Below are 119,248 nucleotides of genomic sequence, written 5' to 3' on the forward strand. Positions count from 1 at the left end.
AAACATGAACCTCTCACAAGAAAAAAGAAAAAGAGAGAGAGAGAGTAAGCTGAAAGAGAGGAATTTTCGTGAGCCAAGATAAGAAATGTCAGAGAAAGTTCTCAGAGACTGCACATGACTGAACTAGCTTGGAGAAGGAGAGGTCTCCCGATGGCCATCAGCAGGGAATACTAAGAGATAGTCTCCAGTTCTGGGAGGTTGGCAGACTGGATTGAACCAATCATTCTATTGAAAACAATCTGAAGTGTTGAATGAAATAGAAAAATCAATTTTTTTAAAAAGCCTGGTTAAGTAGTAGATCAATCAAAATTTATTTCTGACTTCCAGTGGTCCTGATGAGAGATGTGTTGATAGTCTAGTCGCTAATCTAGTGGAGGATACCTTGTATAGCATAAATCACTTCTCTTGTGCCAGAACAATTTAATGTTCTTGTTGTTTCTACATTTTCCTGTATTTGACTTTTGAAAACTTGATTGTCATATGTCCCATTGTGGGTCTTTTTGAGTTTATCTTACATGGAGTTCATTGATATTCCTGGATGTTTTCATTCATGTTTTGCATCAAAATGGGAGACTTATCAGATATTATAGTCATATATTGCTCAACATTGGGATAAATTCTGAGAAATGTATTAGTAGAAGATTTTGTCATTATGTGAACTCCATAAACTATAATTTCCATAAACAAAGATGACATGGTCTATACATACTTAAGCTACATGGTATAACTATATGACCATTGCCACATATGTAGTCTGTCATTCACCAAAACATCATTAAACAGCATATTACTGTACTTCTTAAAATACTTTTCTCATTATTGATCGTCTGTGATGTTTATGCTGGTTTACTTCATAGTATCCCACAAGAGCCTTAGTCTGTGTTTTTCAATCTTTTTCTTTCTTTCTTTTTTTTTTTTTTTATGATCCTTGGACACAATACATTCCAAGGTCCTGGATGTCTTTGAGCTCACTTATTCTTTGATTTGCTTAAACATGTCTTGGAATCTAGTAAAATTTTCACTACATTGGTTATACTTTTCAACTCTATAATTTTATTTTTTTTTCCTAACATTTTATTGGCATTTCCATCTTGTCCACATATCATTTTCTTCACATTTTCCTTTAGTTCTTTGATCACATTTAAAATGGTTATTCTGTTACACATGTATTTTACTGTCGACTGTAAACCATTAACCCCCCCCCCAATAGAGAAGAAAATACAATAAAATAAAATGGTTATTCTGAAGACTGTCTAGTATATCTGCCGCTGAGTTTTTCTTTTCCAGGAAAGCAATCTACTGATTTTAAAAAAATGAGTCAAATATTCATGTTGTATGTTTGTATGTATTACATTTTTTTTGTAAACTTAAGTTTTTCTCATATATTTTCTGAGCCTGTTCTAGGACCTTTGCCATCACTTTCTAATTGTCTCTGTGGGTTCTGGATATTCTAGTCTTTAAACTTTATACACCCTCTCCCAAAGGGTAAAACACAAAAAGTAAATCTAAATTTCTTGGAAAGAAGAGGAAACAACTTAAATGCCTAATGACCAGATACAGAAGTTATGTGATATATACTCAGTGGAATACTACTCTGTAATTTTAAAAGACGACTTGTGTCTTTCAGGAAAATGGAACTGGAGATGATCATGCTTAGTGAAATAAGTATGGAGGTGAAACAAAACTACCAGATGGTTACCAGGATATAGAGAACTGAGGCATATGAACTTGGGGGGGAGGAGGTAGAATAAAAAGGAAATGGAGGAGAAGGAGGAGGAGGAGGAGATACGAAGAGGAAGGAGTAGAAGAAGAGGAGGGGGAGGGGAAAGAAGGAGACGAAGAAAGGAGACTTGTCTCTGAGAATTTCTGTGAACTATGGTGGTCATTGTGGAGTTAAGGGTAGTGAGAACACAAACCTTTGGTGGGGCTGGGGAGTTGGAACTATATACCCTTCTCATTTTACAGTCTTGCAAACCACTATTAAATCACTAATAAGATTATTTAAAAAGAAATAAATCCCTTGAAAGTCACTTCGGCCAGAGGGAGAAGGGCTTGCACAACAGAAAGAAACAGAGCAATGCTGCCCACCTCTTGGTCTACACACCTGTGATCAGATGCAGCAGTCAGCCATCAGAGCACGGGTCTCTGATATGTGAGGACAGTGCTCTTCCCCACTCTTGCTCACACAAAATCTGTGCTAGTTCTTCCAGAAACGTGTGTACAATTGCCTGGCAATTGGCTGAGGGCTGTGATTGGTAGCTCTTTCTGTACTAAGAATCACATTGGCCAAAATTAAGTGCATTCAACATAGAAGCCTCCCCTCTGAAAGTTTCAAGCCTTTAAAAGATTCCAGAGGTCCAAAGTAGTAGCATCATATAGATTCAGCCTGTTTGTGGTCTTGGTAGAGAGAAATTTCTCACTGTTGGGGCTGGGTGGTAGTGTACCTGTTTGAGCACACATGTTATAATCACAACATGTTTGAACCCCTGGTCCCTGCCTGCAGGGAGAAAGCTTTGTGAGTGGTGAAACAGTGTTACAAGTGTCTCTCTGTCTCTCTGTATTTCTCCCTTCCCTCTTGATTTCTGGCTGTCCCTATCCAATAAATAAATATATAAAGATAACTTTTTAAAAAAGAAAGAAAGGGAGTCGAGCTGTAGCGCAGTGGGTTAAGCGCAGGTGGCACAAAGCACAAGGACCAGCATAAGGATCCCGGTTCGAGCCCCGGCTCCCCACCTGCAGGGGAGTCGCTTCACAGGCGGTGAAGCAGGTCTGCAGGTGTCTATCTTTCTCTCTTCCTCTCTGTCTTCCCCTCCTCTCTCCATTTCTCTTTATCCTATCCAATAACGACAACAACAATAATAACTACAACAATAAAAAAAAAACAGCAAGGGCAACAAAAGGGAATAAATAAAATAAAATAAATATAAAAAAAGAAAGAAAGAAAGAAAGAAAGAAAGAAAGAAAGAAAGAAAGAAAGAAAGAAATTCATGCTCCACCATCTCCATGGAATCATCTCCCAACCCCAGACCTCCTAAGGAGGGGTTAGAAAAAGCTGAAGAAATAATTGGAGATCTGGAAATTAAGTCAGCAGACATCTGGAATAAACCGCAGCATTGTATTTTTAAACATCAGAAGTGCAGAAGAGAGGGTGAGAAGTATGGAGGATGGATTTGTCAGGTCAATATGATTTGACGTAGAGTCCAAGGAAAGGAGAGGGAAATGGAACAAAGTCAAATGCTCAAGTAGAAGATGGCCCACATTTTTCAGAACTGATGAAAGCTTGGAAGATCCTCAATAACTCCATGACAGAATTTGCTCTGCTGTCATAGAGTTGTGTATTAGTAGGAACTGGGATTATTTAAACTTTTATTAAACTGGCCTCACAGCAACCCACCCCCTGAGTGAAAAACCAGTACCAGCGTGATAACGCACTGCAAAGTCAGCCCCCACTCTGGGTGGAAGTAATGACTACAGTCCAGCTGAAACAGAGCAGAGAAGCTTCTCTGGAGGGCTGATCTCAGTTTGAGAGTCTGCTAAGTTGTCCCCAAAGATTCACAAGCCTTCATTTTTCAAAACTCAATATTATTAGTAAACACACACACACACACACACACACACACACACACACACACACACACACACACACACCACCTCCCTCAAAGTAGGACAAAGAAAAATCCCACACACTTTAGCATCAACAACCTAGATCCAGGCGCCAGGAAAACTTCTCATGCTCTGTCTTGTCATGACTTACAATCATTGTTCTGGGAATTTTCTCTGGGGCTTGGCATTCATCCTTATAAACAAAGCTACATATCATTCTTGAAGCTGTCGAATAACTGGAACTCCAGCAATTGTAGCATCTTTCCTGGGCCAAAGAGTGATGCCCTGCAATCCCCGTGGACAACCAAGAAGTTGGGTTTCATTTTTCACTCTCCAGTGGAGCTGTCTGCATTTGGGACCAAGGCAGCAGTGCTCTCTCTAGACCTCTCTTCTCCCACCATGGGCATCTCATGCCTGGATCCCAATGGGCTTCCTTGTCTACCTCCCTGGGTTGGTGCTCTTCTCTGCCTGGAGATACAAGCTGAAGATTTGGAGACTTGTGAGCATGGGTTTGAGTTCTTAAGACCTTTGGATCCTTGCCCACAGCTGTTTCAGTGTGTTCTCTGTTAGCATATTCATTCTGGGATGAAGTTTACAAGAGGAAATTTGATGACCTCGCAGATAAAGGCATGCAGGCTCTGAGATAGTTTAAATAAATCTGGTTAAAGCAGGGAAGGGAGGAATGATCATTGGCAAGCTCCTTGGTCATCTTTCTTTCTGTTCGTCTCCCTTCTTTGCTCCTCTTATTTCTTAATATTAGCAAAGGGTTGTATCTCTTCAGTCTCCATCCGCATATCCAGTACAGTTGCTAGCACCTAGTTATCAGGCAGCTTCAGGGATGACATGGGGCTGGTGGGATAGCTTAGCCTGTTAGAGTACCAACTTGCATGCCTGAGGCCCCAGAGGTCACAGGTTCAATCCCCAGCACCACTTTATGCCAGCATTGAGAAGTTCTCTCTCTCTCTATTTTCTATTTTTTCATAACAAAAAAATGAATCTTAAAAAAAATATATTAAGGGAGGCTGGGAGGTGGTGTACCTGGTTAAGCACACATAGTACTCTGCATTAGGACATAGGAAAAAATTCAGGTTTGAGCCCTCACTCCCCCACCTCCAGCAGGGACACTTCACAAGTGAAGCAGGTCTGCCGATCTCTCCCTCTCTCTCTCTCTCTCTCTCTCTCTCTCCCCCATCCCTTCTCAATTTCTCTCTGTTTTATCAAGTAAAATGGAGGGGGGATTAAAACAGGAAAAACTGGCCACCAGGAGTAGTGAATTTGTTTATATATATATATATTACTATTTATTAGCAATATTAAGGTCAATAGCAGAAATTCTGGGCCAGGTGGTGGTGCACCTGGTTGAGTGCACATGGTACAATGCACAAGGACCCGGGTTTGAGCCCCTGGTCACCACCTGCAGGGGGAAAGCTTTGCAAGTGGTGAAGCCGTGCTGCAGGTGTGTCTGTCTCTCTTCTTTGTCTCCCCTTCCCTCTTGATTTCTATCAAATAAATAAAGGTAATTAAAAAATTAAAACAAAAATAAAGTGCAGAGCTTCTCACTGCACTTAAGAAGAAAAAAAGAGGAGAAGGAGAAGAAGGAGGCAGGGGGGCAGTTGGTGATTCACCTGGATCGATGCATAGGGACCTAGGTTCAAGCCTCCCCAGTTCCCATATGCAGGCTTGGGGCTGGGGGCAGGGGGAGGAATTTCCAAAAGCAGTGGAGCCATACTGCAGGGCTCTCTCTTTCTCTGCTTCTTTCTTCCTCTGTATTTCTCTCTGTCTCTTACCCTCTGTTAAAAAGAGAGGCCAACAGGAGCATAGAGTTGTACAGGCACTGAGCCCCAGAGGTAAACCTGGTGAGAAACACCAACAGCAAACCCTGGGGGCAAGGTGGAACTCACCCAGTGAAGTTTACACTCCACCATGCATGAAGCCCTGGGTTTGAGCCCCAGCACTGCATCTGCTGTGGACTTTTTTTTTAACTTTAAAAAAATTTTTTTTTAAATATTTATTTATTTTACCTTTTGTTGCCCTTGTTGTTTTATTGTTGTAGTTATTATTGTTGTTATTGATGTCGTTGTAGTTGGATAGGACAGAGAGAAATGGAGAGAGGAGGGGAAGACAGAGGGGGAGAGAAAGACAGACACCTACAGACCTGCTTCACTGCCTGTGAAGTGACTCCCCTGAAGGTGGGGAGCCTGGGGCTTGAACCAGGATCCTTACGCCGGTCCTTGTGCTTTGCAACATGTGCACTTAACCCGCTGCGCTACCACCTGACTCCCTGCTCTGGACTTTTGAGCCAGTTTCCCAGGCAGAGAGCAAACGCAGGCTTTCAGGTCAACAGCAAGAATGTCACTGGATCCCCCTTTCTCCAGCTCATCTTCATGTTTTCCCCAGGTGAAAAAACTGATTCTGGAAGATCCCAGGCTCTCCTTGAGCATGCTGCTGCTATGACACTTGTCAGATACACCACACTGTCGCACACACCCGGCGTCTTGGCAAAACCAGATACTTCACATCCTGCTGGGGAAATGAGTTTGAGAATCAGGAACACTAGGGAGAAAAGGGGCCACTGTGATGCCGTGCTCTCTTGTGCTCCCTGCAAGGCCTGGAAAGGTCAAGTGAGTTGCTAGAATCCTGGCATTGGACACATTCCAAAATGTGAGAGGCACCCCAAGGCATTTGGAAGAAAGTGCCATTTGGCTAGGAAAAGTGGTAGCAAGGGAGGCTCTGGGTCCAGAAATTCCAAGGAAAAATCACAATCATGCTAATTGAGTGACTAGACTTGGCTTTGCTGGGACTGGAGATGCAACCACTGGCAAGGACCAACGTTCTTTATTTGTGAGCCTGCCATAGGATGCATTAACTTCTTGATCTATTCACCCTAAGAGCTGGAGGGGAGTTAAATTCTTGGGAGAATCTGATGGCCCCAGAGTTCCTTTGGGTCCACAATAAATTGGGACAGGCCCTGTTGGGACCCAGTTACCCCAAGACTTGCTAAAGCAAGTTACCCCAAGAACTAAGGGTATATGTAGGCCTCATAATTGTGGTATCAGGAACCATTCTTCTCTGAGAGCTGGTGAGATGATGATGATGATGATGATGATGATTTTTAAAAGACCTATTTATTAATGAGTAAGCGAACCAGAATGTCACTCTGGCACATGCAATGCTGGGGACTGAACTCAGGACTTTTGTTTGATTTCAACACTATCCACGGAGCCACTTCCCAGGCTGTGGTGGGGGGGGGGGCTGTTTTGAACATAATAGAAGGTCCTTAGCAGCTCTCCACTTTGTCCTGGGAATTCACCACACCTGCTGGGTATAGTGGAGGCTCCTCTCCTAATCTGTCAGGGCCATTGCTCCTAAGCACTTAGAATGATTATCTGGTGTAGTCACGGAGGTGGTCCAGTGGTCAAAGTGTTAGACTAATGTGAACAAGGTCTCAAGTTCAATTCCTGGCACTGCTCTATTGGTACAGTGCTCTGTTTCATCGGTTCTCTAACTAAGAATTCTCTAAAAACAAACAAACAAAAAAATACAAAGCCAGCTAGTGGCACACCTGTTTGAGCGCATGTTACACTGCAGAAGGACCCATTCAAGCCTCCTGGTTCCACCTGCAAGGGGGACGTTACACAAGTGGTGAAACAGTGCTGCTAGTGTCTCTCTTCCTCTCTACCTCCCCTCCCCTCTCAATTTCTCTTTATCCAGGGGCTCAAACCCATGTCCTTGTGAATGGTGATGTATACACTTAACTGGGTGTACTACCGCCTGGCCCTTGCTTAGTTTTGTTTTTATTTTGCTTTATTTTTTCTAACTTAGATCTGAGCTTCCATTGCAACAACTCCACCATGAGGTGATCCCCTGGGTTGTGGAACTTGGGGTTTTGGGTGTTGCAGAGCTGAGCAGCCCAGTCTTCATGCTCTGGACCAGAAAGGAGAGCAAAGATGGTTCTTGAGGCAGCATCGTCCCAGGACCATGTCAGCCGGTGAAGCCTGCAGTAGTACATCTAAGAAGGGTCTGGAGTCAAGCCTGCAACCCCAGGCTCATGGGCCAGTGAGTCCCTCCCACATCTGGTTCAGAGCTTGGCTTGATTTATTCCAAACACACATTTAACGTCAGGGACCCAAGTCCCTCTCTTGCCCTCTCTTCATGGGCATCCCCTTATTTCTCTTGCTGTCTTTCTTTCTCTCTGACACTCATTCCCTCTCTCTACCCTTGGGCCTGGCGGGCAGAGCAGAGCCCATTGTGCAAAAGCTGAAGGAGTCTTCTGAAGGGTCTCCAGACTCCCTTCCTTGCTGGCATCAGCAATCCCGGGCTGCAGATTCCACTTTTCCTGTAATTTGCTCGCCCTACTCTTGTAATCCTGAGTTGAGTGATGTAATTGATGCTTCCTGCTGGGTTTCTCCGCAAGTCTTAAGGGGGGCAGGGAGCCTGGGGTCCACCAGCAGGTTTGCAGGTGGCCCCTTCCATCTCTCCCTTCCCGAGGACCCTTCTGTCTGTCCTGGGACCCCATGAATAAAGGCTGAGCAGTCAGCTCTTGTCCTGGTCCTTGGCCTCCACATCTCCAGTGTGAAAACTTGCCGGGGCTCCTTGCCCACCGAAAAGTTGCTTTTTTGCTTTTTTTTCTTTTTCTTTTTTTTTTTTTTTTTTTTTTTTGCGTGACTCTGAGAAACTCTTACTCAGTGGATTACAACACCGCTGAGCATGCTGGCAGAACATGTGTTTATCCATTTAATTATCATTATTAAGTTTCTCTCCCACTCAGATCTGTAGCTTTAGGTATTATATCATTTTTTTGGCTGAGTGTGCAGCAAGGAGGGGTGTGGGGGTGGGGGTGGGGGGTGCATGGAAGGGCAGAAAGATATGATTTTAGGCTCTGATTGCCACACTGTGGCAAAACTTGTACTTTGCTTCTGAGAACAGATATCTGGGAGCTTGCTGACATCCTGAAGCAAATGCCCCCCCTACCCACCACCACCACCCCTGACACACATACACACACACACACAATTTTAATCAATTTATGTTTGTTTCTGGGGGGGGGAGAGTCCCTTCCATGGTTTCTGCTCTTCTAACATCTTACTTGTGCTTCAACTGCTTCCAGCTCAGATGAAAGGTGGGTTTTGGCTAAGAAGCTAGCCAGTAGCTAGACAGATAGACAGACAGCAGAAAGACTGGTTCTCCACTCTGGAAAAGATCAATGATTAGTCATCGGCCTCACTCACTTCTGAGACATGGCCTGGCATTATAATCCAAGCACTCATCTAGATTTGCAAAGTTCTCATCATCCCTCCAAGCCTGCCACCAAGCCCAGAGCCACCACCAGCTCTTCTGTATGCCTGTTTACTCCCAGTGTGTTCTGTAGGTGACCAGCCAGGGACAATAATGGAGACCCTAGGAATGAGCCTTTTGTGAGGACCCAAGGACTGAAGGCCCTCCTACCTACATCCAAGATTCATCTGCTCACAGCCCAGTTGGGGTGTGACTCTCCCCTCTCCCTAAAATGCACTGACCCCTGAGGTGCTCTGGCCTGAAAGAACACCCCCCCAACACAGTTGTAATGATTCATTTCCCCAGCATCTCCCCCACTCTTTTGTTCACTAGTGCAAGGCAGGCTCCCTGATGGCCAAGCAAGCCTGTGGTGACTTGTTGACAGGAGAGGCAGGAAGGGCTGTGGTGCTAAACAATTGAGGTGAGGGATCAACAACTGCCATTTTGGTTCCTCCCCTCAGAAACTGCCTACACTTTTCCAATACATTAGTCTCCCATCTCAGCTGGGACTTTGGGACCCCAAAGATGGGGGTCACAGGAGTTTGAAAGCTCCAAGTTTTTGTAACAAGGGCTCCTCCTGTCCCTTTTGTCAGCCCTGGCCAGCCCAGAGGGTATCCCCAGGCTCCACTGAGGAGACCTTGATCTGCCCCCAGCAAGGTGAAGGAAGGCCATCTTGGGTAAGTCCCTAAGGTAGGAATCTGCCTTCTGGTTGCCACTACCGCCACTCTCCAGCCCAGCTCTGGGGCCTGAGACCCAGGAGAATACTGTCCACACCACAGGGTAATCCAGAAGCTTTTGAGGTTGAGTCTCAGAGCAGAGTGAAGGTTCAGGAAATGCCTCACCCTGAGGTGAAAATTCAGGTACAAGATCTTGGCAGGCTGACTGAAAATCACCTTAAGAAGGAAAGAGGGAAAACCCCTTAATGCCCCCAAGATAGGCAAGTCAGATGGGGTAAGAGCAGAAGCAGGGGCAGGAACAGGCCAGGCTGTGTCCTTCCTGGTTGGGGTGAGGACATCCAGCCTCACAGTCTTCTCAGGAGGTGCTTAGCCTGGGCTGGTGGCCCCTGAGGCCACCCCTTAGAGTCTCACTCATACAGGGAACCCCAGGAGGGACCCCAGGAGTTTTTCAAGTGACTGCTTCAGGCCACCCCCAGAGTTACCTAGTGACAGGAAGGTAGCTGTCCCCACAGCTCTCTCAGTGGGCCCCTCCAGGGTTGGGAGGATCTCCTTGAGTCTAGGAGGAAGCAGTCAAGGTTCTGGAAACTCCACAGCTCCTGACCCATCCAGCTGTGAAAGAGGAGGAACCATACTGGCTCTTCCCCTGGATGGGTTCCAGCTCCCCCTTTTAGGCCTTACCCTATTCAAGGCTGTGAGCACCTGGGCAATCCGACTGGAGAATCCTGGGAAAACACACACACACACACACACACACAGATTTAGCTGAGCATTCACCGGAAGCAGGCCAGGGGGACTGCTTGTCATTTGTTCCTTTATTCCACCCCCACCTGAGGTTCTGGCCTTTGTCAAAATGCTTCTGCCAGCATGTGTGATGGGGGGAGGAGGTAAGGAGGACTGGATGCCAGGCCACTTCCCTCCCTCTAGAGGTCAGCTCTTAGTCCAGTCCACCAGCTGTTCCTGGCCAGACCCAGGGGTGATTCAGAACTGCGCATGGGAAGTGGAGTCAGATACTGGAGGGTTCTGTTGGGCCTCTCCTCTCTCCTGAGCACTGGCTGCTCCCCAGTGTTGGCCCAGGGAAGCTAGTGGGATTAGGAGGGGGCTGGCTATTCACTCTTTCAAAGCCAGGGTGCTCCTGAACGGAATCCCCATTTCAGGGATGGGAATTAGTAGAGACACTGGGGGAGCTTGGGAGGGCTGAGTAGAGGAGCCACCTCCATCCTCGCCCAAAAGAGGTGCTTCACAGGCAGCTTTCCCTACAAAGATGTGCCATTTGTCAGGTGCACCGTCCACTTCAAGGCCTGCACACCTTTCTATGCATGTTGGTGATGAGAGGCTGCACGGAAGAGCCGGGCAGTGATGCCCCCGGGTGCACAAGGGCCTGGGTTTGAACCCCTGCTCCCCACCTGCAGGGGGAAAACTTCATGAATGGTGAAGCAGGTCTGTAGGTGTCTCACTGCCTCTCTCCCTCTCTATCTCCTCCTCTCCTCTCAATTTCTCTCTGTCTTATCCTGTAAAGAAAAAGGGTAAAGAAATGGCCACCAGGAGCCATGGTTTCATCCTGTAGGCACTGAGCTCCCTGTCTCTGTCTCTCTTATAAAAATATAAAATTGAGTTCAGGCAGTGGAACACCCAGTAAAGTGTGCACTTTTCCATGCTCAAGGATGCTGGTTCAAGGTCCCGGTCTCCTGAAGGTTGGGTGTGAAAGCTTCATGAATGGTGGGGCAGTGCTGCAGGTATTTATTCTCTCTTTCTCTTCCTATCCTTTTTCTATCTGCCTCTCACCTTCTATCAATATCTATATATGAAATGAAAGGAAATGCAGACTGGGAAGGTGGTGTATGTGTGGGTTCAGTCCCCAGCATCACATATCACGCTAAAAATGATCCAGGAAAAGGTTCCCTGAACTGGGTGTTGGAGACATGGAATTTGGTTTCTTATTTATTTATTTATTTTTTTTTTTTGAGAAAGGGGTGCTTGTACATATGAGTCCCACCCCCCAGCCCCTACCACATGTCATGAGTTTCAAAGTTTCCAAAGTCATAATTCCTCTTATAACCAAATACAATGGCATTTTTCATCAAGAAAAAAAAAAAAAAAAACCCTGTCAGGTTAATGGTGTATCTTACAATGACTTTCCCATTGGAGGCTTAGGCTCTTGAATATTAAGGAAACCATGAGACCCAGCAGATCATGCTGTCATGATGTTGGGACTTAGTAGAAATAAATAAATAAATAAATAAATAAATAAATAAATAAATAAAGGTGGCTGGGGTGGTGATTCAATATCACAGCACAGGAATCACACATAACAATAAGTTCTTGAATCTGACCTCTAGAGTTGCCTAGGTTGGAGTGGTCTTTATCTCTCTCCCTCCTTACATAAATAAATAAAAAATTTAATGGGCTCTTGTGCCTTTAAAATTGTTAAATATTATTCCCCCAATCTCTCTTGTAGATATGCACCAAGAACGTCTAATAAACAAATTCCAACCTCTATAGGTCATTTTTCTTATGAAGAAAGGGAAAAAAAAAGAGGAGTATCTGGATGATTACGGGAAAGAGTGCCCCAAGTGTTCTAGGGAGTGTCTCTGCGCCCAGTTACCAGCTTTTGTGGGGGGAGCCGCCCAAGCCTGGCTACCAGCCGGCTATAATCGCTGTCAGCCAGGGAGGATGGGGGATGCCCACTGGCACAGGGCATATCCGTCCTCTTTCCAATGATTCCTGACTTCTATGCAGATGTGGAGACCTAAGCTTAGGACCTAGGTTTCTGCCTGATGCCAAGCAGCATGAAAGTGTGTCACAGTACTTGAGGCAGGTGCCTCTACCTCTGCAGACAGACAAAAGATGGTCACAGATCCCAAAAGCCATGGCAGAGGCCTGGGAGAGAGTGGCCCTCCCAACCCTCAGAGGGAACCAACCCCTCTGACACCTTGACCTTGACTTTCCAGCCTCCATAACTGGGCAGCAACAAACCCTTGTGGCTAAGTATGTGGTCCTTTTACAGTGATCCAAGCAAGCTAGCAAAGAAGCCACACATTCTAGCTTCTCCAGGAATGTTACCATTCAGAATGCTCTATGGCTGAAAAAAGAGCTGGCCTGATAGGGTGTATGCCTTGCCATATGCCTGGCCCAGGTTCGAACCCTGGAACCACATGGAAGGTCCCATGGAACTGGGGAAAGCTCTGGTGCTGTCTCTCACTTTCTCCCTCTGTTTCTCTATTTAAATGAAAAGATATTATTATGTAAAGCAAGTATTCTGTTTCTGTCTTGTTCTGCTTTTTTTTTTTTTTTTGAGAGAGAGAGAGAGAGAGATTCTCTTTAGCACGTAAACTTCCTCCAGTGTAGTGGGGGCTGGGTTCAAACCTGGGTTGCACACACTGAAAAGCAGTGCCCTAAGTGAGTTAATTGGTCTTAATAAAATGTTTGGTCTTAATAAAATGTTTCTTTTATAATTTAATTTAATTTATTATTGGATAGAGACAGAGAGAAACTGAGAGGGGAGGAGGAATGAGAGGAGAGAGAGACCTACAGCACTGCTTCACCACTCATGAAGCTTCCCCAGCCCCCTGCAGGTGGAGACTGGAGGCTTGAACCTGGGTCTTTCTGCACTATAACATGTGTGCTCTACCAGGTATGCCACCATGGGGCTCCTTGAGTCAAATATTCTAAGCCTCATTATCACAAGCTGTTCAAATGATTCAGAAATTCAGACTTGGACTAGAAAATCTTACCTTCCCCCAGACCCCCACCCCCACCCCAGTGAGAGACCTTAAGTCTTGATTTAGAGTTCAGAAAATATGGGGACACATGTTTTACTCCCTCCATTGAAGCCTGTCACCTCAGGACTCAGTTGACCCAGCACGAAAGCATCCGGCCTTTCTTTGTCCTGCTGTCCCCACACAGGTGAGGTAGGGGGTGTTGGGTCCAGCCAGAGGAGGGCCCAGCAGGTCCCTGTAGTGCCCACAGACTCTCCACCTTCTCTCACACAAGTCTTGGTGCTCTACAGAGTGAGCCGGCCTGTGCAGGTGGTGCTCCTTGGTACCAGTTCCACACATAGTCCAGCTTCTGCAGACACACCACAGGGGGCCTTCTTGGGGGAGGTGGGCAGAAAGTCCTGTCTGAGGAACTATGACACTGTTTTCCTGCACCGGATGTCTCTAGAGTCAGGAGAACCTGTTTTTGGCCTGCTGCTGGGGTTGAGGGTGGAAGGTGAGATTTCATGCTTATTCCCATCCTGTCTCAGACAGAATGAAAAGGAATCTACTACTCTGTGTATGCTGTGAGCCCTGGGAGTCGACCAGAGGCCTCCGGGGACCTTTTCTGAGATGGAGGAAGGTGACACCAAGAGCTGCCCAGTGACACCAAGTGACACTCAGTGACACCAAGAGCTGACAAGATGGCAGCCACCAAAACCAAACCCACAGGGGCTGACTGGCTTAGAGGAGGGCTCAGCTAGGGCAGCTGTGGCTCTGCCTGAACCTCTGAGGCTCAGATATGGGTCACTTCCCCAACCTCCACCACATCTTCCACAGACAACTCTGGGCCAGTCACCTGGGCCCTTGGAGGTGCCTCAGTTTCCGCTTCCCTGTGGTGATTTTTTTTTAACTTATTTATTAATGAGAGAGGAGGGGAGCATCAGAGCACCACCATCATTCTGGCATATTCTGTCAGTGTTTGAACTCAGCATCTATTGCTTCCTAGGCTGTTGCTCAACCTGTTTGCTGTACCACCTCCCAGGCTGTGTCCTGTGGTAATTTAGAACCTGCCTCATAGAGCAGACTCTAAATAAAATAGAGTATACAGTAAGCACACGAATGCAGGTGCCCAGGCACCCACATTGCAAAGAATCTTCAGTGCTCACAGGCCATCAGAGGGAGCAGGGATCCCCACAAACCTTCTAGCTCAGAGGAGTCAGGGATGGCCTGAGGGGAGAGCCGTACAGCAGAGCTAGACAGCTCTCGACCTCCTTCCCCACCCAGGGAGCTCAGAGCCCTCACACAGCGCTGGGGACACCACACACCCTCATGCTTTCTCTTTCTTAGACACTCTCCCCCCACCCCCCTCTCCCAAATCTGATAATTCACGATGTCACGACAGACAGGAGCCTCTCATTACAGGAAGGAAGCGATTTTAAAATGGTGCAGAGACATGGCCCCTTAGGTGGGAAGGCAGGGGCATAATGATCTTCAGTCCTCTGCTTTCCCACCCACACTTGTGGGAGTTCTTACTTGCTTTCTTTCTTCCTTCCTTTTTTTTTTTTTCTCCTCAGGGATGGGTGGATGTGTGTATGCATTTAAACATAAACAAGCCAGAGTCACCGAATCAAAAAATAAAAATAAATAAATCCAAGGGCAGGAATTTTCAAGTAAGTCTCCTCAGTCCCAACTTTGTGGGTCCAACCAACTTGGACTATCTATTTACTTTATTACTCTGTTGTTGACCTGAGAGATAAAATATGGGATTAGAAAGGGGATGGGGAGACAGAAAGAAAACCACCATGGTATAAAGAAATGAGGAACCAAACCCTCCATCCAGACTTAAACAAATAGGCCCAGTCAGACCTTTGCGTTTCCCCGCTGGCCCATTGCCTCACTTCACTTCAGCTGAAGTAAACATATAGGGGAGGGAAAGGCAAATGGGATAAAGAATTGTGCATCATAAAAACACAAGTTAGTTCCTGGAAGGGGCACAAGCGTTTCCCAGCCTCTGCTAAGTGGCCAGATGTTTTCCTCATTAAGTCTTTCCTCGGGTAGAAATGCTTTGGCCTGTTTTGCGCTTGAGATGAGTGGTCATCCTGCAAGGCCTGGGAATGGCCGACTCCCAGTGGTTTGTGGAGATGAAACTCTTAGAATGTGTCCTGGGTTCACAGTCTCGTCTCTGCAACATGCCACAGGGATGTTGACCCCCCCCCCCAATTCCAGCCTCACTGCTAGAGTGACCTCCAGTTTCTAGAAGATTCCAAAGGGAGATGAGCAAACTAAGTGACATCAGGAATAAACACACACACACACACACACACACACACACACACACAAACACAAATTGTGAGACATTCTCTCAAGTTTCTTGGAGTCTCCAATCAAGCGCATGAAAGGAACAGAGTAATAAGGTGAAGGGGAGCATTCTAGACTGAAGGGACCACAACCAAATGCAATGCATCAACCTCAACTGGATCTTTGAAAAAAAAAATAACATCAAAACTGAACCAGGTGTTGCTATGGCAACTCTGAGAAAGCTCTAATGCTGTAGTGTCTCCCTTCTCATCTCTTTGTTTCACTGGGTGCTAGGTCATGGCTCATGTGGTAGAGAACACACATTGATATATATGAGGAACCAGGTTCAACCCCCTGCACCCCCCTGCAAGGAGGGAAACTTCAGGGGTGGTGGAGCAGCGTTACAGGCATCTCTCCTTTCCCCTCACTCCAACCCCGTCTCAGCCTCTACGACAAAAAAAAATGAGGGGTGTGAGCGGTAGTGCAGCAGGTTAAGCACACACAGTGCTAAGTCTAAGGACCAGCATAAGGATCCCAGTTTGAGCCCCAGGCTCCCCACCTGCAGAGGGGTCACTTCACGAGCAGTAAAGCAAGTCTGCAGGTGTCTGTCTTTCTCTCCCCCTCTCTGTCTTCCCCTCCTCTCTCCATTTCTCTCTGTCCTATCCAACAACAATGGCAGTAATAGCAACAATAATAGTTAACAACAACAACGATAAACAACAAGGGCAACAAAAGGGAAAAATGGCCGTCAGGAGCAATGAATTCGTAGAGCAGGCACCAAGCCCCAGCAATAACCCTGGAGGCAAATAAACTAAATTAAACTAAAATAAACTAAAATAAAATAATAAAAGCACAAAAAAAGGTGGCTGCTAGGAACTGCAAAGCCATGCAGGCTCTGAGCCCTAGTGATAACCCTGTAAGCAAAAAGGGAAAGGCAAAGCAACCCAGTCACAGGTCCCTCAAAAGTTAATTAATTAAAAACAGTTACAACAGACACACTTACGGCAGTTGAAAGCATCCGAGCACAGACCATATATTACATTAGATGTTGGAATTACCATATTTTCTTAGGAATGATATCAGTATGATGTTTTTATTGAAAAAAATTGTCTTTATATTTGGAGACTGGGACGACACGCCATGACTTCTATAACTTACATTTTGGGGAGGGGAGTTGGATATTGCCAGGGCTTCATTACTTTGGGTTAACTTTTTCAGATACAGAGAGACAGAGACACCCCTGCACTGAAGCTTCCCTCAGTGTCATGGGATGCTGGGATCAACCCTGGGTTGTATCCATGACAAAGAAGCACATTGTAAGCACAAGAAGGCACATATGCATGTATGTACGTGTATGTGTTGGCATAAGAAAGGTATCAGAAATAAGAGGCAGAAAGTGAAAGCACATAAAATATAGAAACAAAAGGCCAGACACACATCACTGTGTGCAAGGACCCAAGTTCAAGCTCTGCTCCCCACCTACCAGTGGGTAGGGTAGGTGGGAGAGGGGGCTTCATGAGTGGTGAAGCAGGTCTGTAGGAACTCTCTTTCTCTCCTCTTCCCAATTTCTCTCTGTCTTATCCAATAAAAAAAATAATAGAAGAAATATAGCCACTGGGAGAAGTGGATTCATCATGCAGACACTGAGTCCCACTGAAAACCTTGGTGGTGAAATAAATAAGTAAATAAGACAAGACAGAAACATATTGCACATTTCAAGTCAGAAATAACTGGAGGCACCGATAGTGCAGACTCTCTGAGGTCCTTCAACAATCCAGATCTCCACCTCGGGAGAAGATGAGATACACGGGCTGGGAGAATTTTCACTGCAGACAGAGTCTATTACTAATTTTAGGGAAGAAAAAAAAAAGAGCTGGGGAGAAAAAAAAAAGAGCTGGAGCTTTGTGTGTTCACCTGTTATTGTTGGAGAGTAGGAAAACCTGAGGCAGCCTGGAAGGCGGTACAGTGGGCAAAGCACTGGACTCTCAGAATGAGTCCTGAGTTTGATCACTGGCATTGCATCGTGTTAGAGTGATGCTTTGGAAGGAAGGAAGGAAGGAAGGAAGGAAGGAAGGAAGGAAGGAAGGAAGGAAGGAAGGGAGGGAGGAAGGAACGAAGGAAGAAAGGAAGGGAGAGGACGGAAGGAAGGAATGAAGGAAGGAAGGAAGGAAGGAAGGAAGGAAGGAAGGAAGGAAGGAAGGAAGGAGTAGAAAACACTTCCCACTTCCCTCCTGGACAGGTTTTTAGCGCCTTCCCTCCTGGGTGCTGCCTGGACCCCCACCATGAACAGCTGGGCTAAAAAGTGTGAGGATGAGGTGCTGCTGGGAGAGCACCCCAGGGCGAGGGCGCTGACCTAAGAGGGAGCAGGCTCATCACGTGGCCCGGACTCCTCAAAGCCCCTGTAATTTTCAGTGGGCTAATGGGGAGGAGGTGGAAACCTACGTGGGAGTCACCTTTCAAGTCTTTAATTTAATTAGACAAGGAGAATGAGGCGCCTTTCACATTCTTACTGGGTGTTAACTTCTGTCACACAGCAGCCCAACATAATTGGCACAAGTGGGGGAGGGGGGAGTGATTACGGAGGCTTAAGCCTGTTTATCAGGCCACTGCACTTTCACAAAGTGAGTCTGATGGTGCTAAACCCTTGGCCTAAAGGGGGCTGGGGGGTAAGGTAATGGGCTTTTCACAAACCATCTCTAACAAGCACACAGGGACCAGGGTGGGCCCCGGAAGGAGACATGCATAGGAACAGAGAGGCCTGGTCCCCTTTTGAGCTGTTGCCCTAAGTGCCTGTCCTTTCTCCCCTGTCTCTGTTGTCCCTGTTGCTTCAGCATCTTGAAGCCAAGCAGCCCTTAACTCACCTCTGCTGATCCCTGGCCAACTACTTGTCCACACTCACATGGCCAGGTGCCCGTGAAGACACTATATGGGCATGATGCCAACACCATGTTTGTTTTTTTTTTTAATAGAGAGGAAAGGGGGAGATAGAAAAAGATATCTGTTTCATCAGCCTGAATTGAATATATATATATATTTTAATATTTTGGTTGTATTTATTTAGGATAGAGACAGAGAGAATTTGAGAAGGGAGAGGAAGATATAATGAGACAGAGACATCAGAAGCATTGCTTCATGGCTTGCAAAGCTGCTCCCCAACCTCTTCCTCCCAACCCTCAGAGGTGAGCTTGAACCTACCTCTTGAACTGGGGGCTTGCTTGAACCCAATTTCTTTTTTTAGTTTTTTTTAAAAAATACTTATTTATTTATTCCCTCTTATTGCCCTTGTTATTTTATTGTTGTAGTTATTATTGATGTCATTGTTGTTGGGTAGGACAGAGAGGGGGAGAGAAAGATAGACACCTGCAGACCTGCTTCACCGACTGTGAAGTGACTCCCCTGCAGGTGGGGAGCCGGGGGCTCGAACCAGGATCCTTACTCTGGTCCTTGCACTTCATGCCACGTGAACCCAGTTTCTTATGGGGTGTAACATGTGAGCTCAACTGATGTCTTTCTGGTTTTTGTTTGTTTTGCTTTTTGTCCTATATCTTTTTTTTTTTTAATGAAGAGAGGGTTGGGGAGACAGCATAATGGCTATGCAAATGGCTCTGAGGTCCTAGAGTCAATCCCCATCATCACCTTAAGTCAGAGCTAAGCAGTGCTCTGATCTCTCTCTCTCTCTCTCTCTCCCTAACACACACACACACACACACACACACACACACACTCACTCTCTCTCTCATTAAAATAAATAAAATATTTTTTAAAGAGAGAGATAAACACACAAGAGAGGAAAGAAGGCAAAAGAGAAAGATCAGACAGGGACAAAGAGAGATACATCAACACTCCACTGCCCATGGGGATTCCTTGGTGCCATCATGGGCCTCCCTTGTGATGATGGGGTTGACCCTCCAAGTCCTCGAGTGGGCTGCTTTACCCACTGAGCCACCTAGCTGCCTGCAGCCCTGTTTCAGCAAGCTCATCAGAAAAAACAGGACACTGGGAGTGTTGCCATCCAAGTGTAGAGTGTTCACAGTGACCCTTGATCTCCTGTGCTTCCCAGGGCCTCGGGGCAGGTCCACCACATTGGGAATGCATTGCAATTCTCTTCTCTGCAAGAGACTGAACCCTGGGAAGCAAGGGCCCTCATTGCCTGGCTCTGCCACAGAGATACTCTGATTCTCTTTCTCTCTCCCTCTCTCTCTCTCTCCCTCTCTCTAGCAAATACATTCCTTTTAAATATTTTATTTACTTATTTTAATTATTGGATAGAGACAGAGAGAAATTGAAAGGGGAGGGGGAGACAGAGAAGGAAAGAGACAGATAGACACCTGCAGTTCTGCCTCACCACTGTGAAGCTTTCCCTGTAGGTAGGCTTGAACCGGGTCCTTGCACACTTTGATTTGTGCGTTTAACCAGGTGCACCACCACCTGGCCCTCATTTTTTCTTTTTTGCCTCCAGGGTTATTGCTGGGACTCAGTGCCTACACCATGAATCCATTGCTCCTGGAGGCTTTTTTGTTTCCCCTTTTGGTGCCAGGCTAGCTTTACCAGAGAGAGAGAGAGAGAGAGAGAGAGATGAGGAACTCGTGGTGGCGTGGTAATACAATTCTTTATTGATGCGGACACCCCAAGTCGGGTGTGAGCACAGTGGGTTTAGGCCATGTGGAGCTAACAAAATGGCCACCTCCCACTATGCATGCCAGCCCTTCTCCAGGTCTTTTCCAGGTCAGGATGCAGAAGAGAGAGCGAAACCAGGAACAGCAGCGGGCTTTATAGGGTAAAAAATGGAAGTGGCAAGTCGGCAACGGGATTGGCTAGGAAAGAGGGTGGAGAAAACAAGGCACTCTGGGAAGGTACAAAGCTGGCAAATTAATGTACCCTGCAGACATGGGTGGGGATATTTCAGGCAAAACAATGATTATGTAAATAGGCCATAGTATCAAGCAATGCAGGGGATCTGGTGTAATGCCCAACAGGTGCCCTTGTTGTTTTATCACTGTTGTGGTTATTATTATTCTTGTCATTGATGTCATTGCTATTGGATAGGACAGAGAGAAATAGAGAGAGGAGGGGAAGACAGAGAGGGGAAGAGAAAGATAGACACCTGCAGACCTGCTTTGCTGCCTGTGAAGCGACTTCCTTGCAGGTGGGGAACCAGAGGCTCAAACCGGGAACCTTATGCCAGTCCTTGTGCTTAGCACTGTGTGTGCTTAACCCGCTGCACTACCGCCTGACCCTGAAAATACATTTTTTAAAACTTTATTTCAGGGAGTTGGGTGGTGGCACAGCAGGTTAAGTGCACGTGGCGCAAAGTGCAAGGACCGGCGTAAGGATCCCAGTTCAGGCCCCCGGCTCCGCACCTGCAGGGGAGTCACTTCACAAGTGGTGAAGCAGGTCTGACGGTGTCTATCTTTCTTTCCCCCTCTTTGTCTTCCCCTCCTCTCTCCATTTCTCTCTGTCCTATCCAACAACAACAACATCAATAACCACAACAGTAGTAAGCAACAAGGGCAACAAAAGGGAAAAATAAATTAATTAAAAACAAAAACCAAAAACTTTATTTCTTTAACCTGATTGGTCAGAGAGAAGTAGAGAGAGACAGAGTGGCACCTGCATCCCTGATTCAGCACTTGTGAAGTTTTCCCTCTGCAGGTGGGGACCAGGGGTTTGAAATCAAGTCCTAACACATTGTTACATGTGCACTCAACTGAGGGTACCACCTTCTGCCCCCTTAATAAATACATAAATAAAGCCACCCAGGTGACAAGTGGCTTCAGAGCTGTTTGCATGCTGGTGGGTCTCAACATGGTCCTCAGACGGCAGCAGTGTATGACACAGGGCTCAGCTCCTGGTTGATTCCTGTGATTTTTAGAATATTTTATTAATTTATTTATTGACAGAGATAGAAATTAAGAAGGGGGGAGAGAGAAAGGGATAGAGAGAAAGAGAGACATCTGCAGCACTGCTTCACCACTCATGAAAGCTTCCCCCAACAGGTGGACACCAGGGACTTGAACCCAGGACCTTATGCATGGTAACATGTGTGCTCTACTGACTGTGTCACCGCCTGGCCCCATGATCTGTTTTCTTAAAGCAGATGACACCAACTTAGCCCAGGCTGCATCCAAGGGCTGGGCAAAGATTTGGGGATGATGGCTCCCTCTTGGAGGGGGAGATTCAGCTGCAGCCTGCCTGGCTGGGGAAGAAGGTGTGTGAAGCTTCTCCCTGGCTCTGGGCACGTGGTGGGGTTGGCAGCCCGCCCTGTGGATCCCGCGGGCAGTGCCTGGCGCATGCTGGCCTCAGTGACTGGAAGCTTCTCTTCTCTCCCCGCCCCGAGTGAGTGAAAGAGAGAGAGCAGGCCAGCCTGTCATTAGGAGTGTTTGCCAGACGTGTTATTTACGAGCTTCTAAACTAGGTCGGAGAACAATTGCAGCAGAATAACACAACTACAGGCTACTGGTTCTGTCTATGCCCAACTTGAATTAAGTAGTTGCAAGAGATAATTGGAGACACAAAGGCTGGAGTGGGGGGGTGGGGTTTCTCGTCATGTAGCAAGCTGCCGGGTGATTTGTACTTTCTGTGAACACCACCTGAAACCACCCAGCAAAGGGGGGTCCTCGTTCCCTGGGTCACTGAGCGGAGCCACTGAAACACATCCCTCCCAGCTTGAGAACAAGCAGGTAGGTGGCATCAGTAATACCGCAGGGCACTTGTTGGTGCTTCTTTTTCTGCCTCATTCTCACTCTTTTGTCTTCTTACTTTATTGGGGTGGGGTAGTAGTTTACAGTCCAGTTATTGACGCACAGGTATAATTTCTCATCTCCCTATGATAGATGTCTGAAAGACACTCTCTTTCCCAACCTAGGTCCCTTTTCACCATCGATGGTGCAGTAGGACCCCAATGTCCCTCCACCCCATCCTTTCCTACCCTTCCCCAGAATCCTTTGCTTTGGTGCAATACACCACATCCAGTCCAAGTATCACTCTGAGTACCCTTATTGTACTTTCACTTTCTCTCTCTTCCTTTCTTTCTCTCTCTTTCTTTCCTCCCTTTCTCCATCTTTCTCTCTCTTTCTTTTCTTAATTAAAATTTTTTTATTTTCCCTTTTGTTGCCCTTGTTTTTTTTATTGTTGTAGTTGTTATTATTATTATTGTTGTTGTTGTTTTAGTCCTTTTTCTTGCCCTTGTTGTTTTATTGTTGTAGTTATTGATGTTGGACAGGACAGAGAGAAATGGAGAGAGGAGGGGAAGACAGAGAGGGGGAGAGAAAGATAGACACCTGCAGACTTGCTTCACCACCTGTGAAGTGACTCCCCTGCAGGTGGGGAGCTGGGACTTTGAACTGCTATCCTTATGCAGGTCCTTGCACTTTGCGCCACCTGCACTTACCTGCTGCGCTACTGCCTGACTCTGTTGTTGTTATTAATGTTGTTGTTGGATAGGACAGAGAGAAATGGAGAGAGGAGGGGAAGACAGAGGGGGAGAGAAAGATAGACACCTGCAGACCTGCTTCACCGCCTGTGAAGCGACTCCCCTGCAGGTGGGGAGCTGGGGGCTCGAACTGGGATCCTTACCCTGGTCCTTGCATTTCACACCACCTGCGCTTAACCTACCGCACTACTGCCCAACTCCCCCTTCCTTCCTTCCTTCCTTCCTTCCTTCCTTCCTTCCTTCCTTCCTTCCTTCCTTCCTTCCTTTCTTTCTTTCTTTCGAGACAGGAAGGCAGAGAAGCAGAGAGAGAGAGAAAGATAAAGAGAGAGAGACCACAGCATCGAAGCTTCCTTCAGAGCAGTGAGGGCTGGGCTTGAACCTGGATCACACACAAGGCAAAGCAGTACATTATCCAAGTTTCACCAGCCTTCATTCCCTTTATTTTGCAACACACCAGTCCCAAGGGCTGAGTGCAGAAATTCTAAGTGTGATCACTGATCAAAAGCATCTGTTGTCGTCTGGCACTTGTTGGACATGCAGATTCTATTATTTGTTAATTGATTAATTTATTTTATTGTTGTTAGGGTTTCACTGGGACTTAATGCGAGTAAGATCCCACAGATTTTGGTGAACTCTCTTCTCTTCTCTTCTCTTCTCTTCTCTTCTCTTCTCTTCTCTCTCTCTCCTCTCTTTTTTCCATGTAGAGGGTGAGAGAGAGAGAGCGAGCCCACAGCATCACTTCAGCCCTCATGAAGCTGCCCCTCTCCAGCATGGCACAGCATGCACTGTCCTGAGTGAGCTATATCCTGCCTCCCCCAGACTGAGATTCTTGGCCTCTACTCCAGGGCTCCTGTGTCCCTAATTCTGAGGAAGGTGGTTGGGGGGTGGTGGTGGTAATGTCAGTTCTTCAGGGTATGGAGCACTGGCTGTAGTCTGAGAGCCCCTTGTATACTGTATGTGCTAGATATTAAGGTACATGCACAGCACACACCCTGCTGTGCTTACATTTGCGTGAGGAGTTAGCAGATATATTTTCACAGAACAGTGCAGACAGTGCAGCCCTTCACTGTCCAGCCCAGCACCTTCACCGCACACTAGCAAACTTGTGTGCATTTTGCATGTTAAATGTGGTGGTTTTGGGTGGGGGAGACTGGCATAATGGTTCTGGAAAAGACTTCCGTGCTGAGGCTCTGAGGTTCTGAGGCCCTGAGGCTCCAGGTTCAACCCACTGAACCACCATAAGCCAGAGCTGAGTAGTACTCTGGTCTCTCTTTCTTTCTCTCATAAATGAATAAAATATTGATAAAAATATGGAAGTCTCACCAAGATCAACCCAAGAAATCTCTCTCTGGCAGCCCTGCCTCTGTCATCTCCAGTCATCTCTTTCTCCCATCACCTGGGAGCCCCCCACTAGGTCCTGATGCTACCTCCCCCTACCCCAGGTTCCCCAGGTTAAACATTGGGGTTTAAACAGTCTGTGCTGAACGAGTGAGCAGTGCTCAAGGGAGGAGTCTCCCACCCTGGCTTGATCCTGTGAAGTGCTCATGCAGGAAGGTGGGTGTGTGAGAATCACCCTAGGGCCCTGGATGCTTTCTGAAGTGGGGGTTCACCATGGCATGGAAGCTGGGAGTGAGTTTCTCTGGGTTGACATAGGGTCTCTGACTGCCCCGAGGAGTCTCTCAACCCACATGTCAGTTGAGGTTGAGCTGCCTGTCCGCAGGTATTTCACTGATGGCCATTAACACTCAGCAGTGATGAAAGCCCTTTTCCATTAAAAAAAAACCAACCAACCAAACAAACAAACAAACAAAAAAAACGAGTTAAGCCCACATGGTGCAAAGCGCAAGGACTGGCGTTAAGGATCCTGGTCCGAGCCCCTGGCTCCCCACCTTCAGGTGGTTGCTGCACAGGCGGTGAAGCAGGTCTGCAGGTGTCTGTCTTTCTCTCCCTTTCTCTGTCTTCCCCTCCTCTCTCCATTTCTCTCTGTCCTATCCAACAATGATGACAACAATAAAAACTACAACATAAAAACAACAAGGGCGACAAAAGGGAATAAATAAATATTTTTTAAAAAAGACATTAAGCAGAGAAGAAAGTCATGGTATCATTGAGTCTCAGGTCAAGATCTCTCTCTCTCTCTCTCTTTTGAACCCCCTAATAGCTTCCTAGACATCAAGCATTGCCATGAAGCTCACTGGTTGCTTAATGAGAGGCTTTATGAGTAAGAGTTTCTGGAGAATTCTCAAAGGAACTGACGGTCAGGCCCCTCATATAATCTGGGGTTTAGATGTTCTGCAGCTGAGCCTGTGTCCCGGACCTTTTATCTACCCTGCACAAAGGGGTCCAGAGAGGACTTGGGGAGCCAGCCTGGCTCAAGGGTGAGATAACCACCTGAAGCCTGGGTACCTGGGTGCCAGCACCCTGCTATGGTTGGCCCCCACAGAGACCCCTGGGGTCCTCTCATCCAGAGTATCTTCCACTCTGCCCCCATGTGGTAGGCACACAGGGTTGCTGTTGTCCCCTCATCCCCAGTTCTGAGAGTCTCTCTGCTGGGGAGACAGTGCCCTGGGCAGGGCCCATGTCTGCCATCCCTGCAGCCCTGGTTTTGAGTCCTGGCGTTGCCATTAGAGGGAAGCTCTGGTACTGCGATGCCACTCAAAGAAATAGAGCTGGAGGGCTGGGTGGGGGAGCACCTGGTTGAGGGCACACATTACAATGCACAAGGACCTGGATTCAAACCTTGATCCCCACTTGCAGGGGGGGAGCTTCATGAGAGGTGTCTGTAAGTCTTTCTTTCTTTCTCTCTCCCTCTCTGTCTTTCCTTCCCTCTCAATTTGTCTCTGTCCTATCAAATAAAATAGAAAAAAAAAATAAAGAAAAGAAAAAAGAACTTGTGGGCTGGTGTTGGTGAAGTCACAAATGCTTGAGGCCTCAGCTTCTCCAAGAAAAAAGTGACTCAGTGTGTATGTGTGTGTCGGGTGGAGGGGGTGGGGGCTGAGTGGTGGCACAGCTGGTGGAGCACACACACATTACAATGTGCAAGGACCCAGGTTCAAGCCCCTAGTCTCTACCTGCAGGGGGGAAACTTCAGGAGCGGTGGGAGAGGAAGGTCTGCAGGTGTCTCTTTCTTTCTTTGTCCTCTTGTCTTTTCTTCTTCCTTCAATTTCTCTCTGTCCTATCATATAATAAACAAATGGATTTAAAAATGTTTTTTTAAGTGACTTGGGAGCCTACAGAAGTAGGCTGTGGGCACCTGCACCCAGCCCAGCCCAACCCCCTTCTTCAACCAGCCTCTTGCTTCCCCCATGTCTCTCCTCTCCCGGCTCTGAGACACAGGCCTCCCAGGAAACCCATTAAGTCAAAATGCTCTGTTCTCTGAGAGCTTCTCCTTGGAGACAGACTTTCAGGGCCTGGTGGAATGATATATCCCTGACACATTGCAGGACAGTAAAATCCATGGAGCAATTTTGTAGGAAATGGGACTAAAGACACATTCTCCCAACAGGCTTTTTTGAGGTCCTGAGAGACAAAGCCCCATGTGTTACCAGCCAGGGGTTGGAGGGGATGTGGGTGTGTTAGGTTTAATTGGAAGTGAAATGACACGCCTGCTGTGGTTTTTTAATCACAAGAACCCCACAATGTCCGATGGAGAGTATATGTGAGCCAGTGGAACTTTCTGGAATCAAGCATCATGATCTCAAAAGCTGATGAATCCAGGCAAATGAGCAGCAGAACATTCTCCAAAGTGGCAGGATGTTGAACCAACATCCAAACTGGCAAATCTTACTGATTCTACCTAAAGGAGGTGGTGTCCTAGAGCTCAAAAAAATGATGATTTGGGGCCGGGTGGTGGTGCATCTGGTTGAGTGCACATGTTACAATGCATAAGGACCCAGGTTCAAGCCCCCAGTCTCCACCTGCAGGGGGAAAGCTTTGAGAGTGGTAACGCAGTGATGTAGGTATCTCTCTCTGTTTCTCTATTTTCCCTTACCCTCTCAATTTCTCTGTCTCTATCCAATAAATAAAGATAAAAAATTTTAAAAAGGGAGTCAGGCGGTAGCGCAGCAGGATGAGCGCACGTGGTACGAAGTGCTAGGACCGGCATAGGGATCCTGGTTCGAGCTCCCAGCTCCCTACCTGCAGGAGAGTCACTTCACAGGCAGTAAAGCAGGTCTGCAGGTGTCTATCTTTCTTTCCCCCTGTCTCCCCTCCTCTCTCGATTTCTCTCTGTCCTATCCAACAACAACAATAATAACCACAACAATGATGAAAGCAACAAGGGCAACAAAAGGGGAAAAGATGGTCTCCAGGAGCAGTGGATTCGTGGTGCAGGCACCAAGCCCCAGCAATAACCCTGGAGGCAAAAAAAAAAAAAGTAAAAAAAAAAGATAAATTATCCATCGACTTTGAAAACTTCTAGATTTAAAATAATTATGCTGCTGCTAATGATAATGGCTATTTTGCTTGTTTCTTTGCTGAGTTAAGGTTGTGTGCACTTATGATTTCACTTCTCTTGGGCAGCTTTTTTATTCAGCTAGCGACACACATAGAGCTTCCTCTGGTGCCATAGCACCTCCCAAGTGGTGCTGGGTCTTGAACCTGACCCACAGGCATGGTGACACACATCCCTCATCCAGCAAGCACTCTTTCTGACCCTGGCCCCAAGACAAAGTAGATTGTGGGAGGCCTGGCAGGACATCCCAACCTTTGCTGCCTGTAACCTGCACCCCCCACCCCACAGCCTGAGCTAAAAGAAAAGCTCAATTCAGTCCTCATTCTGTTGGCTTTCCCGTATATGTGTGTGTGTTGGGGGGACTGGGAGGGTTGGAGTTTGGGCCAGATTCACTCTGATAGTACTGACTGGTCACTGCAGGAAGGAGACTGTGCCAGGTAGGTGCTATGAAAAGGAGAAACACTTAAGGGGAAGAACTGACTGTGCCGGTGTTGCCCTACTGTGTGGAAGCCGTGTGCTCCCACAGAAAGAGCATCGGGTGTGGTGGCTAGGGGTTTGGCCGCAGTCCCCGGCCATCGGCTGCCCTAAGAAGTGAGGAACACAGGGCTGGGTGGTGGTGCACCTGGTTGAGCACAAGTCACCATTCACAATGGCTGGAGTCAAGCCCCCAGTCCCCACCTGCAGGGTGGAAGCTTCATGAATGTTGAAGCAGTGCTATTGGTGCTTCTGTCTCTCCCTCTCCCTCCCATCTCAGTTTCAGTCTCTATAAAAGAAAGGAAGGAAGGAAGGAAGGAAGGAAGGAAGGAAGGAAGGAAGGAAGGAAGGGAGGGAGGGGAATGTTGGTTGTGAGTGGTGGATTTATGGTTCAGGCACCAAATCCCAGCAATAACCCTGGTGGCAGTTAAATAAATAAATAATTGGCCGGTTGGTGGCAAGTCTGGTAGATTGACACATTACTATGCACAAGGATCCTGGTTCAAATCCCTGCTCCCCACCTGCAGGGGTGAAACCTCACAAATACTGAAGCAGTGCTGCAGGTGTCCCCTCCACCGCTATTGCCCCTTCTCTCAATTTCTGTCCTATCACAGAAATTTATTCAATACATTAAAAAAGTCAAGTGAGGGTAGTAGTTCAAATACAGCCGTACCCCTTGGGGACACACATGATTTAGGGCTCCCTGGCTGGAAGCCCTGAGCTGGGCCCCCCAACCTGCCCCCTGCCCTGAGGTCACCCCATTCTCCAGCAGCTCCACATGCTGTGGGATATATTTTTTTTTTGGGGGGGAGGGGTTTTATGGGAGACAGTTCCCTCTGGAAGTCTGCCACCGGTGCCCACGCACAGCTGGTCACTTGGGATGGCTGCCCAGGACCAAGATGGAGGGGTGCCCTGAGGGAACAGGACAGAGGGCGGAGGAAGGAACAGAAGACTCGCCGAAGGGCTGAGCCGGCAGGAGTTGGGAGCACTGCCTGCCTGTGGTTTGGAGCTGGGGGAGGTGAGGTCATCCTCCACTGGGCACTGAATTTCCTCGGAGGCTGGGAGGAACGGAGGTATTGGCAGGGTATCAAGCGCCACATGGAGGGAAAGTTCCAGCAAGCCAACTCCCCCCCCTTCCCTATTCCCCCCATCCCCCCCCCCCCGAAAAAAACTTAATGAGAAAACCAGAACGTCACTCTGGCACGTGATGCCAGGGATTGAACTGAGGACCTCCTGCTTTATGTACTGAGCCAGCTCCCGGACTTGCTAGCAGATGAGTTCTTTTGGCAAACGTCTTGATATTCAAGCAAACGAGACCCAGGGTCTAGCCCCACAGAGCTGGCTGCCCCCTCGGACTCAAAGTAATGTCATAAGAAGGTAGGAGCCAAACCAAAGAGAAATGTAATTTGCTCCTCTCTGTTGCGACCCAAGGTGGGAAATGGACAGCACCCAGACAAAAATACTAGATGTTCTTTTTGAATGTTAAGGCGTATTTCTTTTTTCAATTTTGTTTTTATTTGATAGGGCAGAGAGACACTGAGAGGGGGAGGGAAAGACAGAGAGGGACACCTGTGGCCGTAGCCTTGCTTCACCACTCACTCATGAAGTCCCCTCATCTCCCATAGGTGAAGATCAGGGGCTTGAACCCAGGTCCTTGCATGAGAAAAGCTTCTGAAGTGGACTCTCTATGATGATGGACAAAATGAGATTTCATTGACAGTGTGTATATTATTTAGACCATCATATCATTTTTCAAACAAGAAATCTTTTGTGAGGAAGAAGGTGGAAGGCAAAAGAGAGAGAGACAGTGAGAACCAGAGTGCCATTCTGGTACCTGCAATGCCAGGGATCCAACTCGGGACCCCATATTTGAGAGTCCAATACCTTACTCACTGTGCCACTGTCTGGGCCACAGATGACATGATTTTAAAAGTTTCTTTCTGAGATTGATGCTTCGTGCCTGATGGTCTGTGGTTCTGGAGAATCGAAAAGGCATTCAGCTTGTGGATGGGTAACTGAAACCCAGCATGAGGGAGTGCTCTGCTCTGGCAATAGTGGAAAGGAAATGAGTACTCAGTCCCTTATACTTCTTCAGGCCAAGAGATAAAGCAAGGGATGGTTCTGGGTCTTATTTGTACAAGGGTGACCTCTTGCAAACCATCTTTCTTGTAAATGGGATTGAGAAATTTACCAGTCACTTAGAATTCATACATAGTGTCCTTCTGGAAGCTGAAGAAATCTCTAAAATAAATAAATAAATAAAGTAAAAATGCACCCTGGGCTTGGAGGAAATCTATTTCAATTTTAGGACCATGACTGAACTGCATGAGACCCAGGAGTGCCACTGGCTTTTTGGCCCTTTGCTTTGGTTATCTAAAACTTAAAAGGATGGGGACACAGCATAATGGTGACTCAACAAGACCTTCCTGATTGAGGCACCAAAAGTTTCAGCTCCAATCTCTAGCATCACCACACACTAGAGACTGAGCAGTGTTTTGGCAAAAACCTATGAACCTAAAAGACCTTATGGGTAAGGAGAGACTAATAACAAAGGCAAACTGTCTTTGCATCTGAGAAGTCCAGTTCAGCCTGGGCTGAGATAATGAGGTTCTGGCACTGGTATATTTAAAAATCATCCTTGGCATCTAAGCTAATCTAAGTTTTCACAACAAAGTGAATCAGCTGTGTTAAGAATGCACCGAGCTGGGTGACATAAATACAGGCAGATGATACAAATTCATTTCATCTTTGAAACCCAACTACATGGGATGTGGAAATCCTATTTTATCAAGCAGATAATCTGCTACTTCAATAGCTAGCAGGCCATTTCTGTCAAGTGTCTCTCAGCTGAAAAAACAATACATGACTTACATCATATTGGAAAGGAATGACCTCAAGAGTTCCAAGCAACACAGTGATTTTTCACATCTGAACTCCCTTGCTGACCATTAGGACTCATTTCCAATGTCCTGTTCTGGGCTTTCACCTGTGCCAAACCCCGGACAAGCCAGCAATAAAGGCTGCGACATGGAATTTCTGCTCGGGGTGCTAAATTGTCTGTCCTTCCTTTTTCTTAGCACACCATCAATTCATGGGACCTGGAGGTCTCTCCTAAATCAAGCTGAAGTTATTTAAGAGTGTGATATCAAGTTCTTTTGCTTCTATCGTCTGCAGGCTAGTAAGAGACCTCCAATTTTGTGTTTTAACTGCACCCACTGTTCTGTGCTTTTAGCAGTGCCGGGGTCCAAACCCTGCCCTTAGCCAAGGTGTGGCCGGCACGAGGCAGAAAAGTTCAGTGCTGGCTCAGCACACTCAGAAATGGGCTGGGTGGTTTTTGTCCGCGGGTGTTTGCAGAACACATTTAAAAAGAATTGCCTTTTTTGATGTAAAATGGGGCTGTTTCCTGTGTCTCAGTCCTATTATATTTCCAGTGAGCGAAGATGCTGATGATGGCAGGAGCCATTTCTGCTTCGTTTCACCAAGTGGATGGAAGTCTTAAAAATAAATAAATAAAAATCCCAACCAACCAAAAAAAAGAAAAACAAGCGAAACTACTAACTATAAAGAATGCACGACTCCAGGATGTTTCCAACCAGGTTTAAGTTTTTTTTTTTTTTTTTTTTTAATTCAAATTGACCCAAAAGCAAAACTTACATGACAAAGGAAGAACAAAATACATTATGGTAGAACACACTAAGAGTTACATAAAGCTTAATTTGTGGGCAAAGGGGCCTCACCCCAGTCTCACCCTGGCCTAATGAGTAATTCTGCAGGGAAGGTAGAATCTCATTGTCTGGTCCTCTCTGTAGTGAAGCTACAGATTTTTGTCTCAGAGGGTGTGCATCTGACAAAGCATGCTTGACTCTCTCCAGTCCCAGATGTGTGCTCTGGCTACTGCCAGAACCCTGAATTCTCCAGCAGAAATGCTGTTCCAAGCATGACTGGTAATGAATTGAAAAAAAAAAAAAAAGCAAACAAACAAACAAAAAAACCACCCAAATATTCTAGTCCTCCCAACTACCAAGCGCAGATTATTCTGTAGTAAATAGTTTAGAAATATGGGAATTAAATAATCTAAGAAGCACTCTTACTCTGCTGTACATTAATAAACACAAATATTTACAAAAAAAAAAAAAACCTAAAGATGAGGTCCGCAGTTCATGGATGATCGTTCTCTTTTTATGAGCTGGTTTCTTTGGTGTACTTGCCCAATATATCCTCCTAAAGGTTTCTGAAGTATAGGCTTTAAGTAATACATTTCAAAAGACACATCAACCCATCAGTGACAAAATTTGATACAATTCTGAACATCTTGGTCAAGATTCTGGAAAAAAGTACTAGTTGATTTCCTGAAAATACTTGTTCTTTCTACTCATTGTGTGACTGTCGAACGTTTTGCTGCTAATCAAGTTCAAGTGGGGGCCTACATGTGCATCCCTGCCCCCCCCCCCCCAGCTACTAACCTGAACACCTTTTCATTACCCTGAAGTAAGATATGTGATTGGGATTTTGTGAACAACAACATTCCCCCCCCCTTTGTTGTTGTTTAAGCTTCCAGACAACTCAAAACTCAAACAATAAATAGTAGAATTATATACTTCTTCATTAACTAGGAATTTCAATTCCAGGAAGATCTCTCATAATTTTTTTTTTTTTTAAATCTGAAGTCACAGCAGCAACACAGAGCAAAGAATTTACCTTAATCTGATCACTTTCACTTAGAGTTCCCTGACTGAAACTCAAAATGACATGCTTTCGTTTGGAAACCTTGGAACATGTGGGGAAAGAAAATCATTGGACAGTAGCTGAGTGAATTAATACAGGCATCTGAGGAGAGGAGCTGTGTGGACTTAAGTTGAGCTGGACGGCTCAGAGCATGGGACCTCAGGGTGGCCCCCCTTCTTGTCTTCATCCTGGGCTGGAGGCCCTGGTGAGACGTGCTACGCAATTCATTTCTGAGTTGTCCCTGACGCTGCTAACATGGGGTGACCCTGACCTGGGTTGGTTTGTTTAAAGAAAGAACACGTACTAGTGCCTTTCTTCCAAGGGGACTCTCTCCCTAGATCTCCTTTGAGATAACCTCATGGGCTCCCTGCAGAAGCATTCATTTGCACTGAGAACCATCCCCTTCCCAAGCTGCCTACGTCAGACTGAGACTGCTCTGCCGCTTGGACGCCTTGGCTACTCTGCAGCCAAGAGGACAGACTCTGTGCTTGAGAAGACACAGCTGCTGGCTCAGGATAAACGAAAGGCAGAGCCAGAGCAGACTCCTAACGCTCGGCCTCGCGGTGCTTCCCAGCTCAGAGACTTTTACATGGTAACGACTTCAAACTAGAAATTCAGACAAGTTTGAGAGAAACCCTTCACCTTGTAAACTTCTAGTAGGTAACATGCTTACTGCTAGCAAAGATGCTGTCTGAAATGTCCCAGGACACTGGGAACAAGGCAGGTGCTGGGAAAGATTCATCTGGAGCAACACTGAGGACAGATCAAGCACAGAACACATTTCTAAGGGCACTGCCAAAGCTCGTGTGCATGTTTACACTGAAACCAGATGCTGTCATCAACACCAAAAAATAAACTAACTGTCCCCTAGAGCTTCACTGTGTGTGTCACCTTAATACAGATAAGAAATGCTGGATTAGCAGAGCAGGAATCAACCAGACTTACGCATGCGTACCCATCACCCTTTAGAGATTTTTATAACGGGGGGGGGGGGGGGGAGAACAAAAACAAAAACAAAAACAAAAAAAAACACCATGAAACCACCCAACTTCTGTAGCCATTAGAGCCAAATGGTTTAACAATATATGGGGCTATTTTCTTAGGGACCACTCTACCACCAGGACTTGAAATTTCCTCCTTAGAGTGGATTAAAAGACAAAGCTTAACATGGAAATTGCAACGGACATACTAGAGTTCTGCAATGAAAAGCAAAGTGGTGGTTCCTGTCCACACGGGCATGTCAAAGCCGGTGGGGAAGTGATGGGTATCCAGGGGGACAATGGATAAAATATACCACAGACAGTCTTGCACAGGAGGAAGCACTGTTTGGAAAAAAAACAAAGAAAAACAAAAACAAAACCAAAAACAATACACTGGCTTCATAAAGTGATTTTTTTTTTCTTTCCGTTAATTTTTTGTTTGTTTTTTTAAAAGCACAATTCAACTAGAGACAAAAGTTGAGACCCACTGTCTCTGGGTAGTGTACTACAGTCAGTGAGAAAAATAAGTTAAAAACAAGAGCAGGAACAATGGGAAAGCAAAGGTATTAGAGGATGGGGGCTATCTCAGAGCTGTATTAATTAGGAAAGGAACAGTTTGAAACAGCCGCTTTGTACTCATTAAAAATGAATGAGGTGTCAGCATCGTTTTAAAAAAAATTCTGAGGGCATTACCCTATTCCCCCTCACCTCCCCCCCCTCCCGTCCCCTCCTCCCGCCCCAATCCCCAGCACCCTCAGCCCTGGGTGGAACTGTGCCTCCTAACTTTATAAAAGTGCTCTGGTGGTTTATAATATAGTGCACGCCAATGAAGAAAAGAAACACTGAAAAGGGTAAAAACTTCACTCCAAACCTGCTAGTGTCTTTTTCTGGGGGGGGGGGGGGGGGGCAAAATAATTTTGTTTGTAAATTCTGTCATATGTAGAAAGCTTGGACCTCTGAAACTTGGACCAAGGAACCAAATTAAGACCTTCAAGTGTGTAAGAGAGAGTGTGTGTGTATGTGTGTATGTGTTACAAAATCCCTTCCCCTACAATGAAAACCAAACAAACAATAACAATAACAAGAAAAGGAAAAAAAAAAAATAAAAACAACCTAAAGTTGTATACCTGCTTTCTGACTGCATGGCAAGTCAGAAATTGCATAGGATACACTTTGTGCAAGGCAAAAGGCCTTTTAAGTATCTGGAATTGAGCTCTGAATCTTGCTCACAGTCCTGCATTGGTCAGATATCATCAAACTTGTGTTTTAAGTAGTCTTTCATGACCTTGGCAATGGGTAGTTCGTCAAGTAGCTTTAGGTTTTGAAGGCCTATACATTGTCGAATTTTAATTCGGCACAGGTCTTGCAAATTCCGGGGCTGTCCTGGAAGACAGAAGAAAAAGACTGTTAGGTGGCTGCCTGGCACAATATCTAAGGCGGGTATTCAGGTTGGGCTTGCTTGTCTCACTGGGGAGTTTTCCTGGTGCATAATGAACATGAAGGACTGGAGGGGGGTGGGCTACGGCCAAGCATGTCACATACCTGTGGTTTGTCATATTTGATCCTTTGCACAACTCTGAGGTGGTGGCTATTTTCTCTAATCTCTCTCTCTCTCTCTCTCTCTCACACACACACACACACACACACACACACACACACACACACACGCCCCTGAAGTGTAGGTACTTGAAGCCAGAGGATCAATGTAGGTTTTCTAGAGAGAGCCCAAGCCCCGTTCTGGACCTGGCACCTTCCCCATGACAAATTAGAAAGCGGCTTCTCCTCCTGGACAGGCCTCTAGAATGTCTGGCACAAGAGGTCTTGGGGAGCCTCCCTTTTGCCACCTGAAATGGGTGACTGAGGTGATGACCAGTGTGGCTCCAAAGTGCAGAGCACAGTCTTGGGTGGGTGGGGGGGGGAGTACCCACCTGCTGGTCTACTCTGCACCTAACAGAAATCTAGCTGAGGAGGAGATGACATACCAAGCCAGTGGGTGCCTCCAGCTTACCTGGCCTCATCTCCCCAACTGCCAATAAAAGCCTCTCATAAAACCCAGCTCAAGAGGAAAAAAATGGCAGAATGTGAGCTCAGATCTACAGGGATACAGAGGTCACATAGGCTCCTAAGCTGAATATGGGCCCCAGATTACATCGAATCAATGGGGTTTATAGTCAACAATATTTATACACCTTTCCTGTATTTGGGAGCTACTCTCTTCTCTGATCCAGCTTTCTGGTCCAGCCATGACATCATCTCCCCAGACAGTAACTTGGGGCCACCTGCATATCAGATGTCAGACTCAGAAAAAAAAACCCAACTCAAAAAAACGGGGAGTCGGGTGGTAGCATAGTGGGTTAAGCGCACGTGGCACAAAGCACAAGGACCGGCGTAAGGATCCTGGTTCCAGCCCCCAGCTCCCCACCTGCAGGGGAGTCGCTTCACAAGCGGTGAAGCAGGTCTGCAGGAGTCTATCTTTCTCTCCCCATCTTCCCCTTCTCTCTCCATCTTTCTGTCCTATCCTCTATGACGACATCAATAACAACAACAACTACAACAACAATGAAAAACAACATGGGCAACGAAAGGGAAAATAAGTATAAAACAAAACAAACAAACAAAAAAACACTAGTATAGTTATGGGCCTTTTGGAATATAACTAAAATAGGCCTACTAACCATCTACAAAATGGAGACTCCCAAATCTTCATCTGTACTATTCTAGCCTTTAGGTTCATGATTAGTCAACAATTTGTTTGGCTTTATATGTTAAACTCTTCTTCTTTCAGCCACCAGGTTCTAGATGCTACCATGATGCCAACCAGACTTCCCTGAACAGACAACCCCACCAATGTGTCCTGGAGCCCCGCTTCCCCAGAGCCCTGACCCACTAGGGAATGAGAAAGGCAGGCTGGGAGTATGGATCGACCTGCCAACGTGTATGTTTGGTGGGGAAGCAATTACAGAAGCCAGACCTTCCACCTTCTGCACCCCATAATGACCCTGAGTCCATACTCCCAGAGGGATAAAGGAGAGCTATTGGGAGGGGATGGGATACGGAGTTCTGGTGGTAGGAATTGTGTGGAGTTGTACCTCTCTTATCTTATGGTTTTTGTCAGTGTTTCCTTTTTATAAATAAAAATTATATTAAAAAAGTGACAAAATCCAATTGCTCTTTGGCTTCTGGATACATGGTTTCACTGCAAGAAGGCAGATGGCTGCAGACACGAGCGAATACATGCAGCCCCAATGGCTCAGTGTCTTTGGGGGCGGGTATGTCACGTAAATCTGGCTCTCAAATTAAATGGGAGTCCTAAGAAAACCAGTGCGGGCTGCATGCCTGCTTTGTCCCGGGCTCTCTTATAAGCTCCTGACATATACTGACTCGTCGAGTCCTTTTATGAGGGAGGTGCTTTGATCATCACCCCCATTTTACAGACTCCTGTGTCTCAGAGAGATTAAGTAACATTCTCAAAGTCCAGGAAGGGGGGAGGGGCAGGCTTCACTGATTCTCAAAGTTCATGGTTTCAAAACCTCTTTTCTATTTTTCATAGGTGTTGAAGGACCCAGAAGGATGTTTCTTCCATATATATATATTATTGGATAGAGAGAAATTGAGAAGGGAGGGGGAGATAAGAGTGGGAGAGAGATAGATACCTGCAGCCTTGCTTCACCACTCGTGAAGCTTTCCTCCTGCAGGTGGGGAACAGGGACTTGAACCTGCGTCCTCATACACTGTAGTGTTTGCGCTTGATCAGGTGTGTCACCACCTGGCCTCCCCAGAAGAACATTTTTTATGTAGGCTATATCACTACCTTGTTAGAAGCCAAGCCTGAGAAAATTCAGAAATATAGATTCATTTAAAAAATGTTTTTTAAATTCCACTGCATGTTAAAATAATCTAAAGAAAAAATTTTTTTTTTACCTGACATCACCAGGGTTTCACTGCTCTAGGTCAAGTTTTTTCAGATAAAGAGAAATAGAGACGGAAAGACTCTTTCTGTGTGTCCTTTAATGGCCACACTAAGCATACAGATGTTGTATTCACATGTGCTCCTGCATGTGACCTGTTGCAATGAACACGCGTCATCCAGACTCTAGAAACGTCCATCTACCCTCATGAAAGAGGGGCCTGGAAAGGCTCCTATGGTCTTGGTAGTCTTTTTTTTTTTTTTTAATATTTATTTACTTATTTCCTTTTTGTAGCCCTTTTTTTTTTTTTTTTTCCCCTCCAGGGTTATTGCTGGGCTCGGTGCCTGCACCATGAATCCACCGCTCCTGGAGGCCTTTTTTCTCCCTTTTGTTGCCCTTGTTGCTGTAGCCTCCTTGTGGTTATTATTATTACCATTGTTGATGTTGTTCGTTGTTGGATAGGACAGAGAGAAATGGAGAGAGGAGGGGAAGACAGAGAGGGGGAGAGAAAGATAGACACCTGCAGACCTGCTTCACCACCTGTGAAGCAACTCCCCTGCAGGTGGGGAGCCGCAGGCTCGAACCAGGATCCTTACGCCGGTCCTTGTGCTTTGCACCATGTGCGCATAACCCACTGCGCCACCGCCCGACCCCCTTGTTTTTTCTTTTATATTGTTGTAGTTATTATTGCTGTTGTTATTGATGCCGTCGTTGTTGGATAGGACAGAGAGAAATAGAGAGAAGAGGGGAAGACAGAGAAGGAGAGAGAAAGATAGACACCAGCACACCTGCTTCACCCACCGCCTGTGAAGCGACTCCCCTGCAGGTGGGGAGCCAGGGGCTCGAACCGGGATCCTCACTCCGGTCCTTGCGCTTTGTGCCATGTGTGCTAAACCCGCTGCGCTACCACCTGGTCTTGGTAGTCTTAAGCAGGCTTACAGAAATCAATTTTGATCTCCACTATCCTGACAGGATCTTGGGGGAGGGTCCCCTGGGCATACATGGAGGAAAAAACCCTGTTATACTTAGTCCTCTGTCCTTTACTTGAATCACATTTGTTTGCAGTGATCTCCATTTTTTCCCCAGAATTCACAGTGTTTTGTTAATTTATAAAAAGCAGTCCTCCACTCCTTCATGAGGCCTGTATGAACTTGTGCTTCTCTGTTAATGTGGAACTAACTCATCACTGGGGGTGGTGGGGCCAGGGTCCCCACCAGCTAAGCTCAGGGTTCCCTTCTCCCACAGCAACTCAACAAGTCTGTGATCCCTTAGCATGCTGGTGGCTACAGATGGACACCCACCCTCCTCACCATCGGACGTGCTCCGTGAGGGCAGGACCACTTCTGGCTCCCCGTGCCAGTCAGTGTACACGTCTGACACCGCACGCAACAAAAAACTTGATGAAGGACATGGGATACTTAACAGTCTTGCCCTCAAAGTATAAAGCTACCCAGCTCCTTTCTGAACAGATAATCATTTTCCAACTGGCACAGAGTATTTTTCATCCCCATTTGTGAGCCGCCATTAGGGAAAGGCTCAGTTATCACTGTCATTTTCCAGTAAATCTTTGCAGCATATGCTTTGCTGATACAAGCCAGAATACGAATTTGAAGAACCACCAGCACCATCATCTCCTCCACCTCCTTTTTTTTTTTTTTTAATTTGATTTTCTAAAGAGATGGCAGGTTCTTCTCAAGAACAGCACTGATAAAAAAAAATTGGGGGGAGGGGCCCTGAGTGGTAGCACAAGAGGTTAAGTGCACATGGTGCAAAGCACAAGGGCTGGTGTAAGGATCCAGGTTCAAGTCCCCAGTCTGTGTGTGTGGGGAGGGTCACTTCACAAGCAGTGAAGCAGGTGTGCAGGTGTCTGTCTTTCTCTCCTCTTCTTTGTTTTCCCTCTCTCGATTTCTGTCTGTCCTATCCAACAACAGCTATTAACAACAGTAACAATAACAACTACCACAAGGGCAACAGAATGGGAAAAATGGCCTCCAGGAGCAGAGGATTCGAAGTGCAGGCACTGAGCTCCAGCGATAACCCTGGAGGCAAAAAAAAAAAAAAAAAAAAAAAATTAAACCCACATATACTGGCAAAAAGCCAATAAAGACAGAGTTGACACATGTGAGTATATAAGCATATTTAAATGAAAACAGATCCAAAGGAAAATCTAAATGATTAGGATTTGCTTAGTGAAGGTGAAAAAAAAAAAAAAAAAAGGAAGGTAGAAACAAAAAGCTGCATAGTGGGGGAATTTTTTTGAGAGTCTTGTTCTGTGGCAGACTGAATTCCAACACTGACCACAATACCCTCTATGCCTTGGGCTCTCTTTCACAGTGTGGCTGGACACTCCCATTGTTAGCAGATGGAGTCTATCCTTCTCCTCCTGGAAACTGGGTGGGCCTGCGGTTGTGGTGGAAGTGAGGCTAAGTGGTCTCCCTGACTAAGTCATAAAAAGATGCCACCTGACTCTGGGGACATGCACTCTTGGAACATGGTGACCGCCATGCCACTGAGAGGCCCAAGCAGTCTATTAAGAGGAACAGAGGCTACCACCCCGCAGCCCTGCTGACTGTCAGCACTCATTTCTAGGCACATGGGAGCTGCCATTTTCAAAACGGAGTCTAGTTGCTCAGCAAACACCACGTGGAGCAGAAATGTAAAAATCATGGGCTTTTCTTGTTTTAACAATAAAGTTTACAGCACTGGATAACCAAAGTGAGATTCCGAGACCTGCAAGCAGGGTGTTAGCAATGAAAAGTAAATAAATAAATAAATAAGAAAATAAAGGCAGAGGGCTTTGACTCTGGGGCCAGGCAGTGTGAAGGACTCCGGAAAGGTCCCAATGATCTGGTTAAGGATATTCACCAGGAAGCATACTGGAAGACGTACTGGCAGGCACTGTCAAGGATAAAATCCAAAGGGACAAAGAAGAGCGAGTACACTGAATACCAGGAACACGTCTACAGAAATGCTACCAGCCACTGACGTGAACTCTGAAGGCTGGAAAGTTTTGCTCACTTTGCTCCCGTTTTTTTTCCCTCCTTAAACAGTGGAGAACCTGACCTGTTAAAGAGTGCTTGGACCTGTGGAACCCTGACTGCAGGAAACCCACTAACTGTAGAGGCATTACACAACAGCCAAAGCATCAATTCCTGAGTCTGGCTCTGACTCCTGGCCCACCGATTACAATCCGTGGGGTCTTCGGGTAAGTGATTTCACCTTCTGCCTCAGTCTCCTTGCCCAAGAATTGAGAGTGACAACATCTGCGTCATAGGCTTTACCAGGACAGGAAGAGTTCATTCTGGCAAAGTGCTGAGATTAACAGCAGGCGCACAGGAAGAGCCACATCACTGTCGCAGCTGGAGGGAGTCATGTCTACTGGCATAGGCCAGAAAGAGAATGAGCACTGGACCCGGGAGATGAAGCAAAGGACAACACAATCCAGGGTGAAACTGATGACTATGGGCTATGGGAGTAGATCCAGGAACTCAGAGAGGGCTGTGTGCTATGGGGACTTGGGGGTCTAGTCAGTGGTCTGCGGCCAGCAGGGGAGGAGTCTGGTGCAGGGTGAGGTGTACTGACCCCTATCTTGGGGAGAGGTGGTGCTGTGGCCCTGTGAACAGTTCCTCAATGAGGTGATACTGAAGTCAGAAGAAAACGAGATCCTCTCAAAATACTTGGAAGGATCGAGCTTGCTTCTCTTTCCCAGAGAAGTTAGAGGGCTGCCTCTTGGAAGGTGAAGTCTCTCTTCTTAGTGTTGAGATGGTAAGAAAACCTGCTGACAGCTTAACAGGATAGGGGCAATTGATATTCCATTACTAGGGAAGCAGCTCTGGGCTAATTGATGGAAATCATAACCTGGGACGCACTGTGTGCGCCTCGAATGGGCAGAGACAGGGGAACTTTGATGGCATGAAAAGGAGCCATGATGCTCCAGCATGTGGTGTCATTACACCGCCACTCTTCAGATCCACAGATTTCAGCTGCCCTCACCCGCCGGCACTAGCTAACCCGGCTGAATACTAACGAGCGAGGGGCCTGCTCCTTGTAATTACTGTGATTTCTAAAGACAACCTCAGGAGCTATTTTTCTCGGGAAGATTATTTGAGGGAGAGAAGACTGACTGAGAAAAGGAGTGCTTATTTTCTTGACACCACATCACTCAAAGGTATTTACTGAGCACCTATTATGTCCAAAAAAAAAAGCCCCCCAAAATGCCCTATCCCCAAATTAGAAAGGGCAAAGGGTGGGGGAGAGGCAGTGGCAGAGGAAAAGAAGGTGGGGGTGGGGGTGTGGGTGGGAGGGGATATAAAATCACGAAGGAAATAAAAGTAAGATAAACCAATATACACGTGCACAATGTCTTCTAGGTGCCTGGAAAAATGAATTTCCTGCCTCACGAAATGACGACTGGGACGCGTAACACAGGAGACTGGGGGAGGGGGGAGTGAGCTCACAAAAGATTCTAATTTAAGGAATTACAGATACTTGAGTGGATGGAGAAAAGTGGCAAGGTATTCACACCGAGGAGACACAATGAAATTACAAAACAGTTCAAAGGATGATGAGTCTGTCCATTTGGTAAAGAAGCCCCGTCATTAGAAGTAATTGGGCTGGTAGAACATAGGAAATCAGCTTTTAAAAGGTCTGATCCTGTGTAAATTACAAAACCAGGGCAAGCAGCACAATTTAGACCATTTACTATCCACACCACCACCTCCTCTGCACTACTGCACTTGCAATAGACTAAAATACTTTACATCAGGTGTTCAGAAAGGTAGACAGAGAGCAAAACATTTTTAAGTTTATCAAGCAAGGTGAACCAAACGGATGCTGAACACACAGTTCTACTTTTCCCTTGGGGAACTTCTGGCAAAGTGGTAGAGACACGCATGGAGAAAGATTTCCCTTCTTCTGGACCTGACTTGTTCCTTTCAAGCACCACTCTCTCTCTTCGCCAACATCTGGAATGGTCTTTTAATACCTCCTTGTCCAATACTCTGCCATACATATACTTTATTCCTCCGCTCTAGCCTCTAAACTGCCTTGAAGGAAGTGAGTATGAAGCGTGTGTTAAAACAAGTCTTGTGTTAGGAGACAGGCTTTTTTTTTTAGCTCACTCTAAAGTCAACATCACGGCATTATAAAAGAAAGGCTACTCTGATTGATCGCTGAGAACCCAAGCACACAGTATCAGTCTTGATGACATTTGCCTACTGGTTCCAATTCTTCCCAGAGGCCAATGAGCCCTGGCCTATATTTTCCATTTGCACTAAGCCAAACAAAACCATATACTATTTCCTAACAATGGACAAATTTCCCTTGCCTACATTAAAACCAGAAAGTACTACAAATACGATTTCTAAAAGGACAGATTAAGACAGCACGTCATCAAAGAACCTTGCAATAAAATGTAATTTGAGTTAAGACCTATCAGTGTCTGCTTTTTCTAAAAGTGATTTTCAGTATTTGGGACTGATAAACCTAACAACAACAAAAACCTACAATGTAGACGCTTGGTAAACTCCCCAGTTTATTGGGAAAAGAAAAATCAACAACTGAAAATAACCTTAGTTGAAATGTGTGGCCCTAATTATTCCTCAGAGTCACACTAGATGACACTGTTTGGATAAGTCATCCTGGTCAAGAAAGGAAGAGGGAAAAGCCAGAGAAACTGATTTCTGAATCATATGAAAAGAACACATGATTATGGCACTTAGACAGATAGGTTTTTAATTTATTTTTAATGGCCACCATGGGGCTTGGTGCCTACCTGATGAATCTACATCTCCTGGTGGCCTTCCCCCCCCCCCTTTATTTATTTGACAGGACAGAAATTGAGAGAGGAGGAAGAGATAGAGAGACAGAGAGACACCTGCAGTACTTGCATCACTGCTCATGAAGCTTTCTCCCTGCAGGTAGGGAGTAGGGGCTCAAACCCAGGTACTTGTATACTATAACTAACGTGTGCTCAACCAGGTGTGCCACCACCTGGCCCACTTGGAAGGTGTTTTGTGTAACAATCTGCTCAAATGTCTGTTGCTCTATATAACTGAGCTGAGAGAGCCGGTCTAAACTTCCCATTCTGTGAAAAAAAAAAAAAAAAGGCATGATTTATATTCATTCTTTCCCAGAGTTTGAAACTTTGATTTTCGAGGCTGACTTCTGATAGCTAAGGCACAGTACTTGACTGGGACTTAAATTTTTAAGCAGAAGCACCCTTCGGGCTGCTGCAGTATTTACCGAATGACATTTGAAACAGCCGTGACCAACGTTCTCAAAAGCACCAGCTTAAGTGCTTGACGGAGTAAATCTCCTGCAAAACAGTCTTCCCAGACGGAGCCCCATCTACCTAATCTGTTTCTCTTAGGAACTTGAGCCGTTTAATTCCTTAAAACATATGAGTGGAACTACAAGCCAGCCCTAGGACTCACGCTGAAGCACCATTGGTGGGCACTACAGTTCTCCAGACAGCATGGACCCCGAGGGCTGTGTCATTTCAGACTCCTTATACCTGGGTATGAAGCCCAACTAGCAAACCCCCCGCTGCCGCTTTGCGAGCTCCCCACAGGATTAGGAGGCAGGGTGCACCTAGGGAATGGAGCTGAAAGGCTGACTGACTCAAGACTTCTTGGGCCTCTCTGTAACACTTGCTGTGCACAGTGGAACTCAGAGGCTGGGAGGCAGGCCCCAGTTCTCCAAACTGATTTTGATTAATTATGAATCTCTCCTGGCACGGGCGGAGGAAGGCACAGAGTCACTTAGGATGGCTCATTTTATCCAGATTGTGACTGCAGACAGAATATTAGCAACTATATCAGAAATACCACTGATTCATCAGGTTAGCAGGCTTACAAGGCGTCCCTTCAAAATGTGCAAGTAGAAACAGAGCCTAAGTTTCAAGGTGTTAGCTTTACAAAATGGCTTCCGGGTGACAGCTGGATTCTCAGATCTGTTCTGGATCCCGTCGGTTGTAACTGTTCTCCTGACTCAAACAGCTGAACAAATTCCAGCCTCACTTGCACATGCAGTTGGGGAAGGAAGACGTGTCTGAATAGCTTTTTCCCCCCAGATACTCATGCGTCTTCTTTGATACTCTGCCAAAACTCAACAAGTGGTGTTTTTGTAAAGGTTCACTGCAACACAGAATCTGAGATCAACCCAGGGGTTTCCATACGCTTTCACATGAAAAACCACTGGCTGAACTTGCCCCTTTGAATGGGAGCTTTCAAGCAAGCGTGATTTTGTGACATTGTCAAGTTGGTTGCTTGGAAAAAAACATTAGTTCCCTGGGCTGTGCAGTTCTTCTGAGTGCTGGTCCATTTCATTACATGCTATCAAAAAAATTCGCTTGTTAACATCTCTGCCGATTTCAAAACTCTCTTTATGTGTTATGAAAGCATCTGTGTCACAGTGGCAAATAACCAAGTCTCTGAAAATTCTGACGTTGATTTGAGAGCTCAAATTTATGACTTGCCTTCCATACTCGGCAGTTTCCCTGATGGCAATGGGTGAACCTGATGCCTCTTCAACAAAGACCTGCCAGTCCTTCTTCCAGGTAAAAGTGATGTTCTAGAAGGGCTTGGGGTTCAAACAAAGCACACAAGCACTTTCTTTCCTCCCTTCAATTATAGTGAGAACCTTTTCAGTTTCAACTGCACAGGATCTATCAGAAAAGGTAAGCACCTACAGGGATACGATTTCACAACATTAACTGTACGGCCATGTTGAAAAACGTTCCCAAGGAGAACTGGACAGGCTGCTCTGAGTGCTTGGTGGTGAAGAGCTCAGGTCAGCTTGGTCCCTCCGGGCTGCCACCCTGATTAGCACTGGGGTGCCAGCTCTGGCCCCCTGCCATCAATGCAATGTCTGTGCGGTGAGAAAGGCCAGCCTCTCTGTATTGCCCCAAACTGCTTTTGCCCTCATAGGGATCTAACACCCTCTAGAGAACACCCAAAGGTCCCAATTGTGAGAGCTACTGTTCTACAAGAATCCAGAGTGAACTGGATAAACCACAGCAGGAAATCATCTCTTTTAAAGAGGGACTGCAGGCAAGGGTTTTGGAAAAGAATGACATCCCGAGAATGGTGACCCAACTTCCCATGGAAATGAGGTAAGGATGGAGTGGCCTGCCCAAGTGTACCGGGCAAGGCAGATGCCAGGGCCCTGACCTGCTCTCCTCAATGCCCGAGTGGGCTCACTCTGAGGGCTGTAGCCTCTGAGTCCCAGGGGATGAGACACCACTCAGACCAAGGGGCCACAGGTAGGAAATGAATAAACTGATTTCCGGCTTCAGCTCTGACACATAAAGGGCTCGGAAATCGCGAGAACAAAGCACTGGCCAGATCTGACATGGATGCTGTCCTCAGCCTCCCCAGTCACCTGAGGCCTCCATGCCAGCCTCCACCAGATAGTCCGCAGGGAAGATGGAACTCAAAGCCACTGCAGAGAGCTGTGTCCCTATAGCAGAAACCCTGTCACCATAGTGGCAGGAAGACACAGCTGGGATCAAGAACCACAGTGTTGAGGGAACCCCCACACTTGTGAGTCTCACTTCTAGGAACCCCATCGGGTCCTTACAGCGAAGGCCGAGGTCCAGACTGGAACTCCAACACCACAAGGGAGGTGCCAAGGCATCAAGGAAAGCTCTAGTGCTGTGGTACCTCTCTTGTTTCTGTCTCTCTAAGCTGAATGAAAAAGCAGCTCAATAGCAGTGAAATCAAGCATGTGCCAGGCCCCTGGCTTGAAGACACACACTCTCTTGGAGGAGAACTTAGAGAAGGAGGAGACGGCAGCCAAGGACACGAGAGGAGGCTGAAGCCTCCAGCACCTACGGCTACAACAAATATGACACATAGCCCGACTCCCAGCCAGATGAACCTGACACCTGCCATTATAGGCCTATTTGCTTCAGTTCCTATTGCCCAATACACCATGTCTGGCTTCAATAAAACATTGCAAGACCTGCTAAAAGCCAGAGAAAATACAGTTGGAAGAGAAAAAGCAAGTTGGAGACCAGACTTAGCTATGATACAGATGTTGTAGTTATCAGATGAGTCATTTCGCCTAACTGCCATTGCTGCTGGAACCAAGGAAACTAGCATACGGGAGAGGTAAGGCCTGGCCCATCGAAAGAGCAGCTCTGCTGAGCGGTCCACGGCCTCACAGGGGTACTGATGGCACAGGCTGGGGCGGGGATGCTGACAAGACCATCCTTGCAAACACTCTGGGCCAGGTCCCTGCACAAAGTTTTATCTGGCATCACAAGGCCTTTCTAACTTTGTCCTCTTGTCCATGAAGTGAAGAATTCTTACAAAAGGATCTCCTAGGCAGGCAAGCAGATGTGGCTACTAGCTCTGCTGTGACTTGACTGTGTCCTCTAGAACTTTCCTCCAATTCTCATGTCATTTGCTCAAGCAAATTCAACTCCTTCAAGCCCCTCCCCCCTTCTCTCATCAAGATGGCTGGTTAAAGAAAGTCCTTTTTTGTACTGAGAATTTGTACTCGATCATTCTAAAGGGCTTGCCCCTCAGACTGTTCAGTGCTTCAAACAAAACCCCAAACAGGCAAGGGGTCAAAACCCCCTTTTTATTTCCCCCAGACCACTGAGAGTTTTCACTAGCTGCTTTCTGATGGAATTCTCTCCATCTTTCAGAAAAGATTTTGTATCCTGGCTGACTTCATCTATATGTCATCCAGGGCAATTTATACGGCAGAAGATGATGGGGGATGGGGATGGGGGGAGAAGCACACCAGATAACAATCTGACTCCTCTGGGCCAATGTGACTTAATTTTGACCAGATTCTCAGTTAAAGCCTTCCTTAAGAACTGTTGTATGCGCGTGTCCTCTAGCTGAGACTTATACATGTGTGATTCCGTCATTCCCTGGTCACAAAACTTTTTTTAAAAAAATTCTTTTCAGTTCCTATAGAACAAGTCAAGAGAGGGGAGACACACCACAGCACTGGTTCACCATCCACAGAGCTTACCCTGGTACCCAAGTGCCCCTCCTATATGGTGCTGGGGTTCCAACCTGGGGCATCATGTATGGTAAGGCATGTGCCCTAGCAGGTGAGCTATCTCCAGGCCCCTCTCTGTAAGCTTTTGATGCTGGGTGTCAGTTTCTGTGCTTTTCAATCTTCTGCTGAGCATTCTGGCTACTTCTATCTACCAGAGCTCCCAGGATCCTCTGAGCTCCAGGGATAGAGTTTGTGCAAATCCTCCTCCTCTTCCTCTGTTAATTGTGTGTGCTTGCAGCACCCTGAGAATCAATGCCTCTTCCACTGCTGTGTCCTGGGCATCTCCTCTGCCCACCCGGCAGCAGAAGCCATCAGTGAACTTCTTCCAGAGAAGCTCTGTCCACTGACTTTGGCTTCGATACCAAACTCTGCTACTTAGTAGCTGGGACCCCAGGCAGGCCACTGAATGGCTGTCTTCACCTCCAGGTCAGTGTGTCTGACACACACACACACACACACACCCCTCTGGTCTCTGGGCCCATCTGTGCGGTTCTGCAAGGGACCACCTACCTACCACACAGCCCCAAGTACCACTCCCACAGCGGCTCTGTGCTGTGAGCACTTGTGGCCACTTCAGCTCAAATGAACGCAACTCAATAAAACAGAAGCTATAGCTCCTCGGGGGCGCTGGCCACATGTGCGGCTGCCACACTCACGTCACAGGGAGAGGCTGTTTCCATCAGCACAGAGAGTCCTTTTGGCAAGCAAGGGCCAGTCCCTGAGCACAATTCCCTTTATGCTTTAGTGGTAAGGACTTTTCTTTCTTCCTTCCTTCCTTCCTTCTTCCCTTTCTTTCCTTCTTCCTGATGAATGTGCAGAATTCAAATGACATTCCACTTCTTCTTGTTTTGTGGTGCTGGGGCCATGTATATGCATAATTTGACCACTTTTCACTTCCAGTGGAGACAAAGAGAGGGATGCCATGGCACCAGAGTTTCCCCAGTGTCTTGGGACTCTTGTGTGTCTGGGCTTGAACCCAAGCCGTTTGTATGAGAAAGGCACAGTCCCTACCAAGTGAGCTATCCTTGGGCCCCCTGATATTTCATGTCTTCATAAAATTTGACTCTTAAACTCAGTTCTAGTGGGTAAGAGTGAACTTTTCTTGATATACTGGGCTGCTGGAAAAGGGATAACATATTTCTCTCTGTCTTCATATGCAAAAGTGGGTCATGACTTTTTCAACAACCTAATATTTTTATGTAGTGTTTTCCAGTGAGCCTGGGGACACTGTACCTGCATGATAGTGCTGAGCTGTTCTCCCCAGTCCAAACTTATTCTGAATTGGCATTTCCTTAAGGTATATATATAGATAGAGCGAGAGCGAGAGCGAGAGAGAGAGAGAGAGAGAGAGAGACCAAAGCACTGCTCCACCATCACACCCAGAGCTGTGCTATGCTTGATGCAAGACATACACCTCACCCACTGGGCCCTCTCTCAGTGACTACAGTAGATTATTTAAAAGCAGCTTAGATTAAGAAAAAAAAAAAAAAAAGCAGGTTAAGTAAACTGACCCCCTCACCTCCCCATCCTTAGTATTAGAACGCACTTCTTCTCGTATTAATAATGATGGCAAGTTAAAAACCAAGTGAATTTATTTTTGTTTTAGTTTTCCTTGCAATTGGGTTTGTATCATCAAAGATGTCCTTGAGGTTTAGGTGGGAAAATGTTCCACCAATGTTTTCCTCTAAGTATTTGATAGTTTTTGGTCTAACATCTGGGTCCTTGATCCATTTGGAATTGACTTTTGTTTCTGGTGAGATAAAGTTCAGTTTCACGCTGTATGTTTCAGCCTGATTTTCCCAGCACCATTTATTGACGAGAGAGCCTCCTTCCTCCATTTAATAATTTGGGCTCCTTAATCAAAAATTAGACATCCAAAGGTGTGGGGGTTTAATTCTGAGCTTTCAATTCTGTTCCAATGGTCCATGTACCTATTTTTGTTCTAGTACCAGGCTGTTTTGATGATGATGGCCTTATAATACAGTTTGAGATCAGGGAGTGTGATGCCTCCATTTCTGTTTCTTTTCCTCAAGAATGTTTTGGTGATTCTAGGTATTTTCTGGTTCCAGATAAATAATTGTAATTGTTGTTCTATTCTCTTAAAGAAATTTGGTGAGACTTTGATGGGTATCACATTGAATTTGTAGAATATTCATTTTGATGATATTAATTCTTCCAATCCATGAGCATGGGATACATTTCCATTTCTTTGTATCATTTTCTATTTCTCTGAATAGTGACTTAATAGTTTTCAGTATACATGTCTTTCACTTCCGGATCCCTGCCTCCCCAGAACCCTGCCTCACTAGGGAAAGAAAGAGGCAGGCTGTGAGTATGGATAGACCTGCCAACACCCATGCTCAGTGGGGAAGCAATTACAGAAGCCAGACCTTCCACCTTCTGCACCCCATAATGACCCTGGGTCCGTACTTCCAGAGGGATAAAACATAGGAAAGCTATCAAGGAAGGGGATGGGATATGGAGTTCTGGGGGTGGGAATTGTACCCCTCCTATTCTATAGTCTTGTCAATATTTCCATTTTAAAGCAGTTTTATAAAAAAATATTTATTTCCTTTTGTTGCCCTTGTTCTATTATTGTAGCTATTATTGTTGCTGCTACTGATGTTGTCGTTGTTGGATAGGACAGAGAGAAATGGAGAAAGGAGGGGAAGACAGAGAGGGGGAGAGAAAGATAGACACCTGCAGACCTGCTTCACTGCTTATGAAGCGATTCCCCTGCAGGCGGGGAGCTGGGGGCTTGAACCAGGATCCTTATGCTGGTTCTAGCGCTTTGTACCACCTGCACTACCAACCCACTCCCAATATTTCCATTTTATAATAAAACTTTAAAAGAAATCACCAGGTGAAGTGGAAATTCACTAAGAAGGCTATAACAAGCAGCTAAGTCTGACATTTTGTTTGGAGACTTTAGCTTCATGCTGGCTGTTAAACTCCTGAGACTTGTATTCAGCTGGTGGCAGGAAGCCTAGCAGAGAGGGCGGTTAGGTGCACGCACCAACACTGCCCAGGTTCACACTAGCACACCCACCAGAAAAGCAATGCAAGTGGGCCAGGGGAATAGCTAGGTGGTGGAGTCAAGGAATGTGAGGGCTGGGTAGCAGTGGTGTACCCAGTACTCAGCATCTTTTACCATGAGTGAGGACCTAGGTTCAAGTCCCTGGTCTCCACTTGCAGGGGGGAAGCTTCTTGACTGGTGGAGCAGAGCTGCAGGTGTATACACAGGGCAGAGCAGACCCATGTTCAGCTTTCTTTTTTACTCTGGCCTCCAGGGTTATTGCTGAGATTCAGTGCCTGCACTATAAATCTATGGCTCCTGGAGGCCATTTTCAAGTTTTTACTTTTTTTTTCCCCTCAATTTTATTCCATAGGAGAGAGAGAAATTGAAAGAGGAGAGGAGACAGAGAGGGAAAGAGAAAGATAGACACTTGCAGACCCGTTTCACCATGTGTGAAGCATCCCCGCTGCAGGCGGGGAGCGGAGGCTTGAACCCTGGTCCTTGAGCATAGTGCTTTGTGCACCTAACTGGGTATGCCACCACCTGGCTCCCAGCTTTCTTTTCATATAAAGCAAAGCGCTCCTGCACAATCAGGTCAGATCCCCTTGGGAGCCCTATGGACTAGGGGCACCCAGTTTCCCACAGACAGCAAACATTTTCTACCCGGAACTTCCAGCATCCTTAACCCACACTGCTCGGCTAAGAAACAAGCACTGCTGATGTTCTACTTCCTGCAGGCTCACAGGGCCATGAAACACTAAGGCCACAAGTGAGCATCAGTTTAGCAATAATGGACAGACGGCAGGACACTTCCCTAATGATGGAATCTAAAATCCAGAACTCCCCTTCTGCTTCCTCAGTCTGAAATTCATGTGAGAAAGAGCGTTACCGCTGAGCAGCAGGAACCACCTTTTGCTCTGACATTGAATCCTGTCACTAAAAGTCCAATGTCACTGCTTAACCTCAATCTTGGTGAAGTTAAAAAAATAAAAATTCCTCTCTCCATGCCATTTTGTTTAACATTTGTTTACATCTGCAGTAATATCAACAAACACCATTTACCAGCTATTATCTCGAAGCCTGGCTTCTGTCCAATCCTTCTCTCATCCTGTCTATGTCTCTTACTTTCAGTGGAAACTGTACAAAGTCTTGTGACAGACAGCTTTCCTTGTATTTCCAGTGAATAAAGTTAGTACTTACCAAGCAGGGCTAAGAGGAAGTGTTAACATCTAGTCATTTTCGATAGTAAAAACACCCTAAGATCCACTGCTTCCCCCTTCCCCCGAGACGAAGCAAACTTTCGGAAAAATGTAGTAATAGGAATAATCAGATTACGTACTTGTGACTTCTTGTAAGAAATCCAAGCACGGTCGACTGCTTCCAGAAATACTTAAGGAGACAGCCAACGGGGTCTGCCCCTCGTAGTTCCTCGTGTTCGTGTCCGCGCCATAACTGTACAACATCCGTGCACAAAGCACATCATCCCTAAGGGCGGACAAGTGGAGAGGGGTCTGTCCATCTTCTAAGCGGCCCAAGTTTGTGTCGGCGCCCCTCTGGAGGAACATTCGGCAGTAAGAGTGGTTGCTTTTGATGACGGCGTAGCGCAGCAAGAAGCCGTTCTGGATGTCGATGTTGGCGTTGTGGTCCAGGAGGATCTTCACACAGCTCGAGCGCTCGCGGATGATGGCCAGCTGCAGAGGCGTCGTGCCTTTGTCACTGAGTGGGTCCACCTCGGCCTTGAACTCCAGGAGGAGTCGGACGAAGGAGTCCCTCCCATAGTGAGCGGCCACGTGGAGTGGGGTCCACCCGTCATTGCTCTTGGCGTTGATGATGTCGCTCCTGTACTCGGACTCCAGCATCAGGCGTGCTATGCGGGCCCGGCCGTGCATGGCTGCGTAGTGGAGGGCCGTGAAGCCTCCGATCAGGTCCTTCACTGTGGGGTCAGCTAGAGGGCAAACCAGAGGGAATGGTGTTAGTGTAGCCACGGGCTCAGCGGCTCAGCGCATGGGCCAGTTCTTCAAGATGGGAACCAACTAAACCTTAGAATGGATATCAAGGATGTTTTCTCTCAGTCTAGCTGAAGCAGAGCCTCTGTGGAAAGTAAATTTTTCAGTACAAAGTCATCAGGCCTGGGTAACAGAATGAGAATGACTGACAAAAAGTTTAAAAGACAACACACAAGGGACCAAGTAGTGGCACATCTCACTGAGTGCACCTTACAATGCACAACGACCCGACTTCCACTGGTCCCCAACTGCAGGGGAAAGGTTTTGTAAGTGGTGAAGCAGTGTTGTAGACATATCTGTTTCTCTTCCTCTCTAGCTCCCTTTTCCCTCTCGATTTCTGACTGTCTCTATCCAATAAAGATGTTAAAAAATTAAAAAAAAAAAAAAAAAGACAACACACAAAGGCCTCAGAGTTGAGGCCGCCACATCCTCTCTCTGCCCACTGAACCAAATTGCTTTTGGCTCCCTGACTCCCTCATCTTTGCACTGTTTCGTGGTCCTCCTCCGTTTTGAACTTTTTGTTTTATTTTCTCATGTGCTCCTTCTTGGTCTTAAGGAGAAGCATGTGTAGGAACATCTGCTGCTTAGAATTACGGGTAAACTGTGGTGTGGTGGGCTGTGCTGTTTTAGGGTGCGTGAGGTAGAAAAGGGGAGAAAAGAGGGTTTTCTGCGGTCTGTAAAAACAAAGCATGTGAGAGAGATGCTAAGTGTTCCTTGGTAAGTTATATTTTTGTTAAGCTAAAGACCAAAGTCTACTCTTTGGGTTTTTAGTTTCCTAAGAACTCTGGCATTTCTATAAATTTAGTAGCACTGTGTGTGTGTGTGTGGGGGGGGGGAACCTTGTCACTGTATACATTTTATTTTTTCTGCAACAGCTTAAACATGTTCCTCTAATGCTGACTGACTTCTGGGACAGGGCGACAACTGCTTCTCTGCTATATGACTCCTACAGTCACAGACTTTTGTCACCTGCTGCAAATCCTTGCTTATGACCAGTAGTTGTCAGTATACTGGCATTCCTGGGCTGTGGACAGACACCCCCCGCCATGTTCTGTGCGTCATTTATTGGACATTATCAATTTCACACACTGATAGTAAGCTCTGATTTTCTAGGACTAAAATGATTTCTTCTTATGACAGTCACTCTTATACCCTGGGTCTTCATGAAAAGAGAAAGATGCAAGAATGTTTTCCAAATAAAAAGCCCCAAAAGTCAGGTGGTCAAACATTCTTTTTTTTTTTTTTAAAGAAAATAGGCATGTTTTGTTTAATATAATATTTAGTTCTAAAACATGAGATCTGAGTTGTCAGAAAAAAGAATTCTATGGGGCAGAAACTACAAAGTCGAGAATGACACTTTGAATTTAGCAGTAATTGCTAGCAAAATTTCGAACAGTTAACATCTTTAGGGGACACATCAACTGGATTTCTTAAGACCCTGAATATAAACCGACAGTAATATGATTTGTATCTATCTAACTAAGGGCGTCATGAGAAAAATACACAATGCCTATCTGTCACTTGGCAAAATGAGGGCAAGAATATTTTAACGAAGCATTCTGCTGCCATCTACTGGTAAGACATGAACATGAGCACTAATAATGCTTTTCCCCCTCTGAAGGGTGCTGACACTGAGCTATGAAGTTACTTACACCTGTTCTAGATACCTCCCATATCTCAAGTACACAAAATAAAGACAGGCAAGAAATTCAGTTCATATGAGAAAGCATGGCATGTAAAGATACGTGTGCCCATTTCTCTATATATCTGACCAATTAACTTCTAGACATCCACTCTACATTTTGTGAGTACAATTTCAAGAAGCCTTTTACTGCCACCATCAAGGATTTCCTTGGAAGGTACTAGCACACATCTTGGGGACAACATTTACTCACTTCGTGTGACTGTAAAAATTAAGATAATGTTATGTGGAATCACACATGAAGTGTTGGTTTTCGACTTGAGGGCTTTTCTTAAGTTCTACTTCATGCTGGCGCTAAGCTGAGCTTGGAAAAACAAATGTTAACAAACACAGCGAGGATTTGCTTAGTCTCAGTGAAAATCAAGAGAACATTCTAACTGCTCACACAATGGAAACTCAGCACAGAAAGAAGAGCTGTAAGTCAACAAGGCAGAAGGTTTGTACAGTTTCTGTCCTAAAGCATTAAGGAACTCAGGCAGAATTCGAGAAATGAAGGGGTGAGCAGAAGTCAGTTTAAGGATTATTCTTAGCCAATGTTATAAGGTAAGAAAATCACTTCACTGGTAATAGTAAAAGGAAGCACAGGTACAAATTCAGTGAGAAATGTGCAGGGCGTCTCTGACTGAATGGAACTGATTCGTGTCTCTAGTGAGAACTGTCCCTTCCTTGAAAACCCCATCTTAAATGGCACACACCCCTTAATACTGGCAACCTTACCATTTTGGTATAACTCAAGTTCAATTGAGTTATACCAAAAGCTTCAGTAGGTAGCAAAAGAAACAAAAGACCTTACTCATTTCAAGTGATGGACTTGCATAGTCTGTAATTGCCACCATAATTAAAAACTTTTTATCATCTCAAAAAGTTCTTTCTGATACTTCCTAGTCAATTCCCTGGGCAAGAGCCTGGGCCCCAAGCGGCCCAGTCAATGGAGCTGTCTGTATGGTATACAGACTTCAGTGTTGGATTTATTTCACACTTAGCATGATGTTTCTGAAATTTATCCATGCTTTTACTGTATGGAAAGTTTACTCTTAATGTACTGCTGAATAATATTCTGAAATATGAGTGAATATACAGCTATTTGTGTATCCACCAGCAGATGGACAACTAACTGTGCTACTTCCTGTTTGTAGCTATTATGAATAAGGATGCTGTGAGGATTCATATACAAGTCTCTGTGTGAATATCTTTTCATTTTATTTGGGGAAATGCCTAGGGGAGGAGTCCTGAATAACATATTAAATGTACATTTAATCTCTTAAGACAATATCACACTTTTTCTTTTATCTCCTTTTCTGTCAGCTGAAATTGTTCACTATGGGGGGAGTTCTCATTACTGAGTTTATAACTCAATTGTACATAGCGCTGGGCAACTACTTGTCAGATACATTTTGTCAGTACTTCCTCCTGACTGCCTTTTTGCTTACCTATACTGTCTTTTGAAAAAGCAAAGGTTTCTTTTGCCACATGTAAAGTCCGGGTTCAATCCTGGTCCCTCCACTGCTACTTAATTTTCATGCAAAGTCAGATAATTTTTCATGAATAGTTTTAGATGCCTGTTCATTTCATTGTAATGTATTGAAAAGATTATTCTCCCCCCCATTATTAATCCTGGTGCCTTTGTCAAAATGTCAAAAGTCATTCACCAAGCAAGAGTAGGTAGGTCTATTTCTTTCTAGTGACTGTTCCCATTTTTTAAAATATGGACCACTTTGCAAAAGTTGCATGTCATCCTTGTACAGGGGCCACGCTAATCTTGTCTGTCTTGTTCCAATTTTAATATATGTGTTGCTGCAGTGATCACAAGAACAGCTCTTAGCAGCTGTATTTCTCAACTCTATTTAGTTTTGTTCACTGAGAAATCTATCCAGACCCCAGTACTGCATGACCTTGACACTGCAGCTTTGCAGTATGTTTTCTAGCAGGTGGTACAGATATCCCCAAGCTCTCATTAACGTACACTCTCAATTTTTAATGATTACTCATGGCTTGGCTTATTTTATTTTTTTTTGGGGGGGGGAGGATGACTGGAAATGAAATTAAGATAACTGGGAAATGGCGGAGAAGTCTTGAAATCTGTGAATTTAATACATTATTTAATTTTTTCCCCTCTTGTTGCCCTTGTTGTTTATTGTCATTTTAATTATTGTTATTGCTGTCATTGTTGTTAGATAGGACAGAGAGAAATGGAAAGAGGGGAAGACAGAGAGGGGGAGAGAGACAGACACCTGCAGACCTGCTTCACCACCTGTGAAGCGAACCTCCTGCAGGTAGGGATCTGGGGGCTTGAAATGGGATCTTTACGCTGACCCTTGTGCTTCACATCATGTGCGCTTAACCCGCTGTGCCACCACCTGGCTCCCAATACATCCCTTTTTAAATGTTTTGTTTTTTTAAAATAATTTTTGTTTATTTGATAGAGACAGTCAGAAATCAAGAGAAGGGAGCGAGACAGAGAGACACATGCAGCCCTGCTCCACTATTTGTGAAGCTTTCCCCCTGCAGGTGGGGAGAATTTAAGGATGTTCTATGCTTCTTTAACTTTTATATGATGACAACATCAGAAGAATCTGGAAATGTCTATATTGATATGCAGGTTAAGTTCCAAAATCCTTCCACAGAACATTTGGAAGCTGGTGAAAAAAAGAAACTTTTAGTTTGCCTGAAATAAATGATCCCCTAGTTAATCAGAAAACCAGGAAAGAAAACAATTAACTTGGGGCAAAACTGTATCCATGTGAACTGAAGGATGTTAACTAAATATATAAAGGTATTTAGTCCCTGAACTATACATGTATCAACTCATTAAGTTGGATACTTTATACAATGTTAATTATACCTCATTAAAACTGGGTGGGGGTGGTAGAGAGAGGAGACATATTAGATGGCTATTTGACACTATCTCCCCCCCCAAAAGGTGTTATACCACTAACCATGGATTCCTAGGTCTGGAAAGGGCACAAATAGCAACTTCATCATTAATGAGAGAGGGAAAGGGGAGAAATCACCTTGACTATATATAGTTCATTCAAAGAGGAGTTTCCAAACAATATTTATATTGGCCTACTAAGTTCACTAAGTTCACCCCCCCCACCCCCCCAGCTGATCTATATAATATTTTTCTAATACTCTGGGAAAACTTCTTTAGGTAGAGAGACACAAAGAATGAGTGAGTGAGTGAGTGAGTGAGTGAGTGAAAGAGATCATATTACTGAAGCTTCCTTCAATGAAGTGGGGGCCAAGCTCAAACCCAACTCTTACACTTGACACAACAGAACACCTTCCAAGTGAGCTATTTTGCCAGCCCAGACCTGGGGTATTTATGTAGTTTTCTGAACTTCTCCCCAAGTATTTTATGGCTTTCAGTGGATAGGTAGCTTAAACTTTTGTTGCTATCCTGACCCCACATTTTTAAACTTCATACCCCACATGCCTAAGTGGGGGTGTGGAGAAACAAAATTGATTTTTGTGTATTGCCCTGAGGACTCTGCAATCTAGCTAAACTCACTTTTGGTTTTAGTGCATCTGGGTGGCTGCTTTATAATTGTCTGCCAGTTACGTTCTCTGGAAACACTATTTTACTTACTCCTTTCCAGCCTATAGATTTCTTAGTATTCATTGTTCGCACTACAATAGCTAGAAAGCACAACTGATTGTTGAATGCAAGAGGTAAACACTTACACCATTTTGTTCCAAACCTTGGAGAAAAATCTAGGTGTCTTTCCTTCAGTGATGTCAGTTATGTTTGGCTTGCGACTGGCTGAGTCATGAGCGTGAGCAGGTATTGTACAAGTACACACGCACTTTCTGCATCTATTGAAATAACCATCTGATGTTTCTTTTCCTTCAGTGAAAAGTTAAATGACCAATTACTCACCATACTGACTTCCAGATGTTAAGCAAACTCTGCATTCCTGGAAACAAATATCCCTTGGCCATGATGTAATATTCTTTTTTATCTACAAAGAAACAGCTTACCGAATTTTCTCAGGATTTTTTTTCTTTCTTTTTGTATCTATTGTTATGAGGGACACTGGCCTGTAGCTTTTATTTCTTACAGTGTCATTATTTGGTTTTTGTATCCAGGGCAACTAGACTCAGGGAATAAGTTTGGAAGTGTCCCCTCTTGTACTTTCTAAAAAAAAAAAAAAAGAAAGAAAGAAAGGAAGAAAGAAAGAAAAGTCTGGGTAGTTTTGTTCCTTATTCCCTAAATAATTAAGATAATCCAACTGAGAAGTAAACTGGGTTTGAAATAAGCAGAGCAAAAAAGTTTTAACTGTGTACTGATTTCTTAGATATATGGCTATTAAACTGTTCTGACTTTTCTTGGGCCTGTTTTAATAATTTGGGTATTTAAAGGAATCTGCCCATTTCTTCCAAGTGGCATAAAGGCCTTATATCCCTTATCCTTTCAGTGTCAGTAGAGTCTGCAGTGAAAAAAACAAAACAAAACAAAACAAAACCATGTTTCCTGTGCTTGATACAAGTTATGTGTCTTTTCTCTTAAATTTTCTTCATCTAGCCGGAGATTTATCTGCTTTACTAACTGTCTTAAAGAATTAGCTATGGCATGATCCAGGAGGTGGCACAGTGGATAAAGCATTGGACTCTCAAGCATGAGGTCCTGAGTTCAATCCCCAGCAGCACATGTACCAGAGTGATGTCTGGCTCTTTCTCTCTCCTCCTATGTTTCTCATTAGTAAATAAATAAAATCTTAAAAAAAAGAATTAGCTGTGGCTTTGGTTCCATCCATTTTCTATCATATGTCCATCTTCAATTAAACTAACCTCCCTTTTACTATAATATTATTCTTTTTACTTTTGCCACCAAGATTATTGCTGGGGCTTAGTGCCTACATAGTTCCATGGTTGCAAACATCTATTGCTTTCCTTACTTTTCTTTTTTTTTTTTTTTGACAGTGGTCAGAGACAGAGAGAGAGAAGAGTGTGAGAGACAGGGAGGAGAGATGCCTGCAGAACTGCTCCACTGTTCATGGAAGTGGAGACTTGAACTTGGATCCTTCCACAAGATAAATTGAGCACTCTACTGGGTGAGCCACCACCTGGCTCTACTTATTGTCTATTCTTACTGTGGATTGAATTCTAACAGTACAGAGAAACTGTTTCACAGGCCTCCTTGCTCTTTCTTCCTCTGTGCAATTACTTAGACCACAGACAGCTTTTATACCAGTTTTACAGCTGCTGTTTTATGTTGTCTTAAGAAATGAAAAGGGGAAAAACATGTCTTCTAGCCATTTGAAGTAAATGCATCTAAGGTGGGCCCTCCCATAATTTGGGCCTCCTGGTATTCAAGCCTTTGTGTAGTTCTCTCCTGAGTCTGAGTGGGACCTGTGACTTCCTTCTAGCCAACAGAACCCGGCAGAGGGGATGGAATGTCACTACGGTGATTACATTACAACACATGAGACTTCATCTGCTGGCTTGCTTAGAACCTCTCCCAGCCGCCTTGGTGAGGTGAGCCGACACGTTGCAGTGACCCACAGAACAAGGTTACCAACAGGAACCCCAGTCACTGGCCAGCAAGAAGCTGAAGCTCTTGGCTCTATAAGCAGAAGGATATTAATCTGCCAACAACCTGTAATGGCTTGGAAGAAAATTCTTCTCCAGTCAAGCTTAAGAGAATAGTTTGGCCAGCACCTCAAGACTTGTGAGGTAATAACTTGTGTGTTGTATTAAGCTGCATGTTTGTGGAATTTACTGCGTAGCAAGAAGAATCAAGTGGATTTTTATATGCACCTGTGTAGTTACCTTTGCCAAGAATCTTTGTTTGTGGTATGTGTATTACAAGTGGTCTTTTTCTTTTCACCTGAAGGCCTCCTCTTAAGGTACTTATGTGAAAGGTCTGAGAGCAACACTTTACTACATTCATCTGAGACTGTCTATATTTCACTCATCTCTTCCCCCCACGCCCCAAGATTCTAGTAAACTAGCTATGCAAACTCAAAGAGTTAAAGTGTGTCAGCCTGCTGCCTACTGGTCACTGTCACTTCTCTGCAGGTTCTTAAGATTTGTTGCTTGTGGCTTCCCACGGTTGTTTATATTGCGTGGAGATGAGTCGATCAGATTTAAGAGTTCACAGAGCTTCTCAGATGTATAGCTGACTATTTTTTCACCAAGTGTAGGAAGTTTTCAATCATTACTTCAAGCATTTTTGCTGCCATTACTCTTCTCTTTTCTGACACTCCCATGATGCCTCATGCTGAGAGTGTATCTCAGTAGTGATAGTTTATGAAGCTATCAGCTCATTTTTTTCATATATTCTCCTGACTAAATACTAGCTCTTGATCAATTTTTCATGGTCACTGATTGCTGCTTCTACTGGTTCAAATATGATATTAATCATGCTTATGAATTTGTTTTTGATTTGCACTTTTCAACTATAGAATCCCTATTTGGGGACACATTTCTTTCCACCTACGTACGTGTGTGTGTGTGTGTGTGTGTGTGTGTGTGTGTGTGTGTGTGTGTGTGTGTGTGTGTGTGTGTGTATCTCTTCATTGGCAGTCTCTGAATCACCGCCATCTAATTTTTCTTTTCATTCTTTGACCATGGCTTCTTTAGGTCTTTGAACACATAGTAATCGCTGCTCTGGAAGTTTTGTTAAGTAAACGTAACATATGGGCTCCCTTAAAGATTCTATTAACTGGCTAGCTTCCTATGTAGGGACCCACAGTTCTTGTTTTTGGCACGCCTCTTAATCTAGACTATACTGTAGCAGCCTCTTAATCTAGACTGTACTGTAGCAGCCTCTTAATCTAGACTGTACTTTAGCAGCCTCTTAATCTAGACTGTACTGTAGCAGCCTCTTAATCTAGACTGTACTGTAGCAGCCTCTTAATCTAGACTGTACTGTAGCAGCCTCTTAATCTAGACTGTACTGTAGCAGCCTCTTAATCTAGACTGTACTGTAGCAGCCTCTTAATCTAGACTGTACTGTAGCAGTCTCTTAATCTAGACTGTACTGTAGCAGCCTCTTAATCTAGACTGTACTGTAGCAGCCCTGGACAGTGATCCTCCCCTGATCCAGGTGGGCTGCTCTGCTGTTTGTTTTAGTGAACTGCCTCCACCAGTTCTCTACAGTCCACCTCCTTTACAATATGAGTCACACCTCTCTTTATTTTCTTACTCTTATCAATGTCTTAACAACAAAATTATCACCATTGTTATTACATTTAAAGTCTGGCTTCCTAGGGACCATTCCCAGGAATCAATTACTTTGGGGCCAAACCACTTATGTTTGGCTAAAGAGGATGTGCTTAAGCATCATGGGTGAGTAAGCTTCCTACTCTTTGGCAAGGGGACCTTGTGTGTTGGCTGAACACATACTCCAGTTATCAGACAACTTTCAAGGATACCCTGGGGTCTCATTTTCTGGCCTCCTGTTCACCCAGGGATGAATAAATGACTGGGGTCCCCTTGGCTCTTTCTCAAGCATGGGTGTAGCTTTACACATCCCTAGGAATACGTCCAAGTTCACAGGGAGGTCTCATTCGCCAGTAGAGGTTGCTCTGTTGCTGGCCCCACCTGACATCCTCTGATCTGTCGATGGTCCTTCTGGATCATTTACCACCCACGCCAAAATCACAGTCACTTTCAGTGAGGCCCTAGGCATGAGATTTTACCACTCAAATCCAAAATCAGGTCGGCACCCTCCAGCATCGAAGAGGCTGCTAGCCCTCCTAGTAGAGACCCACCCACAGAGATTGTGGGGCAGCAGAGAAGAGTAGATGGCAGCAAATTCCCCAAATTTAAGGTTAAAAAAATTAAATAATTAAATATATTTTTACTGCAACTATTTAAGGTTATACCTTTCACCTTCAGCACCCATAAAATTTTGACATGTGGCATTTTCATTATTGTTCATTTCAAAATACTGTCTAATTTCCAAACACTGGAGCTTTCCTAGATATTCTTATTGCTGCTAATACCTAATAAAATGCCAAGGTTGTCAGAGGGCATACTTTTATGGGTACCACTTACTTGAATTTATTGAGACTTGATTTTACCCATAGCGCAGAGTTTATGCTGGTGTCCCTCTTCTGAACACCTGAGAAGAAAATATATTCTGGAGCTGTTGGGTGCAGTTCTCTACAAATATCAGGTCAGCGCTTTTTAGTTTCATTTAGTGACTTACTCACTTGGTTTTTGTTATCTTTCATTGCTGAGTGACAGTGGCCAACTGTGACTGTGAAACTGCCCGTTTCTCCCTTTGCTGGTTTGGGTCCTTGTGTGTTTTGAAGGTCTCTTCCTCAGTGTGTCCACTACGTCACCGTGAGGTGTCTCTTTCGTGATGGCAGTAGTCTATGTCTGGAAAGCTAACTGATATATTAAGGAAATGGCTCTCGTCCCTGCATGCTTGCAATCTGCATGGTATGTCTTTCTCTACTCAGTTACTTTCAACCTCCTGGTATCTTGTGTATCTCTCATCCCTCTCTTCTACAGGCTGATATAACCGTTACCTTGTTTTTCTTATTCTTTCTGACAATGTGGAGAGCTTTCAAGTAATGCCCTAGTTCATTAACATTTAATGTAATCACTGATCTCTAGCAAAGTACTATTTCAATGTTTCTGTTTATTTTTCTTCCCTTGTCTTTTTATAAACAGTAGACTTTTTTGTAGCATCCCATTTTAATTTCACTACTGATTTTTTAAAATATTGTATTATTTTAATATTATTGGATAGAGATCAAGAGAAATTGAGAAGAGAAGGGAAGACAGAGAGGGAGAAAGACACTGACAGACCTACTTCACTGCCATGAAACATCCCTCTGCATGTGAAGCCAGGGTCTTGAACCCAGGTCCTTGCACATGGTAACATGTGCATTTAACTGGGTGTGTCACTACCTGGTGCCTCAGTATCAATATTTTTGGGTGTACTCCTTTGCATCTCCCCCAGGCCCTCAGCCACACTGGTTGTTTGAAATATCAAAACCTGCTCAAAACACTACCAGAATTTGTACAGAGGTAATATGTGCATCCTGTTTATGGGGAAAAAAATCATTTCAATTTTTGGGCCAACAATATCTTAAAAAGCAGGACACTCAGTTTCATAGAATATGTGGGTAATTAAACACTGTATTGTTAGTAAAACTCATGTATATTTTACTATACATGTTGTGGCTCCTTTTAAAAGTTTTAGCAAGGGGGTAAATAGTATAGTGGTTATGCAAAGAGACTCTCATGCTTGAGGTTCCAAGGTCCCAGGTTCAAACCTCCCCCATTCCCCATCCCCCCAATACACCATAAGCCAGAGATGAGCAGTGCTGATAAAAAAAAATTAAAATAAAAAATAAAAAGTTTTAGCAAGTCAAGGCATGTTACCACACACAAGGATGGGGGTTTGAGGCCCCAGTCCCCACCTGCAGGGGAGAAGCTTCGAGTGGTGGAGCAAGTGCTGTAGGTGTCTCTGTCTTTTTCCCCTATCTTCCCTCCCCTCTCAATTTCTCTCTGTCCTATGGAATTTAAAAAAAAAAAAAGGCCACTGGGAGTGGTGGATTCATCATACAGGCACCAACTCCCCCAGCTATAACCCTGTAATCCTGACAGCAATAAATAAATAAATAAATATTTTATAGGAAGCACCGAATGCAATTAGCTATGTTATGCTGGCAAAGGCATGGCATGACAGTGCAAAAAACACTCCTATATTGTGACCTAAGTATTAACATAGGAAAGAAAAGCAGATGATGGAGAAAAAACCAAATCTAGGTCAATACCTAAAACTCTGCTAATAATTAACCCCAGAATAAAGAACTGGAAAGTTAGATGATATGCTTCCAAATAGCATTTACCCTAGAAATATGTTTACATTAATGACAAGTTGAAAACAGAGTGAAAATAAAAAAAAAGCATCCCCTACTAACTAGTGTCAATAATGATAATTCCTTTTTTCCCCCATTTTGTCGCCCCTGTTGTTGTTGTTATTGTTGTCATTGACGTTGTTGTTGGATAGGACAGAGAGAAATGGAGAGAGGAGGGGAAGACAGAGAAGGAGAAAGAATGATAGACACCTGCAGACCTGTTTTACCACCTGTGAAGCAACCTTCCTGCAAGTGGGGAGCCAGGGGCTTGAACAGGGATCCTTACTCCGGTCCTTGCATTTTGCACCATGTGCGCTTCACCTTGTTGTGCTACCATCTGATTCCCATGATACTAAATTCTTAGCACTGCTCGTATATAACCTGTGAAAGTATGGTGATCACGTATTGTAATCACAGCTCAGTTACTTCACCTTTTCTGTGTGGGTGCTTAGAATACCTCCACATACAACGGGGGGGGGGGGGGCGGTGAGTGTAAATGCCAGAGCTTCCTTTAATGTAGTGGGGGCCGGTATTGAACCTGGGTCATGCACAGGTTCATGGCAAAGCAGTGCACTATCCAAGTGAGTCATTTCACTGGCTTTCTCCATGTTTTTTTTTTTTTTAATTGAGCATAATGAAAGTGAAATAGAAATACAGAAAAAGCTTCCTGCACTTAAAGACTTCTTCCTCTGGATAAATTAACAGAAGTGGACTTATTGGGCTAAAAGACCTACCTCAGCTCAGGATCTAATACATACTATTGATACTGTACTGCTTCCCACAAGTCACTTGCACTTTCCTTTCTCAGGCTCCCCGTTCATCAGATTTTACTCTCATGTCTCTCACTTATTTTCATGCCTTTCACTCTGAGGATTCTGCCCACTTTATGATAAGGACCCTTTTCTCAGGTTCCTCTGGGAATTTGCTTTATCGATGAAATACCTAGAGTCTGTCCGTCCCCCCCCCCCCCCCCCCGGGTCGGTTTGCTTAAAGACCGGCTCTGAAGATAAATGAACGCCTACAAGATATGGCTGCTTCCTGCTACGTCCTTCAAATGTTCCACATGGTCTTGGAATTTTTAGAAAACAGGTCAGATGGGGAAGCAAAGACAATCGTACTAACAATGTTTTTCCTAATTCCACTTTTGTGACAGAGTGCCGCCTGCCTTCAACGGATGACTAAGCTAGGCAGGAAGAGCACCAGGATTTCTTCTGACCACACGTCACGCCGTGTCATGGGCGCTGCTTTGTGGCAGTTCTGTGTGATCGCACAAAATGGAGGTTTCTAGGTGCAGGTGTGCAAACTTGGCAGTGATATGGTCCAATCCACTCAAATACCGAGATGAGGGCAACGGAGCTGCTCTCCGCCAGAGTTAGGACAGTGTCAGTATCCATTTGTTAAAACCTGCAGGATGGCCAACAGCTAGATGAAAGCCTAAGGTAAAGTCTGGACTTCAGGAGACTGCATGCCAGTACAAGTTTATCAATTCTGATAACCGTTTCCCTCTGGGGTGGGGGGAGGCCAGGGCTGTACAGGAACTCTCTGTACCTTCTGATCAATTTAGCCAAGAACCCGAGACTCCTCTTTAACAAAACAGCCTACTTAAGGCGGTGGGGGTAGGAATCTCTAGTTGGGTGGTAACCGGTTCATAGTATACATTTATACCCCCCCTAGTATTTTTTTTTCTCTTTTTAAACTTTTTTTGGTTAACAAAATCTTTTTTGACTTTGTAAAGTGTACACTAATGGGGGCTGGGCAGTAGCACAGCAGGTTAAGTGCACATGGTGTGAAGCAGAAGGACCGGCGTAAGAATCCCGGTTCCGGCCCCCAGCTCCCCACCTGCAGGGGGGTCACTTCACAAACAGTGAAGCAGGTCTTCAGGTGTCTATCTTTCTTTTCTCTCTGTCTTCCTCTCCTCACTCGATTTCTCTCTGTCCTATCCAACAACAGCTATAACAACAATAATAATAACAACCACAACAAGGGCAACAAAATGGGAAAAATAACCTCCAGGATCAGTGGATTCATAGTGCTGGCACCGAGCTCCATGATAACCCTGGAGGCAAAAAAAATTAAAAAAAAAAAAAAAGTTTCAAGAGTTACCCGAGGTAGGTGAAAGATAATTTTTATAAATATATATGTGTGTTTGTGTGTACACTAATAGAAGAGTACAATTTCATTCTGCACCAGGACCCCACAGTTCTCTCCATCCCTTCCCCTCACTCCCCCCAAGTCCTTTGTTTTGATGCAACACACCATGCCCAGTCCACCTTTCATTTTGTGTTCTCCCTCCCTGACCTTATTTATTACATCCTGCTTATAATTTTTTTTTAAGTACTTATTACCAAAGCACTGCTCAGCTCTGGCTTATGGTGGTCAGGGGGATTGAATCTGGGATTTTGGAGTCTCAGGCATGAAGGTCTCTTTGCATCACCATTATGCTATCTCCCCTACCCTGCTCCCCCTTGCTCATTCAAAACTGACAGCTCTTTTCTCTTCACCCATCAGGCCCCAAACCTCAGTCATTAACTTCTTTATTCTAACTTCACATCCAATCTATCAGCAAATCCTGTTGGTCACCCTTTCAAAATATCTCCAGATCTTGTTCACTTCTAGACACATCTGCTGTTTTACAGAAAAAGCCAACGGCATCTCTCACCTGATCTATTTTTCCCAGAGTCTTAGGAGTTCTTCTCTGCTGTTCCTATAATCTGTTTCCCTCAGGACAGCCAGACTGAGCCCTGGGGTAAGCTCCTCTTGGGAGCTACACAGCACATCTGCTGCTCTCACTACCATCATCTGCCTGCCACTCCCATCATTCTGCCCCAGGGACCCCTGCAAGGAATTAAGGATGTCCTCCTCCTAGGGGCTCTGCTGAGTCTGTTCTCCCCTGTGCCCAGAGATTCACAAGGTCAGGCTCTATTTCTTTCAGGCTCCAGCAGACAGACCATGATAGAACCCTGTGCTGAATACCTGAATTCATCAAGATAGTATCTCTTTACTCTCTCTTTCCAAAAGCATTGTTACGGTGGCTTAACTGTTAAAAATGATTTCATTTTATTTTTATGAGAGAGAGAGAGAGAGAGAGATGTGAAGAGGACACATAGAGAAAATGAAGAAACAAAACAGAGCACTGCTCAGTCTGGTTTATGGTGGTGCTAGGGAGTGAACCTGGGACCTCGGAGCCTCGGGCATGAGTCTTTTGCAGAACCATCATGCTATTTCCCCAGCCAAGATAGCATTCTCTACCTCTTTGCTCATCTCTGCTTCATTTTTCTTCACCAGTGCTTACCATGACCTGACTTCTTATATTTTACTGTCTCCCCCACTTAGAAATGCCTTAAACTTTCAGTAAGTTCACATACTGTAGTCAATGAACCTTCTAGAACACAAAACTGCTTCTGTCACCCCTGTCAAGGGGCTCCCTCCACTGTCACCAGAGTAAGTTACTGAACATTAACCCATTATACGGACTTTTCAGGTCCGAAAACCAAACACGTTCCCTGTCTTCATCAACCATTCACACGCAGGACCTAATACATCTGGAAAAATCCCACCTCCATCACTCCAACATCCTGTCTCAGCCTCATATTTCAAAACATTAACTCAAATCCCACTTTCTCAGCTTCTTTCCAGAAACAGTGGGGTCCTTATTATCCAGGCACCAAACTCACTCTGTGAGAACTGCCCAGATGGGACCATGGATAACACAAGTGTGTCAATTCCAGCACCACTGCCTGTGAGGTCAGAGACCAGTCTGTGCTTAGGTGAGGTCTGCCTGTGAGGTCAGAGACCAGTCTGTGCTTATTCTCCTCAGAATGGCATGAAGAATCAGGCTTATGCTAACTGCCCAATGAGCAGCTACAAAGCTACTAACCCAGCAGACATTACAGAGTCAGGAGTGATGCCATGTTTGTTCACTGTTGTCTCTCAGTGCCTAGCTCAGAGCCTGGCACATGGTAAGTACTCACTATTTACTGGCAAAAATGAGTGAGTGATTGAGAGAGGTCAACTCATCTACAGAAGTCAGTGAATGAGGAAAAGGTGGGGGAAGGGTGGGAAGGTTATTTTGTTCATTTCCCTGGGTTTGAAGCCTTTTCCTGCATTTCACCATCATGTCCATCGTAAGATAAGCAGATGATGAATTTGGAAACCTTTCTAATCTTACCACAAGGCTGGCTCATTTTCAATGTGTGTTTTTAATAAAAGAGAGACTCGATCTTGTCTCCGTAAGGCTGGGGAACAATCATTTAAGATATTGGAGTTATTGCCTCCCCTGTTTCCTCCTCACTGGGAACAAGATGGATAAGGGTTTCTGCCCTCATGAAGCTCCAGACTTAGAGATGGAGTCAGTAAGTCAAGCATGAAAAGCGCTTGCTCCAGTGAAGAGCAGCATTATATGTTGCAGGGATCTGCATGAGTCTGGGTGGTAAGAGACCTTCCCTCAGCCCGAGAAGCTGGAGCAGAGGCGAGAGAGGTATGTGTGAGCATAGCAGGTGAGAAAAAGAATGGTTCCCTCTGACCTCAGAGAATATAGGGGTTGGGCTCAAATGGTGCTGGAAAGATACTGCAGAGGAGACAGACTCTGTGGGGCTGTATCAGACACACTAATATGTATATTCTAATATTATCCTAAGAGAAAAAGAGGAGCCGCAGATGGATGGGGGGGGGGGGTGAGGGGTGCAGCACTGAGGTCTCATGCAGGTTCAAGTCCACTCCTTCTGGCAAACTCTTTATGTTCCTTTCAGTTCTAGATAGAGACAGACGCAGAGAGAAGGGAAGCTACTGCAGCACGGTTCCAGTTCCACCATTGAGACAGCTTCCCCTGGGGCTGTGCATGGTGCGCCCCTGTGGTGGCAAGGGTTTGAACTTGGGTCCTTGCACACGGTCATGTGTGTACTCTCTTGGCCCCACAGGTGGATTTTTGAAAGGAAATATAGTTGGGCTTCCAGAGCCACCATTTTCACATGTGTGAACTCATCAATGGTGGGTGGAAAATCTGTGCTGTGTACTGAAGCCCAGGGTGGCTGTGTACTGAACATTCGACTCTTCTTTCCTATCTGTGGCGACTCACCCAGTGATGACTCTGTATCAGGTATCAGAAATAATCTGGACATAGATTTAAGTGCAAGGGCAGAAGTGTGGAGATTGTGTACAAATACTGTGCCATTTGGATAAGGTATGGTATCATCTTGGGGGTCCTGGAAACATCCAGCCCCCAGCCCACCACGGGCATCACTGTACCCATAACTGTTTCTGACTTCCAATTTCAAACAGATGGCCCTGCTTGGAGACTGGCTGGGAAGATGCAAGGTGGGAGGTGAGGGTGAAGACAACCGTCAGGAGAGAAATGATGGAGAAAGAGCCTTCTCCACCTAGAGCAAGGCAGCATCTCCAACAGCAAGAAGTGAGGAAACCTGACAGCTCGAGGAGGAAGGGTCAGCAGAACTTATCAGAGATGAGGATGGAGGTGTGAGGATGCCCCCTGGGTCTCTGGCGGATGGTCTGAGGCTGGGAAAAGCCTGGGCTGGGCAGCAGCGGGTGCTGTGCAGGGATGCCTCACACTGTGAGCGGAGAGACTGAGCAACAGTTACCGGGGACTGCTGGTCTGTAGCTTAGATGCCAGGAACAGAGTAATGTATTGATAGAACTTGTCTAAACATGAGACAGACTCATGTGAGTTCCAGGGTGGCGGGGAGTCACAATTGATGCATAGTGCAGGAGATAAAAACTATTCCCTACATTTCTCTTTCTACTACAGGAAAAACTATTCCTTACATTTTTCTTTCTACAGGACCAAGTAAAAGATGCTCTATAAGGAGCTGGGAAGATGGCACAGTGACTCTGCAAAAGACTTTCATGCCTGAGGCTCAGAACTCCCCAATTCTGGCACCACCGTAAGACAGAGCTGAGTGGCACTCTGGTTAAAAATCAAACAAAGAAATAAAGAAGATGCTCTAAAAGAACCAGAAGAGGGACTTCCCCAACATAGTTGTGTTGTTTTTAGTAACACAGAAGTTAAAATAGTCAAGAGTTCCAGTTAGAGAGTAAGGCTTGTGAAGTTTAAAATGTTCACTTTTGGGGGCTAGGTGGTGGATAGTATACTCAGCTGAACACACATATTACCAGGTGCAAGGACCCAGGGTCAAGCTCCCCACTTGCAGGGGGAGAAAGCTTCACGAGCTATGAAGAAAGTACTATGGGTGAATTCTCTCTCCCTCATTATCTCCCTTTCCCCTCTTAATTTCCCTCTGTCCTACCCAATAAAATAGGGGACGGGGTACTATTTACTGTTTGGCCTTTTATAGGCAAAGTTTGACTGCCCTGACATCTCCCTAGACAATACCTTTAGTCCACCTGCATGTTAGCTGTCAGGCTTAGGCAAAAACTAGTAAAGTCATGGGCCCCTTGGAATATACCTAAAAGAGACCTACTAGATTTTTCCAAAACAGAGACCCCAAATCTTCATCTGCAGTATTCCTGCCTTTAGGTTCATGATTAGTCAACAATTTGTTCTGTTTTATATCTTAACTCTTTTTTTTCAGCCACCAGATTCCAGAACCTGACTTCTCTGGGCAGATGACCCCACCAATGTGTCCTGGAGCCCTGTCTTCCCAGAACCCTTGCCCCACTAGGGAAAGAGACAGGCTGGGTGTATGGATGAATCTGCCAACGCCCATGTTCAGTGGGGAAGCAATAACAGAAGTCAGACCTTCCACCTTCTGCATCCCATGATGATTCTGGGTCCATATGCCCAGAGGGCTAAAGAATAGGAAACCTTTCAAGGGAGGGGATGGGATACAGAATTCTGGTGGTGGGAATTGTACCCCTCTTATCCTATGTTCTTGTAAATATTCCCATTTTATAAATAAAACAATAATAATTTAAGTTAAATAGCCAAACAAAAATCAACAGTTGGAGAATACAGAGTGATACCATTAATGTTCCAAGACCACACACTGTACATGATGACACATTTATGGCTCCACAGAAACAAGCCAAACCCAGAGCTACTTCCCGCAAGGGCAGGTAGATAAGGGCTGGGAGTTGACCAAAGAGGACTTTGGTTTTATTTGTAGTTTACTTGAAAACTGGTTTTATTTGCTTGAAGGAGACAAATTCATGTATTTCCTGATTAACTGAACTTTTTGTTTTTTTTTTACTCAGCACTGCCAGAATTTTAAGTGTTCTGTTCCTACACCCACCATTTTGCTTTTCAGTTCTGTCGGCATTCCTCTAACATTCCCCCTTCATTAACTTCGGAACAAAGGCTTTCGAGTTTAAAGGATCCTTGAGATATGAGCAGAGGACTGAGCTAAGAAGGCACAGGCCACAGAAGTAAATTCGTGCAGGGCAATCATTAGTTTTTAATTATGGGAATTACTAATTATGGGACTGGACAGTTCTAGAAAGCAAACGTGAGATGCCAAATAAAGTTTCAGCTGCAGATATCTATATAAAATTAGACCTCAGATCTGATGAACTTCTTGTAGGATTTACCTAGGAAACATTCAAGTTCTGGAGAAGTGCTGAAAGGTGAATTCAAAAGAGAGGGTCTCATTAATGACGTGAGATTTACAGGAGCCTTTGCTAAGTGTGTCCACAGATGCTATTCACTGAGAAACTGGTGCTGTTCTTAAGTTCTAAGTATCACAACCATTTTTGCTCCTGAAGCAAGAGCAACTGGACTGCCTGAAGATTGGCTGCTTTGAGCTGAAATAAGTGACTAAACCCTGACTCTGTGTAAACTATAGTTACAGTGGGGGGATGGAGGGGTGCAAAGGGAGGGAGTGCACTTAACAAACTGGCCTGTTAAAACACAATATAATTATAACAAAAGCTTCAAGAATGACAGCAAAGAAGCAGTCAAGCATTAACAAGTGTTAATGAGTATATCCACATACTCGCATGCATCTTAGATTATGTATGATCTCAGTTTTACATTACTTCTTGAGAAAACACACACACACACACACACACACACACACACACACACGCCTTCTAATGCACTCACCTCCATGTTCGAGAAATACTCGAACACATCTTTCCTTTCCTCTGGCTGCAGAGAAGTGAAGCAGGGTCCAGCCATTCGCATCTCGGCCGTTTGGAGAATAGCCCTGTTCTAGCATCTTCCGGACTGTGTGGACATCCCCGGCAGCCACAGCAGCCTGAATCTGCAGTTCTTCCTGGAGTTCAGGATTCCTCCGACAATGGTGGTGCAACATCCTAGCTGAGTTCGCTTTTTACAAAGGAGTCATTAGGTCACAGGGATCAGCCTTCAAAGGGTAGGTAGAACACATGGAATTTAGAATCTTTGGCTCCTGACTCTGTGTCTACTGAGTATCAGAGAATTTTCCTCTGGTTGAATCATGAAAACCTTAGTCCTGGTTGTTCATATTGGTGCTTTTCAATTAACACACAGCAACCGAGGACCAAGACTCTCGATTATAAAAGGCGTCAAAGAGAAATCCCAGGCATAAAACACTACATTCATACCCTAGGAATGGAGCAGCAGTATTACAGGTAAGATAGAAGGTGTGAGGCTGGGCAGCTAGGAGCTGAGAGAGACAGAGGAGTCAGATAAATGACTTGGCTTGGAAGTAGACTGACCTGGTGCACGTGGAGATTTAAGTTATAAACCAGAGATTTTTATCTCATATCAGTGAGTCTAAAATGGACACTCCGCAGACTATCAAGACAACAGGGTTTGGAGAACTAGTGCAGCCAGAGAAGAGCACAGAACATGAATGCCTGAAGACTAAGAGGTCACTGGTACAATCCCCTAAACCACTATATGCCAGAAATGAGCAGTGCTCTGGTTTTCCTCACACACAATGAATAAATCTTTAAGAAAGAAATAAAAAAAAAAAAGAACAACAGTTTATCTTAGCCAAAAGACAGAGAAGAGACAGACAATGAAGACTAAAGATTCTTAATTATGAAAATCAGTTAAAAATGACAAAACCCTAAGGGTGAGTCCTCAAAGAATTTCAATCATAGTGAATATTTTATTTTTAATTCCCAAAGGGAAAAACGTTGGGGAAAGTGAACAAAGGTGAGTGAGTTAAAAAAAAAATGTGGGGGTCGGGCGGTGGCACAGTGGGTTAAGCTCACGTGGCGCAATGCGTAGGGACCGGCGTAAGGACCCCGGTTCGAGCCCCCGGCTCCCCACCTGCAGGGGAGTCGCTTCACGGGCGGTGAAGCAGGTCTGCAGGTGTCTATCTTTCTCTCCCCTCTCTCTCTGTCTTCCCCTCCTCTCTCCATTTCTCTCTGTCTTACCCAACAACAAAGCAACGTCAACAATGGCAATAATAAAAGCAACGAGGCTGCAACAACTAGGGCAACAAAAGGGGGAAAATGGCCTCCAGGAGCAGTGGATTCATGGTGCAGGCACCGAGCCCAGCAATAACCCTGGAGGGAAAAAAAAATGTTTGGGAGAGATTGACTTTCCTTTTGTTTGTTTGTTTCTTTCTCACCTCCCCATGTTACCTTACACGACACACAACTGACTTATCTCTCCCTTCTTTTTCCTGCCACATCTTTCACACTTATTCTAATGTTTTCCACAAGTTTTATACAATTCAAAGTAGCAAGAGCATACGAAACATTTTTTAAAAGCTGCCTCTAAACAACCTATTATTGAATAATGAAGAAAAATATTTTCAAGGAAAAGTAGATTGAATTCCCTTGACTTTTAATAAATTTCAAAAGAAGTGTGTGCTTAGACTCATATAAAATGAGATCTCCTTCAAATAAAAGTCTCAACTGAACTGGCAAAAAACAACAACAACAAAAACAACAACTACACTTTGTGTGTGTACAAAAAAACATTTTACAGTACTTTTAATTTTTTTTATAATGACAGAGAAATCAAGAGGGAAGGGAGGGGGAAAGAGAGAGAGAGAGAGAGAGAGGAGACATCTGCTGTCCTGCTCTAATTAAGTGTCCCCCCTGCAGATGGGGACCAGGGACTTGAATCCAGGTCCTTGCTCAGGGTAACATGTGCTCAATCAGGTGTGCCACTACCTAGCCCCTCCTTAAAGTTTTTTAAGTACATTAACTTAAACTATCATGCTTCTAGGAAGTCACCCCATTTGTGCTAATTTTAAAGAAGAGGTTAAACTCAGGTCTTAATTAGCAGGCTTCTATTTCTAAAAATAAAGAAATGAAGTGATAAAAGCCTTTGAAGACATTTTGGTCCTATATGTAGGTTAGACATCTTGGGATAATCTTGTTACCAATAATATTTTACTTTGTAAAACTTCTTGCTATAGATTGTACTAAGGTGAATTTAATCCTAACTTAGGTGAAATCATCACAGCTTATGAATAAGATCAAATATCTGATATTGTTTTATACACAGGAAACAGTTATAAATTCATTAAATGTCACTACTAAGAGATGTAATTTATAAATATTAGGCTATAGATAGAAAGAGCTATTTCCTCAGAGAAAAATGGTACATGAGATAATTTCTGGATAATTTACTTTCTTAATAAATACAACTGCCCCCTCTATCTCTTCATTTGATTCCTTTTTCAACTGACACTGAAATTAAGACTCTTGTTGTAGAACTTTTGAGAGTCCTTTTGCACTATTTTAGTGATGTCAAAGACCACTAGAGGAAATAAGTACAGAACACTCATCCAAACCAGATTATTAGAAAAAAAAAAACTGAATGACTTTCTTAAAAGAGTTTCTCTAGGCAAGAAAAAGATGCCAACAATATCTACATAGGCTCACATGTGCTTTTAGTGAGTGCTTTGTTTTATATGCATTAACTGATTTGAAGGAAAAATAGAAAAGCATGGACTGAATGTTTTACCCAGAAGAGCACAAATGGCTGAGGGCCTTGAATCACTTACCTAATGGAAGAATGTTCCTTCTCCTGATATGCAGACTGCCTAATAACCATGGTGCACACAAAGCATTGTGGGAAGGGGGCTCAGACTGTATTCAGACAGTGGCACGAATGAGCTTCTTTAAACCTAAAAACAGACAAGGCAATGATTATGGGAAATTATTTCTGAAAACAATAAGGAATCAAAGTCATGGGCATGAGATACCTATCTATGAGCTAAAATTCCAACACTTTTCAACCAACCCACAGAGCAGAGGAAGAACTCAGACAGATCCTTAGAAAGAAGGAAAATATAAGTATAGTTAGCTACATTAAACCCCAAAGTGGAAGAGAATATGATTTGATTTATTTTCAGGTTTTTTTGTTTTTGTTTTTTCTAGAAAGGCAGTGTTTTGAAAAAGAACGAAGGAAAAAAAAATACATCACATGCTTGGAATTCAAATGCAAGTGGGGTCTTCTATTTCCTCTAGTCAGAATGTATTTTCAAAACTACTCTATTTGAATTACATTTTAATGGATACAGTTTTCTGCTCTTTCCAAACAGGACCAGAACAAAAACGTGTAAGCATTCAACAAAGAGACTGTCTTTAAGTGCTGGTCCTTCACCTGCCCTGGTAATCATTTTGAAAGGGTTACACATTTAAGCACACCCATCACCACAGGATGAAACCACCACCAGTACTGTTGAATCTGAATTCTGACAAAAAGTCTCTGTACAACCAAAGAAAAGAGGTCATCCTCTATGTCAACTGAATCCAAGGTCTAAGAGTGCCATAAAGGTTCAGAACACATGTAAAATGACTTTCAGACACTTTCAGACACCAGAATGACTCCCAGAACTTGAAGAGTTGCCCCATCCCAGAGGAGGGGTATGTGAGATCTCTAGCATCTGAGCAAGGTTGCTTGGCAACCTGAAGCACTACACAGAAGAGCAATACACAGGAGTTCCCAGTCATCCCAGGCTAGTGAGTTGACGTTTGCCTTCTCCTGGCTTCATACCTTAGTTTTTCTCACCAGATTTCTTCAAGGGAGGCCAAAGATTTTTGTTAGCATATGCTTGGAAGCCCAACTCAAACAAACAAACAAACCCTCTCAACAGCCAAGGTGGAACCATTTGAACAACAAAATAAAGTCCTATTAGATAATAACCCAAAGGATAAAATAAGTATCAACTAAATGGTATTTGGCATAATAGGGAGATCTGGACACTGTCAGCCAAAGAGGGTAACGTCAAAGGGAGACTTAACAAGGGGTCAATATGAGTTAGCAATGTTGATATTAATTACAACAGACACTGCTTGTGCCAAGTTATCATGGTTAATACCAACACTGCCAATTCACGCTGATTATATGGGGTGAGAATGGAAATTTACCCCTAGGGTCTAGGCCCCACTGCACATCCCCAGTCTAGTTGTATAAGGACAAAGAAGGAAACATGGAGAGTTTGAGAAATCGACAGTCAGGAGCAACTTAAGGGAGACAAGGCAACTAAAAGTAACATAGCTTCCCAGGGATCTGGAACAGAAAGCAAAGAAATGGTTCGATAAAAGCCGATGAATAGGGGCTGAGCGGCGGTGTGCCTGGTTGAGCGTGCACACGATACCCTGTATAAGGACCAGGGTTCAAGCCCCTGTTCCCAACCTGCAGGGGGAAGCTTCATGAATGGTGAAGCAGGTCTGCAAGTATCTTACTGTTTCTCTTCCTTTCTCCTCCTCCCCTCTCAATTTCTCTCTGACCTATCAAAATAGGTATATAGTTAAGAAAAAAAAAGCTAAGTACAGCAACAGTTGATTAGCTGTGACCAATGAGTCTAATAATATAAGATGTTAAGAGCAGGGACAGAGTGTGAGTGTGTGGCAATTCGCACTACCTTCACAGTTTTTCTGTAAAATCTAAAATGATTCTGAAAGGTAAAAGTTTGTTTAAAAAATGCAATGTCTTCCATGATAAGCCTCCAGTATCTCCATAAACAAACATGATCTTTTCCCTTTTTTCCAGAAACAAGCTACATCTAAACTTCAAGAGCCAACATCACTCTGGACACCTTAGTTCTAACTACCTCTGACATCCCCTATATCAGAAGCTTCTGTGGAGAAACTTCAATTGTTTTAAATTTCCATGAGTCCTTGTTTGGGGGGTGGTAGTGGTGGTGGTGGTGGTGGTGGTGGTGGTGGTGGTGGTGGTGGTGGTGGTGTGTGTATAAGTATGTCACCTTGTAGAGCACAAGCCTCACCATGTGCAAAGCCCTGGGTTCAAACCCCAGCACCACACAGGAGCACCATGGACTGTACACTAGGGAGCTGCATGGATGGTACACAGCTGCTGTGCTTTGTCAAGTCTCTCTCTCTCATGGATACTGAATGAAAAATTGTACAGGGAAGTGATAGCGAACATTAGTTATCTTGGACCTGAAGCCACAAAAGAAAAAAAAAAAAAAAGTGAATCCTCAGAAGAATGTCGTCTTCCATCTACCCATCGTCACTGTCACTCTGGCCTTGGGAGGTATAGAAGGATGTGAGATAAAGGCTGAGGGAAGCAGGAACTGCTATTCACTTACTAATATTAAGAGAAGGCAGATGTGTGTGGATGGTACAGGGGTTGAGTTATTTCTCTCCATGAAAAGGATGTGCCAGCAACAAGGACGGGTGACAATTTCTATGGGTGACTTCAATCAGAGGAGCCAAAGTCTCCTTGAGTACATGTCTGTTACACAGTGCTAGGTCTTGGCCACTGGTATTACCTCTGAGGGCATTCTAGGAGAGAGCTCTGCCCATTCGAAAGGGATTAAATGACCCTAGAAATGCTACAATCTTCTTTTTTTCTCTTTCCTGATATTAGCACATTCGTTAGTAACTACAGATTTAGACACAAAAATGGGAGAGGGGTGTCAAAACACACCTCGCATGTACCAGTCTTCTCAGGAAAAAGAAACACAGACACAGACCTCATGCACATAGGAACCCAGTTATCTGCATTCCTCAAATGATACGGACAACTTATTACCAGAACATTCCAAAAGGCCCAAACATCAGAGAATTTGTGTTAGACTGGCTTTATTTCTGAGAGCTGAATTTTTAACAAAGTACAGTCATTAGTGTGTGTATATAAGTGGGGGGTGGGTGGGGGAATGGATGGACTATGATATTTAAAAAGTAAAAACACTATTCTGTGGTAACATTGCTTATTAAAACCACACAGGAAGTTCTGAGATGAGAACAGAAAAAAAAAAAAAAAAGAAAAACTATTTGCCCTCAAGGAGAACAAATCTGAAAATCTGATAATTTATGAAAGTCATCTATAAAACAAACAAGTAGGCAGAGACAGTTTTCTGAATAAATACACTTTGCATAATTTAAGTTATTCTGAACTAATGGTTACTTGTGGACTCAGATTAAACGCGTGAAGGTGTGTTCTTGAGAAATTCCATTCCAGATGCAGTCAGAAAAGAAAGACAAATAATAATGCAAACAAGGAAAACCTTAGCAATATGTTATCAGAATCAAGCTATTCACCCCCCATGCCTGTCATTTTATTTGTGCTCTCACTGCCCAATGTTAATGCCATGTTTAAATTTTATGAATTCTTATGTTCTTTTCTACATGAGGTCAAGAGCAAAACCAGGACAAAACAACCAACCAACCATAAAACACAACCAACAGTAATCTAGGCCTCTAAGCTTTTATATTAGAAGCTGTAAATTAAATAACTGAAATGAATTACTACCTATTTCCATATGCGTGCAAAGTAAGATTAAATTAAAACCGAAGCTTCCGATCTCACACAATTAAAAAGGAAAAGTCCATATTAACAGCATACAGCGACAAAACAAAATAACTGAAAGAAAATAAAATAGAAGGCAGGGTGAAAGCTTAACAGTAGAGCCATGGGCTGACATACCTGAGGAACCAAGTTCAGTACTTGGCACTATATAGACTAGAGCTGAGCAATGCTCTGGTTTCTCACACCCATATTAGTAAATATTTAAAAGACATATTTACATAATATGAATATATGCATATATATAATTACTTAACTCTCACCAAATCTGCCCACATGTCCCCACCTCCCCTCAGCAAAAGAGATTAGTCATTAATGGCTTTTTTTTTGTATATTAGTTTCACTGAAAGTCCACACATTTTTTTGATTAACTGATACAAATTAAAACTGTGTTTTCAAATTTCACACAAACTGGAAACAAGGTAACAGCTAGCTACTCAAAAGAGTTGAGCAATGCTTTGGTTAAAAAAAAAAAAAAGATTATAAAACATAGAAAAAAAAAGAAGAAAAGGAGGAAATCTTTGCAGAATAATGTAGAGTAAATAGAGACACAGGTGGGTAAGGAAATAAAACCACCAACTTCCAAGGATGTCAGGCCTGACAAAGTGAAACCTACCAATGGATCACATGCCCCAAGATGGAAGGAGATGCAGAAGCCCTACAAGGCCCACAGTGTGCAAATGGCTGGTGTTATATGTTAGTGAGTTGTGTTTGTATGATCAAGAGTCTCAAGTCCAAAATTAAGAAGTGTGGTTTTCAGTCCTACTCAACATAGTCTCAACACTCTGAAACAAAGAGTATTTGCATTTCCTCCATATGACTGAGCCTCCACAGAAAACAGGATTTATTATCAAGCACAACATACCTTTGATTCTCACAATTTTTCTAGTGGAAAAGCCAACAATTCCTATGAAATGTAAGTGCAGTGGTAAAGGAAATTTTATAATCCACTTATGCAGACTCAAAAATTTAAATCATGAAGTCAGGTGACAAGGTTCTGTGAATATTTTCTCAAACCATGTCTGAGAGGGTTTTCTTAGTAGCATCAGGCCAATGCCTGAGACATTTACAAGAATAGAGACAGAATGTCTTCAAATGAGAATGAAAGACTGAAAGGAAAGTATTAGAGAGGCTAGCAATGGCTTTCATCTGACTTCAGATTTCTTAGGGATAGCACCAGATATTCATCGGGATGCGGCATCATCTAAGTTCATTTCCCACGTCTACACTCGACCGGACCTGCCAATATACGCGGATATCTTCGCCCACCCTGTCCAACACTTGACGTCTCGTCACCCAATCTGGTCCCCTACGCCTACACTGAACTTCTCTGTTCCAGACTCTTGGAAACAGAGCTGGCAGTCAGCTGAGGTCAAGAACAAACACCTCATCACAGACCCCTGCAAGCGTCAACCCGGCTTTGACCTGGCACGTTATGATCGGGCCCTTCTCAATCGCTATCGAACAGGCCATGGCCGCTGCGCCGCTATGTTCCATCGCTGGGGAGCCAGAGACGACCCGAACTGCCCCTGCGGCTCCAGACAGACTATGACCCACATAGTCAACGACTGCCACCTCTCCAGATTCAAAGGAGGTCTCGGAACTTTACATCAGGCTCAACCTGACGCTGTTGACTGGCTACGGAAGAAGGGCAAACGCTAGAAGAAGAAGAATTGAGTCAACCTGACGCTGTTGACTGGCTACGGAAGAAGGGCAAACGCTAGCAGTAGTAGTAGGGATAGCACCCACCTCTGACAAGTAAATGTGAACCAAGCAGAGCGATACTGTCCCTGTCAACATTAAGTAATTGTGAATGGCATCTCTTTGGTTAAAATGGATGGAAAGCAAGCGTTGTCCATAGCAGACTAAAGATGATCACTAAACAGCTTCACTTAAAATCTGGAGTTGGAAAGAGAACTCACTGGTCCAAGCTCTTGTCACTGTATGGGAGGGATATGGTATCATCTCCTGTTTTTCTTCTTTCTACCTGGATGAAAAAGAGCATCCCAGAGAAGTAAGCCACCAGCTTCCTTGAGTCACCAACCCCTGCCCCCCTAAAAATATTCTCCTTAAACTATTACAAGTTTATGTTTGGTTATAGATATGAAGGTAGGGTTTTTTTTTTTCCCTTCAAAGCCATGTGACTAACAACAGAATAGCAACTCAACTATCACGTAGATGTTCTGCATAAGTAGCCGTGTTGATTAAAAAAGAACCCATGTGAAATATTTTAAATGTCTGTCATAACCCAAGCAAAATGCTCTCAATCACACTAATATTAGCAATAGATACTGACAACTTACAGTTTCCAACCTTAGAAACCCCACTAAAAACTGAGAATGGGGGGAGTCGGGCGGTAGCGCAGTGCGTTAAGCACAGGTGGAGCAAAGTGCAAGGACTGGTGGCAGGATACCAGTTCGAGCCCCGGCTCCCCACCTGCAGGGGAGTTGCTTCACAAGCGGTGAAGCAGGTCTGCAGGTGTCTATCTTTCTCTCCCCCTCTCTGTCTTCCCCTCCTCTCTCCATTTCTCTCTGTCCTATCCAACAACGACAACAACAATAATAACTACAACAATAAAACAAGGGCAACAAAAGGGAATAAACAAATATTAAAAAAAAGAATTTATTTAAAAACTGAGAATGGATCAATGAATTATTATTTAAGCACTGAGAATGGACTGGCAAGAAACCAGTCTTTACACGTTACAGCTGGGCTCAACACAGTCTTATGCTCCCTCTTGGTTGAGAACACCCCTCAGAAATGAAAGTGTCCTGGAGTTCAATGCAAAGTAGAACAAATGCTGACCTGAAAATATGTCATCTGTTTTGACCTTAAAAACAAACTCCAAGAGCAGGGTGGCAGCTTAACTAGTATACCTGAGGCCCAGAGCTCACAGGTTCAATCACCAGTACCACCTTTTATGCCAAAGCTGAGCAATGTTCTGATGTTCTCTTGGCCTTTTCTCAAATAAACAAACTAATATTGGCCAAGGGAGATTGCATAATGGTTATGCAAAGAGACTCTCATGCCTGAAGCTTTGAAGTCTCAGGTTCAATCCCACACACCACCATAAGCCAGATCTGAGCAGTGCTCTGGTGAAAAGCAATAAATAAAAATGAAAAACTAATCTTTAAATTATGTTTGAATGCTTGAAGTATGTTTTTATATATTTTATATAAAAACATACTTCAAACATTCTAGCATTCTTTAAAAACTCCGTATCTCTCAGGTGCTTCATATGCTTAAATGATGAGATTAGCTTTTAACTTTATAGACTTCTGTTTAACTTTTACCAAAATGAAATGGACAACGACCCCCGACTTCATATTTGCACATATAATGCCTGTTCAATGCTGATAGTGATTCTATCCCATGCGGTGAAGCACGTTCAATTCTAATTCAAGAACACACAAAATCGGAAACACCTTAAAAGTACCTTTAGCGCTTTATCTTGACAACTATACAAATCAGTAAAGATATCTTTTTGTGGAAGACAGAGAGTAAGTAAAAGATACACCAACATCCGCCATTTCCAGTACTTCTTTGTACCTAAAAGTTCCTCAACGTTCTGAGGCACTAACATAAGTCTGAGATGAATGAATCACCTTTTACTCCCATTACTGGGCATGAGAAAAGTCATTCACTGTATCTCACTTCAGGAATTTCAGGGAAGCCCTAAACTTACCCTGTATTTTCAGAACAAGCAACAAAATACAGAGGCTGAAATGTGATCACAAGAAAAAAGATGCTTACATTTCCATCTAGCAAATTCTCTGCAAGGGTTTTGAAATGAGAAATCTTATTTGTGGTGAGTGGAAAAATAAAGCCCTGGTCCCTAAATACACCAAAATGCTCCTTTGTCTTTAAATTTTGATTGTCAAATGAGTCACAGCACCTTGTGCGGCTTTTATCAGTTCTTCCAGAAAACCTGAGCTGTAACAAATACCATTTATCTTTTCACAACAGCGTCAGAGCCCATTCACGTGCCACACGGAAACACACAAAAGCCCAAAGAGTTAATTAGACTTAAGTACTTCTGAGGCAAATGCAGCTTTCACGTCATTCACACTATTAAGGTACGTAAGTTCACTTTTTACTGGGGGGGGGGGGCACATGATTTTTTAAAACTCCTAACGTTCAGGCCATTACTAAACCTCCTTCTACTAAAGAAACCCTTAAGCACTTAAGTAAAAAAAAAAAAAAAAAATCCTGATGGAGGTAGGGGGCCAGGTGATCAGAAGAAAAAAAAAAGGGGGGGAAATGGGAGGGGTGCTGCTTAATTAAAAAGCAGTGTCACTCAGAATTAACAAGCAATTAAGGAATTGAGGAATTCCTTAGAGAGAGGTGGCTTGGGGGTGTGTGGAGGATGACGGGGGAGATACAAAAAAGGTCTCAAAGTCTCAGAACAGGGCAAATGGTGCAGTGCACCCACAGATAAAACCAACCAGGCCCGGAAACACACTGCACAGAGAGGTTAGGGAGGACAGAAATGGATCTGGGACAGAGAAGGGAGTCTCAATGTTGAGCATCATGGCACAGAGAGTATTTCTACTTTTGATGGCAGCTAGGAAAGGGGTGCATTTCTAGGTAAGCTGCCCGGGGGCGGGGGAGATAGTACAGATTGAAGGAGGTAGGGGCCAGAAATAAACAATGGGGGCGGGAGGGCTGCATTACCTGGACAGAGAGAGGATGCTGGGGGAAGGCTTGGGGCTGCTTCTCCAGCAGGTGGGCGAGACTCCTTTCCTGCTCTCTGGTCTCCCCTCCAGCCACTTCAGATCTGGAAGAAGAAAAGGGGGGGGAAACATCAGAAAGCAGTGAGAGCCCGAGGGCAAGGAGCGGGGGGGCTCTGAGGAAGTGTTGAGGACAGACAGAGATTCCGGCTCCGTCCCAGACACAGCCCGGCCCCTCCTCGGAGGAGGTAACTGACTTTACCTGTCTCTTCAGCTGCTGCTTCTCTTCCTCCTTTCAGCCTCCTCCACACTCACCAACTTCTCCATTGAAGAAACACCCCGGGCAGGGCCGGACCCGGCGGTTCCCGATCGTCTCCGGAGCCTCAGCGCTCCAGCACGGCGGGCATCCAGACGGTCAGCAGGCGGGGGGCGGCGGTCCGGGCGGCCGGGCAGCCCCGGGCAGGGGTGCAGGGAGGAAGTCCCGGCTCCCTCCCGTGGGGGGGCAGTCCCGGTCCGAGGGCTCGGAGCAGGGGGCTGCCTCGCTCGCTCCGGGCCGGAGATTCCCAGCTACCGGGAGATCGGGGACGGCGAGATCCCAGTTCATACAGAGTCCCAAGCGCCAGCCGCCGAGACTCCAGGCAGGGGGCTTTCGGGATGCACTTTGCACTGGGCCACCCCCGCCCCCTCCCTTCAGCACTTTGGGGTCACTGGGATGGGACCAAGCCTTCAGCAGCCAATCAGCGGCCTCACTGGAGTCTGAGCCCCGAGCCGTAAACCAGCTCTGAGGAGGGGCGGGGGCGCGGGGAGGGAAGCCAACCTGATTGGTTGCTGCCTTCCTTTTCTCCACCTGGCCCCTCCCCTTGCTGCCGTAAAGCCGCCCGCGGATTCGCGACAGTTTCAGGAGGCGTGTCCGAGGAGGCCGGGGCTTGTCTCCGATTGGCCGCCCTCGCTTGCCCTCGGCTTCCCCCGTGGGGTTTCCGAGGCCCCGCCCCCGGCTAAGGGACTCAGAGCGGTTGCTAAGAAACACTGCACGCCAGACCGGGCCTTGGCGCATGCGGAAGGCGGGATTGGGCGGGACTTTAAGTGAGCTACGGTGGCCGGCGGGGGCCAGAGTTCACGTGAATGGCGGTGCCATGGCTGAGTAGCTACACCCTTAGCAGGTGAGTGGGAGTGACCGCTGAGCTGCGTGGCGCAGGGTGGCGTGTGTGCTGTAGATGGAGAGACTGGACCGGGGGGTTTGAAATCGGGGAGGCAGAGGTTCCTAGCGAGGGAGGAGAGGTGTTACCTCCCGGCGGAGCCTGCCTCCCCCGTGCTGAGAGAGGACTACCCTTGCGGTGGCGGCGGCGGTTCCTGCAAGAATGGCAAACCCCACGGAGCCCCGGGAATAAAAGTGCGTGGGGGAAATGTGCGATTTGAACACGTCTGTGAAGTGCACTGATCCATTTAAAGCTCATTTTATCGGTCCGGCTTGAGGCCTTGGGACGATAACGAACCCGATCGAAGAGCTCATTCGCGGGGTTGGAGCCTGAACTGGGGAGACTGACAGGTCCCATGTCCAAGGTGCTGGGAAAAAGAAAGCCTTGCAGTCAGACGGAAGAGTGTGATTCAGATATGATGACGTTTTAGTTGGGTGCTCCGGAAAGATCTCCGAGGAAGTGACAAATTGAGCAGCGAGCGAATGGGGAGGGATCAGCCCTCTTAGAGGAAGCGAAATGCAAGGTCTCCGATGCTGGGAAAAGCTTGGCTGCTGGCCGAAGGGGCGAGAAGGAAGCCCCCCACACACACAACCCCGTAGCCCTGCAGAGTGGGGGGAGTGGTGACTAGTGGTGGAGGAGAGTGGGGGGGGGTGGCTCAAACTGGCTGCAGAGCCATTTAAGTCGAGGTAGGACAGGTACAGGTGCTTTCCTGAAAAGATCACCGCTGCTCAGTGGCAGGAACAGCAGAGAAGGGCGGAAGTCAGTTGTCCTAATCCATGCAAGAGCTGACATGATTTTTAAAATACAATTTTGTATTTCCTTATGTACGTATTTGATAGGACAGAGAGGAGTTGCGAGTGAATGAGGAGAGAGACACCTGAAACCCCGCTTCACCACTTGTGAAATGTCCCCCCTGCAGGTGAGGTCAGAGGGCTTGAACCCAAGTCCTTGCACCTGGTAACTTGTGCTTATAGCAGGTGTGCCACCCCCAGTCCTGACTTTTTTTAAAATTTTTGTTATTATCTTTATTTATTGTATAGAGGCAGCCAGAAACTGAGAGGGAAGGGGTGACAAAGAGTGAGAGAGACATCTGCAGCACTGCTTCACCACTCGCAAAGCTTTCCCCCTGCAGGTGGGGACCTGGAGCTCAAACCTGGGTCCTTGTACACTGTAACGTGCACTCAACCAGGTAGCCACCTCTCAGCCCCCTGACATGTTTTTAAACTAAGTCACTCAGTACACCAGGCATTTTGCCATCATCATTGTTCACAAAGAAAGGCCCAACATATATATTGATTTTTTTTTGTAATAAACCGTTATGTTTTTTATTTATTTTTCCCTTTTGCTTCCCTTGTTCTCTTTTTATTGTTGTTGTAGTTATTATTATTGTTGTTATTGATGTCATCATTGTTGGATAGGACAGAGAGAAATGGAGAGAGGAGGGGAAGACACAGAGGGGGAGAGAAAGAGAGACACCTGCAGACCTGCCTCACCGCCTGTGAAGCGACTCCCCTGCAGGTGGGGAGCCGGGGTCTCGAACCGGGATCCTTATGCAGGTCCTTGCACTTTGCGCAACATGCGCTTAACCTGCTTCGTGACAGCCCGACTCCCCCATGATGTTTTTTTTTTTTTATTTCTTTATTGGGGAATTAATAGTTTACAGTCGACAAGTTAATGTTTTGTTTTGTTTTTTGGCAGAGGCGGAACACTGCAGTCGTTTTCATCCCTCCCAATTTCCTGTTATTGTTACTCATTCATTCATTTAAGAAAACTCCTTCTGGTGCCCTCCACCCCAGCTCCTCATAGGCATATGTGGGCAGACCATCAATTTTGCAGCAAGAAGCTCATAGTAAAGTGTAGGGCACTAGCATAGAAAACAGCTAGGGAACAATGCGTTGGAATACATACTGTGGAGGCTGGGAAGTGGCCCACCTGATTGAGTGAACACAGTACAGTATAAGGACCTGGGTTCAAGTTCCATCCCCACTTGCAGGTGGCAAGAAGCTTCATGAGCAGTGAAGCAGTGCTGTAGGTGTTTCTTTATCTAAACCCCCCCCCCGCCCTCTCTCCCCATTCCCTCTCAACTTCTCTCTTTCCCTCTCCAAAATAAAAAAGTAATCTTTTAAAAATATATATTGTGGTGTTTGGGGGGCACGCATGACAGGAGCCCCTCTAATCCTGAGCTGGAGGTTTTCAGGTTAAGGAACAAGAGTGGGAGTGAGGACAGTGGTGTGATTTAGTCAGTAAGTGTGACTACTTAGAATAAGGTCAGTCTTCCTACAGAAACAACTCTGAAGGCCATTGCATATCTTGGGGTGTATAGTTTCTAATTTAAAAAATCAGCTATTTATTTTTTCCCCTTATGTGTCTCAGTAATTACATTTCATAATTTCTAAATTTTCCGTTCTCCTTAAAGTTCACTGTTGACTCATAATGAGAAACCAGTTGTATTCAGGGCATATTAAATGGCATTGTATATTAGCAACATTTGATCTTACAATTCTTTTATTATTTATTTATTTATTTTTGCCTCCAGGGTTATCACTGAGGCTCGGTGCCTGCACTACCAATCCACTGCTCCTGGAGGCTATTTTTTCCATTTTTGTTGCCCTTGTTGTTCATTGTTATGGTTATTATTATTGTTGTTGTTGCTATTGTTGTTGTTGGATATGACAGAGAAATGGAGAGAGGAGGGGAAGACAGAGAGGGGGAGAGAAAGATAGACACCTGCAGACCTGCTTCACTGCTTGTGAAGAGACTCCCCTGCAGGTGGGGAGCGACCGGGATTCTCAGGGCGGTCTCTGCACTTTGCGCCAGGTGCGCTTAACATGCTGTGCTCCCCCCATCTTGTAGTTCTTTTTTATTTTACTTTTTTTTTTTTTGAGAGAGAGAGAGCTGTCAGAGAGGCAGAGAGAGTAATAGCATAGCATCAAAGTTTCCTTTAGTGCAGGGGGGGCCAGGCTTGAACCTAGGTTACACACATGACAAAGTTGCACACTAAGTGAGTTACCAGTATTTCACCAGCCCTATGATCTTGTGGTTCTAGCATGCTTTTTTTTGGGGGGGGGGCTTATTTTTAAGAGCAGAACAATATCACAGAAAGTTTAAAAACCACTTCTGATACCTGAGCATTGCTATAACTGTCACATTTACATGTGCACACCCTCTTGTTCTGTCCCCATGTCTCACTTGCAACAATGCTTGTGCTGTGAATTTCTGAGCCTCATCTCTTCCCCCTAATGTTCCGAGCGCTCTCAGGGCCAGGAATTGCTCAGAGGCTTTAGGAGCTGACTCGGTGTGATGGCATTGTAAACAAAGATGAAAACTGACATTTTTTAGTATGAATGCAGCTTACAGGTTGTTTTACAGTGTCTACTAGTGATCAAAGAACACAGGGTTGAACTTCAAACTGAATGAAAGAGAGAGAAGTGAATAAATAAGTAAATGTGGGGGTTCGGGAGGTGGCGCAGCTGGTTAAGTGCACGTGGTGCAAAGCACAAGGACCGGCATAAGGATCCCGGTTGGAGCCCCTGACTCCCCACCTGCAGGGGAGTTGCTTCACGGGTGGTGAAGCAGTTCTGCAGGTGTCTATCTTTCTTCCCCGCTCCCTGTATTCCCTTCCTCTCTCCATTTCTCTCTGTCCTAGCCAACAATGACGACATCAACAACAACAATAATAACCACAACAAGGCTATAACAATAAGGGCAACAAAAGGGGGGGAGAATGGCCTCCAGGAGCAGTGGATTCATGGTACAGGCACTGAGCCCCAGCAATAATCCTGGAGGCAAATATATATATATATATGAATGTGACAGAACATGTCTAGCCTCCCAGGAGCCTCAGCACCCATACACTTCAGAGAGGGTGTATTTTAAATACTGGCTCAACCTAGACATGAAAGTCAGCAAGTTTCTTTCCTTTTTTTAATTTTTAATTTATGAAGTAGAAATATTGACAAGGCCATAATATAATAGGGGTACAGCTCCAGACAATTCCCATCACCAGAGCTCCACATCCAGTCCCCTCCACTGTAAGCTTTCCTAGTCTTGTGGCCCAGGAGGTGGCACAGTGGATGGGGTGTTGGACTCTCAAGCATGAGATCCTGAGTTTGGTCTCCAGCAGCACATGTACCAGAGTGACAATCTGGTTCTTTCTCTCTCCTTCTATCCCTCTCATTAATTTTTTTTAAAGGAAGCTTTCCTATTCTTTATCCCTCTGGGAGCATGGACCCAGGATCGTTATGGGAAGCAGAAAGTGGAAGGTCTGGCTTCTGTAATTGCTTCTCTACTGAACATGGGCATTGGCAGGTTGATCCATACCTCCAGCCTCTCTCTTTTCCTAGTGGGGCAGGATTCTGGAGAGGTGGGATTCCGGGACACATTGGCGAGGTCATCTGTCCAGGGAAGTCCAGTTGGCATCATGGTAGCATCTGCAACTTGGTGGCTGAAAAGCATTAAGATATAAAGCAGAGCAAATTGTTAAATAATCGGGAACTTAAAAGGACGAATATAGCAGATGAGCTTTGGGGTCTCCATTTGGGAAAAAAGCTAATAGGTCTATTTTAGGTATATTCCAAAGTGCCCGTGATTTTACTAGTTTCTGCCTAAGCCCCACATTTAACATACAGGTTGGCCTAAGGTATTATCTGGGGAGATGGTGTCAGAGTTGAGGATAGGACTAGAAAGCTGGATCAGGAAAGAAAGTAGCTCCTAAATATGGGAAAAGTATATAAATATTGTTAACTGTAAACCTCATCAATTTGATCTGGGGCTTATATTCAGCAACAGAGCCTGTGTAGCCTCTGGATCCCTGTAGGTCTGAGCTCACATTCTGTGGTCAAGGCTAGGTACATTCCAGGCTGCACTACTTTCAGGATCCATCTTCCTTGAGAGGTAGAATATGTTGCCCAGCCTCCCTTTGGAGAGTGGAACATTCCCTTCCTTCGTTGATCCACATTGAGGGCAAAGTCCTATAGAGGCCCACAAAGGGGTCCGTTATCTTGTTCCTGTTGAAGATGACCAGTGACAGTGGTAAGAGGGATCTGTTAGATCTAGGCCCATCATGTCTGTGTGGGAATCCTAGAACTCCCTGACTAGGGTCCCAGATGATGAGGTGGCCTGATAGTGACTAAAGAGGCATCATTAAGTTATGCCAGTCTCTTGCCCTTATTCAGCTTTTGCAGCCTTTAGTTTGTCTGATAAGGTTACCTTTAGAGTGATTGAGGGAAGTGTAATAGGAAGTAGGTGAGGAGGGTATCTAGGTCTAAGTAGAAACTATTTGATTCGGTACTTTATGATGTCTTTTTTAGGTCTTACTACTTGCTTGCTGCATTTATTGACTCACTGCAAGCTATTGTGCACTTTTGCTTTAAGGTATATATTTTTCCCCTAACATATAGATATATGTGTACATATGTCCTATCTCATGGGCCCTGGTCTATATCTAGTTTCTGAGGCTTTGTTAGGAAGTGCACCACCCAAAATGGAATTTAGGAGTCCTATGAGATAGGTAAGGTCTCACCAGAGTAATGAAGCTGGAGGGTTGACATTCCCGTTCCATGTCTGATGTCACTGGACACAGTCTGAAGTGAAACATGCCAAGGTGGTACCAGTTGCATAGCAAGTTTCTTAATGAAGAAATTAGCAATTGAGGTCTCTGAATTCTCATTTCTCTAGTTTTTTGTTGTTGTTGTTGCATGTGTGTATTTATTTTGTTAAAATAAGTTTTAAAACATTTATTTATTCCCTTTTGTTGCCCTTGTTGTTTTATTGTTGTAGTTATTATTGTTGTTATTGATATTGTCATTTTTGGATAGGACAGAGAAATGGAGAGAGGAGGAGATGACAGAGGGAGAGAGAAGGATAGACACCTACAGACCTGTTTCACCAATTGTGAAGTGACTCCCCTTCAGGTGGGGAGCCGGGGGCTCAAACCAGGATCCTTATTGCCATTCCTTACACTTTGTGCCAAGTGTGCTTAACCCACTGCGATACCGCCCGACTCCCTATTTATTTTTTATCAGAGCACTGTTCAGTTCTGGCTTAATGATGGTGCTGGGGATTGAACCTGGGACCTAGTAGCCTCAGGCATGAAAGTCTTTTGTAGAACCATTATGCTATTTCCCCAGCCCCTGACCCATCTGTTTTTCACTTGAATTCCTTACAGCATTTGAGAGATACATCATAAGTGGGAAACATTAAATTACTACTACACTCAGAAAAAAAAATGCTACTATAATTCTATAAAGTTGCTTTATTGAATTTGTGCTATCAACTTTTTTTTTTTTAACTGGGGCCTCAGGCCTGGGTGATTTCAGCATAACAGGTCACTTTTTTGTTTGTTTGTTTATTCAGGTAGGGAGGCAGAGAGAAGAGGGAGGGACACTTTCCCTGGTTCTGTGGCACTTGCCTGTGGTGCTGGGATTTATACCTGGGTCCTATGCATGGTGGCAAGCACCCTCCCTGGTAAGCTTTTTCTTTGGCCCTTCATAATTTGTACATTTTAACGTTTTGTTGACCTAAAAGCAGTTTAAACTGCTGAAAAACAACGTAAGTTAGCATTGATTAGATTGCACTAGTTGTATTTTATTTCCTGTTCCTTTCAGTAATTGAATTCACAAAAGTGCTAATTTTACAACATCCAAATGAAGTCATTTAGGATGAGTAATTATGATGTTGGATTCGAATGTTGTGTCTCATTCAACCAGAATCGACTAGAAAAATGTCTTTTAATTCGGGAAAATGCCTGCATCCCAGTGTATTAAGTCTGATTGAGCATGTCCAAGGTTTAAACATTGTCCTCTGTGTCCCAGTGAGTTCACTGTGTGCCAAGGTTACAAACCAATGCCCCAGAAGCCCATGTCCTCATTCTGAAGGTGCCCAGTACCCTGCATGGAGAAAATAAGAAGGTTCTGCACTGGGTGACACTGGGCACCAATCTTGAGATGTCAAAGTTGGCCTTCATTAAAAGGGCCACCAGGACTCAGCTGCCCCGCTCCACCTCCATCACCTGCATGTGACCTCACTTAAATCCTCCACATCTGACAGGAAAGGGGAATGGAACAGGGTGGGGGGAGAAAGCAAGCAAACTCTACTTTAGATCCCCACAATCCCAGTGGGAAAGATGCACGTTCTTTGATTTGAAATCTTCCCTGTGACTTAAATTTCAGAAGTTAAGAATAACACCACATTAAAATTGTTTACAGATCAAGTAAAGCTTGGAACTGGTTTTAGAATACACCCTGCTAATCTACTCAAGAGGAATGAAATCAAAGGAAATTGAGAGCTGGGCGGAAACGGCATCTTCAGCCACGTGCATGTTTAATGAATACTCACAAGTTCCTACTGTGCAGCTAGCTCAGAGTCCGGTGAATGGAGAGTCAGAGCCCCTAGCCCGACAGGCACCTACAAATCCCTGCTCAGGTGGTGTGAACAGCAGCTGTGATGCAGGTGGTGCTACGAGAGAGACAGAGCATGTGAGGAGGACCACTCCTTGCTGGGATAAGTTTTATAGAAAGAAAAGAAGGAAGGGAGTGGGGGGGGGGAGGAGAAAAGGGGAGAGGAAGGGAAGGGAAGAAAGAAAAGGAAAAAACAGAAAGGAAGGAAGGTAGAAAAGGCAGGTGGATAGAAGCACTTTCTAGAGGGAAGGAGACTTGTCAGTACTGAAGGGATATCGGCTTAATGACCTCGTCATCGCAGACCATGCGCTTTTTGCAAATCTTCGCAAATCTCTGTGGGGTGTACTACTTTGCTGAGGGCTGGGGTGGGGGGGTGGCCTTATTTTATCAACTGCAAACCAAACCTGCCCTGTGTGTCCAGTATTCAGAATCCAAGAAGTTGTGCTGGTATTACATTTACAGTCACTCCCTACGCTAACTACCCCGCTGGGAGTGGTCGGTTTTGTGGAGTTGTTTGAGTTTATTTTTTTGTTTTGTTTTGTTCTTGCTTGGTGTTTGGAGGAGTAGGGAAAGGGGCAGAGAATGGTAGAGGGGAAGGAGGAAAGACACTCTTCATTCTGAAATAACACAGCCATACCTGAGCGACTAGAGAAGCTATTTAGATTCTGATAATGACACATGGGGACTTTCCATTTTAAAAAATGCCAAGCATGAGCACACTATAAGACAAACCCAGTCAGCTCAGATTCCAGTGTTTGATCAGTAAAAGAGAGTACAGTACAGTAAGTCCACAGGTAATGTCTTCAGTGGGTTATGGAGACTTTGGTTTCCAGTGAAGAGTGACAGAACCTTCAAGATCCTCAAATGATAGTGCTTTCTGCATCACCAGGCTCTTTTTCTTCCTCGTCAGTGTTATGAACTGACATCACCCAAGAACCCATTATGGGTCTGCAAGTACTGATCAGAATATAGTCTCTGGTGTGACTCTCCTCAGTGGGCCCTCTCAGACCCACTGAATCAGAATCTCGGCGGTTTCTAAAATGCCTTCTGGGCATTCTGTAGCTGAAGTTTTTTGAGAACTGCTGCTCAAGGATATATTAAAGTTTTTTTTCTGAGGTTTCCTCAGAACCTAGTATTGTGATGTCCAGCCTCAGTCTGTAGTATGTAACAGAAAAAGTACTTGCCTTTGGGGGGTATGTAGCTTAGGAGACCCCTCTGAGAAAGATACATCTGGGCACTTTCTCTTGACTGGGTTGATGTCATATGCACCCAACCCCTTGTTTATTCCAGGCTTCTGAGAACAAGACTACTTAGCAGCAGTCTAAAACCAGGAGAAACTCTGCCTGAGTCTGTACAACCCACACATTACTGGTCTCTATATCCGGACCACTGAAAGGTGAAGGAAGACGCCCCTGGTTGCATGGTCCAGTGGTCTCATTCCCCACAACATTCCATATCAAGAATCTGGTGGCCAGGCTACTGCATTTGTGCCCGGCTTAACCATCTTTAAAAGTACGTGTGAGGGAGTCCAGCGATAGCACAGCGGGTTAAGAGCATGTGGTACAAAACTCAAGGACCAGCGTAAGGACCAGCGTAAGGATCCGGGTTCAAGACCCCGGCTCCCCGCCTGCAGGGGAGTTGCTTCACAGGTGGTGAAGCAGGTCCACAGGTGTCTATCTTTCTCTCCCTCTCTCTGTCTTCCCCTCCTCTCTCCATTTCTCTCTGTCCTATCCAACAATGACATCAATAACAACAACACTAATAACTACAACAACAATAAAAAGAGAACAAGGGAAACAAAAGGGAAAATAAATTAAAACATTAAAAAAAATGTGGGTGGGGGTAGTGTCTTTTTTTTCCCCTCAGAATAAGCTGTGTTCATTCTTTAGCCCCCCTTTATTGGGGGGATTACTAGTTTACAGTTGACAGTAGAATACAGAAGCTGGTACATGTGTAACATTTCTCAGTTGTCCACATAACATTAACCCCTCACCTAGGCCCTCCTCCACCATCATGTTCCAGGAGCTGAACATTCTCCCCCACCCCATTTTTTAAAAATCACACCAGAATTATAAGCACAAAGTAAAGCCTGTGCAAACAGGTTTCATTTCTGCCATTGTGGCCATGGTTAATAGCACCAACTGGGCATTAACACAAGGAGCAGTCCCATTTAAGATAACTCTCCCAGCACCCTGTGAGCTGGGCATCATCACTGTTGCCCCTCAGAACAGGGCCATAGAGGGTTACTTGCCCTTTGGTGGCCCTGATGTGAAGGAGTTATTGGGCTTCAGATCCCTGGCCCCAGTATCCCAGATAGGCAGAAAACTGCTTGTTAAGTATTGGTCTTTTATTTTATTTTACCAAAACACTGTTCTGGCTTATGAGGTGTGGGGGGGATTGAACCTGGGACCATGGAGCCTCAGGCTTGAGAGTCTCTTTGCATAACCATTGTGCTATCAACCCCCACCCACGCTGAAGTCTTTTACCCAGTCTCTGGGTTGTTAGACTTCTCCTTCAGGCTCCAAAACACTTCTTGGCCTCTCACCAAAGTTCTAGCTCCATGAGTTGAATAAGCACTTTCCACACGTGAGGCAGGTGTGTGTTCTCTCAGTGTTTCAGCAGTGGCATGGAAACTTGTTGGAAATAAAAATAGCCAGGCCCCTTGCCTGGACAGGTGTGTGGGGAACTGGGGAACTCCTGGATTTAGTCCTGACAGACCATTCGACAGATTTCGAAGCAGCTGAACCACAAGCGCCCTTGTCTGAAGGAAGGAGGCCAGGGACAGAGTCCTCCCAGAGGATAGGAATTGCCTGATATATATATATATATATATAGCCTGAGATAAGAGACAGGAGTAGTAGTGGTCTGGGAGGTGGCACAGTGGCTAAGGAACTAGACTCTCAAGCATGAGGTCCTGAGTTCAATCCCCAGCAACCCATGTACCAGAGTGATGTCTGGCTCTTTCTCTTTATCCTTCTGTCGTTCTCATTAATAAAATAAATAAAATCTTTAAAAAAAAAAAAAAGGGAGAGAGAGAGAGAGAGAGAGAGAGAGACAGGAGTAGGCCATGCCAGACTTTTTCTTGAAAAAATACCACCCTTTCTCCAGCCCCCATCTTTTATTGGGACCCGAGACAGGTGCATAGTGAAACTGAAAGCTGTTCCTTCCCCCACACTCCCTTTCACTAGGGGAGAGAGGAGCTCTTGAAATGTCATTTTAGAAACTTCCATGAGCCTGACAGTGGGCAGAGATGGCCTGTGCCTCTGTCTCTCTGTCTTCCTGGTTCTTTTCCTGTGCCTTCTTCACTCTCCAGCCACCTCAACCATGATAGCACTGCCTGGGGCTTCTTTCCCACCTTACACCCCAACTTTTCATAGCGTCTAACCAGACCCATCTAGCTGACCAGGAAATGCCCTCTCAGTTGAGGTAGGGAAGTAGAGTAGGTAGGGAAGTAGAGTCCTGGAAGACAGCCTGTGTTTTGGTGTGGCCCCTTCCCCACGCACCCCCTTCAGAATCCCAGCTTCCTCCAGAGTGGAGCAGTGCAGGTCAAACGGCCTCTTGGACTTTGATCAGATTTGAACCTGTTGGGCTGGGGCTATGGATTGACCTGCCAATGCCCATGTCCAGCAGAGAAGCAATTACAGAATCCAGAACTCCTACCTTCTTGACCCCCAAAACAACCTTGATCCATACTCCCAGTGGGGAAGAAGTAATAGGAGGAAGAGGATAAGAGGGCTCTGAACTCCAGCTCCATCAGCACCAGGAGATGCAGCTCCTCATGGGGCACGAGCGCTTCCACACTACGATCATCATCTCTGGCATTATGCTATTCCACTGCAGAATACTGTGCCCCAGTATGGTTCAGTAGCCCCCATGTCCACTTGGTCGATTCCAAATTATATTCCTCCATGAGGATAATTTCTGGAACCATCCGTTCCACCCCGGTTCCATGGCTGCCAGTTCTTAGCAACATCGCCCCGCCAGATATTCGTCGGGATGCGGCATCATCTAAGTTCATTTCCCACGTCTACGCTCGACCGGACCTGCCAATCTATGCGGATATCTTCGCCCACCCTGTCCAACGCTTGACGTCTCGTCACCCAATCTGGTCCCCTACGCCTACACTGAACTTCTCTGTTCCAGACTCTTGGAAACAGAGCTGGCAGTCAGCTGAGGTAAAGAACAAACACCTCATCACAGACCCCTGCAAGCGTCAACCCGGCTTTGACCTAGCACGTTATGATTGGGCCCTCCTCAATTGCTATCGAACAGGCCATGGCCGGTGCGCCGCTATGTTCCATCGCTGGGGAGCCAGAGACGACCCGAACTGCCCCTGCGGCTACAGACAGACTATGACCCACATAGTCAACGACTGCCACCTCTCCAGATTCAAAGGAGGTCTCGAAACTTTATATCAGGCTCAACCTGACGCTGTTGACTGGCTACGGAAGAAGGGCAAACGCTAGAAGAAGAAAGCACCAGGAGAGAGAAGAGGAAAAGGGGAGAGACATTTGGATGTAGTAATGGTGTCATGAGCAGCGTGGAGGGGAAGAGAGGACTGGACCTGGGAAAGAAAGGGGCAATTATGTTCAAATATAGATAGATGCAGAGATGCTGGTTGGCCCACATCTGCAACCTTAGGAGAACTGCAGTGGCTTGTAGCGGAGGAATTGGGGATTCAGAACTCTAGTGGTAGGAATGGCATGGAAATAGACCACTGTTGACATGTAATTTTGTAAATCAATATAAGTCTCTAATAAAATTTTTAAAAAAATGAAGAGAAGGAAGGACCATGGGGGAGGGAAATGGGCAAATATATATAAATATAGATGAATAGTTATAGAAATAATAGTCAACTCCTATCTGTGATCTTGGGAGAACTAATGCAGTTTCAAATGAAGGGAGTAAGAACACAGAACACCACTTTCTGGTGGTGGGAAAGGTGTGGAATTATACCCCTATTATCTTACAGTTTTTTAAATCACTAATAAAAAATTTAAAAAAGATTTAAACCTGTTGTTGCTTTTGGCTGAATCCCAATATTGGAGGCTTCTAGTCCCTCCTTAACTATCAGCGTGTCTTTTCCTGTAGAGCCCTTGTTCACGTTATAATACTGTGACTGTCATTTATTTCTCTGTATTCTCAATTTAAACTCACAGGTTCTCTGTATGTGGTTGAAAAATAATAATTACTATAACTGTTGTATTTGGTGGCACTGGTGCCTTGCACATGTGAAATTCTGTTGCTTCCAGGCTGACTTTTTTTTTAAATATTTTATTTTATTTATTTATTCCCTTTTGTTGCCCTTGTTGTTTTATTGTTGTAGTTATTATTGTTGTCGTCGTTGTTGGATAGGACAGAGAGAAATGGAGAGAGGAGGGGAAGACAGAGAGGAGGAGAGAAAGATAGACACCTGCAGACCTGCTTCACCGCCTGTGAAGCGACTCCCCTGCAGGTGGGGAGCCGGGGTTCGAACCGGGATCCTTATGCCGGTCCTTGTGCTTTGCGCCACCTGCGCTTAACCTGCTGCGCTACAGCCCGACTCCCTTTTTTTTTTTTTTCCATTTTATTGGATAGGACAAAAATTAAGAGAGATGGGGGAGATAGAGAGGGAGAGAGAAAGGTAGATACCTGCAGACCTGGTCACTTCACCACTTAAGAAGTGACCCCAGGTGGGGAGCCGAGGGCTCGAACCAGGATTCTTGTCCTCGAGCTTTGTATGATGTGTGCTTAACCTGGTGCACCACCGCCTGATCCCCTTCACTCTGTTTCTATCCAATAAAAAGAAATTTTCAAAAGAAATAATAGAGGGAGATCCTGCATGTATTCTCCCCTCACTCCCTTATTTTGCTACCAGTGTTATCACTAGGGCTTGGTGCCACCACTTTTGACAGCCTTTTTTTTTTTCTTCTTCCTTTTCTGATAGTGAGAAGGGAAAAGGAGAGACACCTGCAGCACTGCTCCACCACTCTTGAAGCTTCCTCCCTGCAGGTAGCAGCTGGGGGTTTGATACATGGTGATGTTTGCACTGTACTGGGTGAGCCACCTTCCTCCACAACTCCGGCCTCCCCCGTGTGCATACCCTTTAACCAGATTCTTTCAACGATGGCACAGTCTCACTGCTTTGCTGACTTCAGCAGGATCCAGTTCAGTCCAGTAATTATAGTAAGTAGTGACTTCAATACAACCCACTGATCCTAATCAGATCTCCTGTCTGGCCCACTTAGCCCTGTGCACTCAGATCACACCTTACTGTGCCCTGTGCCAGTTTCATTCTACAAGGGTCCTGTTAGACCTTGGAGCCTTTATAACCCTTCCCAGCAAGTGGAAAGGGGCCAACTGAGCCATTTGTAATCTCTAACTTGATCTTCGCCTCTCTGTGTCTTTTCAAGAAAGACAGCCTTTTGAGACTAGCTTTTCCCCTCTCAACATAATTCTCTTCAGAACCACCCCAGTCATTGCATATATCAGTAGTTACTTCCTTCTATTTGCTAGCTGTAATTCCAGGCCAAGGAGGTGCCCCCTTTTAGCCCTTCACCCATCAAAGGGCATCTGAGTTGTCTTCAGTTGGGTTTCTTATGAATGAACCCATCTCAAACTTTTATGTCTAATGTTTTCATGTGGCTAAGTGAGGATACATCCTTAGGTGTGTCATTACTGGGCCCTACAACAGTTGCTACCTGAATAGTTTTGTTCTGTGCAAAGACTATTTTTGAGGGCAGTTTTAGGACCGAGGGAAAACTGAGAAGGCATGGAGATTTCCCATATAATCCACCTAGCCCCACACTTGGCCTCTTCCCATAAGAAACTCCCCTCATCAGCCTGGGGCATTTGTTGTGATTGATGAATCTACAGTCCTCACCCCAAGCCCACAGTTCACATTAGAATTCCCTCTTGGTCTTATCCATTCTATGGGCTCGGACAGTTGTGTACTGACATGTTCATTATAGACAGACTGGGTTCTCTGCCCTGAATGCAGTCTGTTCCACATACCCATATCAATCCTTACCCATAACCCCAAGCAACCCTTGTCTCCTAGTTTTGCTTTTTCCAGAATATCATATCATTGAACTCATAAGAACCAAGTTAAAGTTATCCCTTGTCTTTTCATGGCTTGAAGGAGTAGGGGGAAGAATGTTCAAGGGCCCTCACCTCCCTGGGTTCTTATGGGGGCCCAGGAGAAGAGATTGTCAAAAGAAAAGTAAGTTTAATTCTATGCTCACAAAGGAGTTCCATAAGATACAGAAATGAATGCATGCCTCAAACAGCCTGTGTATTTAATGTTTAGATAAAGAAGCAATAAATCTGTGAAGAACAGACAGGAACAAAGAAATTCTTGAAAATCTTCACATGTTTGCAACAAGTAATGCAGCGAGCAGAGCTTGTTTACATAGCTTCCCTGTCTCTGGTGATAAGAATGTCTCTCCATCTCTGTGCAAGAAGTGTCTTTCACATAGAGATTTATTTCCTACTTTCAGGGGAAGCAGAAAGGAGTCAGGAAAAGTTCCTACTTTTAGGACAAAGGAAGGCTTAGGTTATTTGTTTATTCTACCCTGAGGATTCTTCAATGGGAAGTTGCCTATTTCCACCTCTTGTAGTGACCTTGTCTGTGTCCCAGCTAGAGCTCATTTCTTTGATTGTTAACTAGTATCCCATTTTCTGGGTGTGCCATAGTTGATAACATCCATCTCCTGCAGAACTTCTTGGTTGCTTTTCAGTTATGGCAAGTATGAACCAAGCTGTAATAAACATCCAGGTTCAGAGTTTTTTTATTTCTTGGTTGTGGGCATAAATTTTCAGCTCACTTGGATGGAGGCCGAGGAGTCCAGCTGCTAGCTCCTATGGTGGGAGCATGTAAGAGACTTCCAGGCCGTCTTCCAGACTGACTACCATTACACATCCCCACCTGCAGTGTAAGAGCTGCCCCACTTTCTCCCTTTGTTTAGGATTTGATGTCAGTACTTTTCTTCACTTCAGTTAAGCACACAGTAGTAGTTACTCTGATTTTTCCTTGTGGCCAGTGTGGTGGACCATCTCACAAACTTATTTCTTATCTTCAAGTCCTCAGTGTCTGTCCATGTTTCTCAGTGAATTTGTTTTGATGGTTCTAGACACTAGTTATTTGTCAGCTGTATGGTTAGTAAATATATCCCCGATCTTTCCACCCTCTTAGTAGGCTTTTTCTGACAGCAAAAATTCCAGATTTTGTCAAGGCCTCATGGATTACCAGCTTTTATTTTTATGGATTTGAGTGTTAGGGTGTCAAACCTAAGAACTCATGGCCTAGCCTTAAGCTGCCAAATATTTTCTCCTATGTTTTTGTTTCTCTAAAAGCATATGATCCATCCTGAGTTTTAATTGTTGTGAAAGTTGAAATTATTTTAAATGAGATGATACACATACTATCTTCACACTGTCGGTAAAAAAAATCAGGGTATGACTGATGGGGAATTTGGACCTTTTTTCTCCTCAGGAATGGTGTAGCTTCTAAAATAATTTAATTTAAAAATTTGATCAAATGGGTATCCTGTTGAATATGTCACCCATTGGTTGCTGAGTGTTATTTGTTTTTTAATTTTGACTTGTCTAGAGAAGTGTAGTAATCCACCTTGATTTTCAGTTTTCTGTCAGGTGAAAATGATGCTTGAGGGTCTAGTGTTTTCTTTTATGGTACTGTGAGATTAGCTGTAGAAAATGTTAAAGGTGATTCTTTACTGTTTGCACTTAGGAACTTTATTAGCTGTTCTCTATCAGCCATTGTCCGGAGAGTTTTGAGAGAACCAGACAACATCTGAGGAATGTGTATGCTCTGAAGTTAGACTTTGTGGATTGAAATCCTGCCTATCTTTTAACTAGCTCTGGAACTTCTCTCTGTGTGTGCAAAATGCCTGTAACAATTAAGTACTCACCTCACTGTAATGCTAATTCATTTTAATTTAATTCACTCAAAAGTCTCTAGGACATAGTAGATAGTCAAAAACTTGAGCAGTTTATATATAAAGCATCGATTTTATGTGACAAAGAGGGGGGATACCTCTTGTTTGCAGGACATAATATGACTTGGTTCGGGATAGAATGCAGAATTCAACTTGGTCCTAGTACTTTCGCAGTCAAAAGAGAAACAGATTCTGTGGGTAGTGGATATCCCACCAGCTTCGGGTGCGGAAGCTGACTCTTCTCTACCAATGGGCATTTTCAGAAAAAAACTCCCAAGAAGCTCTGCTTGGTTATGTGTCCTAACTAAACCTCTCCCAGTATTCACTTCCATTCCCAGAGAGACAGATCTCTTCAATCCTTTACCTAGCAGTGGTTTACCTGGCTTCAGAGCCTCCTTGTAACCTGAGAACCTCCCCCCAGATACTTTGTTTTGGCAGCGTCTCTTCAAAGATTGGTGTCAAACCGGGCCACCGTCCTCAGGACCAGCACAGACATGCAGTATGAAGACATACTAACCTTGGAGCAGCCACTTCCGAACCAAAGTGTCCTTGGTTAAAAAAAAAAAAAAAAAAAGCCCCTGGTTTGCTTTGTCAGGATGCCTTTCCACTGAGACAATAAATTATTTTTAAAAACTAATAGGAACTACACTTCTCCTTTCTCAGTGGGGCACTCAGAGAAACGTGTTCCTATGTGGGGTTAATATTTTAAGGTATTGTAGCCAGGAAAGATGGATGCTGAGTCACGAGCATCACTGGCTTTACTCACTTGTTAAGAGCCTTGTGTGTGGTCACTGGGACTTCACTGCTTCAGGCTAACCTGGAGAGAGAGAGAGAGAGAGAGAGAGAGGTCACACCACTCAAAACCGGCTTGCAGGCATGGCCAGAGCAGGCTTCCTCCCAAGTGAGCTATCTCACTGGCCTAGAATCAGTGTGACTTAAGGCTTACCATTCTGATCTCTCACAACCCTTCTAATCAAAGAACCTGGATCCCACAGTGATAGAAAATAGCTGGCTTCCTCCCCCTAAAATGCTGGTTTGTGGATCTTGTCTGTTTACTGGCAGTCATCTTAATTTTCCACCCAGAAACAGTTGAGCCATTTGAAATTCTCCCCCTTTTGGAGATCAAGAAATGGCTGGCTGACGGCAGCTGTTTTTCAGTTTTTGTTTGTGTTTCTGTTTCTTTACTTTTCTTTCTTTCTTTATTCCCTTTTGCTGCCCTTGTTGTTTTATTATTGTAGTTATTATTGTTGTTGTTATTGATGTCATTGTTGTTGGATAGGACAGAGAGAAATGGAGAGAGGAGGGGAAGACAGAGAAGGGGAGAGAAAGACAGACACCTGCAGACCTGCTTCACCGCCTGTGAAGCGACTCCCCTGCAGGTGGGGAGCCGGGGCTCGAACCAGGATCCTTATGCTGGTCCTTGTGCTTTGCCTTTTCTTTCTTTCTTTCTTTCTTTCTTTCTTTCTTTCTTTCTTTCTTTCTTTCTTTCTTTCCTTTCCTTTCCTTTCCCTTCCTTTCCTTTTTTTTTTTTTTTTTTTGTTTTTACCAGAGCTGGGAATTGAACCTGGATCCTCTGGTGCCTCAGGCATGAAAGGCATTTTGTGTAACCATTGTGCTGTCTCCCCAGCCCAGCAGTTGTATTCTCATTTGTAACAACACTTAAGGACTTAAGAATTTACAAAAATATTACCAGAAGTACTGTATTGCTATAGCAGTGAAATAAAAATCACTGAATTTGTTACTGAAGGTTATAATAATAGAGTCAAGCATATGATAATAATTAAAGCCTCAATTGTTCTATTTTTTAACATCACTGGTTTTATTGGGAGGAAATGTTATTTATAACAGAAAAGAAATCATTTGTTACGGGATTAGACATTGGAAGTAGAAGGCAGGAGCTGACTTCCAATGTGTGATATGAGTCACAGCAGAGACCTAAGGAGATGGGTGGTTTAGCCAGGCGTTTGCAGTAGAAGAAAGTCCAGTAATGGCAACTCTCAGAGAAGAGCACTTGGGCTTTTAAGAAATGTAGGAGCTGGTGAGGATAGGTACAGGTGAGTTCACTCTGCAAGTCTGGATTCAGCTGGTCCTTCCTGACTAGCTCTTACTTGGAACAGGGAATTACCACTGGGGCTGAGTGCCTGCAGGACCTCACCACTCTGATGGTGAGGGGCAGAAAGATAGACAGGGAAAGACAGGATAGAAGGAGAGAAAGCACAGCGCTGCATCACCACTCATGAAACTTCCTTGCTGCAGGTGCTCCCACGAAGTGGCCGGGCCTCGAACCTTGGTCCTCCCTTTTGGTATGTGCCATCTGCCATGTATGATGCTTCTTTTTTTAGTATTTATTTTATTTATTCCCTTTTGTTGCCCTTGTTTTATTGTTGTAGTTATTGTTGTTGTTATTGATGTCGTCGCTGTTGGATAGGACAGAGAGAAATGGAGAGAGGAGGGGAAGACAGAGGGGGAGAGAAAGACAGACACCTGCAGACCTGCTTCACCGCTTGTGAAGCAAGGGAGCCAGGGGCTCGAACCACAACCCTTGCGCCAGTCCTTGCACTTTGTGCCACGTGCACTTAACCTGCTGTGCTATTGCCTGACTCCTGGTATGATGTTTCTTAACCATCATTCCCCTCTGAGCTTAGGAGAAGTTCATCAGATGGAATAGTTACTGAAATTTGGTTACGTTTGTGAATCCTGGTATGAAAATAGGATACAAAGGGAAGCCACTAAACATTTCATTTGTAACTTTATTCTGTTTTGACAGAGCCTGGACCTTGTGCATTTCCAGTTTCATTGTTCTGGGCCACTCTTTCATTCAAAGAGATGGGAGAAGCACACATGATACATAGTCTCAAGTCTCAAAATCTAGATGGGCAGGAAATGCAAATCTCTGGTCTCTCAGTAATCTCACATGAGATAAGTAAATCTTTTTTAAAAAATTAAGAAAGTAAACTTTTAAAAAGAAGTTCATAAATGAGTCACGGTAGATAAGGAAAACATGTAGATTTTATGAAGGAATACGTTTTCCCCCATCATCTCCAGGGTTTTATCACTCCAGAGTGACTTTTTTTTTTTCCAGATAGAGACAAAGAGGTAGAGTTAGAGAAACCACAGCACCAAAGTTGCCTTTAATGCAGTGGGGACCGAACATTTGTCAAGGTAGCACACTAGCCAAGTGAGCTATTTTGCCAGTCCTAGAGAATACATCTAAAAGAGTGGGGAAAATCATGGCCCATGTCAACACTTTTATTTAACTCATTCGTTAATGTGAGAACCAGGCATAACCTGTTTAAAGAAAAAGGAAAAGGAAAAGTGAGTTTATTTGGAGTTGAATGTTGAATTGAGTTTATAAAAGGAAGCAAAACCGGCTTTTCCCAGGGCCGCTGAGGGTTGCCTCTCTGTCACAGGTTTCTAACTATCACGTGTTTACAGGCAACGATTATTCCAAATACTGTGATTCACAGAGGTGTAAAATAGCCCAAGACAATGAAAGAACTTAACTCTACAGGATCAAATAATCCCCTTAGGCTTCAGTATCCCATTGAAAGGATATTCTGTCATCTTTTCGGAGAATGCCAAAGTCTTACATTCTTTCTTGCCTTGCTTGCTTGATAGTAACTTCTCGCTCCCTCTAATCTTCACCTGTCACTCAGTTGTCCTTATTCTCGTCTGTTAAAGGACCATAAATGGCCTTTCTCTTCCTCCGCTCTTGCTGATCGCCGCCACCAGAGGAGTTTGAGGCAACTCAAAAAAGATCTTCATTTGCATCCATCTATAAGCATGATTTGCTCTGACCTGCTCTTGCTTAAAACCTCTGGTCTTTTTCTTGGGATGGCTTTTATTATTATTATTATTTGATATTTTAGGTGGTGACCAAAGTCTCTGTTAGCATATAATTTTAAGTTGGAAATTAATCAGCAATAACAATAGCTTGACCCACCTGCTCTAGGTTTTCATCCATAAATAGAAGGGGAAGGTTAGTGGATTTGGCCGCCTCGGGGCTCTCACCCTGCCTGACTGGCTCTACACTACAGAGGAATGCTACTGGCACCTAGTGGGTAGAGGCCAGGAATGCTGCTTTCTTCCAGTCCCAAGTGTTAACAGTGCCCAGGTTGGAGAACCCTCATAACCCGCTGGAAAATGTGAAAGGAAAAGCGAAGTTGCCACTTTGCCAAAAGTTAAATCAACTCTGTGGCTTTAAATCTACAAAGAAAATGAGCATTTCAATAAGCCAGAGCTGAGCAGCGCTCTGATGAAAGAACCATGGAAAGAAAGGAAGGAAAGAAGGAAGGAGAGAGGTTTCATTCTTATAGTCTTAAAGTCATGTTCTTATTATCATTCTCTCATTTTAGAAATTAAGCAATCAGCATTCCCTTCTTGAGAAACTAGATGATTAAGCAAAAACAGATGCCTTTTCTCTCTAAATACATGTGTGTGTGATACTTAAAGCTTTAAAATTATGTTTCCTGTTTTAGGCTTGACTGAAGAAACATCTCAGACATTCATCACATTTCTAAAATTAATATTTACAGTTTGAGAGTTGTCAACCTTATAATTTCGGAAATCAAAATGAAAGCTGTCTTTGAAGCTTTGGAACAATTATACAAGAAGGTCCTTTTTGGAGCCCCACTTGACAGGGACAGCCATGATTACATCTCTCATCTGAACCCCACACTTGCAGAGCAGGATTGCTCTGAAGCTGCCTCTTCAGAGTGCTCAGATCTCCAGGGTGCCCAGGACACACCTCAGCTACCCGCCGTCAATGTGTGTTTGAAGAGAAGCACTCAAATGAGCAGTGCCCGGGAACTGACACTCCTTCAATTAACAGTCATGAGGGTGATGATAACCAGAATATTATCCTTGGAAACCGAGTCCCCGGCAAAGGAGCAATACAGACATATGATTCTAATTCTTTTAAAATCATCTGAAGTTGATTTGAAGCTGGTAAACCATTCACATTATTATTATTAGCATTAGCATTATTATTAGCATTATTATTAGCATTATTATTAGTAGTAGTAGTATTTAAGATCTAAGTCTTTCAGTGAAAGTTTTAAAAGCAACCATGGGTAATTTTTTTTTTTAATTTCTTTATAGATCTGTATGTTTCAAGACTCAGATAAATTGTTATCTCACATGGCCGCAAAGTGCCTTGCACTACTTCTGTATTTCCAGTTGAAAGAAAAGGTAAGACAAGGGCTAGGGATACAGCACAGTGGTTATGCAAAGAGTCTTTCATGCTTGAGGCACCAAAGGTTCTAGGTTCAATCCCCAGCACCACCATAAGCCAGAGTTGAGCAGTGCTCTAGTATAAATAAATAAATAAATAAATAAATAAATAAATAAATAAATAAATAAAATATTTAAAAAATAAAAGTTAAGACAAGTAATGGAATTATGTTATTTCACTTACAAGATTTTTTTTTTTTTAATAATTGCTCTTTGGCATTTAATTTTACCTTTCAAATATTTGGACCAATAAAGTGTTTTTGCACACTAATGAAGAGTATAAATTCATAAAAGAATAATACAGTGACTCATATAAAGGATTGGAGTGTTGCATATGTTTTGAGTTATTGCAAGTGAGAGTCGTAACCTAAAGGGCGAGTTTCCAGTCTCAGAGTTGATGACTTTCTTCAATGCCTCACAGGAATAGATAGATAGGCCACAAGCTCTCTTCAAAGAAAAATATAGAAACTTCTCTTTGATGCAGGGAATTTTCAGATATTTAATCTAAATAAATTCTAGTAAAAGTTCTCAGCATAATAAAAAACAACTAACAAACCTCAGTGTTGACTTCTTTCTGTTATAATTAATCATTACATTGTCTTTTTACATATTTGTTTATTTTGGATAGAGACAGAGAAATTGAGAGGGGTGGGGGAGGAAGAGAGAAGAGACACAATGTAGCAGTGTTTCAGCACTCATGAAGCTTCCCCCTTGCAGGTGGGACCAGCTCTTGAACCTGTGTCCTTGTAAATGATAATGTGTGCACTTAACCAGGTGCACTACCACCCAGCTCCTAATTATTTCATTCTTGAAGTGACATCTTTTTTTTTTCTAGACAGAAAAGGTACTAAAAATTATTTAAAAAGTATAAATAACAAAATGACAATAATACACCATTCTACTACCTGGCGAAATAGTTTACTTGGATAGTGCACAGCTGTGCCGTGTGTGGCCCTGGCTACCACCACATTGAAGGAACCTTCAGCGCTGTGGTCTCTCTCACTTTCTCTCTGCCTCTCTGTCTCTTGTCAAAAAAAAGAAAATAAATAAATATATGTATATTAGCATTTTTTTCAGTGTTAAATTGGGAATCTAACATGTAAGATTACACTCTACTGCTAACTTTTATTATTATTCTTCATTGTTTCTGGGTCTTCCCCACTCCTGGCCAACTTTTTCAGAAAGAGAGACAGTCTGACTGACAGACAGACAGACAGACACCACAGCCCTGAAGCTTTCCTCAACGTGCTCACACACATGGCAAAGTAGACATCCTCCAAGGTGAGTTATTTTTATGAGAGAGAGAGAGGTAGGGTCTGAGAGATGGCTCACTGGATAGGGCATATGGCTCACCCATTGTGTGACCTCGTACTACACGGGAACTCCATGGCACTAGGAAACTCTGGTCCTACGGTGCCTTTTCCTCTCTGAATGACAATGTCCTTCTGGTAGTGGTGATACCAGGAACTGAACCTAGGACCCCACATAAATAAAGCACGTCCTCTACCACTCAGCCAACTCCCCCAACCCCTGGGTTCCTCCTGGTTTTATCAAATATGTTTCGGGCGGAGGTGGGAGGGGTGGAGTGTATAGAGAGGTTAGGAGTAAACAAATTTAGAGTTGTATTGCAATTGTAAAGGAAATGTAAGAAATCATTGAAGATACTGTGAAAGAATATTGTAACCTAGTGCTTTTTGGATTTCTTTTCCTCACTTGTAGATGACATTAAGTAATTCCTGGATTGCCTTTTGCCACAAAAGTCTTTCTGAATATTCTGGAAGTGATAAAGTAGCACACTGCCTCTGGACTCTGACAGTTGTAGTAAAAGAAATCTTTAAAGATACAAGCTCACAAAAAGCAGGTATGAATTATGCTTCCTGTAAGCCACCATTGTTATTTTTATCCCAGGGAGCACTATAGTTAAATTGAAGATTAAAATGTATTGTACAGGGGGCCAGGCGGTAGCACAGTGGGTTAAGCACAGGTGGTGCAAAGCGCAAGGACCAGCTTAAGAATCCTGGTTCAAGCTCCCAGCTCCCCACCTCCAGGGGGGTTGCTTCACAAGTGGTGAAGCAGGTCTGCAGATGTCTATCTTTCTCTCCCTCTCTCTGTCTTCCCCTCCTCTCTCCTTTTCTCTCTGTCCTATCCAACAACAATGATAACAAGGGCAACAAAAGGAAAAAAATAGCCTCCAGGAGCAGTGGATTCGTAGTGCAGGCACCCAACCCTAGTGCTAACCCTGGAGGCCAAAAAAAAAAAAAAAAAATGTACAACATCTGATCTACCTTAAAGTGTGTAGAACTAAAGAAATTTCCACTATGCTCTTTGGAATAGAGACCTTTTTAAAAGAAAAAGTTACCATGTAGTAATTAAATTTTTCTTTGTATATCTTTTGCATAGTGTGATGATATTGCTTTTTGTAAAATGGATTTATCTGTGGTTATTAAGCGTTAATCTATGCTTTCACTTGTTCATGTTAGCAGTCAACAATGAAAATCCACATTTTTCATCTTCTAAGGTGATAATACTAAATTAAATTGGAATCATAAAGTTCTGTTTTAAAATGGCTTTGTGTTTTTTTGTTTGGTTTTGTTTTGCTTATAATTACTGTTTTGCAATTGCAGAAATTCTAAAGCAATTCCTGGCTCCTTTTGACACTGTTCTAGAAGAATTTTACAGTTCCTTCTTTTCTCAGCAGTTTGAAAAGCTCCAGGATGCTTCTAAAACAATAAACAGCTTAACATGTTTCCTGGAATTGCTTGAACTTCTCATTGCTTCCAGAATCCACCTGAAATTACATTTCACCTGCCAGAGGCTTTTGTTTTTGAAGCCTTCTTGTGTGCTCCGGGTGATTACCTGGCCCGTCCAAGCTTTTGTTAAAAGAAAGTGCATCATATTCATCAAAAAGTGCCTTCTCTGGAAAGTGGGTGAAGACCTCTGTGGAGGCTCCCTCCCGGCCTTCGTGCCACCGGATCCACACTTAGATGGGGATATGCTGGCCTTAGCGAATGCAGTTCTGCAAAGTGTGGATTTGGGTTTGTTGAGGACATTGTCTGTCCATGGAAAACGCTCCTACTTTGGAGGTGATGTGATTCAGCCTGGATGTGAGCCTGCCCCTGGTCCAGACCATGTGATCCTTCGAGCAGCAAGCCTCCTCATCTTGAAATCCTTAGAAATCAAGTTTCAGCACTGTACTTCAGCAAATGAAATGAAAGGTAACTCAACATTTTTTTATACGTAGTTTACTGAAGTAAAATCAAACTTACTAGCTGTCAGAACTAGGATTGGCAAGATAGCTCAGAGCAGGAGAGGACCTGCTTTGCCATGTGTATGACCCAGGTTCCAGCCCCATCCCCACTACACTGGAGAAGGTCCAGTGATGTGCCACCTTTCCTCCTCTCTCTCTCTCTCTTTGTCTCTGTATCTATCTGAAAAATTCAACAGGGAGTGGTGAAGCCTCAGTGATGACAAAAAATTATAGTAATCAAAAAAATTTTTTAAATTTCAGAATTGTCCCACTCGTTTAAACTACATATTAGCCTGGTCACTAGATTTCCTTCAGAAAATAAATAACTAGTATTACTTAGATAAGCACATCAACTTCTTATAATACCATGAATGACTATGGTTAAAAAAAAAAGTGAGGCTAGGTGGTGGCGCACACATCACAGTACATGAGGACCCAAGTTCAAGCCCTAAGTCCCCGTCTGCAGGGGAAAAGCTTCACAAGTGGTGAGGCAGGGCTGCAGGTGTCTCTCTGTCTCTCCCTGTCTATCTCCCCTCTCCTTTCAATTTCCCTCTGTCTTTATCCAATAATAAACAAATAATATTTTTAAAAAGTCACCCCAAATGTAATGATATAGGTCAACTTATAGTCAAATATTTGTAGTATTTTATTCATCCTTAATAAAGTCAGGATATCTGCTAATGAAGATTACTGATCATTAGGAATTGGCTTGAGATATTGAGGACATCACTGCAGATAAGTTCCAGGATGTTAACTCAGAGTTCAGAGACAACCTTTTAAAGCAGGACATTCAGCTTAGGTCTTGGGGAAGAATGCCTGTCCCTTATTTCATGTGAGGCAACTTAGTGGTAAGTGTCTCTAGACAAGCATCATTCAGTTTTTAGTGAGATGATGACTATTATCATTTGCTATGATCTCTAGTGACATTTCCTTGTTACTATTTGTTCACTCGTCTTAACCAGGGCACCAGGGACTTTGGGCATGGAAGTCCAGTGCACTACTGCTGTACAGCCTCACAATCTTTAGTGGAAGTTTTAAATTATAAACTGTAATCCCTGCCTGGTTTGGGATGTGATGTGATACTTATTAGATAGAACTCTATGCAGTTATAGTTTACAACACTAGATGGCACATGATATATAACTCAGAATCTTGGTTGCAGCTAGCATGCCCCTAAATCTATTTTGATACAACGCTTTCATCAATCATAAAATTGCTGAGTAGCAGTACTTTCTTTAGCTGCTTTTGTAATCACACAGTTTCTGCCACTTTGAATGCAGTTATTTATTTATTTACTTACTTATTTGTTTACTTATTTATTTATTTATTTGGGTTGCATTGTTGCCTCTGGTAGCAGACAGTTGTGGCCTCCTCTTGTCTACTGCTCATCCATCTTTCTGCTGGTAGGAACTCATGTTTTCTCAGAGATCATTAGTTACTTGACAGCCCTCTAGAATGAGGCACCTTCTATTTCTGAAACTCAGTTTCCTGGTTTGTAAGTAACTCACAGAAACCTTTGAAAGTGAATGGTACTGCATTTGCAAGTACTTTGGACACTAAGGGTATTTATGGGAGCTAGATAGCAGAGTGTTCATGAACTGTTGTCTGCTCTTTGAAATGTTCCCCTTTTTAAGTTGATTTGCAGAGATTCATGTCTGAGTTACTGACCTTTGTAAAGCCTCACCTCCAGCCCTCCCTGACGTCCCATAATCCATGTGAGTGGTTGTCCAAAGTCTTCATAGAACAAGATGATGACATGCTGGAGGCTGCCAATGTATCCTTGGGCATCTACCGAAAGGTCACCAGGTCAGTATATATTAAAGTAGTTATACTAGCTGCATGCCAGAAAAGAAGAAAAAGATTTTTAATAATGCATCTAGCATATTATTTACTTTCCACCATGGGGGGTGTGAAATCCCTAACAGTCTAGTGGTTTCCATATAAGTTCCAATTCCTTGCTTTGACGCCACTCAACATAAAAGTGAGATCCATTTGAGTTCTTATAATGAAAACTTGGCTGGCTGGGCTGATCTAGGGTAACAGAACTCGACTGGAATGTGAAAGCATGGCTTGTCATTTGGTCTCTATCTCTGTTTTGCCTCTGTAATCAGGAGTAAGTTGGTCTAAATAAGTCTTAATTCATGGCTATAACCTTTTCACCTCTACTAAGGCTAACATTTTATGGTAAGCCCTTATAAAGTGATTTTTTTTTTTTTTGCTTTCATAAAGGTGAATACAAATTTGTAAGAAATCAAAGAAACCATTCTACATTTTCCTCTTTTTTTGTAAGTAAATCTGTTTTTTAATTTGATTTCTTTCTTTTTTTAGTAATTTTTTTTTTACTAGTGATTTAATAATGATTGACAAGATTGTGGGATAAGAAGAGTACAATTCCATCAATTTCCACCACCAGAGTTCTACATTCCATCCCCTCCATTGGAAAGTTCCCTACTCTTTATCCCTCTGGTATGGACCAGAGTTCTTTATGGGGTGCAGAAGGTGGGAGGTATGTCTTCTGTAATTGCTTCTCCACTGGACATGCCATCAATATAGAGTAACAGTAGTAGAAATTGTTGGTATGCTTCTAAATTCTGCTTCTAAGACCCCTTCTGTTTCATTGGTTTGGTCCCCCCTGCTTGGCACTGCGTTCTATTTACATAACCACTGTTAACTAAGCACCACCCTGCCTCCAGGGCATTGGTTTAATCCTCACTGGTTCGTGCTTTTTCCTTCTCCCCACCCCCCTATCCTACGTACATCCTCTTTGGACCTGACTCTTGCTGCCTCAGGATATATAAAGACAAGATTGTGATTAGAGATAGCTTAGATTGCGCTGTGTTCCACATGAATAAAGACTGAACTGCGTACCACTCAGCCATGAGTCCCTGGTCGTCTCTCTCTCCCGCCCGCGAAGCTAGCCCGGCAAGAAATTGCCCCACTTACTGAAGGGAGGCTGGGTCAACATACTCTGCCACTCTAGGAAGACTGGTCCTGAAATGAATGCAGCTTAGAATGTTCCTAATTCTAACCATGGAATGTAGCTCAGGCCAACAAGATTGCAGAGGTTACACAGGCTCCTGGGCTGAATATGAATAGATATGGGCCCCAGGTAAGATCAATGGGGTCAACAGATCTTTTTTCTTCCTTTCTCTCTTTCTTTCTTTCTTTCTTTCTTTCTTTCTTTCTTTCTTTCTTTCCTTCTTTCTTTCTTTTGATAGAACAGAGAGAAATTGAGAGGGGAGAGGAAAATAGGGAGAGAGAGAAACACATGCAGTACTGCCTCATCACTGTGAAGCCTCATCTTTACAGGTGGGAACTGAGGTCCTGAACTTGAGTCCTTGAACATGGTAATGTGTGCACTCAACCAATTGTACCACCGCCCAGGCCTCTTCCCCACCCCATCCCCAACACACACATAAATTTTCCTCTTAATATACAGTTGAAGTAGCACTAATAGCATCTTGTGGCAAGTAATCTGCCATTATGAAGTTACTAATATAATGATGGCACTTTATACTGGTCCTATTTCTTCTTTATTAACAGAGCTCTTCTGGGAGTTACATCTTTTTGCGGCAAGTATCCATGACTGGGCATTCAGTTAGTAAAGGATGACCTTTTACATTACTTCTGCTTCTGCTTTATTAAAACCCTAAAGAATTTGCTTTCCTTCCATTGCTTTCTTGGCCCCCAGGAAAGGGATTTCTTACTAATGATCATCAGTGCAGTGCTGTGCCGCCAACTCTTACTGTGTATGACACTGCTGGCAGTGGTTGCTTCCAGATTCTTTTAAGTGTGGGGGCCAGTTCTCAAAAGGTTCTCATCAAGAGCACAGAATCCTTGCACATGATTTGAATTAGGTTCAAAAATGGTCGGCTACAACTTCAGTCTAAATGCACATGCTGATTGGAATCTATCTTAGCCATACTCAGAGCTGACTTCTGACTCCTTGGGCCTGAGGAAGCCTCGGAGTTAAATCATATTCAAGGCCAATGTCTACTCTACTTCAGTTCATTGTATTCAGAGAGGCATGGAGTTGTGTCATACATGTATTTTTTCATGTAATTGTCTTAGTTAGGATTTTTTAGTTGTAAATGATAGAAAAGAACACAAGCCAGTCTAAGCAAAAGAAAAAAAAGAGGAAAGAAGAAAGAAAAGGGAGTAGATATTGAGTCAGAATTGGAAATTTTAAGGGGATTGAGTTGGCCTCAGGCAGAAGTGTATATATATGTAGGGATTCAGATTGATTTTTTTGTTCTTTATCTTATAGACATGAATTCATTCTCAGGACCACCAGCTGAGAACGCTCTCTCTACCAGGTTTATAGATGTAATCTTTAGTAGCTCTGGCAAAAGTCTCCAGGGAGATTTGGGTTGGCTGCTGGGACAAATGTTGGGAGTCATCACTGTGACGGGGAACAGTGCAGTCTGATTGGCCCCCAGTGGAGGCAAGTGTAAAAGAGAAGGAAGGATGCTGCTCTCTCCCCCACCTTAGCACATGGCGTTAGTTCCCTGTAGGAGGAGGAATTCTGATGTCAAAAGACTTGATAGACAGAGGACATTTAGGCAAACAAAAGCTAGAACTAGCAAAATCTACAGATTTTGGTTTATTCAGATGTTATTTAGAATTTGTATGGCAAGGAGTTGGTTTGATTGTTGTAATAATGCATAGACCAAAAATGATCTGTGAGGCAAATTTACAGTTTATGAATAATATCTACTAAGACCCATCTTCCTGTTTAAAACAACAACAACAATTCATTAATCGGGATCTCCCTCCCTCATCTTTATTTTCAGAGATTACAAAACTACTGAAAGCTTGGCCCAAGGAGAAAGAACGTGGAACCAGCATACTCATGAAAATGGCTACAATCCTCACTGCATTTTCTTGTTTTTCTTAAGAAACATAGGGTTTGATTCTACAGTGCTTCTTGACTTTTTGATTTCATCAGAAACCTGTTTTCTCGAATATTTTGTCAAGTATTTAAAATTACTGCAAAAGGACTGGGATAATTATTTCACCATCTGCAAGTCCTTTGCTGTAACCGAGTCTAAAGACAGCCTAACTATTTGTAGTTGTAGCCATTCACTTTCCCAAGACAAAAGCCACAACCAAAAAGAACCTGGTCATTTGGCTCCACTTAGAAATCACAGAAATGCTCACACTCAGGTCCCTGAGGCTGCTGAATCTTCTCCTGAGCCTCTGAGCCCAGCTGTGATGGCCAAGGAGACCCAGACCACACTGCAGACGAAGGACCTGGACTCCTCAAAAGCTCCTTGGAGTCTGGTCGATTATGACAGCTCCGAGGATTCTGAAGTTGAATCCCCAGACCAATACTTGGCCAGTAGTAAACAGATATCTTTCCACCAAGAAGCCATGATGAAAATTCAGGCCACAGACAAGAAAAATGAGATTAAAAAGGAATGTAGCCTGGAGCCTCCCTCAAGGATTCTAGTTCCAAAAGAATTGACTGCCCCCTTCTCTGTGGATTGTGACACGGCTTCAACCAGCATTATCTATGAAGTGGGCATCTCTCACAGAACTGTAAAGTGTTTCCAAGAACTGCAAGGTGCAGTTTCACGCTTACAGAAGAAAAATCTTTTTCCGTATAATCCAACAGCACTTCTGAAATTGTTGAAGCACATTGAGGCAATATATAATAAAGACATGAACCCTTTGTAAAACAGTGGCATTTTATTTCTGAGAACTATTTTTCCCTAATATAAGATGTACCTTAAACAAGGTACTAGTTTTAAAATAAAACAAACACAAAACTTCTAAAGGGTTTTCTTTTTTAAAATATTTATATTTATTTTCCGCTTTTTGTTGCCCTTGTTTTTTATTGTAGTTATTAATGTCGTCATTGGTAAATAGGACAGAGAGAAATGGAGAGAGGAGGGGAAGACAGGGGGACAGAAGGAGAGACACCTGCAAACCTGCTTTACCACCTGTGAAGCAACTCCCCTGCAGGTGGGGAGTCAGGGGCTCAAACTGGGATCCTTGCGCCGGTCCTTGCGCTTTGCACCATGTGGGCTTAACCCACTGCACTACCGCCTGACTCCCCTAATGGATTTTCTTAATAAAGCCTTTTATTTTTTCATTTGGCCTTGGCCTCATTGGTCTTACTGCTTTATTGAAAACAGTCTCCTGAACTGAATGACAGATGACATGATAGAGATGTGCATCACTGAAATTTATGGGTGTTCTAATTTACATCGAATGTGGGCTGATTCGGGCTGCCATTAACAGATTAGCACAAACCATGGCACCCTAGAACAACATGTTTATTTTCTGGATTATTAACATGTAATGTAATATGTAGAAAGATAAAAGTCATACCATTCTTAGAAGAAAGCTCATTCACCCTGTGTGTACAGTCTATGAATATGAGTCTCTAAACGAAAACTCAAGGGGCTTACCCGGTAAATCACATGCCCTGCCATGTGGCTTCAAACACCAATACCTCATGGGATCACCATAGAGGGCACCAGGGAAAGCTCCAGGAATAGCAGAGCAGAGCTTTGGTCTTCCCTTCCACACATTAGAAGATGTTCCAAGACTAGTCATCCAAGTAGTTTAGTTCTCACCCAGAGAGACAGGGAAAGATCAGCAGAATGAGATAGAAGATTGCTAATTAAAGTAACAGCGAGGTACTAACATTAAACAGAGAGCCACAAGTCAAGCAGTTTGGTAGTAAACTTGAAGGGTATACACTGGAACAGCTTCTATATAGTTTAAAAAGTATGTCAGATAAGGGATCTTCAATGTCACTTTGTGGAGTACTAAATGCCTATAGAAAGAATGAATTGTATGTGTGATCACAGATAGGAGACACCATCTTTAAAAACTGAAAGAGGAAGGGCTTGGGAGGTGGCACAGGGGCTCAGAGGTTCCAAGTTTGATTCCTAGCATGCCAGAGTGATATGCTGGTGTTCTCTCTCTGTGTCTCTCTCATCAATAAATGGGTAAATCATTTTAAAAAGAAAACTGAAGGAGGAAATACTAAGTTCCTATTTAAGAAAAGAAGAGGGAGGAACAGGTAGCTCAGCCAGCATTACTGTGCTTCAGGTCCGGGCTTACAGGGTTGAAACCTCCACACCACATGGTAGCACCACAGGCACCAGGGAAAGCTCCATGGGTGGCGGAGCAGTACTTTGGTGTCTCTTCCTTTTGCTTTCTCTGTGTATCCGAAATAAAATGGTTTTTGAACATGAAACCACACATGTGTGAGGACTCAGTGCCAAAAAAGAAAAAGGGGCAAGAGTAATACTCCTATTTTATATATGTGTATTTTTAATATGATCTTTCAATAGGATAGAGAGAAATTGAGAGGGGAGAAGGAGATGGAGAAAAAGAGAGGCACCTGCAGCACTGCTTCACCACACATGGAGGTTCCCCACTGTAGGTGGGGGCCAGGAGCTTGAACTTGGATCCTTGTGCATGGTGACATATATGGTCAACTGAGTATGCCACCACCCAGCCCCTATATATGTGTATGTCTATAAATTATGCATGCTAATGTTTATAGTTGATTATCAATTATATAGGAATATGACAGTCTGAGTAGTAGTTACCTTGGAAGCAGATCTGAAGCAGATTTGACTTCTCATTATGTTCCACCGTGCACTCATTTGTTTTTGACTGGCTAATGCATTTTTTAGTGAAAATTAATTTTTTTTAATTGCTCCACTATTTGTTGAAGGTATCCAGAATTGGCCAAGTGGCATCTATTCTTGGCCTTTCAAAACACACAATTGCTGTTCTGAATTAGGTCTTACAGGTACACAGAATGGGTAATATTTTCACGAGTTCCAAGTTTGTAACTGCAGCACTTCCCAAGTAAAAGCATGTGTACATCCAAGTGAACACAAAGCTAGTTTACTGCTTTAACTGAAAGTACAAACGTACACAGCAGAGTATATGTAGAAATCTATGCAGCTTAATGAATTTTCACATACAGCCTGCATGTGGACCCAGTGCCCAGTGGAAGAAACATTATTACACCCTAGAAGTCCCCTTAAGTACCTGCTAGACACTAGCCATCTGTAAAGGTACCTGCCTTACTTGAGATGTTGTTTATGTTTTGTCCTTTATCATAGGGGGCCCGGTGGCGGTTCACCCTGTTGAGAGCACATGTCACCACACGGAAGGATCAGTGTTTGAACTCCCAAACCCCACCTTCAGGGGGAAAAGCTTCATTAGCAGTGAAGCAGGTCTGCAGATGCCTTTCTCCCTCCTTTCTCTCTCTCTTATGGAATCCTAGAGTACTTGTTTCTGTGTATGGTTTCTTTAACCTTATTGAGGATTGTATTCTAACTTTTTATTTCTTTTTTTAATGCTATTCAAATTGCATCTTTAGTGAAAATTAATTTTTTGATTTGCTCCACTATTTGTTGGAGGTATCCAGAATTGGCCAGGTGGCAATCTGTTTTTCAGGTGCTATTAGTAACAAAATGCCTCCCACCCCCTTTTTCCCAACAGGGTTCTCATTGCGTTAGTTGCCTACACAACTTGACTTTGCCTTGTGGCCACTTTTTCCCTTTTTTTTTCCCCTCCTGATAAAAGGAGAAAGAGAGGAGAAGAGAGACACCTACAATACTGCTCCACCACTCATGAAACCCCTCCTCCCACAAGTGGGGACCAGGAACTTGAATCCAGATCTTTGCTCATGGTAACAGGCACACTCTACCTGGTACAAAATACTTTTTGAGACTTCAGAATCGTCGATGTCTCATATCCAGAGTGTTAGAATGGTGAAACTGACAAACACTGGCTGGCACAGAACAGACTCAAAACAGGTTCCACAGGTCCTTGTGCAACTGGCCCCAACCTGCTTCTCTGGCTTTGCCTGTGCTGCTCCCCCACCCACTGCCTTAGTCGCACAACCTTTTGCCTTACACGTTCACTTGTCAAGCTCCCATCTTAACTGTTGCATCTGTAGGTGAAGCCTTCCGCATCTGTCCTGAACAATTAGATTTCACGTCCTTTGTTTTCTCTGTATTGGTCTCTCCTGTATCAGCATTTGTCGCATTCTTTCCTAGGACTTATCACCAGAGACCAGAGCACTACTTGGTGCTAGTAGCTGGTGGTGCTGGGGACTGAACTGGTGGTTCTAAGGCCTCAGGCACATAAATTGTGTTCCTAACAGACTGCACTAGCTCCCCAAGCTCTCACATTATATTTTAACCATTAGTCAGCAGTCTCCCTTTGCCAACCCCCTTTTACACTGTCTCTGGAGAGTAACATCATGTCTTTCCCATTATGAGCACACCACAGATGTTGAATAAATGAAAAGAGATCCCTCTCCAAGGACTTGACAATCTATGCGGGGAAACAGGTGTGCAGAAACTTGCTCTCGTTAAATGATTTGATTGCATCATTCCTAAATACCACTCGCAGTTCCAAGTGCCCTAATGATCCTCACAATAATGTTGGGAGGCGGGTACTATTAGGATCCTTATTGTGCAGATGAGGAGATGAAGTAACTTGCTCAAGATTACCCAACTGGTGAAGTGGCTGAGCTGAAGTAATGGATGCAGGTCATCTAGATCTAATCCTTTGGGGTTCTATTCTCTCTCCAGGTTGAAAGGTTGAGCCCTTTCAAAAAGGTTTCTTGAGGTCAGATTGCCTAAGCCCTTGGGGTTACTGCAAAGAAATTTTGACTATAGGCAATGTAAAACCAATGAGGTGGTTTTTTTTTTTTTTTTTTCAGTGAATGGTTGATATTCTCTTTGAAGAAAGTGACTTCAATAGCAATAAAGTCTCTAATTCCAGGGGACTTCTGCAGAAGTTAGGGACAGTGAGAAGGGCGGGGGAGGTGGAGGGGGGCATAAGGAGGAAGTCTGGCT

At 44.3% G+C, this 119,248-nt stretch overlaps 2 protein-coding genes and 1 non-coding gene across 6 annotated transcripts; 1 reads left to right on the forward strand and 2 right to left on the reverse strand.

The window, feature by feature from the left end:
• Positions 1 to 34,506: 34,506 nt before the first annotated feature.
• On the reverse strand, positions 34,507 to 84,166 carry ASB7 (ankyrin repeat and SOCS box containing 7). Of its 2 annotated transcripts, none has more exons than XM_060179304.1 (6): positions 83,711 to 84,166; positions 83,400 to 83,502; positions 74,953 to 75,075; positions 72,102 to 72,363; positions 51,895 to 52,500; positions 34,507 to 34,994 (listed from the first exon to the last, which is right to left on the reverse strand). In XM_060179304.1, exons 4-6 carry the CDS (start codon positions 72,310 to 72,312, stop codon positions 34,855 to 34,857), a joined length of 957 nt encoding a protein of 318 aa, XP_060035287.1. In that variant the 5' UTR covers positions 72,313 to 72,363; positions 74,953 to 75,075; positions 83,400 to 83,502; positions 83,711 to 84,166; the 3' UTR covers positions 34,507 to 34,854. The 2 variants fall into 2 exon arrangements, with proteins under 2 accessions (XP_060035287.1, XP_007519656.1); XM_007519594.3 differs by having other exon boundaries at positions 83,658 to 84,166.
• LOC132535027 (U6 spliceosomal RNA) lies at positions 55,963 to 56,070 on the reverse strand. Its single transcript, XR_009546815.1, has one exon. It is a non-coding gene; the product is annotated as a U6 spliceosomal RNA (small nuclear RNA).
• A 260-nt stretch (positions 84,167 to 84,426) lies between the features above and the next one.
• On the forward strand, positions 84,427 to 115,084 carry LINS1 (lines homolog 1). 3 transcript variants are annotated; one of them, XM_060179305.1, is made up of 8 exons: positions 84,427 to 84,559; positions 97,915 to 98,153; positions 105,403 to 105,871; positions 106,025 to 106,114; positions 107,876 to 108,017; positions 108,781 to 109,371; positions 111,038 to 111,209; positions 114,197 to 115,084. In XM_060179305.1, exons 3-8 carry the CDS (start codon positions 105,497 to 105,499, stop codon positions 115,080 to 115,082), a joined length of 2,256 nt encoding a protein of 751 aa, XP_060035288.1. In that variant the 5' UTR covers positions 84,427 to 84,559; positions 97,915 to 98,153; positions 105,403 to 105,496; the 3' UTR covers positions 115,083 to 115,084. The 3 variants fall into 3 exon arrangements, with proteins under 3 accessions (XP_060035288.1, XP_007529216.1, XP_060035289.1); XM_007529154.3 differs by lacking the exon at positions 97,915 to 98,153 and having other exon boundaries at positions 84,428 to 84,555; XM_060179306.1 differs by lacking the exons at positions 84,427 to 84,559; positions 97,915 to 98,153 and adding an exon at positions 84,642 to 84,955.
• The last annotated feature ends 4,164 nt before the right edge of the window (positions 115,085 to 119,248 follow it).

This window comes from Erinaceus europaeus, chromosome 20 (assembly GCF_950295315.1).
Source record: "Erinaceus europaeus chromosome 20, mEriEur2.1, whole genome shotgun sequence".
Taxonomy (NCBI): Eukaryota; Metazoa; Chordata; class Mammalia; order Eulipotyphla; family Erinaceidae; genus Erinaceus; species Erinaceus europaeus.

Bases quoted from the DNA above. Each gene is read 5' to 3' on its own strand.
- ASB7 (XM_060179304.1), bottom strand. From the start codon at position 72,312: ATGTTGCACCACCATTGTCGGAGGAATCCTGAACTCCAGGAAGAACTG. The intron at 52,501-72,101 runs GTGAGTGCATTA...TTTGCCCTCTAG, and splicing joins AGTATTTCTCGAACATGGAG to CTGACCCCACAGTGAAGGAC. The intron at 34,995-51,894 runs GTACGTAATCTG...TCTGTCTTCCAG, and splicing joins TTTCTTACAAGAAGTCACAA to GACAGCCCCGGAATTTGCAA.
- LINS1 (XM_060179305.1), top strand. From the start codon at position 105,497: ATGAAAGCTGTCTTTGAAGCTTTGGAACAATTATACAAGAAGGTCCTT. The intron at 105,872-106,024 runs GTAAACCATTCA...ATTTCTTTATAG, and splicing joins CTGAAGTTGATTTGAAGCTG to ATCTGTATGTTTCAAGACTC. The intron at 106,115-107,875 runs GTAAGACAAGGG...CCTCACTTGTAG, and splicing joins ATTTCCAGTTGAAAGAAAAG to ATGACATTAAGTAATTCCTG.